At 44.2% G+C, this 144,179-nt stretch overlaps 3 protein-coding genes across 5 annotated transcripts; 1 reads left to right on the top strand and 2 right to left on the bottom strand.

The window, feature by feature from the left end:
* Positions 1-8,056: 8,056 nt before the first annotated feature.
* On the top strand, positions 8,057-23,595 carry LOC110487857 (probable histone deacetylase 1-B). The gene is made up of 14 exons (XM_036970854.1): positions 8,057-8,212; positions 9,116-9,228; positions 9,897-10,014; positions 10,269-10,343; positions 10,979-11,117; positions 11,305-11,446; positions 11,604-11,696; positions 11,822-11,930; positions 13,287-13,427; positions 18,447-18,555; positions 20,576-20,706; positions 20,807-20,965; positions 23,033-23,078; positions 23,170-23,595. Exons 1-14 carry the CDS (start codon positions 8,158-8,160, stop codon positions 23,195-23,197), a joined length of 1,458 nt encoding a protein of 485 aa, XP_036826749.1. The 5' UTR covers positions 8,057-8,157; the 3' UTR covers positions 23,198-23,595.
* Positions 23,596-29,582: 5,987 nt separating this feature from the next.
* Positions 29,583-48,533, bottom strand: LOC110487859 (alpha-taxilin). Of its 3 annotated transcripts, none has more exons than XM_036970850.1 (12): positions 48,385-48,533; positions 47,507-47,699; positions 45,282-45,827; positions 44,862-44,953; positions 43,634-43,804; positions 40,788-40,853; positions 40,028-40,156; positions 39,262-39,381; positions 35,647-35,721; positions 35,108-35,200; positions 32,017-32,112; positions 29,583-31,723 (listed from the first exon to the last, which is right to left on the bottom strand). In XM_036970850.1, the coding sequence occupies exons 2-12, from the start codon at positions 47,658-47,660 to the stop codon at positions 31,418-31,420; spliced, it is 1,848 nt and encodes a 615-aa protein (XP_036826745.1). In that variant the 5' UTR covers positions 47,661-47,699; positions 48,385-48,533; the 3' UTR covers positions 29,583-31,417. The 3 variants fall into 3 exon arrangements, with proteins under 3 accessions (XP_036826745.1, XP_036826746.1, XP_036826747.1); XM_036970851.1 differs by having other exon boundaries at positions 40,028-40,135; XM_036970852.1 differs by lacking the exon at positions 47,507-47,699 and having other exon boundaries at positions 48,385-48,466.
* Positions 48,534-57,344: 8,811 nt separating this feature from the next.
* LOC110487858 (importin subunit alpha-7) lies at positions 57,345-93,020 on the bottom strand. The gene is made up of 12 exons (XM_036971393.1): positions 92,874-93,020; positions 77,519-77,652; positions 74,160-74,355; positions 73,669-73,763; positions 73,320-73,451; positions 72,907-72,995; positions 72,688-72,787; positions 67,602-67,765; positions 67,119-67,323; positions 66,846-66,973; positions 62,259-62,449; positions 57,345-58,796 (listed from the first exon to the last, which is right to left on the bottom strand). The coding sequence occupies exons 1-12, from the start codon at positions 92,875-92,877 to the stop codon at positions 58,609-58,611; spliced, it is 1,626 nt and encodes a 541-aa protein (XP_036827288.1). The 5' UTR covers positions 92,878-93,020; the 3' UTR covers positions 57,345-58,608.
* Between the last annotated feature and the right edge of the window lie 51,159 nt (positions 93,021-144,179).

Here is a 144,179-nt window from a genome sequence, read left to right as displayed (position 1 = left end):
TACATTCCTATATTTTAACCCAAAATTTGAAGTATTTTGTGGTGTTACAATAGAGAACCATTTTAAAGATTCAGAGAAGTTTTGTTTTGTTTTGAAGAAAAATAAATCAATAAGTTTAGATTTTTATCTTGGCTATAAAAAAATAAGAGAAATAAAAAAGAACAATTAAGCTTGCTATGTTCACTGTTGCAGTTTTAAAACGAAGCAGAGTTGTTGATCTGTCTGTGGTGTGTAAGCCTGACTCTTGCTCGATGGTCTCTGTAAATACGTTGGACTGATTCTGTTCTTTATTTTGCTAATGTTGACAGATGTTTATGGTTTTATTGTAAAGTTGAAAATGGTAAATAAATGTTGGTTACCAATACCTGCCCATTGTTGTATGGATACAGTTATTTTTAGGTGGGAAGGGTGATTTAGTAGTACAGCTGGGGGACAAAATCTTTATTAACTGTTTATTGTGGTCATAAACATTCCTCTTTTACCCGAACAAAATCAATAAACACAGCATGCAACCATTTCGAAGCCTTTACAGTTCATATGAGGAAATCAGTCAATTGAAATAAATTCATTAGGTCCTAATCTGTGGATTTTCACATGACTGGGAATTACAGATCTGTATCTGTTGGTCACAGAAAAAGGTAGGGGTGTGGATCAGGAAACCAGTCGGTATCTCATGCAGCGCCACACATCTCCTTCGACTAGAGTTGATCAGGCTGTTGATTGTGGCCTGTGGAAGGTTGTCCCACTCCTCTTCAATGGCTGTGTGACGTTGTTAGACATTGGCGGGAACTGGAACATGCTGTCGTACGCGTCAATCCAGAGCATCCCAAACATGCTCAATGGCTGACATGTCTGGTGAGTATGCAATTTATGGAAAAACTCAGACATTTTCAATTACCAGGAATTGTGTACAGATCCTTGCAACATGGGGCCGTGCAAATTGCACGCTCCCTCAAAACTTGACATCTGTAGCATTGTGTTGTGTGACAAAACTGCACATTTTAGAGAGGTCTTTTATTTGTCCCCAGCACAAGGTGTACCTGTGTAATAATCATGATGTTTAATCCGTTTCTTGATATGTCACATCTGTCAGATGGATCGATTATCTTGGCAAAGGAGAAAGGCTCACTAACAGGGATGTAAACACATTTGTGCAGAAAACTTGAGAGAGAAATAAGCTTTTTGAGCATCTGGAACATTTCTGGGATACTTTAATTCAGCTCTTCAACATGGGACCAACACTTCACATGTTGCGTTTATATTTTTGTTCAGTGTACAATGTGCTTTACAATTCTAAGAATCAATGAGTTACATTACATTTTCCGATAGGAATGTGATTCTTGTAAGAGCACATTGATGTGTTTTAGACTTCTCATAGTTCATAATCCCAAGATTAATGTTCATTTAAGAGATAGGCTTGTCAAGAATGTCAGGCTGACCAATTAAATATGTAATCAACCAATCACACATAGTAGTAAACCACCTACAACTGAAAACAAGAGGGGACAATACCTAATTTGTCATCATTTATTACTTAGGCTATTAGTTCACACAGAGAATACGTTTTGGTGGAGTATTGGTAAGTGCTGATGGAGAGGAGAGACTACTGCAGAGAATTAAGATCCACCCCATGATGCTACATTCTAGGGCTATGGCACAATCTCAATATATTTTTCTTGACTCCTCATGTCCTCTCTCCTCATCTCCTTTTCAAAAACATATTGGATAAGATAGTTAGAGGGACTTCCCTCTGACCTTCTCCTCCAATGTGTTTTGAGATGTGAGGAGTCAAGGAAATGCAATTGAGATTCTCCCTGTGTACCTGTTTTGTCTCTCTTTCTTCCCAACGTGTGGAAAACTCCCACTAGCCCATTCCTCCACCAATCCAATGCTTTTAGATTTGTAATAAGTAGTGAACAGAACAAGTGCACACTTCTGGAAAATGGTAGAGAATTGGAAAGCAGCCAATGATCCTTGCATACGCGCCCACATTATCCCCGTGACCTCTGTAACCCCTGTAGTGACAGCATCTCTCAAGACGTCATTGCTTAGGACTTATATACCTCCTCAAATCACACAAGAAATAACTTCTCCTCGTGTATTCTTCCTCAATAAAGTTAGTTTTTTGAACTCTAAATCGTTGATCCTGATCTGGGTTGGTTGTAGGTTCGTATCCCAAATGACATCCTATGCACTATACTGTATATAGTGCACTAATTTGGACCAGAGTCCTATTGGGGAATAGGGTGCCATTGGGGATACGCCCACTGACCTAGTTCACATGGTGATATGATGAGTTGAGATCAGAGTTATTTCTAGTCATCCCAGGCTTCAAACAATGATGAATTATTCAAACACAGATGTAGCTCCACATTTGTGTTGCTTCAGCCATTTTGCACAGATTGCAGAGGCATTTGTCGAACTCAAAGTCTATTAATCTAATCACTGAACTGACAATTTGTGAATATGTGAATGAGGTCGTTACATAGCTTATTACTGTGGATGAAGTCTTTAGGTAGCTTACTACTGTGGATGAGGTCTTTAGGAAGCTTATTACTGTGGATAAGGTCTTCAGGAAGCTTGCTAATGTGGATGAGGTCGTTAGGTAGCTTACTACTGTGGATGAGGTCTTTAGGAAGCTTGCAACTGTGGATGAGGTCTTTAGGAAGCTTGCAACTGTGGATGAGGTCATTAGGTAGCTTACTACTGTGGATGAGGTCGTTAGGTAGCTTATCACTGTTGATGAAGTCTTTAGGTAGCTTACTACTGTGGATGAGGTCTTCAGGAAGCTTGCAACTGTGGATGAGGTCATTAGGTAGCTTACTACTGTGATTGAGGTTGTTAGGTAGCTTACTACTGTGGATGAGGTTGTTAGGTACTAGCCTACTACTGTGGATGAAGTCGTTATGTACAAGCCCACTACTGTGGATGAGGTCGTTAAGTACTAGCCTACTACTGTGGATGAGGTCATTAGGTACTAGCCTCCTACTGAGGATGAGGTCGTTAGGTAGCTTACTACTGTGGATGAGGTCGTTAGGTACTAGCCTACTACTGTGGATGAAGTCATTATGTACTAGCCTACTACTGTGGATGAGGTTGTTAGGTACTAACCTACTACTGTGAAGGAGGTCATTAGATAGCTTACTTCTGTGGATGAGGTCATTAGGTACTAGTGTACTTGGACTATCAAGGAAGTGAGTTTTCATACTGAACCGTATCATTATCTAATGAATTAAAAGGGTACATTTGTAAAAAATTGTACGATTTTATCAATCATATCAAATGCACATTTTAAACAAACACATCACGGCTCAGGGTATGACCCAGATGTAGACACAGGAGGTGGGTAGTTCTATTCTCAGAATAATTATTATATTAAAGGGGCAGGTCGAGGGCAGGTCGAGGGCGGACGGAGGTTCGTAATCCAAGGCATAGTCAATCAGGGACAGAACGGCAGGCAGGCTCAGGACAGATAGAAAGGTCAGAACCGGGAGACTAGAAAACTAAAACTTGAGCGCAGACGAATAGGGGAAGCACGCTGGTAAGACCTGACACAACAAGACGAACTGGCAACAGACAGACAGAAAACACAGGTATAAATACACAGGGGATAATGGGGGACAATAGGAGACACCTGGTGGGGGGGACGGAGACAAGCACAAGACAGGTGGAACAGATCAGGGTGATACAAAACATAGACAATGGATTATTCTCCACATCATCTTTGTTGTCGACTATTGTGAAAAAATACAAAGGAGGCACAGAAACTAAAAAAACACAACATCACTATGCAACATTTATTTTCTTATTTTACCTTTATTTAACTAGGCAAGTCAGTTAAGAACAAATTCTTATTTTCAACGACGGCCTAGGAACGGTGGGTTAACTGCCTGTTCAGGGGCAGAACGACAGATGTACCTTGTCAGCTCGGGGGTTTGAACTTGAAACCTTCCGGTTACTAGTCCAACGCTCTAACCACTAGGCTACCCTGCCAACTTCACTTGTGTTTGTCATCACTCACTTTATATGAATGCGTGCTTGTGGTCGATTGATACTGTAAGATTAAATTAATAAAAAAGACAGTTGAATGAGAGTGATGAAACATCTGAAACTTTAAAAGTCTTAAACAGTACGAAATACTAAAAACACTGTAATGGTTGGTAAGGGAGGAGAAATTGTTGTGTCTGAGTCCCACAAGACACTGGCAAGGACAGGTACCCCCCTTTTCCCAATCTGTCGGAGGAAACACCGTTCAACTGACGGCAGAGGTCAGCCTGCAGGTGCCCGGCCCGCCATAAGGAGTCGCTAGAGCTCGAAGAACCAAGTAAAGCCCCCCCCCCGGGGCCAAACCTTCCCCTAACCTGGACGGTGCTGGGCCAACCGGTTATGAGACAGCCTGGGATCGAACCCGTGTCTGTAGTGATGCCTCAGTGCCTTATAACGCTGTGCCACTCGGGAGGCCCCACCCTCTTTTGTTTCTTGAATGTTGTTTCTTGTTTTAGCACAGCATTCCCTTTATTGAGCTCACTTACGTATGTAACCTTTGACATCAGAGATCTCCTAGTCCAAATCTGTTTTTTTTTTAGCTGAGAGATGTTCTTCAGTTCAGAGATCTCCTGCTCCAGCTCACAGATTAGCTTCTTCAGTTCAGAAAAGTTTCTAATCAAAATATTCTACTCCGTCTTTAATTTCTGTAATTTTCATTTTTATTTATTTTAATTTTTTACATACAAGCTACCTCTCCTCCTCAGTCCTGTCCTGAGGACAAATCATGACACGCACAGTAATTATGGCATATTACTACTGACCTGTTTGGGACTCTCAGACTTTATTGCATCATCATCATGACCTTTGTGTCCCCCGTCCCGTGACCTTGGCCACGACATGTTTCTGCAGTGCTGGGACAGTGTTGCCTGACATGGCTCTCGCAGCAATAGGCAGTACAGGTCAGATAGGACTTGACTGCTCTGAGCTACACTGCCCAAATCAGATACCATAGGCCATGTTCCCAGGATCAGCATAGCCCAATAAAACAGGTCTGTAGTTAATTAAGGGGTTGGTTCATTGACTTGTCACCCTTCATAGACAGACAATGTAGAACAGGAGAATCCTCACTCACCTTCTTGACACCACAGATCAAATATTTACAATTTCTGTACATTTTTTGTTGTTGTCCAAATTCAAAACGGTCCCCACAAAGAAAATCATGAACATGAAAGCATAGACAGACTAGTCTGCTGTAGTCCCAGTTCCAGTCTGCTGTAGTCCCAGTTCCAGTCTGCTGTAGTCCCAGTTCCAGTCTGCTGTAGTCCCAGTTCCAATCTGCTGTAGTCCCAGTTCCAGACTAGTCTGCTATAGTCCTAGTTCCAGACTAGTCTGCTGTAGTCCCAGTTCCAATCTGCTGTAGTCCCAGTTCCAGACTAGTCTGCTGTAGTCCCAGTTCCAGACTAGTCTGCTATAGTCCCAGTTCCAATCTGCTGTAGTCCCAGTTCCAGACTAGTCTGCTATAGTTCCAGTTCCAGACTAGTCTGCTGTAGTCCCAGTTCCAGTCTGCTGTAGTCCCAGTTCCAGTCTGCTGTAGTCCCAGTTCCAGACTAGTCTGCTGTAGTCCCAGTTCCAGACTAGTCTGCTGTAGTCCCAGTTCCAGACTAGTCTGCTGTAGTCCCAGTTCCAGACTAGTCTGCTGTAGTCCCAGTTCCAGACTAGTCTGCTGCAGTCCCAGTTCCAGTCTGCTGTAGTCCCAGTTCCAGTCTGCTGTAGTCCCAGTTCCAGTCTGCTGTAGTCCCAGTTCCAGTCTGCTGTAGTCCCAGTTCCAGTCTGCTGTAGTCCCAGTTCCAGACTAGTCTGCTGTAGTGCCAGTAGTTATTATGATATTCTTACCTTAGATCAAGGGGACTGAAATGATGTTGTTGGTGCATTGACCTGTTATTCTTCATAGACAGACAGCTGGTGAGTAGGACACTTGAGCCTATGAATGAAATGAAAAACAAAAACATAGCTGATATCACTGTAAATGAATACACTATACAGTGGGGCAAAAAAGTATTTGGTCAGCCACCAATTGTGCAAGTTCTCCCACTTAAAGAGATGAGAGAGGCCTGTAATTTTCATCATAGGTACACTTCAACTGTGACAGACAAAATGAGAGAAAACAAATCCAGAAAATCACATTGTAGGATTTTTAATGAATTTATTTGCAAATGCTCCTTAGTTCTAGACAGTTCTGTGCTTCCAATTTTGTGGCCAGCCACCCTATTCAGAGACTGTTCTCTCTGCTGCCGCACGGCAAGCAGTACCAAAGCTCCAAGTGTAGGTCCAAAAGGCTCTTTTACTGGGCTTCTCCCCCCCCCCCCCCCCCCCCCCATGGGCTTCTCTCCCCCCCCCCCCCCCCCCCCCCAAGCCATAAGACTGCTGAACAGTTCATCAAATGGCCACCCGCACTATTTGCATTGACCCCCATTTTTACTCCGCTGCTACTTGCTGTCTATTATCTATGCATAGTCACTTTACAACTACCTACATGTACATATTACCTCAACTACCTACATGTACATATTACCTCAACTACCTACATGTACATATTACCTCAACTACCTACATGTACATATTACCTCAACTACCTACATGTACATATTACCTCAACTACCTACATGTACATATTACCTCAACTACCTTGACTAACTTGTACTCCCACACATTGACTCTGTACCGGTACCTCTTGTATATAGCCTCGTCATTCTTATTTTATTGTGTTATTTATTTTTTCTTACTTTAGTTTATTCTTTATTTATCTTTTATTTAGACTTTTTTTTAATTTTTGTAATCTGCATTGTTGGTTGAGTGCTTATAAGTAAGCGTTTCATGGTAAGGTCTACTACACCTGTTGTATTCAGCGTTTCATGGTAAGGTCTACTACACCTGTTGTATTCAGCGTTTCATGGTAAGGTCCACTACACCTGTTGTATTCAGCGTTTCATGGTAAGGTCTACTACACCTGTTGTATTCAGCGTTTCATGATAAGGTCTACTACACCTGTTGTATTCTGTGTTTCATGGTAAGGTCTACTACACCTGTTGTATTCAGCGTTTCATGGTAAGGTCCACTACACCTGTTGTATTCAGCGTTTCATGGTAAGGTCTACTACACCTGTTGTATTCAGCGTTTCATGGTAAGGTCTACTACACCTGTTGTAGTCAGCGTTTCATGGTAAGGTCTACTACACCTGTTGTATTCAGCGTTTCATGGTAAGGTCTACTACACCTGTTGTATTCAGCGTTTCATGGTAAGGTCTACTACACCTGTTGTATTCAGCGTTTCATGGTAAGGTCTACTACACCTGTTGAATTCGGGCCAATACAATTGGATTTGTTTTGAATTTTGACATGGTTGCAGAGACATAAACTGTGCAATTTTACAGCAGAGTGACTGTCAGTGACTGACATAAGAATATAAACACATTTTGAGACCCAGACTGAGTTCCTGACAAATAAAGCAGACCATTTATGTCACTTGTGCCAGGACGATTTGCCCCTTTAAGGACGAACTGCCCCTTTAAGAAGGGTGGGGTAGCAGACAGGTGTGCTGTTGTTCAGACAGGTACAGTACCAGAGATGGTAGGACTATAGTTTGAAACTCTGTGGGAAGCTTATTTTTTTTTAAATATAAGCAACAAACACGTGCAAAGCTGAGCAGACTAGCTTATTGTAGTACAACGGAACCATCTGGTGGCTAAAAGTTAGACTTTTGAAAATGACGTATGAAGGTTCCTGTAGCAGACTATCATCAACATCATATCATCCTTTTTTGCTGATGTACTTCAATATACAGCTCAATGTGAGAGAAACAATATTGTGCAAGATCATTGTACAGGAATGTATCGATTGTGTGCAAGATCCTTAGTCTTCCAGTGTAGGTTGGAAAAAATGGCGTTCATCATACAGCAAAATGAAGAATTTATATAAGGATTTATTTATTCAACATATATATATATATATATATTTTTGTCGACTTGTTAGAAGCACATAACTTGCCATCACCAGTGAACAGACAGAAACAAGCGTACACCCTTCACAAACAACGCCTTCGGGTGATTGGACGAGACGGTGGGGTAAAAAATGATCCGGTGTAAAGAACAGTGCCCCTGTTAATTACAGGAAAATGGCGCTGTCGTCTGCAGGAGGAACAAAGAAGAAAGTTTGCTATTATTACGATGGTAAGATTTAATGTTATGTAGCTTAGTGTGTGTGCGTCTTGTCTGCAATATTATTGATTGTATCGGCGAAGGATTTGGTGCTCGATAAAAAAAATATATATATTTTTGTTGTTGATCCACGTTGAAGTGCCGTAGGTGAGTTAGCTGCTAGCATGCTAACGTTACTGTAGCCGCAGAGTGGTTAGCTCGCTAGCTAAGTTAGTTAGCCTGGTTAACCTGGTTAGGAATACGTTTTTTTTGGTTAGCTAGCCAAAGCAACTTGAATGGTGGTTTTTATTATTTTTTTCCCAAATGAGCTAAATTGCCGATATCTAGCTTGCTAGCAAGTTGATGCTTTTTTTAAATTTGCGACAACTAGCCTAATAACGAAGAGATGGTTAGGAACTCAGTGTCTGAATCACAAATTGCCTCTTCATATTTATCTGCACCATTTGTTTAGTAAAGTGGGGTTATCATGTAGCTAGCGGTGTTGTATAGGTGTGTGTGTGTGTGTGTGTGTGTGTGTGTGTGTGTGTGTGTGAGGGGGGGTTGAGCCTGTAGATTCAGATCACTTTTCAGAGGCTGCTCATTTGATTACTGTTATAATTTGTGTTTCGTGCTGTGTAGCTACCAGGCTTGCATGTGTGATTCAGGCGTGATAGTGCTATAGCCCGGAACAAAAGCCGGCACTTTAAATCGACCGCTAAGAGCCTTGGAGAGACCTTAATATAAATCCCAGAGTCGACCAGGTGAAGAGTCGGTCGGTGTCTTTTATTGACCCTGTAAGTCACTCTGGATAAACGCATAAATCTAAAATGACAAATGTTAAACAGTTACATACCTTATCTCTGGGGCTAGGTGGAAGGAAATGTGTTTTTTTGTTGTTTCAGTAGTTTGTCTAAACCTCAAATTTCCTCTCCCCAGGCGACGTTGGTAATTATTACTATGGCCAGGGTCATCCCATGAAACCCCACAGGATCCGTATGACCCACAACCTCCTGCTCAACTATGGACTGTACAGGAAGATGGAGATATATGTAAGCACAGCAGCTACAGGGGGTTTATACACAAAAAAAATACAAACTTCCTATTAGTGATGCACACATTAAAAAATAATCCTAAACATCAAATAAGCCAAAGCGTTCCTTTTCAGAACGTGGCCAAGAGATGGGTCTATAGAGGATGGCGCAGCGGTCTAAGGCACTGCTTCTCAGTGCTAGAGGCGTCACTACAGACCCTGGTTCGATTCCAGGCTGTATCATAACCGGTCGTGATTGGGAGTCCCATAGGGCGGTGCACAATTGGCCCAGCGCTGTTAGGGTTTGGCCGGGATAGGCAGTTATTGTAAATAAGAATTTTGTTCATAACTGACTTGCTTAGTTAAATAAAAAAACATGATATATATACATTGTATAGGACTGAAGCTGATACGAGTGGACTCCTAATTCTTCAACACACTTCTACACTACAGGTCCAAAGTAACTTTCTGTATAGTTGAGCTGTTCCAAAGTTCTACAGACTTATAAAGACCTAGATGGACAGTTGTGGACAATACGTTTTCTGACCTTCCATATATTTTGGGTTATTGATAATATCAGATGAAATTTAGGTGACCGTTTTAGCAACCAGGAAATGGTGGTGTTTTTCCACCTTTTTTTTTAAGCTGACTTGGTTCAGCCCTTTTGATTTCCTCTGACCTCCCTAGAGACCCCACAAGGCCAGTGGAGAGGAGATGACCAAGTACCACAGTGACGACTACATAAAGTTCCTGCGTTCCATCCGGCCAGACAACATGTCAGAGCACAGCAAACAGATGCAGAGATGTGAGTAGCAGACAGTGTTTTCCCCCCCTAGCATTGTTTAGGTGTGGGCGCCCTATGTGTTATTTAAAGGGATAGTTCACCCCAAAAACCAAAGTTTGCCATACGTTTTCATATGGGCTAATGTTGAGCTGACTTTAGACTGTACTTCACACTCACATCTGTTTAGGTAGTGCTTTAATGCTTTGGAACAAATGTGCAGGATTCAATCGCACATCTCAAATGAATGCCTTCTATCCTTGCTGTTCTCTTAACAGTTAATGTGGGAGAGGACTGCCCAGTGTTTGACGGCCTGTTTGAGTTCTGTCAGCTGTCAACGGGAGGCTCTGTCGGTAAGTCTCATCTCCTCTCCAGTTTGTCTCGCTCCTTATTGACTGTCTCTGTCCTCTCTCTCTGTCCTTATTGCCTGTCTCTGTCCTCTCTCCGTCTTGACTGTCTCTGTTCTCTCTCGCTCCTTATTGACTGTCTCTGTCCTCTCTCTCTCGCTCCTTATTGACTGTCTCTGTCCTCTCTCTCTCGCTCCTTATTGATTGTCTCTGTCCTCTCTCTCTCGCTCCTTATTGACTGTCTCTGTCCTCTCTCTCTCGCTCCTTATTGACTGTCTCTGTCCTCTCTCTCTCGCTCCGTATTGACTGTCTCTGTCCTCTCTCTCTCGCTCCTTGTTGACTCTCTGTCCTCTCTCTGTCCTCTCTCTCTCTCTCCTTGTTGACTGTCTCTCTCTCTCTCTCTCTCCTTGTTGACTGTCTCTGTCCTCTCTCTCTCTCTCCTTGTTGACTGTCTCTGTCCTCTCTCTCTCTCTCCTTGTTGACTGTCTCTGTCCTCTCTCTCGCTCCGTATTGACTGTCTCTGTCCTCTCTCGCGCTCCTTGTTGACTGTCTCTGTCCTCTCTCGCGCTCCTTATTGCCTGTCTCTGTCCTCTCTCGCGCTCCTTATTGACTGTCTCTGTCCTCTCTCTGTGTGTGTGTAGCGGGGGCAGTGAAGCTGAACAAGCAGCAGACGGACATCGCCATCAACTGGGCCGGAGGACTCCATCATGCCAAGAAGTCTGAGGCCTCTGGGTTCTGCTACGTCAACGACATAGTCCTCGCCATCCTGGAGCTGCTCAAGTAAGAGCCCTGTGTGGTCACCTCACCCGCCCCCCGTTGGGCCACCTCACTGTGTGTGCCACCTCACCCGACCCCCGTTGGGCCACCTCCTCCTTCTCCTTTCTCTAGGACACCTGATGATTTAACCATATTGTGAAGGTTAGCGGTCAGAACCTATCGGTCTGTAATGAGTCGTCTGTCCTGTCAGGTACCACCAGAGGGTGTTGTACATAGACATCGACATTCACCATGGAGACGGGGTGGAAGAGGCTTTCTTCACCACAGACCGGGTCATGACGGTGTCCTTCCACAAGTATGGAGAATACTTCCCTGGTACCGGAGACCTGAGGGTGAGTGTGTGTGTGTGTGTGTGTGCTGGGGGTCGGGTCAGAAATAAGCACAGTAGATTTCATTGTGTTCCTCTGTGTGTTGTATTGTCTGCCTATATTTGAGTCGTTTCTGTACTCCAGAATGTACAATAAGGTGTGTGTGTGTGTGTGTGTGTAGGACATTGGAGCAGGGAAGGGGAAGTACTATGCTGTAAACTACCCTCTCAGAGACGGCATCGACGATGAGTCTTACGAAGCCATCTTCAAACCTGTAAGTCTCCTGCTGCAAGGAATTCCGTGTTTTGGTTCCACACACACACACACACACACACACACACACACACACACACACACACACGGTAACTTTTTGTTGTTGTAATCAATGTGTGTTGCTAGGTGATGGCTAAAGTGATGGAGATGTTCCAACCCAGTGCAGTCGTGTTACAGTGTGGAGCCGACTCTCTCTCAGGAGACAGACTGGGCTGTTTCAACCTGACCATCAAAGGTAACACATTTTACTCAACAGTTTGTGTTTTCAGGTGACGTGTGGCGTTACAGTAAGAGTATGGAATAATGTAGTTTTAACTTTTTTTAAGTCTCATTAATGATCCTGCTCTAACGGTGTTGGTATTGATGTGTAGGCTTGTTTAGTATACTGTCTGTCTGCCAGGCAGGCGTTCTGTCTGCCAGGCGTTCTAGAACCAATCATGCCAGACGTTCTGTCGGTCTGCCAGGCGTTCCAGAACCAATCATGCCAGACGTTCTGTCGGTCTGCCAGACGTTCTGTCGGTCTGCCAGGCGTTCTGTCGGTCTGCCAGGCGTTCTGTCGGCCTGCCTGCCAGCCAGGCGTTCTGTCGGCCTGCCTGCCAGCCAGGCGTTCTGTCGGCCTGCCTGCCAGCCAGGCGTTCTGTCGGCCTGCCTGCCAGCCAGGCGTTCTGTCGGCCTGCCTGCCAGCCAGGCGTTCTGTCGGCCTGCCTGCCAGCCAGGCGTTCTGTCGGCCTGCCTGCCAGCCAGGCGTTCTGTCGGCCTGCCTGCCAGCCAGGCGTTCTGTCGGCCTGCCTGCCAGCCAGGCGTTTTGTCGGCCTGCCTGCCAGCCAGGCGTTTTGTCGGCCTGCCTGCCAGCCATGCGTTCTGTCGGCCTGCCTGCTAGCCAGGCGTTCTGTCGGCAGACCTGCGCCACATGCATGTAAAGACACATTTCCATTCCAGAAGAATGGACAATAAAGTGTTGGAACGTTGAACCCCTGACGCTGTGTTTCAGGTCATGCTAAGTGTGTTGAACCCCTGACGCTGTGTTTCAGGTCATGCTAAGTGTGTTGGACCCCTGACGCTGTGTTTCAGGTCATGCTAAGTGTGTTGAACCCCTGACGCTGTGTTTCAGGTCATGTTAAGTGTGTTGAACCCCTGGCGCTGTGTTTCAGGTCATGCTAAGTGTGTTGAACCCCTGGCGCTGTGTTTCAGGTCATGCTAAGTGTGTTGAACCCCTGACGCTGTGTTTCAGGTCATGCTAAGTGTGTTGGACCCCTGACGCTGTGTTTCAGGTCATGCTAAGTGTGTTGGACCCCTGACGCTGTGTTTCAGGTCATGCTAAGTGTGTTGAACCCCTGACGCTGTGTTTCAGGTCATGCTAAGTGTGTTGAACCCCTGACGCTGTGTTTCAGGTCATGCTAAGTGTGTTGAACCCCTGACGCTGTGTTTCAGGTCATGCTAAGTGTGTTGGACCCCTGACGCTGTGTTTCAGGTCATGCTAAGTGTGTTGGACCCCTGGCGCTGTGTTTCAGGTCATGCTAAGTGTGTTGGACCCCTGGCGCTGTGTTTCAGGTCATGCTAAGTGTGTTGGACCCCTGGCGCTGTGTTTCAGGTCATGCTAAGTGTGTTGAGTACATGAAGAGTTTCAACCTGCCTCTGTTGATGTTGGGAGGTGGAGGTTATACCATCCGTAACGTGGCCCGCTGCTGGACCTATGAGACCGCTGTGGCTCTGGACAGCATTATACCTAACGGTACACACACACACAGCATTATACCTAACGGTACACACACACACACACACACAGCATTATACCGAACGGTACACACACACACACACACACACAGCATTATACCTAACGGTACACACACACACACACACACACAGCATTATACCGAACGGTACACACACACACACACACACAGCATTATACCGAACGGTACACACACACACACACACACAGCATTATACCTAACGGTACACACACACACACACACAGCATTATACCGAACGGTACACACACACACACACACACAGCATTATACCTAACGGTACACACACACACACACACAGCATTATACCTAACGGTACACACACACACACAGCATTATACCGAACGGTACACACACACACACAGCATTATACCGAACGGTACACACACACACACACACACAGCATTATACCTAACGGTACACACACACACACACACAGCATTATACCGAACGGTACACACACACACACACACACAGCATTATACCTAACGGTACACACACACACACACACAGCATTATACCTAACGGTACACACACACACACAGCATTATACCGAACGGTACACACACACACACAGCATTATACCGAACGGTACACACACACACACAGCATTATACTGAACGGTACACACACACACACAGCATTATACCGAACGGTACACACACACACACAGCATTATACCGAACGGTACACACACACACACAGCATTATACCGAACGGTACACACACACACACAGCATTATACCGAACGGTACACACACACACACAGCATTATACCGAACGGTACACACACACACACAGCATTATACCGAACGGTACACACACACACACAGCATTATACCGAACGGTACACACACACACACAGCATTATACCGAACGGTACACACACACACACAGCATTATACCGAACGGTACACACACACACACAGCATTATACCGAACGGTACACACACACACACAGCATTATACCGAACGGTACACACACACACACAGCATTATACCGAACGGTACACACACACACACAGCATTATACCGAACGGTACACACACACACACAGCATTATACCGAACGGTACACACACACACACAGCATTATACCGAACGGTACACACACACACACAGCATTATACCGAACGGTACACACACACACACAGCATTATACCGAACGGTACACACACACACACACACAGCATTATACCGAACGGTACACACACACACACACAGCATTATACCTAACGGTACACACACACACACACACACACACACACACAGCATTATACCTAACGGTACACACACACACACAGCATTATACCTAACGGTACACACACACACAGCATTATACCTAACGGTACACACACACACACACACACACACAGCATTATACCTAACGGTACACACACACACAGCATTATACCTAACGGTACACACACAAACACACAGCATTATACCTAACGGTACACACACAAACACACAGCATTATACCTAACGGTACACACACACACACACACACACACACACACACAGCATTATACCTAACGGTACACACACACACACACACAGCATTATACCTGACGGTACACACACACACACACACACAGCATTATACCGAACGGTACACACACACACACAGCATTATACCGAACGGTACACACACACAGCATTATACCGAACGGTACACACACACACACAGCATTATACCGAACGGTACACACACACACACACAGCATTATACCGAACGGTACACACACACACACAGCATTATACCGAACGGTACACACACACACACAGCATTATACCGAACGGTACACACACACACACAGCATTATACCGAACGGTACACACACACACACAGCATTATACCGAACGGTACACACACACACACAGCATTATACCGAACGGTACACACACACACACAGCATTATACCGAACGGTGTACACACACACACACACACACACACACACACACACACACACACACACACACACACACACACACACAGCATTATACCTAACGGTACACACACACACACACACACACAGCATTATACCTAACGGTACACACACACACACACACACACACACACACACACAGCATTATACCTAACGGTACACACACACACACACACACACACACACACACACAGCATTATACCTAACGGTACACACACACACACACACACACACACACACACACACACAGCATTATACCTAACGGTACACACACACACACACACACACACACACACACACACAGCATTATACCTAACGGTACACACACACACACACACACAGCATTATACCTAACGGTACACACACACACACACACACACACACAGCATTATACCTAACGGTACACACACACACACACACACAGCATTATACCTAACGGTACACACACACACACACACACAGCATTATACCTAACGGTACACACACACACACACACACACACACAGCATTATACCTAACGGTACACACACACACACACACACACACACACACACAGCATTATACCTAACGGTACACACACACACACACACACAGCATTATACCTAACGGTACACACACACACACACACACACACACAGCATTATACCTAACGGTACACACACACACACACACACACACACAGCATTATACCTAACGGTACACACACACACACACACACACACAGCATTATACATAACGGTACACACACACACAGCATTATACCGAACGGTACACACACACACACAGCATTATACCGAACGGTACACACACACACACACACACAGCATTATACCTAACGGTACAGACACACACACACACACAGCATTATACCGAACGGTACACACACACACACACACACACACACACACAGCATTATACCTAACGGTGTACACACACACACACACACACACACACACACACACAGCATTATACCTAACGGTGTACACACACACACACACACACACACACACACACAGCATTATACCTAACGGTACACACACACACACACAGCATTATACATAACGGTACACACACACACAGCATTATACCGAACGGTACACACACACACACAGCATTATACCGAACGGTACACACACACACACACACACAGCATTATACCTAACGGTACAGACACACACACACACACAGCATTATACCGAACGGTACACACACACACACACACACACACACACACACAGCATTATACCTAACGGTGTACACACACACACACACACACACACACACACACAGCATTATACCTAACGGTACACACACACACACACAGCATTATACATAACGGTACACACACACACAGCATTATACCGAACGGTACACACACACACACAGCATTATACCGAACGGTACACACACACACACACACACAGCATTATACCTAACGGTACAGACACACACACACACACAGCATTATACCGAACGGTACACACACACACACACACACATCATTATACCGAACGGTACACACACACACACACACACACACACACACAGCATTATACCTAACGGTACACACACGCACACACACACACACACACACACACAGCATTATACCGAACGGTACACACACACACACAGCATTATACCGAACGGTACACACACACACACAGCATTATACCGAACGGTACACACACACACACAGCATTATACCGAACGGTACACACACACACACACACAGCATTATACCGAACGGTACACACACACACACACACAGCATTATACCGAACGGTACACACACACACACACACAGCATTATACCGAACGGTACACACACACACACACAGCATTATACCTAACGGTACACACACACACACACACACACACACACACACACAGCATTATACCTAACGGTACACACACACACACACACAGCATTATACCTAACGGTACACACACACACACACAGCATTATACCTAACGGTACACACACACACACAGCATTATACCTAACGGTACACACACACACACAGCATTATACCTAACGGTACACACACACACAGCATTATACCTAACGGTACACACACACACACACACACACACACAGCATTATACCTAACGGTACACACACAAACACACAGCATTATACCTAACGGTACACACACAAACACACAGCATTATACCTAACGGTACACACACACACACACACACACACACACACACACACAGCATTATACCTAACGGTACACACACACACACACACAGCATTATACCTAACGGTACACACACACACACACACAGCATTATACCTAACGGTACACACACACACACACACACAGCATTATACATAACGGTACACACACACACAGCATTATACCTAACGGTACACACACACACACACACAGCATTATACCTAACGGTACACACACACACACACACAGCATTATACCTAACGGTACACACACACACACACACAGCATTATACCTAACGGTACACACACACACACACACAGCATTATACCTAACGGTACACACACACACACACACAGCATTATACCTAACGGTACACACACACACACACACAGCATTATACCTAACGGTACACACACACACACACAGCATTATACATAACGGTACACACACACACAGCATTATACCTAACGGTACACACACACACACACACACAGCATTATACCTAACGGTACAGACACACACACACACACAGCATTATACCGAACGGTACACACACACACACACACACATCATTATACCGAACGGTACACACACACACACACACACACACAGCATTATACCTAACGGTACACACACACACACACACACACACACACACAGCATTATACCTAACGGTACACACACACAGCATTATACCTAACGGTACACACACGCACACACACACACACACACACACACAGCATTATACCTAACTGTACACACACACACACAGACATCCCGTTCTACCATTAAGCATCAGAGTAAGATCTCAGTCTCTCTGCTTCACGTTTGACTTTATAATGATGTCTCGGTCTCTCGTCCAATCAGAGCTGCCTTACAACGACTACTTTGAGTACTTTGGTCCTGACTTCAAGCTCCACATCAGCCCGTCTAACATGACCAACCAGAACACCAATGATTACCTGGAGAAGATCAAGTAAGATACACAGACAGCCACTGCGCTCTCGCACAGCAACACAGCAGGGTTTCTGTTGGGGAAAATGTGGTGCCGGGCATGATTAATGGTGTCTACTACACACATCACATATTTAAATGACGGTTATTTATCTTGACAGAGGATGCAATGGCTCACGTCCTTCTCACTGATTTCTGACGCTACAATAACTGTCCACGTTTAGGTTACTTTTCCTCGGGCAACGAGACAATCACTTAGGCCTAATCTACTATTCCCCTATAGTACCGAAGTTGACCTAGTCTATTGGTCAGCTTGTCGTTCTGTGTGAAATAAATGGCCTACTCCAAACACACTGGGACGATAGATCCCAAATCACACAACCAGTAGGTCTAAGCTACGTAAAAAATAAACTATGGAATCATGAAGTAACCAAAAAAGTGTTAAAGAAATCAAAATTATATTTGAGATTCTTCAAAAGTAGCCACCCTTTGCCTTGACAGCTTGGCATTCTCTCAACCAGCTTCACGAGGTTGTCACCTGGAATGCATTTCAATTAGCAGGTGTGCCTTGGTAAAAGTTAATTTGTGGAATTTCTTTCCTTATTGAGTTGTGTTGTGACAAGGTAGGGGTGGTATACAGAGGATAGCCCTATTTGGTAAAATATTCTGTCACAGCTGATTGGCTCAGACGCATTAAGGAAAGAAATTCCACAAATGAACTTTTACCAAGGCACACCTGTTAATTGAAATGCATTCCAGGTGACAACCTCATGAAGCTGGTTGAGAGAATGCACTTTGAAGAAACTCAAACCTAAAATATTTTGATTTAACTTTTTTTTTATTACTATTTGATGTTTTCACTATTATGGGGCGGCAGGGTAGACTAGTGGTTAGAGTGTAGAGGAGGTAGGGTAGCCTAGTGGTTAGAGGCAGGGTAGCCTAGTGGTTAGAGTGTAGAGGAGGCAGGGTAGCCTAGTGGTTAGAGTGTAGAGGAGGTAGGGTAGCCTAGTGGTTAGAGTGTAGAGGAGGTAGGGTAGCCTAGTGGTTAGAGTGTAGAGGAGGTAGGGTAGCCTAGTGGTTAGAGTGTAGAGGAGGTAGGGTAGCCTAGTGGTTAGAGTGTAGAGGAGGTAGGGTAGCCTAGTGGTTAGAGTGTAGAGGAGGTAGGGTAGCCTAGTGGTTAGAGTGTAGAGGAGGTAGGGTAGCCTAGTGGTTAGAGTGTAGAGGAGGCAGTGTAGCCTAGTGGTTAGAGTGTAGGGGCGGCAGGGTAGCCTAGTGGTTAGAGTGTAGAGGAGGCAGTGTAGCCTAGTGGTTAGAGTGTAGGGGCGGCAGGGTAGCCTAGTGGTTAGAGGCAGGGCAGCCTAGTGGTTAGAGGCAGGGCAGCCTAGTGGTTAGAGGCAGGGCAGCCTAGTGGTTAGAGGCAGGGCAGCCTAGTGGTTAGAGGCAGGGCAGCCTAGTGGTTAGAGGCAGGGCAGCCTAGTGGTTAGAGGAAGTAGGGTAGCCTAGTGGTTAGAGGAGGTAGGGTAGCCTAGTGGTTAGAGGAGGTAGGGTAGCCTAGTGGTTAGAGGAGGTAGGGTAGCCTAGTGGTTAGAGGAGGTAGGGTAGCCTAGTGGTTAGAGGAGGTAGGGTAGCCTAGTGGTTAGAGGAGGTAGGGTAGCCTAGTGGTTAGAGGAGGTAGGGTAGCCTAGTGGTTAGAGGAGGTAGGGTAGCCTAGTGGTTAGAGGAGGTAGGGTAGCCTAGTGGTTAGAGGCAGGGTAGCCTAGTGGTTAGAGGCAGGGTAGCCTAGTGGTTAGAGCGTTGGACTAGTAACTGGAAGGTTGCAAGTTCAAATCCCCGAGCTGACAAGGTACAAATCTGTCGTTCTGCCCACTGTTCCTAGGCCGTCATTGAAAATAAAAATGTATTTAACTAGGTAAGTCAGTTAACAAAGGTAAAATAATTCTACAATGTAGATAGTAAAAAATAAAGAAAACCCCTTGAATGAGTAGGTGTTCTATAACTTTTGACTGGTAGTGTACATACTAAGCATATCTCTCCCTCCCCAGACAGAGGTTGTTTGAGAACCTGCGCATGCTGCCCCACGCCCCGGGGGTTCAGATGCAGGCCATCCCAGAAGACGCTCCACACCCGGACTCTGGAGATGAGGAGGACGAGAGCCCTGACAAACGCATCTCCAGTAAGTACACACACACACACACACTAGCTCCTCCAACGAGTACTGTCTCACCGCGTGTTATGAATCTCTTATTGAACTGCGTGTGTGTGTTCCTGTGTAGTCTGGGCCCATGATAAGAGGATAGCCTGTGAAGAGGAGTTCTCTGACTCTGAGGATGAGGGACAGGGAGGAGGGGGAAGGAGGAACGCTGCCAACCACAAGAAGACCAAACGAGTCAAGACTGAGGAGGAGAAAGAGAAGGAGGCAGAGGAGAAGAAAGGTAAACAACTAACACACTGACTGGCCCCTGGACGCTGGACATGACTCCACACTGACTGGCCCCTGGACGCGACTCCACACTGACTGGCCCTGGACATGACGACACACTGACTGGCCCCGGGACATGACGACACACTGACTGGCCCCGGGACATGACGACACACTGACTGGCCCCGGGACATGACGACACACTGACTGGCCCCGGGACGCTGGACATGACAACACACTGACTGGCCCCTGGACATGACAACACACTGACTGGCCCCGGGACATGACGACACACTGACTGGCCCCAGGACATGACGACACACTGACTGGCCCCGGGACGCTGGACATGACACCACACTGACTGGCCCCTGGACATGACGACACACTGACTGGCCCCTGGACATGACAACACACTGACTGGCCCCGGGACATGACAACACACTGACTGGCCCCTGGACATGACAACACACTGACTGGCCCCTGGACATGACAACACACTGACTGGCCCCGGGACATGACAACACACTGACTGGCCCCGGGACATGACAACACACTGACTGGCCCCTGGACATGACAACACACTGACTGGCCCCTGGACATGACAACACACTGACTGGCCCCTGGACATGACGACACACTGACTCGCCCCGGGACATGACGACACACTGACTGGCCCCGGGACATGACAACACACTGACTGGCCACTGGACATGACAACACACTGACTGGCCCCGGGACATGACGACACACTGACTGGCCCCTGGACATGACGACACACTGACTGGACACTGGACATGACACCACACTGACTGGCCCCTGGACATGACAACACACTGACTGGCCCCGGGACGCTGGACATGACACCACACTGACTGGCCCCTGGACATGACGACACACTGACTGGCCCCTGGGACATGACAACACACTGACTGGCCCCGGGACGCTGGACATGACACCACACTGACTGGCCCCTGGACATGACAACACACTGACTGGCCCCTGGACATGACACCACACTGACTGGCCCCTGGACATGACGACACATTGACTGGCCCCTGGACATGACGACACACTGACTGGCCCCTGGACATGATGACACACTGACTGGCCCCTGGACATGACGACACACTGACTGGCCCCTGGACATGACGACACACTGACTGGCCCCTGGACATGACGACACACTGACTGGCCCCTGGACATGACAACACACTGACTGGCCCCTGGACATGACGACACACTGACTGGCCCCTGGACATGACACCACACTGACTGGCCCCTGGACATGACACCACACTGACTGGCCCCTGGACATGACACCACACTGACTGGCCCCTGGACATGACACCACACTGACTGGCCCCTGGACATGACACCACACTGACTGGCCCCTGGACATGACACCACACTGACTGGCCCCTGGACATGACAACACACTGACTGGACACTGGACATGACAACACACTGACTGGCCCTGGGATGCTGGACAACACACTGACTGGCCCCGGGACATGACAACACACTGACTGGCCCCGGGACATGACGACACACTGACTGGCCCTGGGATGCTGGACAACACACTGACTGGACACTGGACATGATGACACACTGACTGGACGCTGGACATGACACCACACTGACTGGCCCTGGGACATGACAACACACTGACTGGCCCTGGGACATGACAACACATTGACTGGCCCTGGGATGCTGGACAACACACTGACTGGACACTGGACATGACGACACACTGACTGGCCCCTGGACATGACAACACACTGACTGGCCCTGGGACATGACAACACACTGACTGGCCCCTGGACGCTGGACAACACACTGACTGGCCCCTGGACGCTGGACATGACACCACACTGACTGGCCCCTGGGCGCTGGACATGACAACACACTGACTGGCCCTGGGACATGACAACACACTGACTGGCCCTGGGACATGACGACACACTGACTGGCCCTGGGATGCTGGACAACACACTGACTGGCCCCTGGACGCTGGACAACACACTGACTGGCCCCTGGGCGCTGGACATGACAACACACTGACATGTTCTGTTTTCCTCAGATGTGAAAGAGGAGAAAGAGACAGAGGAGAAGATGGACACAACAGGGTGAGTCGTAACCACAACACACCACTTGACTTTAAATGTAACTGATCCGGTCTAAGCCCAGTCAACTAGCATTTGTTCATTTCACCACCAGGCCCACAGAAGAAACGAAGACGTCCTGAAGTGGGATAAACAGGGGCTTCCAGTTGTGAATCTAATCAATCGAAATGGACTGTAAATTATTCTCTTAACACAGTTTTTAGTATTTCCTCAAACAGTCAAAACGTTTTAGCCTGTGTCAGTGTTGAAATGCTCTTTTATTAACTCATGTCTCTGCCACCGATTTAAATGTCGTTGTTTTTTTATACCGTGTGTTTAGTTATGGAGCCTGAGGATCTGAAGCAGTAGGGTCCCATTTCAACAGTCTAAAAAGCCTGGTTGGGATTCAATCCAAGTTCGTGCTGTGGTGTACACTGCTCTCTAACAGACGTACGGTCGCTTCAAATCTAATTTATTTATATAGCCCTTCGTACATCAGCTGATATCTCAAAGTGCTGTACAGAAACCCAGCCTAAAACCCCCAAACAGCAAGCAATGCAGGTGTAGAAGGCACGGTGGCTAGGAAAAACTCCCTAGAAAGGCCAAAACCTAGAGAGGAACCAGGCTATGTGGAGTGACCAGTCCTCTTCTGGCTGTGCCGGGTGGAGATTATAACAGAACATGGCCAAGATGTTCAAATGTTCATAAATGACCAGCATGGTCCAATAATAATCACAGGCAGAACAGTTGAAACTGGAGCAGCAGCATGGCCAGGTGGACTGGGGACAGCAAGGAGTCATGTCAGCTTGAGCTGATGTTGTACAGACGGTTACCGTCAGGGGGAAATGCCTTTACTGTGTTGTCAGCGGTCTAGTGCGCTGCTCTGACAGGGCTTGGATTGAATTCCTACCTTATTTCCGCTCTCTTCACCGACCCGAGGTAACTTGGTGAAAGCAAATCCCCCTGATAAGACTGAGGCCATACTGCTTTCACAGTTCTCAGATCAGTCCAGATGAAGAGTTGAAAAGGAATCCACTTCCCACTGCAAACATTCCCCGTTGAACAATAGTCACCAGCTCAAAGTTATTTTAAATCATAGATCAACATATGTTGTGTTTCTCTTCTCCCAGGGTTAGTTTCTGACTGTATGCTCCATGCTGGCTTCTCCCAGGGTTAGTTTCTGACTGTACGCTCCATGCTGGCTTCTCCCAGGGTTAGTTTCTGACTGTACGCTCCATGCTGGCTTCTCCCAGGGTTAGTTTCTGACTGTACGCTCCATGCTGGCTTCCTCTTCTCCCAGGGTTAGTTTCTGACTGTATGCTCCATGCTGGGTTCCTCTTCTCCCAGGGTTAGTTTCTGACTGTACGCTCCATGCTGGCTTCTCCCAGGGTTAGTTTCTGACTGTACGCTCCATGCTGGCTTCCTCTTCTCCCAGGGTTAGTTTCTGACTGTACGCTCCATGCTGGCTTCTCCCAGGGTTAGTTTCTGACTGTATGCTCCATGCTGGCTTCCTCTTCTCCCAGGGTTAGTTTCTGACTGTACGCTCCATGCTGGCTTCTCCCAGGGTTAGTTTCTGACTGTATGCTCCATGCTGGCTTCCTCTTCTCCCAGGGTTAGTTTCTGACTGTACGCTCCATGCTGGCTTCCTCTTCTCCCAGGGTTAGTTTCTGACTGTACGCTCCATGCTGGCTTCTCCCAGGGTTAGTTTCTGACTGTATGCTCCATGCTGGCTTCTCCCAGGGTTAGTTTCTGACTGTATGCTCCATGCTGGCTTCCTCTTCTCCCAGGGTTAGTTTCTGACTGTATGCTCCATGCTGGGTTCCTCTTCTCCCAGGGTTAGTTTCTGACTGTATGCTCCATGCTGGCTTCCTCTTCTCCCAGGGTTAGTTTCTGACTGTATGCTCCATGCTGGGTTCCTCTTCTCCCAGGGTTAGTTTCTGACTGTATGCTCCATGCTGGGTTCCTCTTCTCCCAGGGTTAGTTTCTGACTGTATGCTCCATGCTGGGTTCCTCTTCTCCCAGGGTTAGTTTCTGACTGTATGCTCCATGCTGGGTTCCTCTTCTCCCAGGGTTAGTTTCTGACTGTATGCTCCATGCTGGGTTCCTCTTCTCCCAGGGTTAGTTTCTGACTGTACGCTCCATGCTGGCTTCTCCCAGGGTTAGTTTCTGACTGTACGCTCCATGCTGGCTTCCTCTTCTCCCAGGGTTAGTTTCTGACTGTATGCTCCATGCTGGGTTCCTCTTCTCCCAGGGTTAGTTTCTGACTGTATGCTCCATGCTGGGTTCCTCTTCTCCCAGGGTTAGTTTCTGACTGTACGCTCCATGCTGGCTTCTCCCAGGGTTAGTTTCTGACTGTACGCTCCATGCTGGCTTCCTCTTCTCCCAGGGTTAGTTTCTGACTGTACGCTCTATGCTGGCTTCTCCCAGGGTTAGTTTCTGACTGTACGCTCCATGCTGGCTTCCTCTTCTCCCAGGGTTAGTTTCTGACTGTACGCTCCATGCTGGCTTCTCCCAGGGTTAGTTTCTGACTGTACGCTCCATGCTGGCTTCCTCTTCTCCCAGGGTTAGTTTCTGACTGTACGCTCCATGCTGGCTTCCTCTTCTCCCAGGGTTAGTTTCTGACTGTATGCTCCATGCTGGCTTCCTCTTCTCCCAGGGTTAGTTTCTGACTGTACGCTCCATGCTGGCTTCCTCTTCTCCCAGGGTTAGTTTCTGACTGTATGCTCCATGCTGGCTTCCTCTTCTCCCAGGGTTAGTTTCTGACTGTACGCTCCATGCTGGCTTCCTCTTCTCCCAGGGTTAGTTTCTGACTGTATGCTCCATGCTGGCTTCCTCTTCTCCCAGGGTTAGTTTCTGACTGTACGCTCCATGCTGGCTCCTTCCTTACCTCGTTTTATATTTCTAAAGTTGACATGTCTTTATTAGGTCATACAGAGGGCAGGGCTTCCCCTACTGACAGGTTGAATTTGTCGTAGTCGCCCCCTCCCCCCCCCCCACACAATTTATTTGTATTCATTGTTGGACATAAGACTGTAAAAAGTATTCCCACATAAGATGTGATCGTATGCAATGTTTTAGTCAAATTCTGTTTGCAAAAAAACAACAACCCAGTCTAGAAAGTAATTCTCCTGACTTATGACCCCTGGAACAATCCAGCTTCCCCATCAAGGAAAAACCCCAAGATCAGCATGCAGAGGCAACTTCAGCCTACACCGTTGGGGAACCGGCTCACGTTTTAAACCCCTGGTATTTTCTACCGTAAAAGGTGACATATGGTGCTTGTTTTGGGTGTTCAGTTGTGAAATGTGCTTATAACTTGTTTTTATATAGAAAAATACTGTTCTCATTGACTTCGTACTTTTTTTTGTTGTTCTAAATAATGATAAAGGCATTTGGTTTATCTAGACAACGTGGCAGTTCATTTCCATGCAAGTATAAAACTGATGTTGCGGTGATGAGTGGCATGCCATTATTTAACCACTGATCGTTCTGTCACAATATAGCGACTCCTCCCACCTCAATGAGATTCCTATTATGGTCAAACGGCGTGGTTCGAGCGCTGAATCCTGATTGGCTGACAGCCGTGGTATATCAGACCACCATTTTAATTGTACGGCTCTAATTACGTTGGCAACCAGTAACAATAAGGCAACTCTGGGGGTTTTATATAGATAAATATATATATACATACATATACGGCCAATATACCATGGTTAAGGACAGCCCGTAACCTTTTGAACGTAACCTGTAGCCTTCCTGAGTCATAGTGGGAGGTCCACAACGTAAAAGATCCCGTCTGTTTTAGTCGACCTCTGGGAGGTTTACCATCAGGCCTGTACTTTACTGGTATGGAAATCTGGTTGGTGACCATTTTCAGTGTTTTTGGTAGTCATTAAAAATGAACTAAATCAGAATGTCTGATTTGTGCCAGATTATTGTGCATAATACAGACAAATCATGTAGCAGCTCAATTTCCATTTATTTAGGAGAATCAGTTTAAATACTCTGGAATAGTGAGGAACTGGGCTATTTGTTGATGACCAAATTATTCTGTGGCTTCCTTTCCTCCCAACTATTTAAACATCTCCGTCTGTAGAAGTCTTCCTGAGTATAGCTGATAAGTTTGACTTCATGTTGATACGGGGATGTATTGCTGCTGGTCTTCTGTTTACGCCTCCAGCTGGGGGTCAAAGTGTAACTGTCTTCTCCTCCACTGGAATAGCTGAAGATGTGAAAGAGGTCGAGTTAATAAAACAGAAACACCGTGTTTTAGTTGTCTACAGTGAGCTGAGAAGGATCACATACAAATTATCATTAAGTATTAAAAAGACAACTCTTCTACATTATTGTTTAATGGACGTCACACTGCTTGCTGAGCAAGTATCACTTCCTAATTCAGCGCATACCAAGTCCCCAACCCAGAACCTCTGCTCTCTGGGCGTGGGGTAGAGGTAGAGAGGGCGTGGGGGTAGAGAGAGGGTGAGTGCGTGAGGTAGAGGGGGTGAGGGCGTGAGGGGAGAAACCTCAGACAACTGATGGCTGTGAAACCAGATACATTCTGATCTGAAGGAATAAACAATACAGCCGAAGCCCATTAGAAGGAACAGTTGCTTTCACCTTCATCTGCAAACAGCTGTTTCTATCCCGTCCCTTCAGTTAACCAATACGGTTAAGGGAAGGGCCTTGGGCAGGGGTACTCAACTCATACCCCACGAGGTCCAGGGCCTGCTGGGTTTTCACAGCAAACTAGAACACTATTTTGCCCTAAAACAGTGCCAGAATACCTGAACAGACTGAACCAAACTTAAGGAAATCCTTGACTATGTGAGCATAGCCTTGCTATTGAGAAAGGTTGCCTCATCTCCTCATAGGTTTTTTTAGGAGCACGTGGGTGATTGAAAGATGAACTGAGGTCAACACTCCAGTCCAGTTGGTGGTGGTAACACACATTACAGTTGGTTTCCAACCGCCATATAAAGTCCAAAGAAGAAGAAGAAGCCTGAAGGAGGAGAGATTACTAGAAACTAACTAGGTTGACCCTTTTATCTGTGAGGACATTGTGCATTTCAGGTAAAATAACAACCCAATGTTTATATCCCAGGACGAATTAGCTGGGGTTATACAGGGGGTAGGTCACCTGGGGTTACAGAAATATTCCATACACACACACACAAAATAAGGTTATTTCTATAAAATGTTGTGCACAAATGTGTTTACATCCCTGTTAGTGTGCATAGCTCAGTAAACATCTGTGAAATTGTTGCCGTTTATATTTTTTTGTTCAGTATACATGGTTATCAAACACATACGAGAAAAGACGAGGACTCGTGTTGCTAGGCACCAGGGCGAAAGCGGAAAAGGCACTTCCGGTGAAACCAGTGACCGCATGAAAGTTCTAAAAGGTGCATTTTGCGCTGAGTAAAAGTCACTAGAATAAATTAATAATGGCATGTGATAAACCTTCACAATATTCACAGGACAGGTCTTTGGAAAAAGTTGTGAAGTGTAAAGTTATTCAAAGTCAATGGTGAAATGTCTCAGTAATTGCAGCAAATATGTTAAATAATTCTCACCCCTAAATCAAAATCCTAGAGCTAATTTGCAGCTTTCGACTGGGGGTCAAAAATAAAATACCCATTACGAAAATCACATAACAGATACATATTTTAAATAAGCAAGTAATTAAGTAGACAGGACAAGACAAAAGTATAGGAAAATAGAAACAATATTTGGTTATTGATCAACATGGTTGAATCTCTAAAACCAGTGAGGATCAAGATACAGTGAGTCCGTCTTAGGAGACAAAATAAATACGGGTTGTCTTGTGATTACGATAAACTGTGTGATTATGAAATAAATAATATTGCATTCCTCAAACTGCAGCCCCCGGAACCCGACCCGGACCAATGCTACAATCTGAAACATGGAAGACACAGCAAGTGTACACGACAGAAAGACAATTTATGCATGCATACACTTTCATTGAAATAACCGTACCTAATTCTTCCTCCGACATAACTCTTGATAGTGAAAATAAATAAAAAAAACTCCCAGTTCAACAAGTGTTCAGAACAGAAAGTATGTCTTCCTTTTTTAAAACAGTATGGGTGGCACACTGATTGGCACCAGTCATAACCATGTCAACTCGAACACTACACGGTTTATATAGAAGGTAGACATTGCCACTAACCACTCATACAGGGTCAGTTGTTTCACCTTCCCAATGGTCAGGGTTAGGAAAGGACTAGAGTAATCTGATCCTAGATCTGTGGTTAAGATCAACTGAGTGTTTACGTCTGGGGGTGTGTATTCATTAGTGTATACCTTCGCAAACCATTTTACAACCGAAAACACGTTTCTTATTGGATGAATTCAGGTAGTTCCCTCCCGGTTACATCCGGTTTCCTAACGTTTGGTTCTTAGTGAATACACCCCAGGACAGTGTGTCGAGGACGGGAGGGGATAACACATTCTCAGTTAAGTTCTCGTCAAATCAAACTGCCACAAAACTAAATAGCGAGGCTGGGGTTGCATAGATATATCAGTTAAAATATTTTATTACTTGCACCTGATTAACAAATCGAACTATCCGAGTTGTGATTCAACAAATCTTGCTAAGATACGTACACTCACTCACCCACACACAGGCATTAATTATTGGTAGCCAACCTTGGTCAGTACATTTCAATATCTGTTTTAGTGGTTAATGGAATCTTACATCTTAAACATATACATGGCTCATGATAGCAAGGAAAGGCAGCATGAAAAAAACATTCCATCGGATCAAATGTTGTAGAATGACATTGGGAAAACAAGGAATATGAGCGTGTGGAATGGATACATGCATATTGTGGGAATGATGACGAAAAAAAACAATCTCAATTAGTTAACCATTCGTTTTTTTTTGGACTGATATCTATATATAGTGGTGAATCTCCATTAGATACACAGGTGTTAAAATAACATATCAAAAAACAGTCTACAAACTCTGCTGTGTAACATGATATAAAGAAACAAACCAAAACACAAGGCTATTCCCTCTATTCTTGGGGTGTATTCAGTAGTGCACACTGTAGTGAAACATTTTGCAATGGAAAACACGTTTCATATTGGACAAGTTCAGTTTAGTCCCTTCCCTGGTTTGCCCTATTAGCTTCCTGTTGGTTCCGAGACATTACACACCCCTTGGTTAGAGTACTTTCTGTAGATCCACCGATTGCGCAAGATTCCTACAGAATACGTACATTATCCATTAACGCTCTGGACCTCTGGTTCTAGGATAAACAATGATATCTAGAACAGAATGAAAAAAAGTGACATCCCCAACCTAGAGATATACACACTGATCTTTGAACTGAAAAGGTGATGATCCCTACATGCTCTGGGTTGAAGTCCAACTGTGGCCAGACATCTGCTGCTTCACTGTATCACGGACACACACGAAAGACCGATGGAGACAGGCACACACCTACTAAATACTCTTGTGGTCCAACATCATCTAGGGTTCTGGTGAAATATAGGACACTATTTTGGGAATAGGGTGCAAATTGTGACACAGCCTATTCCCATATGGTTCTGGTGAAATATAGGGCACTATTTAGGGAATAGGGTGCAAATTGTGACACAGTCTATTTCCATATGGTTCTGGTGAAATATAGGGCACTATTTAGGGAATAGGGTGCCAATTGTGACACAGGCTATTCCCATATGGTTCTGGTGAAATATAGGGCACTATTTAGGGAATAGGGTGCCAATTGTGACAGTCTATTCCCATATGGTTCTGGTGAAATATAGGGCACTATTTAGGGAATAGGGTGCCAATTGTGACAGTCTATTCCCATATGGTTCTGGTGAAATATAGGGCACTATTTAGGGAATAGGGTGCCAATTGTGACAGTCTATTCCCATATGGTTCTGGTGAAATATAGGGCACTATATAGGGAATAGGATGCCAATTGGGGAGCAGGCTTTCCTTAGCTTGTGATTTACATGAACATTGCGTACAGGAGTTCTGAAAGGAAAGGACAAAAAAAACGCAGGATAAGAACCTTCAAGGCGGCACAATCTCCCCTGACTGACATCACCTTCAACTCTCCAGGCGGGAACCAGAGCAAGTAGACGCTGCTACCCGACTACAAATCCAGGATCAGGTTCTCTTGCATCGCCCTATTGGGTTTTTAGTTAGGATGGATCAAATGGAAACTGATTCTAGATCTGTGGTTAGGGGACAACTTCATCTTATTCTTGAGGGAATTTACACAGACCCACACTCTTATCGCCTATGTTAGTAGTGGCTTGGCTTGCAGGCTGGAAGTTGGTTGGTGAAGAGGAGAGTGTGAGCGTTGTTGCCCAGGCGAGAGGTTTCATTCCTGGGCAGTGAGGGGGGCTGCACAGGCCTGGTTCTCAGTGTCCAACTCTGGGCTGAAGTGGCAGCAGGGTGTGGGGGAACTAGGGGTGGTGGTGTCGGGGTCTGGGCTGGGCTCCTGGGAGTCTATGGGGGGGAGGGAGGTGGATTCATCTCCTGGGCTGGTGTCGTCCTCGGGGCCGGCGCTAAGGCCCTGTACCTTCTTGCTGAGTTCGTTGCGTTCGTTCTGCAATGCCCGACAAAGCTTCTCCAGCCTCCCTACCTTCCCCTGGAGGCTGTCAAACTCACGCTCCTGCAGAGTTTTCTAGGGAACACACACACAGTCAGACAGACACCTTGCACTTTTCACAACAGAACAAAAATGCACTCACACTAATCTAAAAGTCCCATTCAGAGATTCAAAATCCTGAGTCCAGCCTAACACCTCAGCCATGTTCATTGATTTAAATCCCGAGTCCAGCCTACCTCCTCAGCCATGTTCAGTGATTTAAATCCCGAGTCCAGCCTACCTCCTCAGCCATGTTCAGTGATTTAAATCCTGAGTCCAGCCTACCTCCTCAGCCATGTTCATTGATTTAAATCCCGAGTCCAGCCTACCTCCTCAGCCATGTTCAGCAGGGCCTTGTTGCTGCTCTCCCACCTGGAACGATACATGGTCGTCTCCTTCTCCAGCTTCTTGATCTTCTTTGTCATCTACGGACACACACACACAGGGTCACATGACCACAGGGTCACATGACCACAACAAAGAGACACAGACCTGCCAACCCGGGAATAGTTTTTTTACGAGTACCACTTCAGCGTGGCGGCGGCACCCCCAGCCCCACTACGGCGCACGTGCAACACCCACACTGCACAAATCATTTGGTATGCACCTTTTTATTATTTTTTTAAAATTATTGCCTAATAATTATGTTGCAAGAAAACTGCCTCAGTAGTCTACAGACTTCTGGGTACTTGGTAATTGGCTGCCCCTCAGCAGCTAACTAGAAATACACTGAAATGTATAATCACAAAGTACATGAGGATGGCTGGGGGGGTGATTAGGAATTGAGATTTATTTTGATTTATTTTTAACACCTGAAACAGCTTATTTTCTGCAATGCAGAGTCATGATCAGTTTAATTTTAAAAGTATGTCTATTTTTCTGCATATCGAAGCATACATCTTGAGCCGTCTATTGGTTATTTAAAAAAAATATATATAAAAAAAGACACTAATTATGTTGCTCTGCATCTCTGCTAAAATCTGTGTAAAAAGACTGAAAGGAATGTGAGTTTTATTCAGTACATTTAGTTATTGCTGGAAGTCCACCAACCTTGACAGCAGGCATGCCAGCTAAGATACAGGTAAACTACAGGTAAAATAAATGACAACGTTTGAGTAAATGAGGGTGGCACGAGCAGTCACTGGTTTGATGAGCACGAAAACGAGGTAAGCCATATTGCATGGCCGTCTCAGGGCACCCGATCTCAACCCAATTGAACACTTGCTGAAGACTCTGGAGAGGCGCCTGAGACGGCGTTCTCCACCACCATCAACAAAACACCAAACGAGAGAATTTATCGTGGCAAAATGGTGTTGTATCCCTCCACTAGAGCTCCAGACACTTGCAGAATCTATGTCAAGGTGAAGTTGTTCTGGTTCGTGGTTGGCCCAACCTCCTATTAAGAGACTTCATGTTGGTGTATTTTATTAATTTAACTTTTATTTAACTAGGCAAGTCAGTTAAGAACAAATTACTTTTTACAATGACAGTGTTACCTTCTTAAAAATGTTATTTTATATATATATATATTTTTTTTTAATAGATAAGCTAGCTGCTCTAACTTGATTGATAGCATGAAATGGCTTCTGGGTATTGAGTTATAAGGTTGGGAACCCATCTGTGATAGCTAAAGCCTACTTCATAAAATTTCTAGGTGGCTTGTAGTATTTTAACAGGACAAATCTGAGTGGCCATGTCCCCCCCTATGGGCATGAAGCCTCTGTAGGCCTACGGTTGGGTAGGGGGGAGGTCCGGAAGGGGTCAGTCAACCTCCCCCTCAGGAATTTGGAAGAATTCTCTCTCTCTCGAAAAAAAAAAAGAAGTTTAAACCTGCCATTTCCTGAAACCTAGCATCTTAAATTATATCAAACAATGTAGCCAACACTTATGTTTTGATCATAAATGACATTGAGGTGGTCTCAATAAAAAGTCCAGATTATTCTAGGTTAAATTTAGGGGTCATGATTATTCTAATTAAAAAGGGAAATTTCATAATTTCCAACTTCATATTCATCACCTCCAGCACCAACAGAATATCAACATGTGAAAACAGCTCGTTTCTATGTTTTGAAGTGAAGAAGAGTGAGGAAGACAAGTGTTCCCAAAGACATCAGTGTGCATCGTGTGATTTTAACCAATGAGGAGGCATTGCATACTAATTGATTGATGATGTCACTGTAAACACTTATCTTCCTGTATCTTAAAAAAAACACACCATTTTCACATACAGTGAGTTGATGTTGGGGTGCTGCTGGAGACGAACATGAAGTGGAACATCTTAGAAATAATAGGCGTCTTTATGCAGATAGTCGGGTGAAAATGTGAACTGGCTTCTTCATTTTGTTTTGCGATAAAATTCAGGATAATTCAATTACTGGACGTAATGTAGCAGTCTAGCTTACTGTATGTAAAGGATATTTGGAATGTGAAACAACTGAACTAGGGTTATACGAGCTTGTTTCTGCCCTCATCCACCCGGGCCCTGCCCTCATCCACCCGGGCCCTGACCACTAGGCTACCATTCATTCAACGTGCCTCATCGTCATGGGTGACCTGATTATTATGACATCGTTAGCAGCCTACTGTGTTGACCTCCAGAGGACTGATTCATTAACACAACTCTGCTAATCTTCAACAGTTTAACATCACTTTCTGAAGGTCTGTATTTCAGCAGAACAGCTCTCTGCCATGTCCGTTTCCATCCATGCAGCGACGCGCACCGAAGCACCGCACGTTTCCTTGCTGGTCAATGCACTCGCCTACTACCGTCTTCGCGGAGATGTGCGGGCAAGAAGGTTCTCGCTTAGTAGACTAAACGCCGTAGCTCACTACCTTTTGTCGTAATGAAGCCTTAGCGAAGGAGCTAACTAGGAAAGTGGTTACGTCAACGTTTACCGAACTCGGTCCTCGGGATCCCAAGGGGTGCACGTTTTGTTTTTAACCCCAACAATACACAACTGACACTTGATGATTATTTACAGGGCAAAAACCAAAACGTGCACCCCTTGGGATCCCGAGGACCGAGTTTGGTAAACCCTTGGGTTATTGTGCGTAACTTAACACACATACATAGTGGGAAATGTATTCGGCAAACAGTTTGTTCTCCATTTTCCCCTTACACATCAGTGGTATCAACAGACAAAGTGGAGAGCCGTCACCCAGGGAGAAAACAGTACCATGGTTACGGGGGGGGGCGGACCGGAGAGAGAGAGACTTTTTCCCCCTTTCGCCCAAGTCCTCTGATTGGCTCAGCTCCAACTTCAGACGGTTGAGTCAAAAACCAACCATGTGCCAACTTGAATCCTATTTACTGGATTGTTTTTCGTACCAGCGCACTTTGACCTCAAATTGTGTGTAGGTTGGCAGGTCTGCGGACTCAAACATGGGTGCGCCTCCATTTTAACACACACACAGACTCACCTTCTCCATCTCCTGTTTGAATGTGGTGAACACCTCGTTGCTCTTGGACAGAGTCGTCTGGAACTCCTCAAACTTCTCTGTGTATAAGGACAGCTGGATGGAGAAACGGGACACAGAGGGGACACAGAGGGGACACATAGGGGACACAGAGGGGAAACAGAGAGGATACAGAAGGGACACAGAGGGGAACAGAGAGAAACAGAGGGAAACAGAGGGAAACAGAGGGGACACAGAGGGGACACAGAGGGGACACAGAGGGGACACAGAGGGGACACAGAGGGGAACAGAGAGAAACAGAGGGAAACAGAGGGAAACAGAGGGACACAGAGGGACAGAGGGGAAACAGAGGGGAAACAGAGGGGACACAGAGGGGACACAGAGGGGAAACAGAGGGGAAACAGAGGGGAAACAGAGAGGAAATAGGGAAAACAGAGGGAGGAGAGTTCATTCACATATTACCTTTACAGCTCAGCAGAAACAGTGAGATGTTTATCGTAGAGCATCCACTCTGTCCTACAGAGTTCTAGAGAGGTTGTTACCTGTTGTTTGAGATGCACCTCCTGCTGCTTCATGAGCTCACACATCCTCTGAGACTCTGCCGCTTCCTTCAGCAGCTGGAGAGACAGGAGACAACATGAGACCAACCCATCGTCTGAAAGTACCTCTACCTTCAGCAGCTGGAGAGACACGAGACTAGGGCTTTCCACGACTAAAAATAAATAAATATTGGGTCTACCAAGAGTCATCTTTTTCCTTTGACCAATCGATTGGTTGAAATTTTCAAAATGTGTATTTATCTTGAGTTTTAATCAAATAAACTATATGCACTGAGCTTGTCTGATGCTATAAGCACACGATTTGATTAAATAATCAAGACACACAAATGACTAGAGGGAGTCCGACCGCAATTGATTTGATTGTGCCGGGCTCAGACTTGCTGTGCCGTCTAAAAACCAAAACAATTAGCACCCATTGTCTGTCTCTCCTCCCTGCTGCAGCGACCGACACGGAACATCAACAGTATTTATCTCGCTGTCCAGTGTTACTGGAGCTGTAACATAATTAGAGCCATTTCTAAACTGAAACGTTCTGTTACCGAAATCCCTCATTTGTTTAGGAACATTTTTTGACTCAACCCTCGCTCTCTTTACACGACAGATGTATACATCACATGCATGTGACCTATATAGCATATCATAATCACGTCAATAAATTGGTTATAACAAACTGTGAACACTAACACTCGAAACAGGAATGTTTAAAAGGTGCGTTCTGAGCCCTCTCCTGTACTCCCTGTTCACCCACGACTGCGTGGCCACGCACGCCTCCAACTCAATCATCAAGTTTGCGGACGACACAACAGTGGTAGGCTTGATTACCAACAACGACGAGACGGCCTACAGGGAGGAGGTGAGGGCCCTCGGAGTGTGGTGTCAGGAAAATAACCTCACACTCAACGTCAACGAAACTAAGGAGATGATTGTGGACTTCAGGAAACAGCAGAGGGAACACCCCCCTATCCACATCGATGGAACAGTAGTGGAGAGGGTAGCAAGTTTTAAGTTCCTCGGCATACACATCACAGACAAACTGAATTGGTCCACTCACACAGACAGCATTGTGAAGAAGGCGCAGCAGCGCCTCTTCAACCTCAGGAGGCTGAAGAAATTTGGCTTGTCACCAAAAGCACTCACAAACTTCTACAGATGCACAATCGAGAGCATCCTGGCGGGCTGTATCACCGCCTGGTACGGCAACTGCTCCGCCCTCAACCGTAAGGCTCTCCAGAGGGTAGTGAGGTCTGCACAACGCATCACCGGGGGCAAACTACCTGCCCTCCAGGACACCTACACCACCCGATGTCACAGGAAGGCCATAAAGATCATCAAGGACATCAACCACCCGAGCCACTGCCTGTTCACCCCGCTATCATCCAGAAGGCGAGGTCAGTACAGGTGCATCAAAGCTGGGACCGAGAGACTGAAAAACAGCTTCTATCTCAAGGCCATCAGACTGTTAAACAGCCACCACTAACATTGAGTGGCTGCTGCCAACACACTGACACTGACTCAACTCCAGCCACTTTAATAATGGGAATTGATGGGAAATGATGTAAATATATCACTAGCCACTTTAAACAATGCTACCTTATATAATGTTACTTACCCTACATTGTTCATCTCATATGCATACGTATATACTGTACTCTATATCATCGACTGTATCCTTATGTAATACATGTATCACTAGCCACTTTAACTATGCCACTTTGTTTACATACTCATCTCATATGTATATACTGTACTCGATACCATATACTGTATCTTGCCTATGCTGCTCTGTACCATCACTCATTCATATATCCTTATGTACATATTCTTTATCCCCTTACACTGTGTACAAGACAGTAGTTTTGGAATTGTTAGTTAGATTACTTGTTATTACTGCATTGTCGGAACTAGAAGCACAAGCATTTCGCTACACTCGCATTAACATCTGCTAACCATGTGTATGTGACAAATAAAATTTGATTTGATTTGATTTTACTGGTTGCTCAGTAGGTAAAGGGAATGTCAGATAAGTGGAATAAATGTGACTAGTTGTGGAAAACACTGGATATCAAGAAAAAGGGAAGGAGGCAGCAGTGTGTGCCAAACAGGTGCACAATAACATTTGACCATTTGGAACAATGTAAACACTAAATAAATAAGAAGCGAACTAGCGAGTCGGTTGTAACTTAAACATTTTTTTTTTTAAAAGTCACATTAATTAATGAATGCAATTCAGGCCTATTTATTATTTAAGCTAATTATTCAACGGTCGCTTTGTTATTTATTGCAAAAACTAAAATGCTCGATTGCATTTCTAAATCATGAATGACTCCTACGCTGTGCGATGACACGAACAAATAAATAAACGACTTATTGATACAGGAAGCCTATACAACAAGTACAAAATCATAACAACGACTAGGAGATAAAGGAAAAAGGAAGGTGGTTATTATAAATACAACATCTTGACTATTGGGAACAGTGTAAACAGTAAATGAATACCAGAGAGTCTAACGGACAAAAAGGGTTAAAGCCTTTACAGCAGCAAAGCAAAGATTTATTTTTAAATCAACGCAGTGCCTGTACAATAACAAAGACCGTAATTAATTTTCCAGAATTATACATAATTATGACATTGAAGGTTGTGCAATGTAACAGCAATATTTTGACTTTCGGTTCCAAAATAATAAACGTTTTGTCTTTCGAAATTTGACCATATTAATGACCAAAGGCTCGTATTTGTGTATTTTTATATTATAATTAAGTCTATGATTTGATAGAGCAGTCTGACTGAGCGGTGGTCGGCGGCAGCAGGCTCGTAAGCATTCATTCAAACAGCACTTTACTGCGTTTTCCAGCAGCTCTTAGCAATGCTTGAACCACAGCGCTGTTTATGACTTCAAGCCTATCAACTGCCAAGATTAGGCTGGCAATACTATAGTGCCTATAAGAACATCCAATAGTCAAAGGTATATTAAATACAAATGGTATAGAGAGAAATAGTCCTATAATTCCTATAATAACTACAACCTAAAACTTCTTAACTGGGAATATTGAAGACTCGTGTTAAAAGGAACCACCAGCTTTCATATGTTCTCATGTTCTGAGCAAGGAACTGAAACGTTAGCTTTTTTACATGGCACATTTGCACTTTTACTTTCTTCTCCAACACTGTGTTTTTGCATTAATTTAAACCAAATTGAACATGTTTCATTATATACTTGAGACTAAATTGATTTTATGTATTATATTTAGTTAAAATAAAAGTGTTGATTCAATATTGTTGTAATTGTCATTATTACACACACACACACACACACACACACACACAAATATATATCTAAATTAAAAAAAATAATAAAAAATCTGCTGATTAATCGGTATCGGCCTTGAAAAATCACAATCGGTCGACCTCTAGCTCCCATATGATTATTGTGACTAACGATAGCTTGTCTTCATTTGGACACTCTTGAAAACGAGATGCATCAAGTCATTTCTTCCTGTAAAATGTTTTAAAAAAAAATATATATATATATTCTCATCGAGTTGAATGTGTTGACTAGAGTGTTCACCAAACAACCATATTATTTTACTGTTACTCACAAAGTCCTTCTCTCTGTGATGGCGGTCCTCTGACTCTATGAGCAAACCCTGAGCCTGGTGTAGCTTAGCATCCACCAACTGTTGCTGCAGTTCCTTATGCTTGAACACCTTGTCAATGTGCTGAGAGAGGACAGGGGGTTAACAGTCACATGACCAGAACATTGTCAGACATTTACTGCAGTTGTGTGCTTTAGTTGTGTAAGTCAATGGACTTGTCCTAGCTCCTCCTAGAAACACACACGCCGTTCTCCCCACTCGTAACCGCGCACGCACGCCGTTCTCCCCACCCGTAACTGTGCAACGCCGTTCTCCCCACCCGTAACCACACACGCACGCACGCCGCTCTCCCCACCCGTAACCACGCACGCACCCCGCTCTCCCCACCCGTAACCACGCACGCACCCCGCTCTCCCCACCCGTAACCGCGCACGCCGCTCTCCCCACCCGTAACCGCGCACGCCGCTCTCCCCAACCTTAACCACGCACGCCGCTCTCCCCACACGTAACCACGCACGCCGCTCTCCCCACCCGTAACCACGCACGCCGCTCTCCCCACCCGTAACCACGCACGCCGCTCTCCCCACCCGTAACCACGCACGCCGCTCTCCCCACCCGTAACCGCGCACGCCGCTCTCCCCACCCGTAACCACGCACTCCGCTCTCCCCACCCGTAACCATGCACGCCGCTCTCCCCACCCGTAACCACGCACGCCTCTCTCCCCACCCGTAACCACGCACGCCGCTCTCCCCACTCGTAACCACGCACCTCCTCTCGTAGTTCGTACTGTTGGATGAGTTTCTTGAGCTTCTCTGCCAGCTCAGAGTTCTCCAGCCTAAGACTGGCATTCCTCTCGTCATGCTGCTCCATCTGGGCCTGGATGTCATACAGAGTCACCTGTGAACACACGCACACACACACCACAAGCAAACTCACACCACACGCACGCCACACGTAAACACACGCAAACATACGCAAACACACGCCACACGCAAACTCACACCACACGCACGCCACACGCACACACACACCACACGCACGCCACACGCAAACACACGCCACCTCACACCACACGCACACACACGCCACACGCAAACACACACACGCGCAAACACACACGCGCAAACACACACACACACGCGCAAACACACACGCAAACACACACACGCGCAAACACACACACACAGGCAAACACACACACACGCAAACACACACACACGCAAACACATGCAAACACACACACACACACACGCAAACACACGCAAACACACACACACGCAAACACACACACACGCAAACACACACACACGCAAACACACACACACGCAAACACACACACACACACACACACAGGCTAGAGGACGTTACATCACAATAGACACCAACCGGTGTTGTATCTTTGGGTGAACGTCCACAAAGTATTTCCTAGATTTCTCACCTCATCGGAGAAGACGGCGGCCCATAAATCAACCCATCAAGGAAAAGATTTGACATTCATCCCCTTCTTTACATGACGCTAGTGGCTCACCTGGAAGTGTGCCGTCACTTCCTTCCTCTTCTCCTCCTCCACACGTGCACGCTGCATCCCGTCGTCCTGCAAGAGCAGGTCAAAGTTCGTGTAAAACGTACGGCTCCATTTTAGTCCAGAAAGCTGTTCAACTTCATGAGTCTGAGACAACTGATTCGCATTAAGGGCCCGACCCAGACCTGCCAACCGGGTCCAGCTTTTTAAGAGGACCAGACGCACGCGGCACATTGGTTCAGTTCAGTCCTCTGAAAAAGGCATTTACAAAACAACAAAAGATTCATACTGATAGGTTGTTTTTTTTTAACCTTTATTTAACCAGGCAAGTCAGTTAAGAACACATTCTTATTTTCAATGACGGCCTAGTGGGTTAACTGCCTGTTCAGCTTGGTGGTTTGAACTTGCAACCTTCCGGTTACTAGTCCAACGCTCTAACCACTAGGCTACCCTGCCTCTAACCACTAGGCTACCCTGCCTCTAACCACTAGGCTACCCTGCCTCTAACCACTAGGCTACCCTGCCTCTAACCACTAGGCTACCCTGCCTCTAACCACTAGGCTACCCTGCCTCTAACCACTAGGCTACCCTGACTCTAACCACTAGGCTACCCTGCCGCCTCTACACTCTAACCACTAGGCTACCCTGCCGCCTCTACACTCTAACCACTAGGCTACCCTGCCGCCTCTACACTCTAACCACTAGGCTACCCTGCCGCCCCTACACTCTAACCACTAGGCTACCCTACCTCCTCTACACTCTAACCACTAGGCTACCCTGCCTCCTCTACACTCTAACCACTAGGCTACCCTACCTCCTCTACACTCTAACCACTAGGCTACCCTGCCGCCTCTACACTCTAACCGCTAGGCTACCCTACCTCCTCTACACTCTAACCACTAGGCTACCCTACCTCCTCTACACTCTAACCACTAGGCTACCTACCGCCTCTACACTCTAACCACTAGGGTACCCTACCTCCTCTACACTCTAACCACTAGGCTACCCTACCTCCTCTACACTAACCACTAGGCTACCCTGCCTCTAACCACTAGGCTACCCTGCCTCCTCTACACTCTAACCACTAGGCTACCCTACCTCCTCTACACTCTAACCACTAGGCTACCCTACCTCCTCTACACTCTAACCACTAGGCTACCCTACCTCCTCTACACACTAACCACTAGGCTACCCTACCTCCTCTACACTCTAACCACTAGGCTACCCTACCTCCTCTACACTCTAACCACTAGGCTACCCTACCTCCTCTACACTCTAACCACTAGGCTACCCTACCTCCTCTACACTCTAACCACTAGGCTACCCTACCTCCTCTACACACTAACCACTAGGCTACCCTACCTCCTCTACACTCTAACCACTAGGCTACCCTACCTCCTCTACACACTAACCACTAGGCTACCTGCCGCCCCAAAGTACAGAACATATAAAATAAATATACGTTGTGGAATTAGCACAGATTGTATGTTTATTCCATTACATTGTACAGTGTAGAATGGCGATAATTATCTAACCCAGCTAGCCCTAACCTAACCCAGCTTGCCCTAACCCAGCCCAGCCCTAACCTAACCCACCCAGCCCTAACCTAACCCAGCTAGCCCACCCTAACCCAGCCCGCCCTAACCTAACCCAGTAGTGTGACAAAGGTACAAGTGTGAGTAACCGCTTCACCATCCTTTACCTAGAGAGGAAGTACCGGTTTCACCATCCTTTACCTAGAGAGGAAGTACCGGTTTCACCATCCATTACCTTGAGAGGAAGTACCGGTTTCACCATCCTTTAGAGGGGAAGTACCTGCTTCACCATCCTTTACCTAGAGAGGAAGTACTGGCTTCACCATCCTTTACCTAGAGAGGAAGTACCGGCTTCACCATCCTTTAGAGGGGAAGTACCGGTTTCACCATCCTTTAGAGGGGAAGTACCTGCTTCACCATCCTTTACCTAGAGAGGAAGTACCGGCTTCACCATCCTTTAGAGAGGAAGTACCTGCTTCACCATCATTTACCTAGAGAGGAAGTACTGGCTTCAACATCCTTTACCTAGAGAGGAAGTACCGGCTTCACCATCCTTTACCTTGCGAGGAAGTACCGGCTTCACCATCCTTTACCTAGAGAGGAAGTACTGGCTTCACCATCCTTTACCTAGAGAGGAAGTACTGGCTTCACCATCCTTTACCTAGAGAGGAAGTACCGGCTTCACCATCCTTTAGAGGGGAAGTACCGGCTTCACCATCCTTTACCTAGAGAGGAAGTACCTGCTTCACCATCCTTTACCGAGAGAGGAGGTACCGGCTTCACCATCCTTTACCTAGAGAGGAAGTACCTGCTTCACCATCCTTTACCTAGAGAGGAGGTACCGGCTTCACCATCCTTTACCTAGAGAGGAGGTACCGGCTTCACCATCCTTTACCTAGAGAGGAAGTACCTGCTTCACCATCCTTTAGAGAGGAAGTACCTGCTTCACCATCCTTTACCTAGAGAGGAAGTACCGGCTTCACCATCCTCTACCTAGAGAGGAAGTACCTGCTTCACCATCCTTTACCGAGAGAGGAAGTACCTGCTTCACCATCCTTTACAGAGAGAGGAAGTACCTGCTTCACCATCCTTTACCGAGAGAGGAAGTACCGGCTTCACCATCCTTTACCGAGAGAGGAAGTACCGGCTTCACCATCCTTTAGAGGGGAAGTACCGGCTTCACCATCCTTTAGAGGGGAAGTACCGGCTTCACCATCCTTTAGAGGGGAAGTACCGGCTTCACCATCCTTTAGAGGGGAAGTACCTGCTTCACCATCCTTTACCTAGAGAGGAAGTACCGGCTTCACCATCCTTTACCTTGAGTGTGCGGTTGTGTCTCTGCAGCTCCCGACAGAGTGACTCCAGTTTGCTGCGTGCCAGGATGGTCTTGCTGTGTTCGTTCCTCAGGTGGTCCGTCTCCTGCACCAGCTGAGACTGTTTCTTCTGCAGGACCCGCATTAGCTTCTGGTTGTTCCGCCGCTCCTCCAGCTAAACACACACACACAGGGGGATGAATGCACAACATACACAGGGACACGCACACACACAGGGGGATGAATGCACAACACACACAGGGACACGCACACACACAGGGGGATGAATGCACAACACACACAGGGACACGCACACACGCACACACACACAGGGGGATGAATGCACAACACACACAGGGACACGCACACACGCACGCACACACACAGGGGGATGAATGCACAACACACACACACACACAGACAGACACACAGAAAATAGTTTAATGCATGAAAATCCTATTACAGCTGTTCAGTTACACCTAAATGAAAAGCTATTGATAAAATGGCTCCAATAAGTCTACTGATTGGAAGTCTAGGGGGGAAATAAGTCAGGCTGCCAAGGGAAGCTGGGTGTGTCGCCCATGTCCTTGGCCAGTAAAGACACTGTACAGCGGTTCCCCCTCTAGCCCATTCTAACCGCTGCGGTTTCCCCTCAGTGTTGCTCCATCAGCCAGTTGCCCCGACCATTCCCCTGTAGGTCACCCCTGACCATTCCCCTGTAGGTCACCCCTGACCATTCCCCTGTAGGTCACCCCTGACCATTCCCCTGTAGGTCACCCCTGACCATTCCCCTGTAGGTCACCCCTGACCATTCCCCTGTAGGTCACCCCTGACCATTCCCCTGTAGGTCACCCCTGACCATTCCCCTGTAGGTCACCCCTGACCATTCCCCTGTAGGTCACCCCTGACCATTCCCCTGTAGGTCACCCCTGACCATTCCCCTGTAGGTCACCCCTGACCATTCCCCTGTAGGTCACCCCTGACCATTCCCCTGTAGGTCACCCCTGACCATTCCCCTGTAGGTCACCCCTGACCATTCCCCTGTAGGTCACCCTGTGTTGAGCTACCCTGACCATTCTCCAACACAAGGAGACAAACTACTACTGTCTAATACACAGATGGAGGCTAGAAATAAGAGGTTGGCTAGCATGCCGAAATGAAAAGATATTAACTAAATCAAACAGCCTTTGAACCACACCCGAGTCAAAGCATTTATGAGAGTCACTAGTTACCAGTTCAGCATACTTCTTACAGAGGCCTGTCAGTTTATCCTCTGGAGTACTCAGAGTATTCAGGGTCTGCATCAGAAGGGTGATCTCTTTACCTGCAACACACAGGAGAGGGAACACATTCAGCACAACAGAGGGGGGGGACATATTCAGCGCAACACCACCTCATCACAACAGGGACCCAACAACACACAAGGGGAAGCTATCCAGCCCTAAACCCCTAGCCACCACATGTAAGACTAAAATAATCTGATGGATGACAGCTAGATATTAGTGACCAATCCTGGTCCGGAAGACCATATCGGTCTCCAGGATTGGAGGCGACTGACCTACACTCAGCCAATCATTTCAGATCAACGACAAGCATCCAGGAATACGCCCCCAGGGATTGATTTCAGCCAGAGTAACAGAACCAGTCCTTACCCAGCCCCTTCACCTTCTTCTTCTCTTGAATCTTCACTTTCTCCACTCCGCCGGCGTTCACTTTGACCTCCTCCGGCTTGGCATCCAACTCCTCATTGGCCAGGCCGTTGAGCATGGGGCAGTATGATTGGCCGTTGGGCAGGTTAACTCCGTCCTCCCCGTTGTCCTCCAAGCAGTAGGTGTTGAGGATGTCCTCCAGCTGGCGGCTCAGCTCCTCAGCCATGTCACATTGAGACGACACCCCCTCCTCTATAGTGGAGACCGGGAGGGGTACAGGGTCTGTTACAGTGGAGACTGGTACAGGGTCTGCTACAGTGGAGACTGGTACAGGGTCTGCTACAGTGGAGACTGGTACAGGGTCTGCTACAGTGGAGACTGGTACAGGGTCTGCTACAGTGGAGACTGGTACAGGGTCTGCTACAGTGGAGACTGGTACAGAGTCTGCTACAGTGGAGACTGGTACAGGGTCTGCTACAGTGGAGACTGGTACAGGGTCTGCTACAGGTGGGACGGCTGCAGACTCTGCTGTGTTGGAAACGACAGCCACTAGACAGGGGACGGAGAGAAAGATGTAAAAAAAAAAAAAATCAGCTATAACAATTACTTATTGGACTTTGAAGTATGTAAGAACAACAAGGGGGACATAACAATGAATTATAATAACAAAGCAAACAAACAAGCAAAGAAAGAACCCACAAAGCTACACTGCAAGCTACACACACTTATGGGCCTAATCATATAATTCCATATATAATCCCTAATCATATAATTCCATATATAATCCCTAATCATTTAATTCCATATATAATCCCTAATCATTTAATTCCATATACAATCCCTAATCATATAATTCCATATATAATCCCTAATCATTTAATTCCATATATAATCCCTAATCATTTAATTCCATATACAATCCCTAATCATATAATTCCATATATAATCCCTAATCATATAATTCCATATATAATCCCTAATCATATAATTCCATATATAATCCCTAATCATTTAATTCCATATACAATCCCTAATCATATAATTCCATATATAATCCCTAATCATATAATTCCATATATAATCCCTAATCATTTTAAAAAAAGGAACTCAGTTGGTCTAATAGTAAAGATGTGTCATTTAACTTTTCAAATATGTTATTTTATTGTGCCATGAAACACAACTAGCTAGACATTTTTCAGCCTGGCTACCTGCACACATTCATCCTGTATCCATAGAACTGCACTGCACACATTCATCCTGTATCCATAGAACTGCACTGCACACATTCATCCTGTATCCATAGAACTGCACTGCACACATTCATCCTGTATCCATAGAACTGCACTGCACACATTCATCCTGTATCCATAGAACTGCACTCCATTGATGAATGGAAAAAGACACTGTTACAATGAATGACATTCAGTGACTGTCAAATAGGCCCCACAGAATTGACGAGTCCACTGCTGTCCGCACGCGTCTCAAACACACATCTACGCTGTGGCGAAATGGAACTGTTATCGTCGAATCCACTTCGCATTAGGGAACGTATTTCCACGTTTTCAAATCAATTCACGCGACTCACAGACAGTAATGACGTTTTCATTTTTGCGATAGGCTCGCGTTTTTCCCCGGTACGGCATCGCCTTACCATTTCTTTCACCTCAGTAGTAATTTCCATGTAAAAGTTTGTTGAAAAATGTGCTTTACACTAGCTAGGGTGTACTGGCTGTATGGAAGCCTTCACATATCAATGTCACAATGTATAGCTAGCTATGTTGTTGCCATAGTTGTGATACCCTGCGGTCGTAACGGTCCTGCCTATGTGGACGTAGAAATTCAGTGTCATGAGTGTTGTTGAAGGTTCCCAGCTGAGTTGAGAGCTGGAGGAGGTATGCTCATTATTTGAATAGTACCAGACTTGACTTTGTGGATAGGAGCAGTGATATCTATTCAACGCTAGAGAGAAAAAAAGAGCCAGCTCAGTCTCAAGAAGTCCACTGTAAAATGACTGCATTTGACTAGTGCCATTATGCCGCGTTCAACATGCTAGTTGAAACTCTGACATTGCAGACTTGCCTACTGGTTGTAGTTATACACACGCCGCGTTCAACCAGTTAGCAGGTCAAAAAAATCCCAGAGTTACCTTGTTCTGACTAGACTAGCACATGAACGTGGCCATTTGGTTGTCACTGATGTGATGGTGTGACACACAGCGCTAACGTTACCTGCGCTTTCAGCACCATCAGCTTGTGAAGGCATGTCCTGCTCTTGCTCTTTTGGGCTACTGGTCTCTGTAACCTTGCTTGCCTCCATCTCTCCCGTGCCAGGTGCTGCATCACTGCCCTGCGTGGACGACTCTTGTGTGTCCTGTTTCTTCATGATGAAACGCCCGAAACAGATATCCAAATTGTTCGAGTACTGTGTTTGTATAGGGGAAAAGTCGCACTGTGGCGTGAGTTACAGAACCGAATACGTTAAGTGTTGGCTAACGATCATAACACGTACCCGTGCTTGAGAAAAGCAAGAAATTCAACTGCCAAACGTCAACGGGGATGTGTTAGTGTCGTCTAAACCCATTAGTTAGCGGACTAAACTCAACTGTATTGGTGAACTCAGTCATTCACCAAGGAGTGGAGTTTAGTTGGAAATCAAGACCGTGCACCTTACCAGAAAATGTGTTGAAACATTTTACATAAGCAATATTACATGCATCTGAAATGGCGAACAACAGCAAGCAAGCAAAGCAACGAAAAAATAAATGTGGTATGCTAACGAAGTGAAATTGCAACTCGGCCAAAGTGTAGCTAACTACACGAATAGTTGACATATTGGACAGTCTACTTAATAATCTTTGTCTAGCAAGTGAAACAAGACCTCTTCTCTTAGCAACCAAATACATCACTAGGTTTTACTTTAAACAGACATTCGCAACGTTGAGATAAACGTTAGTTAGCAAGCTAACTTAGAAAGCTAAATGCTATCTTAGCTCTACGCTATGGAACACCCCAAAAAAAGACGACACTTCAACATATCGAAACAGTCATTATACATACTTGGAAAAATATTTAGGTACTTTATTAGAACATAAAAATGACTTGATTACCTTCTTGATCCAACTCAATAAACACACTCCGGCGTTGCCTGCTGCCAACCGATACAGGAAATACGCAATGAACCACGGAAGTACGTAACTGACAATCTTGTGGAAAATGTAGTTCAAACCCTCAACTCAGAACTACAAAAACGTTCATTCAAGGATTCTACATCTTACACATGCCGCAGCAAAAGTACGTTTACGTTTTCGTATCTTTTAGTCATTCAAAACTTGTTAAAAAAAAATGGAAAAACAGGAGAAAAAGGGTTGCAACATTTTATTTCTCGGGGATTTGTTTTGTACAGTTTCCACTGGACAAGTTTATTTTTTTTATACATTTCTAATATTTGTTAATGCATTTGTTTTTGTTTTGTTTCCGTGTTCATGTTTGTGTGTCATGTTCAGTTGAAGTGTATCAGTCACTCATTCATACCGTCGGTAATGTCAAGTCACAGTATAATATGGGTTATCATAAGCAAAAAAAAAGAAAAAAAAATATTTGTTTTGTAAATAAATACATTGAAAGAGAGCGAAATGAGAGGACCAGAGAATACATCAGGACTGGTCAGTTATGACATATGAAAAAAAAACACTTTATAAACATGTAGCATTGTAAACAATTATAGCCTAGATAGCATAATTTATTTGACAAAGCCAAGCACTAAGGCGTGGCTTGGGATTTTCAAACACCTTTGTCTCAGTTATACACATTTACACAATCTAGGCCAGAAGACAAAAAAAATCCCATTTCAAAATGTATCTTAATTATATATATTTTTCAAACCAATGCCTAGGAGTTGTTCCTGACCAAAGGGCCTGACAGGGAAACAGACAATAGAGCAAATGGCACCCTATTCCCTATGTGGTTCGCCCTTTTTGACCAGGACCTAATAGGTCTCTGGTCAAAAGTAGTGCACTATATAGGGTATATAAGTGCCCATTTGGGACACAGACAGTTTATCCTTGTCATTTGGTCAAGGGAAAACTCCCATCCCTTTACTATGCCTTAAAAAGAATTTCAGCAGTCATTAAAAAATATGGATGATTCCTCCAGCTAATGTACATATTTCCAGGGGCACTGTACAATGGCGACCCTGGCCGTGACTCGAATCCCTGCAGTCGCCTCAGTGGGAGTCAGATATGCAACAAACAAAATATATATATATATATTTCCATTACACATTTGTGTGTAAGAGAACAAAATATAAGCACCCCCCAAATTATAAATCATACACACAGTTCCACTTGGACACTTGATTATCATTTTTTTAATGTAAATTTCACATTCCTGCATGCCAGATTTGTTCTAGGAAACTGTTGACCAGTCATCTCTGTTGATTGCCCTCTTGAAGAGGGCAAACACCTGAAAAATTAGTCTTAAGCTCCCTCCCAAAATGCCACTATTCCCTTTATAAAATGTACCACAGTATGACTCATAATGCCTATAAAACATGGTGCCATTTCCCTGTTTGACCACTAATCGTTTTCCCCATCATCCATTTTTCCCAGTTTTTATTTTATTTTTTAGGAACACTTAAAACATGGGCTGTGTTCCGTGTAGGCTGATGTTTTGATAACCTCTCAAATCTCGACCGGACAAGGTGACTTAATATGTTTGCCTGTACTCCCACCCCCCCACCAAAACGAAATGCTAATTAGCTGCTAATGTGGCTATCATAAAGAACTACAAATACCATGATGACTGACGTATCGAGGCAAAAGTAACAATCTCTGGATTAATTATCTAAGGCTAGCTAAATGGATTAATGAATATAATTAGCTACATTTCTTTAATTAAAAAAAATGTACAATTCTGTGAACTGTCTTGTGCACGTCTTAAATTGACACAATACCTGTTAGCAAAGATGTCAGCTAGAGATGTGGAGAAGCATGCAGGGATTTGTAGTCTTGCATGACGTCTAATTTAAGTATTTTCAATTCTGTGAGTAAAAAAAAAAGAGACCCGAATAATATTGAGTCACCCTGTCCTAGAGAGATCTACACGGTTATCAACATGTCACCCCGGGGTAAAGCCCACACAAAACACAGACCTTATTTTAAGTGTTTCTAAAAATCGCCTATGGGGAAAAATTCAAATGGTTGGAAAAAACCCTGATTAGAATTATTTCCGTTTGACCACTAGGTTTTATGGGTATTATTACACCTCCACTGTGGGGGTATATTGTGCACTATTTTTTGACCAGAACTTCATGGACTCCTGGTCAAAAGTTGTTCATTAAATAGGGAGCACTTCGGGACGCACCTTAAACCTCTTGGGATGGCCGACTTCTGGAGAATATTTATTGCGTTACTTGTTAGGTTGTTCATTCTCAGCCAATAACGTAGCTTCCATTTAGCTTCCCATCTCAAGGCAAGTGTCTCTGAGTCCTTGTGCTAAATCAAGAAATAGCTGAGCGAAGTCTCAGGACAAGTGATTGGTTGTTTTGGTTGATTGACTGGGTCTGGACAGCCAAGAAGATTATGCCACTGAAACATTCTAGAACCATCCATATCCATGTAATGGTATAGCTGCTCAAAATCAAGAAAGAAAAAATTATGTAAAAATAAAATAAAAAACAACTTCGGTGAGTAGTGTCCATTTTGAATTGGCTGTTTAGTTCTTTGTGATAAGATGGGTTTGACTCATTATGTGCAAACATGGTAGTTTAGGTGGAGAAACCCCGGGGCACGTTCAGCAGGAACGCAACATTTTCAAACGTTCAGATAGAAATATTTCTATGTAAAAAAACAAACATGACATGTTAAATATGGAACAACGTTGGCATTTCCATTTGCAACGTTTGGCCACTGAACGTGGCCCTGCATTGGCCTGATACGATAACTGACCTGATAAACAGGGCCGGGAGCTTTTCCAAACCATGTGACCTGACTAGGAAAAACCCAGGGCCCTAATAAATGTGCAGTGCAGTCTTTGCCTCAGGCTAAAATTACACTTGATGGCCCTGCATCTTTCTAACGAACGTCTAGGCTGTCTGTCCCCCAGCTGCAGTGTGAGGTCTGCACAGTGAAATCAACAAATGAATTACACTGTAAAAAAAAAAAAATAAGAAGAAAGAGAGCATCAATATTTAGTTAGACGGATCAGCATGATGGAATAAATTAGTTTTTTTTTGCCGATTTTAAAATGACTGTTCTGACCCAATCCCACAGTGCAAAAGCAGTAGAGAATGCCACTTTCAGAGAAACCACATCATGGAACTATAAAGACGAGGAAAATAGAGCAGCAATGTTTTTTGCACGAAACGTGTGCACATTCAAGGAAATATTAAGAAAATTAAATGAATCAAGTCAAAAGTTATGTAAAATCACCCTCAAGTCTTTAGTTGGTCAGGATTGGCACTTTTGTTTTTCTTCATAAATATAAAATATATTTGTTTATTTTGTGTTTTTATTTTTATTTTACTTTTCTGGAAGTCTGTTGGTAGACTGCACGCAGAAGTCGAGAGAAAAAAACAAAAACAAGGAGAGGACTTCTGATTTTATAAATGCTCCTCCCACTCGTTAGTGACGTAGAGGCAAAAGTTCTTTAGCAAATGTTTTCCAAGATTTATTTAGTCTCAAAATGTCCGTTTGGAACACTTGTTCTGTGGACACCCATTTCCCTTTAGAGGACCAAAGTGCATAGACTCCCTATAATAGCCTATTACTGTTACTTACTGTCCATGTTAGATCAATGACAAGCTTAGTCTCTTACCAACGTCAATACATTTTGCATGTCAACCAAAGGGCAACGTGTCCAAAACCATTGCAGACCATGAAAAAAATCACCATTTTGCAGACCATGAAAAAAATCACCATTTTGCAGACCATGAAAAAAACACCATTTTGCAGACCATGAAAAAACACCATTTTGCAGACCATGAAAAAAATCACCATTTTGCAGACCATGAAAAAACACCATTTTGCAGACCATGAAAAAATCACCATTTTGCAGACCATGAAAAACCACCATTTTGCAGACCATGAAAAAAATCACCATTTTGCAGATTGAACATAATAACAAGCTATGACATTGTACAAAGTCATGGCCCGCATCCTCACAGGGTTAACCTACCGAGACATCACGTCAGGAAGGACAATATAGCCATAGGGGATGATTTTCTATATAAACATGTGCAATGACTAGGGTCCTCATAGCTAGCATATCAAGTAAAATATATATATATATATATATTATTTTTAAAGATGAGTTACAGATGCCCTTCCAAAAATGAAAGTTTAGGCATTAAGTTTGAAATAGAAACAGCTCTGTAAATTCTGATTTTGTTTACCTCAAACCAGTTTGGTTCTGCTCAACCAGGGGAAACAGTGGATCCACAGAACAAGCTGTGACTGATGAGGACATACAAATTGTACATCTATCGCTTCCTCACACAGTGTCGGTCGGTCAGTCAAACTGTCACCACTAAACTGTTTAGGCTCCACTCAACCCAGAGACTGATCTGTGATCAGTTTTGCCCCATTAAAATGTTACAGGTCAGGATTTAAAAAGGAGGGCAAGCTGATCCTAGATCTGTGTCTTAAGGGCATATCAATCGAACCATCTTTTCAGTCATGTGGCAGAAAGGAGAAAAGGCTTCCATAATACCTAGGTTGAAGATAACAAAAAAACAGTTAAAAAAGACAACGTAATAATTAACATGCGGAAGCGTTTGAGAAAAAAAAAATAAAAAATTAGAAAATGACAAAGTGAATGTAAGCAGTTCACCAACAAAGTGAGAAATAAACAATGAATTTCAGCTAACTGCTCAGCAAACAACTTTTACAGTTTCATTCTATGAATTCGAAACTTTTTTTTATTTCTCTCTCCATCCACTTTATTAGTTGATTTCTCGACCGATGGTCACGTTTTCAATGCTAATCTACCGAATGTGTTTATTTTCCAACTCTCCACATGAAATCACTAGAAATGTTTTTATCCTGTATATTTTTCAACTGAGCATATTACCAGACAGTACACACCCCTGCACTTCCTCAAGAAAAAAATATCATTTTCTCCTAAAAAAAAAAAATTTGGAAAAAAAAATTGAGATTTTAAAGGATGCTGTGAATGTGATGCATTGTGGGTAGGTGCATTCTTAAAAAAATAATCTCAATAGTGCTGATAAGGAAGTGGCAAAACATTGAGTGAACAATACCGCATTGAAAACCCAATATAGCACAGAAAGAAAACATGCAATTACGTTCCTTCAACAAGGTGGATAATGGAAGTTGATTCTCCTTGTGTAAGCACTCATCCGTGTGAGCTGTGTGCAGTCTGCTGGCGTTGTATGCATGTGTGCATGAAGTGTCTGTGCAAATACATCTTAACTTAATTTCTGTTGCGGTTAGGTTCGTCACGTTCTAAATTAATAAAAAAAAAAAAAAAAACACTTATCCCTTGCCAAACCCTGGTTGTCGTTAGATGCATGACACCTTGTCTGATATAGTGCCTTTACCTCTGGCCAGAGACTCCCTAGGTGGCGAAACGAGTGGCCTCTACCTCTGACCAGAGACTCCCTAGGTGGCGAAACGAGTGGCCTCTACCTCTGACCAGAGACTCCCTAGGTGGCGAAACGAATGGCCTCGACCTCTGACCAGAGACTCCCTAGGTGGCGAAACGAGTGGCCTCTACCTCTGACCAGAGACTCCCTAGGTGGCGAAACGAGTGGCCTCTACCTCTGACCAGAGACTCCCTAGGTGGCGAAACGAGTGGCCTCTACCTCTGACCAGAGACTCCCTAGGTGGCGAAACGAGTGGCAAAGTGTCATTTAAAATGCACCCTATGAGAAGAATAAGGGGAGCTGCACACTTTTCTAATGTGACAGTGAATAACAGATATCAATACCCAGTACGTGTGGCCATCACAATGATACCCAGTACGTGTGGCCATCACAATGATACCCAGTACGTGTGGCCATCACAATGATACCCAGTACGTGTGGCCATCACAATGATACCCAGTACGTGTGGCCATCACAAATGGTACCCAGTACGTGTGGCCATCACAAATGGTACCCAGTACGTGTGGCCATCACAAATGGTACCCAGTACGTGTGGCCATCACAATGGTACCCAGTACGTGTGGCCATCACAATGGTACCCAGTACGTGTGGCCATCACAAATGGTACCCAGTACGTGTGGCCATCACAAATGGTACCCAGTACGTGTGGCCATCACAAATGGTACCCAGTACGTGTGGCCATCACAAATGGTACCCAGTACGTGTGGCCATCACAAATGGTACCCAGTACGTGTGGCCATCACAAATGGTACCCAGTACGTGTGGCCATCACAAATGGTACCCAGTACGTGTGGCCATCACAAATGGTACCCAGTACGTGTGGCCATCACAAATGGTACCCAGTACGTGTGGCCATCACAAATGGTACCCAGTACGTGTGGCCATCACAAATGGTACCCAGTACGTGTGGCCATCACAAATGGTACCCAGTACGTGTGGCCATCACAAATGGTACCCAGTACGTGTGGCCATCACAAATGGTACCCAGTACGTGTGGCCATCACAAATGGTACCCAGTACGTGTGGCCATCACAAATGGTACCCAGTACGTGTGGCCATCACAAATGGTACCCAGTACGTGTGGCCATCACAAATGGTACCCAGTACGTGTGGCCATCACAAATGGTACCCAGTACGTGTGGCCATCACAAATGGTACCCAGTACGTGTGGCCATCACAAATGGTACCCAGTACGTGTGGCCATCACAAATGGTACCCAGTACGTGTGGCCATCACAAATGGTACCCAGTACGTGTGGCCATCACAAATGGTACCCAGTACGTGTGGCCATCACAAATGGTACCCAGTACGTGTGGCCATCACAAATGGTACCCAGTACGTGTGGCCATCACAAATGGTACCCAGTACGTGTGGCCATCACAAATGGTACCCAGTACGTGTGGCCATCACAATGGTACCCAGTACGTGTGGCCATCACAATGGTACCCAGTACGTGTGGCCATCACAAATGGTACCCAGTACGTGTGGCCATCACAATGGTACCCAGTACGTGTGGCCATCACAATGGTACCCAGTACGTGTGGCCATCACAATGGTACCCAGTACGTGTGGCCATCACAAATGGTACCCAGTACGTGTGGCCATCACAAATGGTACCCAGTACGTGTGGCCATCACAATGGTACCCAGTACGTGTGGCCATCACAATGGTACCCAGTACGTGTGGCCATCACAATGGTACCCAGTACGTGTGGCCATCACAATGATACCCAGTACGTGTGGCCATCACAATGATACCCAGTACGTGTGGCCATCACAAATGGTACCCAGTACGTGTGGCCATCACAAATGGTACCCAGTACGTGTGGCCATCACAATGGTACCCAGTACGTGTGGCCATCACAATGGTACCCAGTACGTGTGGCCATCACAAATGGTACCCAGTACGTGTGGCCATCACAAATGGTACCCAGTACGTGTGGCCATCACAAATGGTACCCAGTACGTGTGGCCATCACAAATGGTACCCAGTACGTGTGGCCATCACAAATGGTACCCAGTACGTGTGGCCATCACAAATGGTACCCAGTACGTGTGGCCATCACAATGATACCCAGTACGTACGGCCATCACAATGATACCCAGTACGTACGGCCATCACAATGATACCCAGTACGTACGGCCATCACAATGATACCCAGTACGTATGGCCATCACAATGATACCCGGTACGATGCAACGCTGAGTGCCTGGACACAGCCCTTAGCCGTGGTATATTGGCCATATACACCACACCTCTGGCTTTATTATAAACTGGTTATCAATGTAATTAGAGCAGTAAAAATACATGTTGTCATACCCGTTTTATACGGTCTGATATTCCACATATGGTGGTCGGGTCAATCAGCATTCAGAACCACCTCGTTTATAATAGCAACAAGGCACCTTGGGGGTTTGTGGTATATGGCCAATATAACACGGCTAAGGGCTGTATCCAGGCACTCCGCGTTGCGCGGTGCCTAAGAAAAGCCCTTAACCGTGGTATATTGGCCATATACCACAATCCCCTCGGACCGTATTGCTTAAAAATAATATCTTGGTTAAATTTTCTAAGACTTAAATCACTACCTCTCCCAACAATAATTCCAGGTGTTTGGCAAAAGGATACTGCGTGACTGTAGGGCAATAGGAACACCATGCAAACCCTAGCATACATACACACTGGGGGGACACACCAAATCACAGGGCCTAATGCAACTCAGCCAGCACAAACATATCTATTTACACTGGAGCTCTGTTCCAAATGACACCCTATTCCCTATATAGTACACTACTTTAGACCAGGGCCCTATATAGTACACTACTTTAGACCAGGGCCCTATATAGTACACTACTTTAGACCAGGGCCCTATATAGTACACTACTTTAGACCAGGGCCCTATATAGTACACTATTTTAGACCAGGGCCCTATATAGTACACTATTTTAGACCAGGGCCCTATATAGTACACTATTTTAGACCAGGGCCCTATATAGTACACTATTTTAGACCAGGGCCCTATATAGTACACTATTTTAGACCAGGGCCCTATATAGTACACTATTTTAGACCAGGGCCCTATTCCCTATATAGTGCACTACTTTAGACCAGGGCCCTAATCCCTATATAGTGCACTACTTTAGACCAGGGCCCTATATAGTACATTATTTTAGACCAGGGCCCTATTCCCTATATAGTGCACTACTTTAGACCAGGGCCCTAATCCCTATATAGTACATTATTTTAGACCAGGGCCCTATTCCCTATATAGTACACTATTTTAGACCAGGGTCCATAGGGCTTAGCGTGCCATTCAGAACGCATCCCGGGCCCAAAACCCCCCAACCTTCCATGCAGGTGAGTAAACAGGATATCACAGTGAATCTGACATTGATGCCTGATTTTCGTGAAGCTGAGTTACATGTTTTTTTTCTCAGGTTAGTGTAGCCCCTCGCCCCCCCAGCGGTCTGCCGTTTTAATAGCTAGAATCACGTCATAATTCAAATCTATCGTTATTAAGAACACAGCACACAACGAACATTATATCTCTAGCTATATCAACTTCAGATCAAGCTAGCAACCTAGGTATTTTAACTGTTATACGATTCAATATGGACCCCCCCCCCCCCCCTCACCTTAAATCCCCTTCCCCATCCCACTCGACGCCCAGAAGTTTTCCTGATTTTACGATTTAGACCCCAACATGTTGCTCCACCCTCGCCATCCCTCCCCAGGTCCAAGAAATCATCTGTCGCAAACAAAAAAAAAAGTTGCAAGAAATTAAATAGTAGAGAAAGGACCGTCAGTTCTAGAAGGAGAGAACCTTGGGTCAACACTCCAAACCAGAATTCTAGAATTACTAAGAATCCCCAGAATTGTTTTAGTGGAACCCTGTATGTCTGATTAGACAGAAACCAATGTGAATGAGGGTTTGGCCTCTGAGTTCTATTGCTAACAGTAGGTAAGGAAGTCTTCAGTCTGGGGACACTAGTCTTCAGAACAGGCTGGGGGGGGGGACAGGGCTGACAAAAGCTAAATGAGGGGAAAGGATAAATAAGTGAAATAACACTCATCACTCGAGGTCAGATTTGACCCCCCCACATCCTAAAGGTCATCCCTACGGGCTGACGGGGAGCAGTAAAATCCACAACAAGCCACTGCTACTGTCAGAAGAAAATCAGGACTATCAACAGTACTGGGGGTATTTCTCAATGTATCTACGCGTTTCAAACCTGCCCTGGTGTGTGATCACCGATCTGGAAGAGCTGTGTTTTAAATCATCAGGTCATGTGGTGCGAGTTCAGCTCTCCGATTGGCTCCTCAGCCGAGGCGTGGTGTTCTGTTAGAAGTGTCTGATCTGTTTGGGTAGGTAGAGACACGCTCACGGGGATTGGGTAATATAGGTTGGATAAAGCCTTCCATGGGATAGGAGGCAGAGGACAACGTTCTATCTTCCACAGTTGAGCCTGGAAGGTCACAGTGGACAAAGGATAGGGCACCGGAGACCCTGCATCAGTAGAGGTTGGGGTAGCAGAGCTAGCCACGGGCTGGGGCATATAGGTGGTGGTTGGAGGGACACAGGAACCCTAATTTACCTCAAAACCCTCCATTGGTAGGGGATATGGGGGAAGAAGTCAACCGAAAGCCTTCCAATGGGATCCATGGGTAAATGAGTGATGTTTGGATGAACCAAAGGGAAGGGAGGGCATTATAGCTGGAAGCCCTCCATGGGTGCTTCCTGCTGGGGGAAGAGGAACTGCTGGTTGACCTGGTCTACCTGAGGAGCCAGGTTCTGGTCCTCCTCCTCCACTCCAAAGTAGTGCTCTATCAGATCAAAGGCCTTCTGGTAGATCTCTTGGTTCTCATGGCTCTGAAGGAACTCGATTTTATCCAGACCTGGAGATGGAGAGGAGAGTTTATTTATTCATACACCACGGTAGATTATGCAATTGTATGTATGCGGAAGTGCGTTTGTGTACTGTACCTGTCTGTCTGTCTGTCACCTGTCTGTCTGTCTGTCTGTCACCTGTCTGTCTGTCTGTCTGTCACCTGTCTGTCACCTGTCTGTCTGTCACCTGTCTGTCTGTCACCTGTCTGTCTGTCACCTGTCTGTCTGTCACCTGTCTGTCTGTCACCTGTCTGTCTGTCACCTGTCTGTCTGTCTGTCTGTCTGTCTGTCTGTCTGTCTGTCTGTCTGTCTGTCTGTCTGTCTGTCTGTCTGTCTGTCTGTCTGTCTGTCTGTCTGTCTGTCTGTCTGTCTGTCTGTCTGTCTGTCTGTCTGTCTGTCTGTCTGTCTGTCTGTCTGTCTGTCTGTCTGTCTGTCTGTCTGTCTGTCTGTCTGTCACGTGTCTATACTGTCTGAATGTGTTTGTGCACATGTACCTCAGAACAGTAGCAGTTGTTGGTATTATACAGTGCATTTCAGCAAGTATTCAGACCCCTTGACCTTTTCCACATGTTGTATACATCTACACACAACGCCCCATAAAGACAAAGCGAAACACATGTTTTTCGATTAACCCCCTCAGAAATACCATAAGTATTCAGACCCTTTGCTGTGAGAGTCAAATTGAGCTCAGGTTCATCCTGTTTCCATTGATCATCCTTGAGATGTTTCTACAACTTGATTGGAGTCCACCTGTGGTAAATTCAATTGATTGGACATGATTTAGAAAGGCACACACCTGTCTATATAATGTCCCACAGTTGACAGTGCATGTCAGAGCAAAAACCAAGACATGAGGTTGAAGGAATTGTCCGTAGAGCTCCGAGACAGGATTGTGTCGAGGCACAGATCTGAGGAAGGGTACCAAAACATTTCTGCAGCATCGAAGGTCCCCAAGAACACAGTGGCCTCCATCATTCTTAAATGGAAGCCACCAATTCTCTTCATAGAGCTGGCCTCCCGGCCAAACTGACCAATAAGGGTTGAAGGGCCTTGGTCAGGGAGGTGAAAAACCCGATGATCACTGACAGAGCTCCATAGTTCCTCTGTGGAGATGGGAGAACATTCCAAGAAGGACAACCATCTCTGCAGAAACAAGATTCTCTGGTCTGATGAAAACAAGATTGAATTCTTTGTCCTGAATGACAAGCGTCACATCTGGAGGAAACTTGGCACCATCCCTACGGTGAAGCATGGTGGTGGCAGCATCATGCTGTGGGGATGTTCTTCAGCGGCAAGGACTGGGAGACTAGTCAGGATCGAGGGAAAGATGAACCGAGCAAAGTACAGAGAGATCTTTGATGAAAACTTGCTCCAGAACGCTCAGGACCTCAGACTGGGGCGAAGGTTCACCTTCCATCAGGACAACGCAGGAGTGGCTTTGGGACAGGTCTCATAATGTCCTTGAGTGGCCCAGCCAGAGCCCGGAATTTAACCCGATCAAACATCTCTGGAGAAACCTGAAAATAGCTGTGCAGCGACGATCCCCATCCAACCCGACAGAGCTTGAGAGGATCTGCAGAGAAGAATGGGAGAAACTCCTCAAATGCAGGTGTGCCAAGATTGTAGCATCATACCCAAGAAGACTGGAGGCTGGAATCTCTGCCAAAAGGTGCTTCAACAAAGTACTGAGTAAAGGGTCTGAATACTTACGTAACTGTGATATTTATGGGGTATTGTCATTATGGGATATTGTTTGTAGATTTAAGTGGTATGAATACTTTCCAAATGTACGTACTACAGTGAGGTGGGAAAAGTATTTGATCCTCTGCTGATTTTGTACGTTTGCCCACTGACAAAGAAATGATCAGCCTATTATTTTAATGGAAGGTTTATTTGAACAGTGAGAGACAGAATAACAAAAAAATCCAGAAAAACGCATGCCAAAATGTTATAAATTGACTTGCATTTTTTAATGAGGGAAATAAGTATTTGACCCCTCTGCAAAACATGACTGTGCTTTGTGGCAAAACCCTTGTTGGCAATCACAGAGGTCAGACGTTTCTCGTAGTTGGCCACCAGGTTTGCACACGTCTCAGGAAGGATTTTGTCCCACTCCTCTTTGCAGATCTTCTCCAAGTCATTAAGGTTTTGAGGCTGACATTTGGCAACTCAAACTTTCAGCTCCCTCCATAGATTTTCTATGGGATTAAGGTCTGGAGACTGGCTAGGCCACTCCAGGACCTTAATGTGCTTCTTCTTGAGCCACTCCTTTGTTGCCTCGGCCGTGGGTTTTGGGTCATTGTCATGCTGGAATACCCATCCACAACCCATTTTCAATGCCCTGGCTGAGGGAAGGAGGTTCTCACCCAAGATTTGACGGTACATGGCCCCGTTCATCGTCCCTTTGATGCGGTGAAGTAGTCCTGTCCCCTTAACAGAAAAACACCCCCAAAGCATGTTTCCACCTCCATGTTTGACGGTGGGGATGATGTTCTTGGGGGTCATAGGCAGCAGTCCTCCTCCTCCAAACACGGCGAGTTGAATTGATGCTAAAGAGCTCCATTTTGGTCTCATCTGACCACAACACTTTCACCCAGTTGTCCTCTGAATCATTCAGATGTTCATTGGCAAACTTCCGACGGGCATGTATATGTGCTTTCTTGAGCAGGGGACCTTGCGGGCGCTGCAGGATTTCAGTCCTTCACAGCGTAGTGTGTTACCAATTGTTTTCTTGGTGACTATGGTCCCAGCTGCCTTGAGATCATTGACAAGATCCTCCGTGTAGTTCTGAACTGATTCCTCACCGTTCTCATGATCATTGCAACTCCACGAGGTGAGATCTTGCATGGAGCCCCAGGCCGAGGGAGAATGACAGTTCTTTTGTGTTTCTTCCATTTGCGAATGATCGCACTAACTGTTGTCACCTCACCAAGCTGCTTGGCGATGGTCTTGTAGCCCATTCCAGCCTTGTGTAGGTCTACAATCTTGTCCCCGACATCCTTGGAGAGCCCTTTGGTCTTGGCCATGGTGGAGAGTTTGGAATCTGATTGATTGATTGCTTCTGTGGAAAGGTGTCTTTTATACAGGTAACAAACTGAGATTAAGAGCACCCTTTAAGAGTGCGCTCCTAATCTCAGCTCGTTACCTGTATAAAAGACACCTGGGAGCCAGAAATCTTTCTGTTTGAGAGGGGGTCAAATACAAATCAATTTATAACATTTTTGACATGTATTTTTCTGGATTTTTGTTGTTGTTATTCTGTCTCTCACTGTTCAAATAAACCTTCCATTAAAATTATAGACTGATCATTTCTTTGTCAGTGGGCAAACATACAAAATCAGCAGGGGATCAAATACTTTCCCCCCTCACTGTATAGGCCTCAGAGAGAGCAGTAGGGGTTGATGTTTGTATGTACATACTATAGGCCTCCTCAGAGAGAGCAGTAGGGGTTGATGTGTGTATGTACGTACCATAGGCCTCCTCTATGAGAGAGCAGTAGGGGTTGACGCCAGTACCACTGGGTCCTGCATCCTGCTTGGCCTCTTGGTCTCCCAGTCGCAGAATGTTCTCCAGACCGTTCAGAGACACCTGGACTATCTTACTGTCCATCACGGTCAACAAGTCACACAGAGGCTTGATACAGCCCAGGTTCACCAGGTACCTAGAGAGAGAGCGAGAGACAGAGAGAGATCGGAGAATTAAAGATGGAGAAAAAGGGAGAGACAGGAAGAGATTGTGTCGGACCTGAGCCCTGACAGTAAATCTCAGAAAGACAAAAAATAATGGTGTTCCAAAAAAAAGTCCAGTTACCCGGACAACGAATAAACAAATTCCATCTAGACACCGTTGCCCTAGAGTACACAAACAACTATACATACCTCGGCCTAAACTTCACCACCACAAAGCTCTGAGAGACAAGACAAGGACCTTCTAATCCCTCAATTCAAATAAAATTCATTTGGAATTTGAATGTAATGTTTACTGTTCATATTTATAAAAACAAATGTAGCCCCTTTTTCTCCCCAATTTCATGATTACGATCTTGTCTCATTGCTGCAGCTCCTCAGCAGGCTCGGGAGAGCCAAACCGTGCTTTTTAACACCTGCTCGCTTGACCCGGAAACCAGCTACACCAATGTGTTGGATGAAACTCCAGCAGGTATATTTCACTGGTCATCTCCAAAGCCAACAACTCCTTTGGCCGCCTTTCCTTCCAGTTCTCTGCTGCCAATGACTGGAACAAATTGCCAAAAATCACTGAAGCTGGAGACTCATATCTCCCTCAATTGGGTTAAGAACCAGCTGTCAGAGCAGCTCACAGATCACTGCACCTGTACATAGCCCATCTGTAAAACAGCCCATCTAACTACCTCATCCCCATATAGCTATTATTTTGTGTTGCTCTTTTGCACCCCAGTATCTCTACTTGCATATCATCATCTGCACATCTTACAGTGTTAACGCTAAATTGTAATTATTTCACCTCCATGGCCTATTTATTGCCTTTTACCTCCCTAATCTTCTACATTTGCACTCACTGCACATAGATTTTTCTATTGTGTTATTGACCGTACGTTTGTTAAAACCTCTTAAGTCTACCCCCTCCTTTTTCGAACATTCTGTTAAAAATCGCGCAACATTTCAGCGTCCTGCTACTCATGCCAGGAATATAGTATATGCATATGATTAGTATGTGTGGATAGAAAACACTCTGAAGTTTCTAAAACTTGTTAAATCACGGCTGTGACTATAACAGAGCGTGTGTTTCATCGAAAAGCACAAGAAAAACTGGTCACTGAAAGCTGAAAATAATATCCATGCGCCACTTGCATGTATTGTTTAAAGGACACCAAATTAAATAGGACCACGGATGCAATTCCTACAGCTTCCACACGATGTCGCCAAAAACATCATTTTCATTGACAAAAATCCTTTGAGTCATGACCAATAGATCCTTCATTCCATCCAGCCTACAACAATCGATTTTGGAAGAGAGAAAAATGGACATTGTTTTCTTGAGTAGCTGCTATTGAATACAGATCGCCCAGTGATCAATTTGATCGCTTAATAACGTTTACAAATACCTAAAGTTGGGTTACAAAAGTAGGTTGAAGTGTTTTGTCAAAGAATATAGGCAACTTATATAATTTTAAAAAATGACGTTGCGTGTTGGAAGAGAGCTTTTTTCCTGAACCAGACAGGCTATACAAATGGATATTTTGGGCATACATGGACGGATTTAAAATCGGGAAAAAGACCCAATTGTGATGTTTATGGAACATATAGGAGTGCCAACAAAGAATATCAAAGGTAATGAATGTTTTATATTTTATTTCTGCGTTTTTGTGTAGCGCCGGCTACGCTAATTCTTTTGTTTACGTCCCCTTCAGGCATTTTGGGGTGTTGCATGTTATCAGATAATAGCTTCTCATGCTTTCGCCGAAAAGCATTTTAAAAATCTGACTTGTTGGCTAGATTCACAACGAGTGTAGCTTTAATTCAATACCCTGCATGTGTGTTTTAATGAACGTTTGAGTTTTAACGAGTACATTTAGCATTTAGCGTAGCGCATTTGCATTTCCAGGTGCCTAGTTGAGACGTCTGCGTCTCAAGTAGGATCAAGAGGTTAATGTGTAACTCTGTTGTTGTTTTTGTCGCACTGCTTTGCTTTATCTTGGCCAGGTCTCAGTTGTAAATGAGAACTCGTTCTCAACTGGCCTACCTGGTTAAATAAAGGTGAAATAAAATAAATATAAAACTGCTCAACTGACAACCGGAAGTCAGCCTGCAGGTGCCCGAACCCACCACAAGGAGTCGCTAGAGCGCGATGGGCCAAGCCCCCTCGGCCAAACCCTACCCTAACGACACTGGGCCAATTGTCCCTACGGGACTTCAGGTCACGGCTGGTAATGACTACAGCCTGGGATCGAACCCCAGGCTGTAGTGGCTTAGAACGCTGCGCCACACTGGGAGGACTACTGTTCATTTATTATTGTTTATTTCACTTGCTTTGGCAATGTAGACATATGTTTTCCCCATGCCAATAAAATCCCTTTGAAGAGAGAGAGCGAGAGAGAGAGAGAGAGAGAGAGAGAGCAGGACTTGTGTGAGTGACGGCAACACGAACCCTAGATAATGAATATGGAATGTGTTCGGTACAATCCAGACGCCTGACAAAATGCAGCGGCCCGAGACAGAACGTGTGTCAGTGTCTCGTGACATTCCACAGACGGAGGGAAAAAGACCTGCAACGTAATTCAACGTAGACAAAAAGCTTTCGGCTAGGCCTCACACACACACCAGAGGATAGCTCCTGTTTGATATAACGGGGACAAGCTTGGTATTACCGAATGCAGACCATGGAAACACTGCTAAGACTGGAATCACAGACTCCAGGAGGAAACAGTGAAAAAACGAACACCAATCCCATAGACCCCTCCCTCTTCCCTCTTCCGACATGGACTAGGTTTCTTTACACGTTCAGCTACTGTCCCCTCCCTCTCTAATCCTGTCCTGGTGAGGAGCGTCCCCTCCCTCTCTAATCCTGTCCTGGTGAGGAGCGTCCCCTCCCTCTCTAATCCTGTCCTGGTGAGGAGCGTCCCCTCCCTCTCTAATCCTGTCCTGGTGAGGAGCGTCCCCTCCCTCTCTAATCCTGTCCTGGTGAGGAGCGTCCCCTCCCTCTCTAATCCTGTCCTGGTGAGGAGCGTCCCCTCCCTCTCTAATCCTGTCCTGGTGAGGAGCGTCCCCTCCCTCTCTAATCCTGTCCTGGTGAGGAGCGTCCCCTCCCTCTCTAATCCGGTCCTGGTGAGGAGCGTCCCCTCCCTCTCTAATCCGGTCCTGGTGAGGAGCGTCCCCTCCCTCTCTAATCCGGTCCTGGTGAGGAGCGTCCCCTCCCCCTCTAATCCGGTCCTGGTGAGGAGCGTCACCTCCCCCTCTAATCCGGTCCTGGTGAGGAGCGTCCCCTCCCCCTCTAATCCTGTCCTGGTGAGGAGCGTCCCCTCCCCCTCTAATCCTGTCCTGGTGAGGAGCGTCCCCTCCCCCTCTAATCCGGTCCTGGTGAGGAGCGTCCCCTCCCCCTCTAATCCCGTCCTGGTGAGGAGCGTCCCCTCCCCCTCTAATCCCGTCCTGGTGAGGAGCGTCCCCTCCCCCTCTAATCCCGTCCTGGTGAGGAGCGTCCCCTCCCCCTCTAATCCTGTCCTGGTGAGGAGCGTCCCCTCCCTCTCTAATCCTGTCCTGGTGAGGAGCGTCCCCTCCCTCTCTAATCCTGTCCTGGTGAGGAGCGTCCCCTCCCTCTCTAATCCTGTCCTGGTGAGGAGCGTCCCCTCCCTCTCTAATCCTGTCCTGGTGAGGAGCGTCCCCTCCCTCTCTAATCCTGTCCTGGTGAGGAGCGTCCCCTCCCTCTCTAATCCTGTCCTGGTGAGGAGCGTCCCCTCCCTCTCTAATCCTGTCCTGGTGAGGAGAGTCCCCTCCCTCTCTAATCCTGTCCTGGTGAGGAGCGTCCCCTCCCTCTCTAATCCTGTCCTGGTGAGGAGCGTCCCCTCCCTCTCTAATCCTGTCCTGGTGAGGAGCGTCCCCTCCCCCTCTAATCCTGTCCTGGTGAGGAGCGTCCCCTCCCTCTCTAATCCTGTCCTGGTGAGGAGCGTCCCCTCCCTCTCTAATCCTGTCCTGGTGAGGAGCGTCCCCTCCCTCTCTAATCCTGTCCTGGTGAGGAGCGTCCCCTCCCCCTCTAATCCTGTCCTGGTGAGGAGCGTCCCCTCCCTCTCTAATCCTGTCCTGGTGAGGAGCGTCCCCTCCCTCTCTAATCCTGTCCTGGTGAGGTGGGCGTGGCTTTATTACCTGATCTGTTCTAGTGAGGTGGGCGTGGCTTTATTACCTGATCTGTTCTGGTGAGGTGGGCGTGGCTTTATTACCTGATCTGTTCTGGTGAGGTGGGCGTGGCTTTATTACCTGATCTGTCCTGGTGAGGTGGGCGTGGCTTTATTACCTGATCTGTTCTGGTGAAGTGGGCGTGGCTTTATTACCTGATCTGTTCTGGTGAGGTGGGCGTGGCTTTATTACCTGATCTGTTCTGGTGTTCCTCCAGAGGTGGCGTTAGTAATGGCCCAGGCTGCTTCCTTCCTGGTTCTGAACTCTGCCTTCTGCAGGATGTCGATCAGCACAGGGAAGATGTTGGCGTCGATCACCGTCTTAGGAGAGGAGAAACAAGAGGAAGTGAAAACGGTTGAGTGGAGACAGAGATGCCCGCAACCTAAACGGGAGAGAGGCAACACAAGCCCTTTATGCAGACCGAAGACTGAGTTTGTATGTCTGTGTATAAAGTCTGGACCTCACCTGTATCTGAGCCCTGTTGCCAGCGGTGATGTTGGAGACGGTCCAGCAGGCTTCTTTCCGGATGGATTCTTTAGGACTACTCAGCAGGTGGAGCAGACAGGGCAGGGCTGAACAGTTCAACACCACCTGGGTCTGGATGTCGTCTCCCGTGACGATGTTCCCCACTGCTCTCAGAGCAGGAGACGCCACCTTGTAGTCCGTGTGCCTGACAGAGGGAACATTCAAAAGTCACTACGCTGAGGCCCCTGAAGTCTGCACGCACAAACACACACACAACTCTACGAGGCGCCTGCAGTAACACACACACTTACATGAGCAGCTCTACGAGGCGCCTGCAGTAACACACACACTTACATGAGCAGCTCTACGAGGCGCCTGCAGTAACACACACACTTACATGAGCAGCTCTACGAGGCGCCTGCAGTAACACACACACTTACATGAGCAGCTCTACGAGGCGCCTGCAGTAACACACACACTTACATGAGCAGCTCTACGAGGCGCCTGCAGACGCCGGAGTCGATGACAGCCTGGATCTTCTCGTTGGGTCCGTCAGAGAGGTAAGACAGAGCCCAGCAAGCATCTGCTAACAGATCTGAATCACTGCTGAACAACAGTCTAGACAGGACCTGTAGACAAGGGGACACCTGGGGGGGACAGACAGGGGGACAGTTAGTGTATTCTATCAGAGAGGTAGGACAAACAGGGGGACAGAGGACAGACAGGAGGACACCTGGGGGGGGACAGACGGGGACAGTTAGTGTATTCTATCAGAGAGGTAGGACTAGGCCCAGCAGGCGTCTGCTGACAGATCTGAATCACTGCAGACAGGAGGACACCTGGGGGGAAAGCTGGAGTCTACCACGTCGGTCTGCTATGGAATTGTATGACTGTCTCATCCATGGTGGTAGGCCCATCGTTTGTAAAACAGGTTGTTGCATCTACTTTATTTTGTACCCTCTGCCTTTGACAAAAGTGGGCACTGCTTACCATTAGGTCACCATAGGTCACCACAGGGCGGCATCAGCGCTCACCTAAAAAAGCCCATATACCACTGGTTGAGAGAGAATTCGTTATTGTTTTTTTTGTGAGGTTTTATGTGTTGTTTGAGGTGCATCTTGGTCAGTTTAGCACGGAAAATGCTACCCTCATCAATGTTTGGGCCCAATCAGAATGAGAATTAGGTGGCTGCCTAAATCCTGCCTAATGAGCGGGCCGACCACGCCGTCAGTTAACACTATCAACGTTTCCCTTTGGGAATTGTGATCGAATCAATGCAAATATTAGGCAGAGTGCATTGGAATAGGATTCTATTACGCTGAAAGACAACTCAGGCCTGTACTCTACACAGACCGGTGACCCATAACCAATCAGAGCTGCAGTAGCCCTATATGCAAATAGACTATTGCCATATATGGATTTGTGCCATTCTCTGAACTGGACTGTGTTTACAGCATGAGCGGTCGTGAGTAGATGTCCTTGTTTCGAGATCAAAGCGAGAGCTGCATGTAGCCACGAGTGCGCATCCTTTGCTAGTTAGTGAGTTATTAGACCACTTATAGATCATGTGTAGTCAACAATAGGGGAGTGATTGCTTCCTACAAGAACACAAAACATGTACATTTCTAGACATCTTTCAATCAGGTAAAGAGCTTTTTTTAATTATTATGTCTAAGGATTAAAGTGACAGTGTTATTTTTTTGGAGACAGCATACTCAAGTCTAAGTAGGCAATATTATTTTTTCTCTCCAAAAGTCTCATGGAATGTAAGGCCTACATTGAACACTACACATTGGCTGCTGAACGATAGAATGGCTATGTACATGTTAAAATGTTATGGACCCCCCCCCCATTGGCCTACCATAAAACAACACTGGTAGGTCTACGTTATGATCCCAGCCACACTAGTCCACACGGCTGCTGTTAAAACAGTCAATTAAAACGCAGGTACAACCTCCGTGTTCACAGTAAACACACACTGGAAGATGCACAGAATTTTAAACAACGTTCACGTTAGTGCTCAGCAGACCTGAAGTTTGCTGTAAAAACATTGAGGGAACATTTAGGAGAGTAATGGCTTGTTAGGGATATCAGCTGGCTGATCCAATATCACGTGAGACAGCTGTGATGAAGCATTCATTCTGATAGGACAGAGCTGACATCACGCTCTGAAAGCTGATATTCTCATTCTGATAGGGCAGAGCTGACATCACGCTCTGAATGCTGATATTCTCATTCTGATAGGACAGAGCTGACATCACGCTCTGAATGCTGATATTCTCATTCTGATAGGACAGAGCTGACATCACGCTCTGAATGCTGATATTCTCATTCTGATAGGACAGAGCTGACATCACGCTCTGAATGCTGATATTCTCATTCTGATAGGACAGAGCTGACATCACGCTCTGAATGCTGATATTCTCATCCTGATAGGACAGATCTGACATCACGCTCTGAATGCTGATATTCTCATTCTGATAGGACAGATCTGACATCACGCTCTGAATGCTGATATTCTCATTCTGATAGGACAGAGCTGACATCACGCTCTGAATGCTGATATTCTCATTCTGATAGGACAGAGCTGACATCACGCTCTGAACGCTGATATTCTCATTCTGATAGGACAGAGCTGACATCACGCTCTGAATGCTGATATTCTCATTCTGATAGGACAGAGCTGACATCACGCTCTGAACGCTGATATTCTCATTCTGATAGGACAGAGCTGAAATCACGCTCTGAATGCTGATATTCTCATTCTGATAGGACAGAGCTGACATCACGCTCTGAATGTGGATATTCTCATTCTGATAGGACAGAGCTGACATCACGCTCTGAATGCTGATATTCTCATTCTGATAGGACAGAGCTGACATCACGCTCTGAATGCTGATATTCTCATTCTGATAGGACAGAGCTGACATCACGCTCTGAATGCTGATATTCTCATTCTGATAGGACAGAGCTGACATCACGCTCTGAATGCTGATATTCTCATTCTGATAGGACAGAGCTGACATCACGCTCTGAATGCTGATATTCTCATTCTGATAGGACAGAGCTGACATCACGCTCTGAATGCTGATATTCTCATTCTGATAGGACAGAGCTGACATCACGCTCTGAATGCTGATATTCTCATTCTGATAGGACAGAGCTGACATCACGCTCTGAATGCTGATATTCTCATTCTGATAGGACAGAGCTGACATCACGCTCTGAATGTGGATATTCTCATTCTGATAGGACAGAGCTGACATCACGCTCTGAATGTGGATATTCTCTTTGTAGAAAGCGTAGGGATGCATTCTGTGCTAAGTCAATGATTTCAATATGAAAAAAAACGACACTCTTAACATGCTCTGTCCTCCTCATCTCATTTAGTACAGCTGACAGGGCTCAATACTACGCCCTCTCTGACACTATAACAGCAGCCCATTAAACGGAGTTACTGTGACTAAGGGAAAGGTGACAGTCAAAGGGAAGAGTAGGTTATTGGGACACAGAGACTGATCTCCTCACCCAGGGTGAATCTCAAGTTTTAAAAATGGCTTCCTGTCCCTCTTCTATTAAATGCCAACAGAGAAACAGGGCTGACGAAGAGGTATAACACTTTAGACTGCTGAGAGAGTCACACAGGGTGAGAGAAACTCCCGCCTCTTCACATACCGTCCCCCCTGGTCACATGCTGTCAGTTAGTCACTGGGGCTTTTATGTTCTGGCTGGCTTGAGTCACTAGCAGATTAAACCTTTAGCTAGCTAGCTAACTAACAGGAGGGAATAACACAGCATTACAGACTAGCTCCATGGAATCCAGACTGAGGCAAATAACACCTCATCTCCTACATAGGGCCCTGGTCACTAGCAGATTAAACCTTTAGCTAGCTAGCTAACTAACAGGAGGGAATAACACAGCATTACAGACTAGCTCCATGGAATCCAGACTGAGGCAAATAACACCTCATCTCCTACATAGGGCCCTGGTCACTAGCAGATTAAACCTTTAGCTAGCTAGCTAACTAACAGGAGGGAATAACACAGCATTACAGACTAGCTCCATGGAATCCAGACTGAGGCAAATAACACCTCATCTCCTACATAGGGCCCTGGTCACTAGCAGATTAAACCTTTAGCTAGCTAGCTAACTAACAGGAGGGAATAACACAGCATTACAGACTAGCTCCATGGAATCCAGACTGAGGCAAATAACACCTCATCTCCTACATAGGGCCCTGGTCACTAGCAGATTAAACCTTTAGCTAGCTAGCTAACTAACAGGAGGGAATAACACAGCATTACAGACTAGCTCCATGGAATCCAGACTGAGGCAAATAACACCTCATCTCCTACATAGGGCCCTGGTCACTAGCAGATTAAACCTTTAGCTAGCTAGCTAACTAACAGGAGGGAATAACACAGCATTACAGACTAGCTCCATGGAATCCAGACTGAGGCAAATAACACCTCATCTCCTACATAGGGCCCTGGTCACTAGCAGATTAAACCTTTAGCTAGCTAGCTAACTAACAGGAGGGAATAACACAGCATTACAGACTAGCTCCATGGAATCCAGACTGAGGCAAATAACACCTCATCTCCTACATAGGGCCCTGGTCACTAGCAGATTAAACCTTTAGCTAGCTAGCTAGCTAACTGGAGGGAATAACACAGCATTACAGACTAGCTCCTACATAGGGCCCTGGTCACTAGTAGTGCACTATAGGTGTCAAAAGACTGACTTCACCGAGCTAGAGGTTACGGTTTACATTCAGAACTCAATGAGTCCACTGCTTTCAACCACAAGCAGTTTGGAAAGTCTTTATACCAATTATGGAGTTAACCTACTTCTTTAGGCTTAGCTAGCTGTTACCGTTTAGATTGTAGCATACACACAGAGAGAGAGGTAGTGATATTAAGGACACACCAATCAGAGATCAGCTTTATATAACACTAATCCTTATCCTATTAGAATGTTCTGACTACACCAACATTCCTTCCTGGCTCCAAACCATTCTACAAATGTGAACTATGTCTGACACCATGCCTATTTTTAGCTGGGGGGGGGGTTGGGAATCAGACAACAGAAGCTGTGTTAAAGTAGTGGAGACATATGCAGAGACGATGAAGCAGAGGGTTGCCTTGTCCCTTAACATCCTCCTTCCCTAGCCCCTCGACTCTTTCCTGGTTGGATATATCTAATATAGAGATGGTTTCATTTAGACTTCCATAGGGCTCTTTGGATACATCTAATATAGAGATGGTTTAATTTAGACTTCCATAGGGCTATTTGGATACATCTAATATAGAGATGGTTTAATTTAGACTTCCATAGGGCTCTTTGGATACATCTAATATAGAGATGGTTTCATTTAGACTTCCATAGGGCTCTTTGGATACATCTAATATAGAGATGGTTTCATTTAGACTTCCATAGGGCTCTTTGGATACATCTAATATAGAGATGGTTTCATTTAGACTTCCATGGGGCTCTTCGGGTACATCTAATATAGAGATGTGGGGGGGGGGGGGGGGGGGGGGGCAGTGGGTGGGATTAGGGTTTTACCTTCTCAAATACAGGTGGGGGGCTCTTCCCCCTGCACAGGTTAGACAGAGCCCACACTGCATTCCTGGTCATGCTCAGTCTGGTGGATTTAGTCAGAAGCCTGGAGAGGAACCGGGGAGAGGAACCATGAGAGTAGTAGTTATCAGAGGACACAGGACCTCCACTCTGATTCCACTGACACATCAACATAAACAGTAGTGTGTGATTGTGTGCGCTCACATTAATAGTGGTGGCAGGATATTACAGTTGAGTACATAGTCTCTGCACACTGCACTGTCCCCTGCTATGTTACCCAACGCCCACACTGCCTGAGAGAGAGGAAAGAGAGGGGGGAAGAGGAGAGAGAGGAGAGAGGGGGGAAGAGGAGAGAGAGGAGAGAGGGGGAGAGGAGAGAGACGGGGAGGAGAGAGGGGGAGGAGAGAGGGGGAGATAGAAGAGGGGGAGAGAGAAGAGGGGGAGAGAGAGAGAGAGAGGGAGAGGAGGAGAGGGGAGGAGGAGAGGGGAGAGGGGAGGAGAGAGAGAGAGAAAGCAGGTTCTGATCGTACTAGTTCCAACACCACAGCTAGGTATGAATTATAGACGGTCTTGTAATAAAACAACTCCATGACTGTCTATATGAACACGGCCTTTACCTGTTCCTGAACATCTTCAAAGTCCGAGTTGAGTAGTTCTATAAAGATGGGGACTGCTCCTGCCTCGATTACTATGTTAGTCTGCATGGATGTACCTGATGCTATGTTGGTCAGGGCCCAGGCTGCCTCAAACTTCACACACACACACACACACACACACACAGGTATTGTGTAATAAAACTTGACGACATAAATGTTATTGTAGACAGCAATAATCCACAACGATATCCACAATGTTTTAGCAGTAAATGAAAAGCCCGACCATCCTCTTTAAGTTTATAGTATTTGTCTGGGTTAACTTTTCTATTTTACCAACACAAACTGTTTCCTAATATTTCCAAGGTCTCACCTGTAATGTGCAGTTGACGCTCATCTTGAGGAACTCTACAAACCTCTCTACAATGCCTGGGGTGTTGATGACCTCGTCAATAGGTGGATTGGGTTCTGGAACACATCAGACAGAATATATGAATAATGATGTAACATTTAGCACCATGGACTCAACCTTTACCACCCTAGAAGGAGGTAGCCGAATCAGCAGAGTTAGTGCTGGGCTTGGAGCAGGAGGGACAACAGCCCGACCCCCCCAGGAGGGACAACAGCCAGATTCCCTGCCTGCCTGCCCCCCCCCCCCCTCCCCCTCCAGGAGGGCCAACAGCCCCACCCCCCGAGGAGGGACAACAGCCAGATGCCCGCCCGCCCCCCCCCTCCAGGAGGGACAACAGCCCCACCCCCCCAGGAGGGACAAGAGCCCGGGGTCCCTTGGACAAGGAGTGAAGGACACGGCTATACACAGAGACGACAGAATATCCTGGTGATATTCAGTGAACAGCCTGGTACCTTTGGACAGTAGTTTCCTGAACGTCTGTGTGGTGGTGAGTTGGAGCTCTGGGTCCTCTGAGAAGAGCATTTCCACCAGGCGTCTAGTTAGGACACCTTCCTCTGTGGCTGTGGAGTCCACATACGAGTCGACCAGTGGACTCTCAAACATGACTCCCTCCTCGTTCAACATGTCAACGTTTCTCCTCTTGAACAGCTGCCAAATACAGGAGAGCAACAGCAGATCAGTTTCCCTCTCTGTGTGTGTGTGTGTGTGTGTATTCTGCCTAGGAAGAGGATAGTAAACTGTGGTAGGTGTTATACAGGTGGGTTAGGTTCTGTACCTCTCCTGTTTAGACACTAGCAGTGGGCTAGGTGTTGTCGGCTAGGTGTTGTCGGCTAGGTGTTGTCGGCTAGGTGTTAGCTTTTGAAAATGCCCAAAGAGCATTTAACATCCTACAACAGAATCTGTATGATTTTAAAGCTGGTTCTAAATTCAGGCAAAACAAACTGCATGGTATTTTCAAACGCCAGGCATGTTACTAATCATGTCATTGCTACGTCGGCTGGACTTACTATAGAGCAAGTTAAAGTGTGCAAATATTTGAGTGTGTGGGTTGATGACAAGCTGAGCTTCACTGTGCATGTAGAGAACTGGATAAGGAAGCTCAAACTGAGAATAGTTTTTATTATCGGCATAAGGCTTGTTTTTCTCTGGAGGCCAGAAAGGAGCTGGTATTATGTACATTACTGTCGGTTTTACAGATGTTATCTATATATGCAGGCCTCAGCCACTACCCTGAGAGCACTTGATTCAGAGTATCATGCAGCCCTCAGGTTCATTACAAATCAGAAACACATCATTGGGATCTCTCCAGCGCTGTTGGCTGGTCGTCATTTGACCTTGCGTAGGCTTAAACACTGGTATACACTGATTTATAAGGTCATATTGTAGGCTTAAACCCTGGTATACACTGATTTATAAGGTCATGTTGTAGGCTTAAACACTGGTGTACACTGATTTATAAGGTCATATTGTAGGCTTAAACACTGGTATACACTGATTTATAAGGTCATGTTGTAGGCTTAAACACTGGTGTACATTGATTTATAAGGCCATGTTGTAGGCTTAAACACTGGTGTACACTGATTTATAAGGTCATGTTGTAGGCTTAAACACTGGTGTACACTGATTTATAAGGTCATGTTGTAGGCTTAAACACTGGTATACACTGATTTATAAGGTCATGTTGTAGGCTTAAACACTGGTATACACTGATTTATAAGGTCATGTTGTAGGCTTAAACACTGGTATACACTGATTTATAAGGTCATGTTGTAGGCTTAAACACTGGTATACACTGATTTTAAACACTGGTATACACTGATTCATAAGGTCATGTTGTAGGCTTAAACACTGGTATACACTGATTTATAAGGTCATGTTGTAGGCTTAAACACTGGTATACACTGATTTATAAGGTCATGTTGTAGGCTTAAACACTGGTATACACTGATTTATAAGGTCATGTTGTAGGCTTAAACACTGGTGTACACTGATTTATAAGGTCATGTTGTAGGCTTAAACACTGGTTTACACTGATTTATAAGGTCATGTTGTAGGCTTAAACACTGGTATACACTGATTTATAAGGTCATGTTGTAGGCTTAAACACTGGTATACACTAAATTTATAAGGTCATGTTGTAGGCTTAAACACTGGTATACACTGATTTATAAGGTCATGTTGTAGGCTTAAACACTGGTTTACACTGATTTATAAGGTCATGTTGTAGGCTTAAACACTGGTATACACTGATTTTAAACACTGGTATACACTGATTCATAAGGTCATGTTGTAGGCTTAAACACTGGTATACACTGATTTATAAGGTCATGTTGTAGGCTTAAACACTGGTATACACTGATTTATAAGGTCATGTTGTAGGCTTAAACACTGGTATACACTGATTTATAAGGTCATGTTGTAGGCTTAAACACTGGTATACACTGATTTATAAGGTCATGTTGTAGGCTTAAACACTGGTATACACTGATTTATAAGGTCATGTTGTAGGCTTAAACACTGGTATACACTGATTTATAAGGTCATGTTGTAGGCTTAAACACTGGTATACACTGATTTATAAGGTCATGTTGTAGGCTTAAACACTGGTATACACTGATTTATAAGGTCATGTTGTAGGCTTAAACACTGGTATACACTGATTTATAAGGTCATGTTGTAGGCTTAAACACTGGTATACACTGATTTATAAGGTCATGTTGTAGGCTTAAACACTGGTATACACTGATTTATAAGGTCATGTTGTAGGCTTAAACACTGGTATACACTGATTTATAAGGTCATGTTGTAGGCTTAAACCCTGGTATACACTGATTTATAAGGTCATGTTGTAGGCTTAAACACTGGTATACACTGATTTATAAGGTCATGTTGTAGGCTTAAACACTGGTATACACTGATTTATAAGGTCATGTTGTAGGCTTAAACACTGGTATACACTGATTTATAAGGTCATGTTGTAGGCTTAAACACTGGTATACACTGATTTATAAGGTCATGTTGTAGGCTTAAACACTGGTATACACTGATTTATAAGGTCATGTTGTAGGCTTAAACACTGGTATACACTGATTTATAAGGTCATGTTGTAGGCTTAAACACTGGTATACACTGATTTATAAGGTCATGTTGTAGGCTTAAACACTGGTATACACTGATTTATAAGGTCATGTTGGGTAAAAAGCCACTTTATCTCTGTTCTTTATTAGTCCGGTCAGTAAATAAATCTCAGTTACGGTCCCGTTCTGATTTGCTTCTAACAGAACCAAAAATTAGAACAGGTCATGGTAGAAATAGTTTTAGTTACTCAGCACCGTGGTTAGGGTTAGCCTAACCCTAACATTTTAAAATGTGACGATCTAGTTTCGTTGGTGGAGTTTAAACACTTGATCGATGTATATGTCATAGAAGAGTGTAATCGTCTTTAGGCCAGCTGTTTTTAGTCGAGACCTTTGTGTTTTTAAACGTAAAATGTTTTTGTTGTACTGTGTGTGTGTTGATAGTTTTGTTTAATGTTGTGTTAGTGTATGTAAGTTGTTTTGTCTGAAAACGTTGTTCTCCCTGCTGCTATTGGACCAGGTCTCTCTTGGAAATGAGATGTTATCTCAATGAGAAAAAAACCTGGATAAATAAAGATTAAAAACATGTTTTTAAAAAGGTGTTATACAGGTGGGTTAGGTTCTGTACCTCTCCTGTTTAGACACTAGCAGTGAGCTAGGTGTTCTAGGCTAGGTGTTATACAGGTGGGTTAGGTTCTGTACCTCTCCTGTTTAGGGGGGGTTATGTTGTGTACCTGTTGTTCTCGTTTCTGCTTCCTCAGCTGGACACCCTCCTCCTCTCTCCTGCGTCTCATCTCCTCCACATTCAGGGCTTTGTTCTTGTAGCTGTTCATCCTGTGGTTATCCTTCGCTGGACTGGCTGACGGCTCTGAAGCGCGTGCACACACACACACACACACGTTAGATCATCTTTATAACAATAAGTCCAACTAATCCGATCTTAAGGACATAAACTTTGTCAAATAAATAAGTCATCATAGAACGGTTAGGCCTTTAACAAAATGAAGTCTAGCAACAGTCGTCAGGAAAAACAATGTCAAGAGAAGTAACACATTTCCCAAGGAACAAGACTCTTCCACAGGAAGTCTACTGTGTGTGTCTCAGATCCCAGAGTATAGACTTGGTGAGGTCACGGGGGGGGGGGGGGGGGGGGTATGTGAGCCCAGTATAAACAATCTCCTGGAAACAGAGCACAGCCACATGGGTAAAATGACACTGGAGTATGTGATGAGTCCACACTCACACACCAGATATGCAAAGAGAGACTTACATATAGCCCAAGTGAACTTCTCTCTGACTTGTCATAAACCAAAACACACACACACACACACACACACACAGTGGAAACACACAGACAACACTGCCCCACAGACACAGAGATGCAGCCCACAGACAGAGGCTCTATTCTCCAGCATTCAGCTGGCAGACAAAAACATTGATTCAGGACAGTTAATTGCTGAGTTAGCAGGAAGTGCCTGATCAGCCAGCCGACTGACCACTGTGCAAACTGCCCCAACTCAGCATTTGTGCAGTCATGGTACCAGACCCGTTACCAGAAGCAGCCAGACTGGACACCAGACCCGATACCAGAAGCAGCCAGACCGGTTACCAGAAGCAGCCAGACCCATTACCAGAAGCAGCCAGACTGAACACCAGACCCATTACCAGAAGCAGCCAGACTGGTCACCAGACCCATTACCAGAAGCAGCCAGACTGGTCACCAGACCCATTACCAGAAGCAGCCAGACTGGGAACCAGAAGCAGCCAGACTGGTCACCAGACCCATTACCAGAAGCAGCCAGACCCGTTACCAGAAGCAGCCAGACCCGTTACCAGAAGAAGCCAGACCCGTTACCAGAAGCAGCCAGACCCGTTACCAGAAGCAGCCAGACTGGGAACCAGAAGCAGCCAGACTGGGAACCAGACCCGTTACCAGAAGCAGCCAGACCGGTTACCAGAAGCAGCCAGACCCATTACCAGAAGCAGCCAGACTGGTCACCAGACCCATTACCAGAAGCAGCCAGACTGGTCACCAGACCCATTACCAGAAGCAGCCAGACTGGGAACCAGAAGCAGCCAGACTGGTCACCAGACCCATTACCAGAAGCAGCCAGACCCGTTACCAGAAGCAGCCAGACCCGTTACCAGAAGCAGCCAGACCCGTTACCAGAAGCAGCCAGACTGGGCACCAGACCCGTTACCAGAAGCAGCCAGACTGGGAACCAGACCCGTTACCAGAAGCAGCCAGACCGGTTACCAGAAGCAGCCAGACCCATTACCAGAAGCAGCCAGACTGAACACCAGACCCATTACCAGAAGCAGCCAGACTGGTCACCAGACCCATTACCAGAAGCAGCCAGACTGGTCACCAGACCCATTACCAGAAGCAGCCAGACTGGGAACCAGAAGCAGCCAGACTGGTCACCAGACCCATTACCAGAAGCAGCCAGACCCGTTACCAGAAGCAGCCAGACTGGGCACCAGACCCGTTACCAGAAGCAGCCAGACTGGGCACCAGACCCGTTACCAGAAGCAGCCAGACTGGTCACCAGACCCGTTACCAGAAGCAGCCAGACTGGTCACCAGACCCGTTACCAGAAGCAGCCAGACTGGGCACCAGACCCGTTACCAGAAGCAGCCAGACTGGGCACCAGACCCGTTACCAGAAGCAGCCAGACTGGGCACCAGACCCGTTACCAGAAGCAGCCAGACTGGTCACCAGACCCGTTACCAGAAGCAGCCAGACTGGGCACCAGACCCGTTACCAGAAGCAGCACCAGAGCAAAACATTTAACATGAAGCAGTATTTAGTCTTCAAACCTGCTGTATGTAAAATAGTGTCTGCTATAGATTGGAAAATAAATACATGTGACTCTGGACTACAACAATGTTTTCCTAATGAAGTTCCTAATGAAGTTAAATCTGTGTTTTGTTTTCCCTACCACGATACTAACGAATATGGCAATACTGGTATGGTTCTGGCCCTAGTGTGTGTAAAGAGAGGGCAGGGCAGAGCAGGGTGTGGCTTCAACCTGTACAACCCATAAACTAGACTCAACCACTATGTTCCTGGAAGGAAGGGTCAGGAGGCCGGAACTTCATTACAAATAATTGACCGCAAAGAAGCCCAAGCAGATATAATATTTGACTAAAACAATAATTTTCAAACCTTGCTTCCATTCGTGTAAAATCACTTGGAGATGATTTCCTGGTCTTTATACGGTCTTTTGTCTAACAATAAAAATTATATTTAAAAATAAAGCCTAACTCAAAAAAAACACCCGCGGGCCACCAGGTGGAGAATCCAGTTTTTAAAGGAACCATCCAGGTCCTTAGTTGCATTAGAAGATGATGTCACAATCTGGCATTCTGTCTGCAAGCCACACCCACCACCACAGGGGATGGGATAACGTTCACGATCTTATAAATACATGTTTCGTTCAAATCAGAATAGTTTTTAGCCCACACAGAGGCCCAAATCAGAATAGTTTTTAGCCCACACAGAGGCCCAAATCAGAATAGTTTTTAGCCCACACAGAGGCCCAAATCAGAATAGTTTTTAGCCCACACAGAGGTCCAAATCAGAATAGTTTTTAGCCCACACAGAGGCCTGCTGTAATGATTTGTGTGCTGCTGCCTCACCCCAAGGCCCAAGACAGTATTGGGGGGAGGGGGGATCGTGATGTGTCCAGATGGTTCCATGTATTCATGCCCGCCCACAGCTTGTGGATGGGGAAGCCTCGACTTTCCTCTACCTGATACAGCAGCGTGAGAAGTGGGAAGGGTTTAGTCTCCCATGTTTAGGTCTGCTGTGAGATTAGAGGTCGACCGATTATGATTTTTCAACGCCGATACCAATTATTGGAGGACCAAAAGAAGCCGAAACCGATTAAAAATCGGCCGATTTTTATTTATTTATAATTTCAACAATACTGAATGAAGACTTATTTTAACTTAATATGATACATCAATAAAATCAATTTAGCCTCAAATAATGAAACGTTCAATTTGGTTTAAATAATGCAAAAACAAAGTGTTGGAGAAGAAAGTAAAAGTGCAATATGTGCCATGTAAGAAAGCTAACGTTTAAGTTCCTTGCTCAGAACATGAGAACATATGAAAGCTGGTGGTTCCTTTTAACATGAGACTTCAATATTCCCAGGTTAGAAGTTTTAGGTTGTAGTTATTATAGGACTATTTCCCTCTATACCATTTGTATTTCATATACCTTTGACTGTTGGATGTTCTTATAGGCACTTTAGTATTGTCAGTGTAGCTTCCGTCCCTCTCCTCGCTCCTACCTGGGTGAGCCAGGAACACAACGACAACAGCCATCCCCGAAGCAGCGTTACCCATCGCCTACAAAAGCCGCAGCCCTTGAAGAGGCAAGGGGAACAACCACTCCAAGTCTCAAAGCGAGTGACGTTTGAAACGCTATTAGCGCGCACCCCGCTAACTAGCTAGCCATTTCACATCGGTTACACCAGCCTAATCTCGGGAGTTGATAGGCTTGAAGTCATAAACAGCTGCTGGCAAACGCACGAAAGTGTTGTTTGAATGAATGCTTACGAGCCTGCTGCTGCCTACCATCGCTCAGTCAGACTGCTCTATCAAATCATAGACTTAGTTATAACATGACAACACACAGAAATACGAGCCTTAGGTTATTAATATGGTTGAATCCAGAAACTCTCTCGAAAACAGAACATTTATTCTTTCAGTGAAATACGGAACTGTTTCGTATTTTATCTAACGGGTGGCATCCATCAGTCTAAATATTCCTGTTACATTGCACAACCTTCAATGTTATGTCATAATTACGTAAAATTCTGGCAAATTAGGCGTTTTAACTGTTGCATTTACACTGACTCTGCGTGCGATGAACACAAGAGAAGTGACACAATTTCACCTGGTTAATATTGCCTGCTAACCTGGATTTCTTTTAGCTAAATATGCAGGTTTAAAAATATATACTTCTGTGTATTGATTTTAAGAAAGGTGTTTATGGTTAGGTACACGTTGGAGCAACGATACGCACCGCATCGATTATATGCAACACAGGATACGCTAGATAAACTAGTAATATCCTCAACCATGTGTAGTTAACTAGTGATTATGATTGATTGATTGTTTTTTATAAGATAAGTTTAATGCTAGCTAGCAACTTACCTTGGCTTACTGCATTCGCGTAACAGGCAGTCTCCTCGTGGAGTGCAACGTAATCAGGTGGTTAGAGCGTTGGACTAGTTAACCGGAAGGTTGCAAGATTGAATCCCTGAGCTGACAAGGTAAAAATCTGTCGTTCTGCCCCTGAACGAGGCAGTTAACCCTTTCCTAGGCCGTCATTGAAAATAAGAATGTGTTCTGAACTGACTTGCCTCGTTAAATAAAGATTAAATAGTGTAAAAATGAATAAATGTGTAAAACAATATATTAAAAAAAATACAGATTTCCGATTGTTATGAAAACTTGAAATCGGCCATTCCGATGAATCGGTCGACCTCTATGTGAGATCATTATAAAACTAAATTTAGAAATCACTTTCTCCCAGAACAGAAGAGGATTGTAGTCCACACTAGAAAGTTTGGTACAACAGTTTGGTTTAGACCAGGGGTATACTAAGTATTTAGGGAATCCTGATGTGAATGCTCCCGTTTTGGTAATGGCCCTCACAAACAGCCAGGACACAGGAGGAGATTTTAAAGAGGGCAACCCTCCTACGGAACACAGCAGGATGATGTCCCCCCACCCCCAGACACTGATCTAGGGTCATTTTGGCACTTCAAAATCAGCGTTCACCCCTAATGGTTAAGGTTAGAGTTGGAGGGAATTAAGCTGATCCTAGATCTGTGCCTATGGAGAACTTCTCCCCTAGAGCCTGCAGACGATTCAGAAAGTCCTGGAGGACAGCGAACTGGAAGAAATGTAAGGCAGTCGGACCAACACACCCTGTCCAGGGCTGTAGTCCCCACTTGCTTCAAGGAGACCACCATAGTCCTAGTGTCCAAGCAAACAAAAAAAAAAGGTGACATGCCCAAATGACTCATCATGAAGTGTTTTGACACGCTGGTCACGGCCCACATCAAGACCAAGCACACTGGACACGCTCCAACAGATCCAGGGGCTATTTCCATCGGTTTACACGCTGGAGAAGAGGTACACCTATGTGAGAACGCTAGGTTATTTATTTTTGTTAACACCTTTATTTAACTAGGCATGTCAGTTAAGAAATTATTATCTACAACGACGGCCTACACCGCCAAACCCGGACGACGCTGGGCCAATTGTGCGCTGCCCTATGGGACTCCCAATCACGGCCTGTTTGTGATACAGCCTGGATCCGAACCAGGGTGTCTGTAGTGACGCCTCGAGCACTGAGATGCCTTAGCCTTAGACTGCTGAGCCACTCGGGAGCCAGTTAGGGCTGGGCGGTATGCAGATGTTCATATCGTCATACAGTCCTTCCCTCGTCCCAGGATTTACGCTGTTACCTGCTTAATACACAAGGGGGCATCTATTACCAGAATGCTAATAAAATGAGCACAAGTAATAGCGAATTTCCATGGAGGCTGTTAAAATATGCTAACGAGCACAAATAAAATTAAGTGAAATACAAAAAGACAGGCAAATCCAGCTACCGAATGTCATTGTTGGTGAGTTTGGACATTTTACAACCGAATGTTAACGGGAGGCCTTGTGCAAATGAACAAAGTTGAGACGCATGCTTGTCTGAAGGAAAAACCGAACTTAATAACCTCTTGAAGCTAGGGGGCGCTATTTTATGTTTGGAAAAATAACGTTCCCAAAGTAAACAGCCTATTTCTCAGGACCAGATGCTAGAACATGCATATAATTGACATATTAGGATAGAAAACACTCTAAAGTTTCCAAAACTGTAAAAATATTGTCTGTGAGTATAACAGAACTGATATTGCAGGCGAAAGAGAAAAATGCAATCAGGAAGTGACTCTTATTTTGAAACCCCTGTGTTCCTATGCATCCCTATTGCACATTGAAAGGGATATCAACCATATTCCTTTTTCTATGGCTTCCCTAATGTGTCTACAGCCACTAGACATAGTTTCAGGCTTTTATTTTGAAGAATGAGCGTGAACGACCACATTGCGTAAGTGGACAGGTGGGGGCTCTGAGTGATTTGTGCACAGAAGAGGGAGGCGGCCATTGTTACTCCCGGTCCTAGTGAAAAGCCAACTGTCCCGGTTGATATATTATGGAATAGATATTTGAAAAACACCCTGAGGATTGATAATAAAAAAAACTTGACATGTTTCTGTTGAAATTATGGATGGAATTTTGAATTTGTCTGCGTTGTCATGACCGCTATTTCCGGTGGATTCCTGGGCATGACGCACCAAACTAACGGAGGCATTTGGATATAAAAAATATCTTTATGGAACAAAAGGAACATTTGTTGTCTAACTGGGAGTCTCGTGAGTGAAAACATCCAAAGATCAAAGGTAAACGATTAATTTGATTGCTTTTCTGATTTTTGTGACCAAGTTACCTGATGCTAGGTGTACAAATTGTTTTGTCGAGCAATGCTTGTATTGCTTTTGCTGTAAAGCATAATTTCAAAATCTGAGACGACAGGTGGATTAACAAAAGGTTAAACTGTGTTTTCCTATATTGCACTTGTGATTTCATGAATATGAATATTTTCTAGTAATATTATTTGACTGTGGCGCTATGCTATTCAGCATTGTTGATGACAATTCTCCCGGATCCGGGATGGGTGGTTCTAAGAGTTAACAGCAAAAACAGGTTAAGAAATGTTTGCAAATTTATTTAAAAAAATTAAAAAAACATTTACTTAAGTATTCAGACCCTTTACTTAGTACTTTGTTGAAGCACCTTTTGTAGCGATTACAGCCTCGAGTCTTGTTGATGCTACAAGCTTGTATTCGGGGAGTTTCTTCCATTTTTCTCTGCAGATCCTCTCAGGTTTGACTCTTTAGCTCGGGGATTCGATCTTGCAACCTTTCGGGTTAACAAGTGCAACGCTCTAATCCCAAGGCTACCTGCTGCCCCCCCCCCCCCCGGCATCAACTTCGATGGAGTCGGAACTGTGAGGCCACGCAGTCATGGGTATATACATGGAGTACAGGAGGAGACTGAGGACGCACCCTTGTGGGGTCCCCATGTCGAGGATCAGTGTCAAGGTGGTAATGCTGCGGCCTATCAGGAAGTCCAGGATCCAGTAGCATAGGGAGGAGTTCAGACCCAGGGCCGCAAACTTTGTAATGAGATTAAAAGGGCATTATGGTATTGAATGCCGAGCTGTAGTCGATGAACAACATCCTCACATATGCATTCCTTTTGTCCAGGTGGGTAAGGGCAGTGTGCAGTAGTGATTGCATCGGCCGTGGATCTGTCAGAGTGGTACGTGAATTGGAGAGGGTGGAGTGTGTCAGGGAGGGAGGAAGTGAATTGGAGAGGATGGAGTGTGTTGGGGTGGCAGGAAGTGATATGGTCTTTGACTAGCCTCTCGAAGCACTTCATGATGACAGAAGTGAGTGCTACTGGTCAGTAGTCCTTCAGTTCAGTTACTTTCCCTTTATTGGGCATGGGGGATGATAGTGGACATTTCAAGCAGGTTGGTATAGCGACCTGTGCTTGTGAGAGATTGAAAACAAATGTCAGAGAACACAACAGCCAGCTGGTCTGCACATGCTCTGAGAGCCGGGCTAGGGATGCCATCTGGGCTGGTAACACGTTTGAATGACTTCCATACGCCCTCAGTGTAGACAGCGTGTAGCCCACGTTGTCATTGTGCCGTCTCCTCGGCAAGCTCAGGGTCATTGTGCCGTCTCCTCGGCAAGCTCAGGGTCATTGTGCCGTCTCCTCGGCAAGCTCAGGGTCATTGTGCCGTCTCCTCGGCAAGCTCAGGGTCATTGTGCTAAACAAAAATGTATAAACAAAAAATAAACCATTTCAATGATTTTACTGAGTTAAAGTTCATACAAGGAAAAATCAGTCAATGGAAATAAATTCACTAGACCCTAATCTACGGATATCACAACTAGGAATACAGACATGCATCTGTTGCTCACAGTCACCTTTAAAAAAATGTAGGAGTGTGGATCAGAAAACCAGTCGGTATCTGGTGTGATCAGAAAACCAGTCGGTATCTGGTGTGACCACCATTTGTCTCATGCAGCCCAACACATCTCCTTCTCATAGAGTTGTTCAGACTGTTGATTTTGGCCTGTGGAATGTTGTCCCCACTCATCTTCAATGGCTGTGAAGTTGTTGGATATTATCGGGAACTGGAAAACACTGTCACACACGTCAATCCAGAGCATCCCAAACATGCTCAACGGGTGGCAAGTATGGAGGCCATGGAAGTTGTGGAACATTCAGCTTCCAGGAATGTGTACAGATCCTTGCAACATGGGGTCGTGCATCATCATGAGATGATGGCGGCGGATGAATGGCACGACAATGGGCCTCGATCTCTGTACATTAAAACTGCCATTGATTAAACACACTTGTTTTTGTTGTCCGTAGCTTATGCCTGCCCATACCGCCACCATAGGGCACTCTGTTCACAACATTGACATCAGCAAACCGCTTGTCTACACAACGCCATACGTGGTCCACGATTGTGAGGCCGGTTGGACGTACTGCCAAATTCTAAAGTGGCTTAAGGTAGAGAAATTACAATCGTATTAAAATCGGCCAACAGCTATGGTGGACATTCCTGCAGTCAGAATGTCAATTGCACGCTCCCTTAAAACTAGAGACATCTGTGGCATTGTGTAGTGTGACAGAACTGCACATTTCAGAGAGGCCTTTTATTGTCCCCAGCACAAGGTGCACCTGTGTAATGATCATGCTGTCTAACCACATAGCATTTGAGCAAGGCTGCTATCAATCCATGGTTTTTGATTAGTTTTGAAAGATACTATCCTTATCACATCATCTATGCAGAATTTTTATTTTTTATGAATCCAGTGACCGAGTCGGTGTATTCATTGACTATCTCCAGAGAGCAACCACGAACATACTGCAGTCAGAGGAAAGGTGAGCAACTGCTGCACCATCGAGAGCGTCCTGACCGATTGCATCACTGCCTCGTACGGGAATTGCTCCGCCCACAACCGCAAAGCCCTCCAAGCAGGTGGGCCGCGGTCCTGCAGCATCGTCAAGGACCCCACACATTAGAGCAGGAAATTGCCAGGGAACATACGATACTAAAGGTGCCAATATGATTTGTATGCCGATTTTGCAGGCTTTCCTACTTACAAAGCATGTAGAGGTCTGTAATTTTTTATCATAGGTACACTTCAACTGTGAAAGACGGAATCTAAAACAAAAATCCAGAAAATCATTGTATGATTTTTAAGTAATTAATTTGCATTTTATTGCATGACATAAGTATTTGATACATCAGAAAAGCAGAACTTAATATTTGGTACAGAAACCTTTGTTTGCAATTACAGAGATCATACATTTCCTGTAGTTCTTGACCAGGTTTGCACACACTGCAGCAGGGATTTTGGCCCACTCCTCCATACAGACCTTCTCCAGATCCTTCAGGTTTCGGGGCTGTCGCTGGGCAATACGGTCTTTCAGCTCCCTCCAAAGATTTTCAGTCTGGAGACTGGCTAGGCCACTCAAGGACCTTGAGATGCTTCTTACTTCTTCTTGCTTCTCACTCCTTAGTTGCCCTGGCTGTGCGTTTCGGGTCGTTGTCATGCTGGAAGACCCAGCCACGACCCATCTTCAATGCTCTAACTGAGGGAAGGAGGCTGTTGGCCAAAATCTTGCGATACATGGCCCCATCCATCCTCCCCTCAATACGGTGCAGTCGTCCTGTCCCCTTTGCAGAAAAGCATCCCCAAAGAATGATGTTTCCACCTCCATGCTTCATGGTTGGGATGGTGTTATTGGGGTTGTACTCATCCTTCTTCTTCCTCCAAACACTGCAAGTGGAGTTTAGACCAAAAAGCTCTATTTTTGTCTCATCAGACCACATGACCTTCTCCCATTCCTCCTCTGGATCATCGGCAAACTTCAGACGAGCCTGAACATGCGCTGGCTTGAGCAGGGGGACCTTGCGTGCGCTGCAGGATTTTAATCCATGACGATGTAGTGTGTTACTAATGGTTTTCTTTGAGACTGTGGTCCCAGCTCTCTTCAGGTCATTGACCAGGTCCTGCCGTGTAGTTCTGGGCTGATCCCTTACTTTCCTCATGATCATTGATGCCCCACGAGGTGAGACCTTGCATGGAGCCCCAGACAGAGGGTGATTGACCGTCATCTTGAACTTCTTCCATTTTCTAATAATTGCGCCAACAGTTGTTGCCTTCTCACCAAGCTGCTTGCCTATTGTCCTGTAGCCCATCCCAGCCTTGTGCAGGTCTACAATTTTATCCCTGATGTCCTTACACAGCTCCCTGGTCTTGGCCATTTTGGAGAGGTTGGAGCCTGTTTGATTGAGTGTGTGGACAGGTGTCTTTTATACAGGTAACGAGTGGAGAACAGGAGGGCTTCTTAAAGAAAAACTAACAGGTCTGTGAGAGCCGGAATTCTTACTGGTTGGTAGGTGATCAAATACTTATGTCATGCAATAAAATGCAAATTCATTACTTAAAAATCATACGTGACTTTCTGGATTTTTGTTTTAGATTCCGTCTTTCACAGTTGAAGTGTACCTATGATAAAAAATTACAGACCTCTACATGCTTTGTAAGTAGGAAAGCCTGCAAAATCGGCAGTGCATCAAATACTTGTTCTCCCCACTGTATATCCACACCCACAGACAAAACAGTACATATATCCACACCCACATCACAACTGATGCTACCAGACTCTTGTTTATTATTGCTAATATTGCACAATTTAAAACACTTGCCCCCCCAAATCCCCTCTCCTTGATATATTACACTATAAATTGTGCCTTCCTGTATTATAGTTATGCTTAAAAAATATATATAGATATATTCTATTCTACTAGGACATTTACTTTGTTCTTATTCAGATATTTTATCATTTAGTGTTGTTCCATTGTCAAGACAGAACCAGCAAGTAATGCATTTCATTGGACGGTGAATACAATGTACTAGAGGTCGACCGATTAATCGGAATGGCCGATTAATTAGGGCCGATTTCAAGTTTTCATAACAATCGGAAATCAGTATTTTTGGGCACTGATTTGGCCAATTATTTTTTGGTTTTGTTTGTTTTTATACACCTTTATTTAATGAGTCAGTTCAGAACACATTCTTATTTACAATAACGGCCTAGGAATGGTGGGTTAACTGCCTTGTTCAGGGGCAGAACGACAGATTTTTATCTTGTCAGCTCGGGGGATTCAATCTTGCAACCTTACGGTTAACTAGTCCAACGCTCTAACCACCTGATTACATTGCACTCCACGAGGAGACTGCCTGTTAAGTGAATGCAGTAAGAAGCCAAGGTAAGTTGCTAGCTAGCATTAAACTTATCTTATCAAAAACAATCAATCATAATCACTAGTTAACTACACATGGTTGATGATATTACTAGTTTATCTATAGTCAATGAACTCATCACTGATCATAATCTTGATGTGATTGGCCTGACTGAAACATGGCTTAAGGTGTCCTCGGATGGGGCCACAGTGTCTCCTGACCCCTCCTGTCTCAGCCTCCAGTATTTATGCCGCAGTAGTTTATGTGTCAGTTTGTTATATCTGGAGTACTTCTCCTGTCCTATTCGGTGTCCTGTGTGAATTAAAGTGTTTTCTCTCTCTCCCTCTCTCTCAGCCCTAGGACCATGCCCCAGGAATATCTGACATGATGACTCCTTGCTGTCCCCAGTCCACCTGGCCGTGCTGCTGCTCCAGTTTCAACTGTTCTGCCTTATTATTATTGGACCATGCTGGTCATTTATGAACATTTGAACATCTTGGCCATGTTCTGTTATAATCTCCACCCGGCACAGCCAGAAGAGGACTGGCCACCCCACATAGCCTGGTTCCTCTCTAGGTTTCTTCCTAGGTTTTGGCCTTTCTAGGGAGTTTTTCCTAGCCACCGTGCTTCTACACCTGCATTGCTTGCTGTTTGGGGTTTTAGGCTGGGTTTCTGTACAGCACTTTGAGATATCAGCTGATGTACGAAGGGCTATATAAATAAATTTGATTTGATCTAGCGTGTCCTGCGTTGCAAATAATCGATGCGGTGCGCATTCGCGAAAAAGGACTGTCGTTGCTCCAACGTGTACCTAACCATAAACAGCAATGCCTTTCTTAAAAATCAATAGACAAGTATATATTTTTTAAACCTGCATATTTAGTTAATATTGCCTCCTAACATTAATTTACTTTAACTAGGGAAATTGTGTCACTTCTCTTGCATGCAGAGTCAGGGTATATGCAGCAGTTTGGGCCGCCTGGCTCGTTGCCAACTAATTTGCAGGAATTTTACATAATTATGGCATAACATTGTAGGTTGGAATATTTAGACATGGGGATGCCACCCGTTAGATAAAATAAGGAACGGTTCCGTATTTCACTGAAAGAATAAACGTTTTGTTTTCGAGATGATAGTTTCTGGATTCGACCATATTAATGACCAAAGGCTCGTATTTCTGTGTGTTATTACGTTATAATTAAATCTATGATTTGATAAAGCAGTCTGACTGAGCGATGGTAGGCAGCAGCAGGCTCGTAAGCATTCATTCAAACAGCACTTTTGTGCGTTTGCCAGCAGCTGTTTATGACTTCAAGCCTATCAACTCCCGAGATTAGGCTGGTGTAACCGATGTGAAATGGCTAGCTAGTTAGCGGGGTGAATGCTAATAGCGTTTCAAACGTCACTCGCTCTGAGATTTGGAGTAGTTGTTCCCCTTGCTCTGCAAGGGCCGTGGCTTTTGTGGAGCGATGGGTAACGATGCTTCGAGGCTGGCTGTTGTCGTTGTGTTCCTGGTTCGAGCCCAGGTAGGGGCGAGGAGAGGGACGGAAGCTATACTGTTACACTGGCAATACTATAGTGCATATAAGAACATCCAATAGTCAAAGGTATATGAAATACAAATGGTATAGAGAGAAATAGTCCTATAATTCCTATAATAACCAGCTTTCATATGTTCTGAGCAAGGAACTTAAACGTTAGCTTTTTTTACATGGCACATATTGCACTTTTACTTTCTTCTCCAACACTTTGCTTTTGCATTATTTAAACCAAATTGAACAGGTTTCATTATTTATTTGAGGCTAAATTGATTTGATTGATGCATTATATTAAGTTAAAATAAAAGTGTTCATTTAGTATTGTTTTAATTATCATTAATACAAATAAATTAATTAATTCACATTTTTTTTAAATGACCGATCACTCTGCTTTTTTGGTCCCCCAATAATCGGTACCGGCATTGAAAAATCATAAAATCGGTCGACCTCTACCATGTACATATGATTAATACAACTTGAACTCTTGAAACACACACAGCACAGAGGGCGATTGGCATGTTGATGTTGCTCAGTGCGTACAAACTAGTTTGACCAGAGGAGAAGTGAGCCACTCAACACAAGGGCAACTGTCTGATAACGACATGATAGCTCATGCATGATGAATCTAACTACTTGTAAAAGTGCAGAGAGAGTGAGAAAGGAGGAGCAAGTGAAGGACAGTTAGATATGTGGAGAAAACTACTAGTCAGTGGTCAGAGGGAAACACTACTTACTAGTCAGTGGTCAGAGGGAAACACTACTTACTAGTCAGTGGTCAGAGGGAAACACTACTTACTAGTCAGTGGTCAGAGGGAAACACTACTTACTAGTCAGTGGTCAGAGGGAAACACTACTAGTCAGTGGTCAGAGGGAAACACTACTAGTCAGTGGTCAGAGGGAAACACTACTAGTCAGTGGTCAGAGGGAAACACTACTAGTCAGTGGTCAGAGGGAAACACTACTAGTCAGTGGTCAGAGGGAAACACTACTAGTCAGTGGTCAGAGGGAAACACTACTAGTCAGTGGTCAGAGGGAAACACTACTAGTCAGTGGTCAGAGGGAAACACTACTAGTCAGTGGTCAGAGGGAAACACTACTGGTCAGTGGTCAGAAGGAAAGGTGGAGAGAAGCAGCAAGTGAGAAGGGGGTCAGATATGTTGAGGACAAAAAGAGAACCTGAAAAAAGTGATGATACTCATTTGGCTAGGTGATAATGTTCGTTCTCTCTACTGGACACACACACACTTCCAGCGTTTTCTATCAGTGCCCCTCTCTCCTCTCAAACTAAAAGTAAACAACTGACACCTCCCTGCCTAAGTAGTTGAGACATCTCTATTACACTATCAATAGAAATTCAGCCATTTTCCACGTGTCTTGAGTTTGACATGTGGCTTACATCGAGTTCAAAATAAAACATACTGGAAATAACTTCTGGCTAGCTAGCGGTCTTGAGCAGCAGTCACCACTTGGGTCACAGTCTTGTGACACAAATGTGACAATGCATTAAATTCAATGGAGTATGATAGCTAGCGAGCAAGCTAAGTTAGTTCAGTTATGAACCTTATGTGGTAGCAACGTTTGAGTATATGTAGCTAGCTAGATAACTATCGTGACGTTAACTAGTTGGCTAACGTTAGCTTGTCAACAAACAAAAACATAACGTAGGTGTGGCCCACCCTTGTTAACTCAGTCAATATAAACGTACCAGTGGTATGGCTGGTTGCTAACTTCAGTACCTAGTTAAATTGACAGTTAACTAGCTAACCACCTGCGTACTAGTTCGCTTCCATGCTAACGTTACCTTCTAACACACAGCAAAACGCGTATTACTAGCTAACAGACGATGCATGTAACGTTAGCTGTTGAAATGGCTAAATTAGCTTATAACGCTGCTTTGTTGAAGGAAACGTCGTCTAGAACAACATTTTACCAGGAAAGGTGGCCAATTTGTAGACGAGCACCCATAGTCATTACGATATTATAAACAATCTTTTTGGTTTGCTAGCTACGTCGACTAGGGAGTTCACTTAGCTAACTTAGCTAGCAGGGATTTGACAAGAATGGATCCAAACGCTCGTTATTCTCTCGCCCCGTGTGTGAAGCACACGGTCTAGAAACACAAGATTGTAACTTACCCATTTTTTATTTTTTTATCTCAAATGACAGATACTTCGTGTGTTGTTTAGAAATAAAGAGTAAATCCTCTTTCTCTCTTGGCTTTCCAGAATCTGCTCTTCACAGACGATATGTCGTCATGAGAAATACGGAGGGCGAGAGATGACAAATTTAATCCCGCTGTTTCCCACGGACGCTAGGGGGCGCGAATACGAAACCTCTGTTCATTTAAATAATAATAATAATAATAATAATAATAATAATACATTATTACGCAATACATTTCGTCACAAATTCAAACAATGGAATATATTTATGATATTTTATAAAGTGTAAAGTCTTAAGGTTACGTGCACAGGTACATACTTTTAAAAAATAATGAAAAATCGACCAAATCTTATTCAACATCCAAGCAATTATTGAAAAGATGTTACTGGCTGTCGAGACAAATTCACAGCCTACACCGAGTGTACAAAACATTAGGAACACCGGCTCTTTCCATGACATACACTGACCAGGTGAATGCAGATGAAAGCTATCATCCCTTAATGATGTCCCTAAATGCACTTCAATCAATATGGATGATCAAATCAAATGTTATTAGTCACATGCGCCGAATACAACACAGTGAAATGCTTTCTTGCGAGCTCCTAACCAAAAATGCAGTTTAATATATATATATATGTATTTTTTAAATATGAATAAGAATTAGAAATAACAGTCATAAGTCATTAAAGAGCAGCAGTAAAATAACAGTAGCGAGACTATATACAGGGGGGTACCGGTACACAGTCAATGTGTGGGGGCACCGGTTAGTTGAGGTAATATGTACATGTAGGTAGCGTTATTAAGTGACTACGCATAGATGATAACAACAGAGAGTAACAAAGATGTAAAGAGGGGGGAGGAGCAATGCAAATAGTTCAGGTTGCCATTTGATTAGATGTTCAGGAGTCTTATGGCTTCGGGGTAGAAGCTGTTTAGAAGCCTCATGGACCTAGATTTGGCGCTCCGGTAACGCTTGGTGACTGCAGTTTTTGACAATTTGTAGGGCCTTCCTCTGACACTGCCTGGTATAGAGGTCCTGGATGACAGGACGCTTGGCCCCAGTGATGTACTGGGCCGTACGCACTACCCTCTGTAGTGCCTTGTGGTCGGAGGCAGAGCAGTTGCCGTACCAGGCAGTGATGCAACCAGTTAGGATGCTCTCGATGGTGTAGCTGTAGAACTTTTTCTTTTCAGTCTCCTGAGGGGGAATAGGTTTTGTCGTGCCCTCTTCACAACATTTTTGGAGCGCTTGGACCATGTCAGTTTGTTGGTGATGTGGAACTTGAAGCTCTCAACCTGGTCAACAACAGCTCTGTCGATGAGAACGGGGGCATGCTCCATCCTCTTTTTCCTGTAGTCCACAATCATCTCCTTTGTCTTGAAGGGAGCAGACAGGTTAAAGAAGGATTTTTTTCTAAGCCTTGAGACAATTGAGAAGGATTGTTTATGAGTGCCATTCAGAGGGTGAATGAGCATGCCAGGCACACCAGTTTGAGTGTGTCAAGAACTCCAATGTTGCTGTTTTTTTTTTTTTTTTCGCTCAACAGTTTCCCCATGTGTATCAAGAATGGTCCACCACCCAAAGGTTATCCAGCCAACTTGACACAACTGTGGGAAGCATCAGAGTCAACATGGGCCAGTATCCTTGGGGAACGCATTTGACGCATAATAGAATCCATGACTGACGAATTGAAGCTGTTCTGAGGGTAAAAGGTGGTGCAACTCAACATTAGGAAGGTAATAAGGTACTAAGGTAATAAAGGTCCTAATGGTTTGTGTACTTAGTGTATTTCTAAGTACTTTTTTGGGAGGTCTTTATTGATCTGCAATTGGAGAACTTGACAGTTCTCTTGTCAGAATCTCTCTCTCTCTCTCTCTCTCTCTCTCTCTCTCTCTCTGCCTCTATTGGCATGGGAAATGTACATTGAAGTAGATAAAAGTGAAATAAACTAAATAATTAGTTTTTTCTAATTCCTTGTCTATATTCAGAGGCTTTATTGGCGTAGGAAACATGTTTACATGTTTACAACATCAACCAAAAAATATTTGAAATGAACAGTAAACATTGCACTCAAAAAAGTTCTTAAAAGATAAAGACATTTCAAGTGTTGTATTTAAAGCAATAAGGCCCGAGGAGGTGTGGCCTTCCCAGAAGACTGGAGACTGTTATAGCAGCAAAGGGAGGACTAACTCCATATTATTGCCAATGATATTCTAATGAGAAGTTCGACAAGCAGGTGTCCACATATTTTTGTTCATGTAGTGTATTTACCCCAGAGACCAGTTAGGGAGAAAATATGACTTTCCGATATTCCTACTGTAAAATAAACTACCACCAGGTCCTTGGTGTGAAATACAAGCGGGCGTAACTGATATTTTCTGGAGAACCCATGTAAAAAATCTCCCCACTACCTGGCAGCAGCTCCATATCACATTTAGATTTGGTCTGTGAACATGTGTGTCTGTCTCAATATCACATATAGGTTGAATGTAAAGATGGTTCTGTCTTCCTAATTGGATTTAAGTCCCCAGATTCTCCTCTCACTGTACACACACACACACACACACACACACGCACACACACACACGCACAGAGAGAGAGAGAGAGAGAGAGAGAGAGAGAGAGAGAGAGAGAGAGAGAGAGAGAGATAAGGACTAGTGGAGAAAGAACACTGTCAGACTGACAGAAAGAGGATGGAAAGAGAGATTAAAGTCTGTGGGGAGTTTTTTTGTCTGTGACTAGGTCTTATCTCCCATACCTCCCTCAACAGCCACTGTTTGACGAGTGAAACAGACAGAATAGAGAGGAGGAAGTAGAAGAGAGAATAGAGAAGAAGAAGAAGTGAGAATAAAGAAGAAGAAGAAGAAGAATAGACAAGAAGAAGAAGAAGAAGAGAGAGAGAGAGAGAGAATAGAGAAGAAGAAGAAGAATAATAGACAAGAAGAAGAAGAAGAAGAAGAGAGAGAGAATAGAGAAGAAGAAGAAGAGAGAATAAAGAAGAAGAAGAAGAAGAATAGAGAAGAAGAGAGAGAATAGAGAATAAGAAGAAGAGAGAATAAAGAAGAAGAAGAAGAAGAGAGAGAGAGAATAGAGAAGAAGAAGAAGAAGAAGAAGAGAGAATAGAGAAGAAGAAGAAGAGAGAATAGAGAAGAAGAAGAAGAGAGAATAGAGAAGAAGAAGAAGAAGAATAGACAAGAAGAAGAAGAAGAAGAAGAGAGAGAGAATAGAGAAGAAGAAGAAGAGAGAATAAAGAAGAAGAAGAATAGAGAAGAAGAGAGAGAATAGAGAATAAGAAGAAGAGAGAATAAAGAAGAAGAAGAAGAAGAGAGAATAGAGAAGAAGAAGAAGAAGAGAGAATAGAGAAGAAGAAGATGAGAGAATAGAGAAGAAGAAGAAGAATAATAGACAAGAAGAAGAAGAAGAAGAAGAGAGAGAGAATAGAGAAGAAGAAGAAGAGAGAATAAAGAAGAAGAAGAAGAAGAATAGAGAAGAAGAAGAGAGAATAGAGAATAAGAAGAAGAGAGAATAAAGAAGAAGAAGAAGAAGAAGAGAGAGAGAGAATAGAGAAGAAGAAGAAGAAGAGAGAATAGAGAAGAAGAAGAAGAGAGAATAGAGAAGAAGAAGAAGAGAGAATAGAGAAGAAGAAGAAGAAGAAGAGAGAATAGAGAAGAAGAAGAAGAGAGAATAGAGAAGAAGAAGAAGAAGAAGAAGAGAGAATAGAGAAGAAGAAGAAAAGAGAATAGAGAAGAAGAAGAAGAGAGAATAGAGAAGAAGAAGAAGAAGAATAGACAAGAAGAAGAAGAAGAAGAGAGAGAGAATAGAGAAGAAGAAGAAGAGAGAATAAAGAAGAAGAAGAAGAAGAATAGAGAAGAAGAGAGAGAATAGAGAAGAAGAAGAAGAGAGAATAAAGAAGAAGAAGAAGAAGAAGAAGAGAGAGAATAGTGAAGAAGAAGAAGAGAGAATAAAGAAGAAGAAGAAGAAGAAGAAGAAGAAGAGAGAATAGAGAAGAAGAAGAAGAGAGAATAGAGAAGAAGAAGAAGAGAGAATAGAGAAGAAGAAGAAGAGAGAATAGAGAAGAAGAAGAAGAGAGAATAGAGAAGAAGAAGAAGAAGAGAGAATAGAGAAGAAGAAGAAGAAGAGAGAATAGAGAAGAAGAAGAAGAGAGAATAGAGAAGAAGAATAAATTGATGAAATTTGATGAGAGGGAAGAGACATGATTACAGACACCTGTGTGTCTTTTGACACTATATAAACGAGTAATCCCGCAGTGTTTGTGATCATACCCTGATGAAGACAGCTTGGCTGTCAAAACGTTGGATATTACATTTTATTTTCAAGTTTTCTACTCCGCTAGCCAGCACCTCGCCTAAATAGGTGTGCGATTATTTTTCTTCTAGACCAGTGAAACAGACATAATAGAGAGGAGGAAGAAGAAGAAGAAGAAATGGATGAAATTATGAGAGGAAAGATATGGGTCCCAGTAGTCGCAATATGGACCCTAGTCAACAGATGTGCACTATAAAGGGAGTAGGGTGCCATTTGGGACGATACAAGGGGGTATTAGAGGGATATTTAAAGGTGTTATTAATCCGGTAATCCCTGTTTGACATTTACTACCTCTGACTGCTTTCTCTCCACAGACCTGCAGGCTGACTACATGGTGCTGCTTTCTCTCCACAGACCTGCAGGCTGACTACACAGTGCTGCTTTCTCTCAACAAACCTGCAGGCTACACGGTGCTGCTTTCTCTCCACAGATCTGCTGACTACATGGTGCTGCTTTCTCTCCACAGACCTGCAGGCTGACTACATGGTGCTGCTTTCTCTCCACAGACCTGCAGGCTGACTACATGGTGCTGCTTTCTCTCCACAGACCTGCAGGCTGACTACATGGTGCTGCTTTCTCTCAACAGACCTGCAGGCTACATGGTGCTGCTTTCTCTCAACAGATCTGCTGACTACATGGTGCTGCTTTCTCTCAACAGACCTGCAGGCTACATAGTGCTGCTTTCTCTCCACAGACCAGCTGACTACATAGTGCTGCTTTCTCTCCACAGACCTGCAGGCTACATAGTGCTGCTTTCTCTCCACAGACCAGCTGACTACATAGTGCTGCTTTCTCTCCACAGACCTGCAGGCTGACTACACGGTGCTGCTTTCTCTCCACAGACCTGCAGGCTACATAGTGCTGCTTTCTCTCCACAGACCAGCTGACTACATAGTGCTGCTTTCTCTCCACAGACCTGCAGGCTGACTACACGGTGCTGCTTTCGCTCCACAGACCTGCTGACTACATGGTGTTGCTTTCTCTCCACAGACCAGCTGACTACATAGTGCTGCTTTCTCTCCACAGACCTGCAGGCTGACTACACGGTGCTGCTTTCTCTCCACAGACCTGCTGACTACATAGTGCTGCTTTCTCTCCAAATCAAATCAAATCAAATCTTATTTGTCACATACACATGGTTAGCAGATGTTAATGCGAGTGTAGTGAAATGCTTGTGCTTCTAGTTCCGACAATGCAGTAATAACCAACAAGTAATCTAACTAACAATTCCAAAACTACTGTCTTGTACACAGTGTAAGGGGATAAAGAATATGTACATAAGGATATATGAATGAGTGATGGTACAGAGCAGCATAGGCAAGATACAGTAGATGGTATCGAGTACAGTATATACATATGAGATGAGTATGTAAACAAAGTGGCATAGTTAAAGTGGCTAGTGATACATGTATTACATAAGGATACAGTCGATGATATAGAGTACAGTATATACGTATGCATATGAGATGAATAATGTAGGGTAAGTAACATTATATAAGGTAGCATTGTTTAAAGTGGCTAGTGATATATTTACATCATTTCCCATCAATTCCCATTATTAAAGTGGCTGGAGTTGAGTCAGTGTCAGTGTGTTGGCAGCAGCCACTCAATGTTAGTGGTGGCTGTTTAACAGTCTGATGGCCTTGAGATAGAAGCTGTTTTTCAGTCTCTCGGTCCCAGCTTTGATGCACCTGTACTGACCTCGCCTTCTGGATGATAGCGGGGTGAACAGGCAGTGGCTTGGGTGGTTGATGTCCTTGATGATCTTTATGGCCTTCCTGTGACATCGGGTGGTGTAGGTGTCCTGGAGGGCAGGTAGTTTGCCCCCGGTGATGCGTTGTGCAGACCTCACCACCCTCTGGAGAGCCTTACGGTTGAAGGCGGAGCAGTTGCCGTACCAGGCGGTGATACAGCCCGCCAGGATGCTCTCGATTGTGCATCTGTAGAAGTTTGTGAGTGCTTTTGGTGACAAGCCGAATTTCTTCAGCCTCCTGAGGTTGAAGAGGCGCTGCTGCGCCTTCTTCACAATGCTGTCTGTGTGAGTGGACCAATTCAGTTTGTTTGTGATGTGTATGCCGAGGAACTTAAAACTTGCTACCCTCTCCACTACTGTTCCATCGATGTGGATAGGGGGGTGTTCCCTCTGCTGTTTCCTGAAGTCCACAATCATCTCCTTAGTTTTGTTGACGTTGAGTGTGAGGTTATTTTCCTGACACCACACTCCGAGGGCCCTCACCTCCTCCCTCTAGGCCGTCTCGTCGTTGTTGGTAATCAAGCCTACCACTGTTGTGTCGTCCGCAAACTTGATGATTGAGTTGGAGGCGTGCGTGGCCACACAGTCGTGGGTGAACAGGGAGTACAGGAGAGGGCTCAGAACGCACCCTTGTGGGGCCCCAGTGTTGAGGATCAGCGGGGAGGAGATGTTGTTGCCTACCCTCACCACCTGGGGGCGGCCCGTCAGGAAGTCCAGTACCCAGTTGCACAGGGCGGGGTCGAGACCCAGGGTCTCGAGCTTGATGACGAGCTTGGAGGGTACTATGGTGTTGAATGCCGAGCTGTAGTCAATTAACAGCATTCTCACATAGGTATTCCTCTTGTCCAGATGGGTTAGGGCGGTGTGCAGTGTGGTTGAGATTGCATCGTCTGTGGACCTATTTGGGCGGTAAGCAAATTGGAGTGGGTCTAGGGTGTCAGGTAGGGTGGAGGTGATATGGTCCTTGACTAGTCTCTCAAAGCACTTCATGATGACGGAAGTGAGTGCTACGGGGCGGTAGTCGTTTAGCTCAGTTACCTTAGCTTTCTTGGGAACAGGAACAATGGTGGCCCTCTTGAAGCATGTGGGAACAGCAGACTGGTATAGGGATTGATTGAATATGTCCGTAAACACACCGGCCAGCTGGTCTGCGCATGCTCTGAGGGCGCGGCTGGGGATGCCGTCTGGGCCTGCAGCCTTGCGAGGGTTAACACGTTTAAATGTCTTACTCACCTCGGCTGCAGTGAAGGAGAGACCGCATGTGAAGGAGAGACCGCATCCACAGACCTGCAGGCTGACTACATGGTGTTGCTTTCTCTCAACAGACCTGCTGACTACATGGTGCTGCTTTCTCTCCACAGACCTGCAGGCTGACTACATGGTGTTGCTTTCTCTCAACAGACCTGCTGACTACATGGTGCTGCTTTCTCTCAACAGACCTGCAGGCTACATGATGCTGCTTTCTCTCCACAGACCTGCTGACTACATGGTGTTGCTTTCTCTCCACAGACCTGCTGACTACATAGTGCTGCTTTCTCTCCACAGACCTGCAGGCTGACTACATGGTGCTGCTTTCTCTCAACAGACCTGCAGGCTACACGGTGCTGCTTTCTCTCCACAGACCTGCAGGCTGACTACATGGTGCTGCTTTCTCTCAACAGACCTGCATGCTGACTACATGGTGCTGCTTTCTCTCCACAGACCTGCAGGCTGACTACATGGTGCTGCTTTCTCTCCACAGACCTTCAGGCTGACTACATGGTGCTGCTTTCTCTCCACAGACCTGCATGCTGACTACATGGTGCTGCTTTCTCTCCACAGACCTGCAGGCTGACTACATGGTGCTGCTTTCTCTCCACAGACCTGCAGGCTGACTACATGGTGCTGCTTTCTCTCCACAGACCAGCTGACTACATGGTGCTGCTTTCTCAACACAGACCTGCTGACTACACAGTGCTGCTTTCTCTCCACAGACCAGCTGACTACACAGTGCTGCTTTCTCTCCACAGACCAGCTGACTACATGGTGCTGCTTTCTCTCAACAGACCAGCAGGCTGACTACATGGTGCTGCTTTCTCTCCACAGACCTGCAGGCTGACTACATGGTGCTGCTTTCTCTCCACAGACCTTCAGGCTGACTACATGGTGCTGCTTTCTCTCAACAGACCAGCAGGCTGGCTACATGGTGCTGCTTTCTCTCCACAGACCTGCAGGCTACACGGTGTTGCTTTCTCTCCACAGACCTGCAGACTACATGGTGCTGCCTTCTCTCCACAGACCTGCAGGCTACATGGTGCTGCTTTCTCTCCACAGACCTGCAGGCTACACGGTGTTGCTTTCTCTCCACAGACCTCAGAAACCTTCGGTCATGTAGTTGTTGTTGAAGAAGTGCTGCAATCTGTTCGAGGGTGGGGCTCAAGCTGCATCCCTGTCTCACACCCCGGCCCTGAGGAAATAAATGTATGTTTACTGCCTATTGTAACCCCACACTTGTTGTTTGTGTACGTTGATGTTATGAGGTCATGTGTTTTTTCCCCCAACACCGCTTTCCATCAATTTGTATCAAGCAGACCCTCATGCCGACTTGAGTCAAAAAAACGATTTTGTTTTGTTTGCTTATCAATAATGGTGTACAGTTGAAGTCAGAAGTTTACATACACCTTAGCCAAATACATTTAAACTCAGTTTTTCACAATTCCTGACATTTAATCCTAGTAAAAACTCCTTGTCTTAGGTCACTTTATTTTAAGAATGTGAAATGTCAGAATAATAGTAGAGGGAATGATTTATTTCAGCTTTTATTTCTTTCATCACATTCCCAGTGGGTCAGAAGTTTACATACACTCAATTAGTATTTGGTAGCATTGCCTTTAAATTGTTTAACTTGGGTCAAACATTCAGGTAGCCTTCCACAAGCTTCCCACAATAAGTTGGGTGAATTTTGGCCCATTCCTCCTGACAGAGCTGGTGTAACTGAGTCAGGTTTGTAGGCCTCCTTGCTCGCACACGCTTTTTCAGTTCTGCCCACAAGTTTTCTATAGGATTGAGGTCAGGGCTTTGTGATGGCCACTCCAATACCTTGACTTTGTTATCCTTAGGCCATTTTGCCACAACTTTGGAAGTATGCCTGGGGTCATTGTCCATTTGGAAGACCCATTTGTGACCAAGCTTTAACTTCCTGACTGGTGTCTTGAGATGTTGCTTCAATATATCCACATAATTTTCCTCCCTCATGATGCCATCTGTTTTGTGAAGTGCACCAGTCCCTCCTGCAGCAAAGCACCCCCACAACATGATGCTGCCACTCCCGTGCTTCACAGTTGGGATGGTGTTCTCCGGCTTGCAAGCAACCCCCTTTTTCCTCCAAACACAACGATGGTCATTATGGCCAAACAGTTCTATTTTTCTTTCATCGGACCAGAGGAGATTTCTCCAAAAAGTACCATCTTTGTCCCCTTGTGCAGTTGCAAAACGCAGTCTGGCTTTTTTTATGTCGGTTTTGGAGCAGTGGCTTCTTCCTTGCTGAGCGGCCTTTCAGGTTATGTCGATATAGGCCTCGTTTTACTGTGGATATAGATACTTTTGTACCTGTTTCCTCCAGCATCTTCACAAGGTCCTTTGCTGTTGTTTTGGGATTGATTTGCACTTTTGCACCAAAGTACGTTCATCTCTAGGAGACAGAACGTGTCTCCTTCCTGAGCGGTATGACGGCTGCGTGGTTCCATGGTGTTTATACTTGGGTACTCTTGTTTGTATAGATGAATGAGGTACCAACAGGCATTTGGAAATTGCTCCCAAAGATGAACCAGACTTGGAGGTCTACAATCTTTTTTCTGAGGTCTTGGCTGATTTCTTTTGATTTTCCCATGATGTCAATCAAAGAGGCACTGAGTTTGAAGGTAGGCCTTAAAATACATCCACAGGTACACCTCCAATTGACTTAAATTATGTCAATTAGCCTATCAGAAGCTTCTAAAGCCATGACATCATTTTCTGGAATTATCCAAGCTGCTAAAAGGCACAGTCAACTTAGTGTATGTAAACTTCTGACCCACTGGAATTCTGAAACAGTGAATTATAAGTGAAATAATCTGTCTGTAAACAATTGTTGGAAAAATTAGTTGTGTAATGCACAAAGTAGATGTCCTAACCGACTTGCCAAAACTATGGTTTGTTAACAAGAAATTTGTGGAGTGGTTGAAAAAACGAGTTTTAATGATTTCAACCTAAGTGTATGTAAACTTCCGACTTCAACTGTATATCTGGTATTTTGATTAGAAGACAAATTGACATTTGCTGAGGACATTGTTTTCGCTGAGGAGACTGAAGATGGATTTTAAGTCCTGTTGTTCATTCATTGTAAGTGGGTTCTGGTAGTCTTTAGTAGTTGACTCTAAGAATTGTGTTTAATTATGTATATTGTTTAGCTGTTTGTTCTTTGTTAAAGAGCCAAAAATATTGGAGAAGCTGTTAATCCATTCATCTCTTTGGATAGATAACTCTTCATGTTGTTGTTTGTTTTCGAGTTTTCCAATTAGATTCTATGGATTCTTCAATTACATAGAGCTGATTTCTGTCATTCTGTTTCTTCTTCTTCCATAGTGTATTTCTGTATTGTTTTAGTGATTCACCATAGTGAAGGCGTAGGCTCAGGTTTTCTGGGTCTCTATGTTTTTGATTGGGTAGGTTTCTAAATTTCTTACGTTTTTTTAATCAAACCATTTGTTATTTTTCTTAGGTTGTCTGCTTGACATTTTTAGATTGGATAGGGAAGCTGAGTGGTCAAATGTACTGTTTAGGTTTTCTACTGCCAGGTTCACACCTTCACTCTTGCAGTGAAACGTTTTGTCCACCAAACTTTACAGTTGTCTAAAAGGGATTGGATTTGTTGGTCCTCTCGAAGCCTACCAGTGACTGTGTACATATCCAGCATGCGACAGAGCTGCTTTTTGTTGGTTATGTTGTCATAGTTGTGTCTAAGGGGGCATATTTGGGAGGGAATGCTGTCATTTCCAGGTAGGTGTTTGTCTCCCTTTTTCTCTGTTGAGATAATTTCCTTATTTCTAACCAAATGTAAAATGTTCCTGTTTGATTATTGTTCCCGTGTAACACCTGGTAGTTTGGTGGATGGGACTACCAGCTCCCTGTAACCTAGTGGGTCCATCTCCTCTATACCATGTTTCTTCTGGGTTCCTGCTCTTTAGCCCAAAATCTGCTGACTTCAGACCGTATATTCCATGAAGAGATAGTCATCTCTCTCTCTCTCTCTCTCTGTTCTCTGCCCTGCTCTGTCTCTCTCTCTGTCTGTTTCTCTGCTCTCTCACTCTTTCTCTGTTTCTCTCTCTCTCTCTCTGTTTCTCTTCTGTCTGTTCTCTGCTCTGCTCTCGCTCTCTTTTTCTCTGTTTCTCTCCTGTCTGTTCTCTGCTCTGCTCTCTCTCTCTTTTTCTCTGTTTCTCTTTCTTTTTCTGTGTTTCTCCCCTGTCTGTTCTCTGCTCTCTCTGTCCTTGAAATGCTGTATGTGCTAATAACCAAGCCTCTATGGACTAATTGAACGTGACAGAGTTATACAGGGGAGGTGCATCTGAGGTCAATTTGCCCTGAGCAGATGGTGGTAAATTACTGCACCCTTTTGTGATGCACCCTTGTCCTCTGACACCCCGCGGGAACATCCACAGAGAGAGACGCAGTATATAAAACTACCAGCAGGGGGCAGTGTTGTATAAGCAGTGAACTAACATGATTCTCTATGGTAGAAAAACAGCTGTTTCTTTGATAAGGGAAAAGGGGATACCTACTAAGAGTTACAACTGAATGCCTTCAACTGAAATGTGTCTTCCACATTTAACCCCCAACCCCTCGGAATCAGAGAGGTGCGGAGGGATGCCATAATCGACATCCACGTCTTCGGAGCCCTGGGAACAGTGGGTTAACAAATGTGGGATGCGACAAGCAGTAGGACATCTGTTTGACATCGCTAACAACATCAATAAACATTAGAAAACATTCGCAATCTGAATTTGGCGCTAAATGAGGGTGTAGGCCGGACATGCAATAGAGTGGAATGTCTGAATGGGAGACTCTTCAGGGCTGTGTTCATTAGTCAGATTCCATCGAAAAACGTTTTGACTGTAGCGAAAATTCTGTTGTTCTACCCCTGAACAAGGCAGTTATCCCGCTGTTCCTAGGCTGTCATTGTAAATAAGATTTTGTTCTTAACTGACTAGTTAAATAAAGGTAAACTAAAAAACCCTGGTCTCAGGTAAGGTTTCTCACAAGGAGAGTGAGCGGACTAACCGGCTGCGCACCTGCGTCAGCGAACGCACTTGTTGATTTTGCCCACCCACACCAGACACGATCAGGACAGTCAGGTTGAAATATCAAAACGAACTCAGAACCAACTATATTAATTCGGGGACAGGTCAAAAAACATTAAACATTCATGGCAATTTAGGTAGCTAGCTTGCTGGTTGCTAGCTAATTTGTCCTGGGATATAAACATTGGGTTGTTATTTTACCTGAAATGCACAAGGTCCTCTACTCTGACAATGAATCCACAGATAAAAGGGTCAACCTAGTTAGTTTCTAGTAATCTCTCCTCCTTCAGGCTTCTTCTTCTTCTTCTTCTTCTTCTTCTGACTTTATATGGCGGTTGGAAACCAACTGTAATGTGTGTTACCACCACCAACTGGACTGTAGTGTTGACCAGGCTTCTTCTTCTTTGGACTTTATATGGCGGTTGGCCACCAACTTTAAGGTCCATTACCACCACCAGTGTGGACCTCAGTTCATCTTTCAATCACTCATGTGGGTATATGCTCCTAAAAACCAATGAGGAGATGAGAGAAGCGGGATTTGCAGAGCACCAAGTGTCACAAATAGAACCAAATCAAATTTTATTGGTCACAGAGCAGATGCTAATGCGAGTGTAGCGAAATGCTTGTTGTCAACCAGTGGCAAAATCCTCCCCTTGACGACGCTGGGCCTATTGCGCGCCGGGATGTCCTTGTCCCATCGCGCTCTAGCGACTCCTTGTGGTGGACCGGGCGCATGCACGCTGACATCGGTCGCCAGCTGTGCGGTGTTTCCTCTGACACATTGTTGCGGCTGGCTTCTGGGTGTGTCAAGAAGCAGTGTGGCTTTATCGGGGTTGGTGTTTCGGAGGACGCACGGCTCTCGACCTTCGCCTCCCCCGAGTCCCTACAGGAGTTGCAGCGATGAGACAAGACTGTAACTACCAATTGGATAGCACCAAAATTTGGGGAAAATTAAAGGGGTGTAAAAAGTAGTAAACAAATACAAAATAATAATGTGACTCACATGAACATGGTCCACCTCTTCGTTCTACACGGCAAACTAATGCTGCAAGAATTGACGGACAAGAATGGGGGAATATTCTATGTTAGTCTCGCCTTTGTAACTCACAACGTCAGAGCCTTAAAAGCCTGGCAAGCAAACCTCTGCTTTCATTGCAGTGAACAGGCATACATTCATGGCTATTACTGAGCTGCATCCCTGTTCTCTACACAGTGCACTACTATGGACACGGGTCAAAAGTAGTGCACTACTTCCCTATAGACCCTGGTCAAAAGTAGTGCACTACTTCCCTATAGACCCTGGTCAAAAGTAGTGCACTACTAACCTTATGGACCCTGGTCAAAAGTAGTGCACTAAATAATGAATAGGGTCCAATTTGGGACGCCCAGGCTCTAGTTTCACAGCAGGGTTGTGTGATTTCTCAGTGTTTCCCATTTAAAGGCCCGTTAGAGCACATCTGTAGCCTAGCTTACATCTTCTGGAGCTGTAAAGGTGACTGTTTATAGCCCAGAACCATTTGTCAGTGTCACGGTTTAGAGGCTGCTAGCCTGCAACTGTAATAGAACTGGGAGGCAGAGCCATTATGATATTAATACCTTGACTAGGAGGTGAGGGGACCAGGGCAGATCAGAGCCATTATGATATTAATACCTTGACTAGGAGGTGAGGGGACCAGGGCAGATCAGAGCCATATATGAAGGTTAATAGAGGATTTAGATGAGGGAGGAAGGAAGGAATGTGGTTGGTAGGCCTATTGTCGCTATGTAGTAAGTCTGAAATACACTAAATAGGGAGGGATCTATAGTTTCAAGTTTTAATGTCAGTTGAACAAATACAGTGCAATGCCTTTCTTGCAGCTCTAAACCCAACAATGCAGTAATCCATGTCAATGTTTGGATGTCTTCACTATTATTCTACAATGTAGAAAATAGTACAACTAAAGAAAAACCCTTTGAATGAGTAGGCGTGTCTAAACTTTTGACTGGTACGGTCTATGTCCCGGATGGCACTGAGCTCAACCCCAGTGATGTACTGGACACCAAGACAATTGGGAAGAGGGCACAACAGAACCTATTCCTCCTCGGGAGACTGAAAAGATTTGTCATGGGTCCTCAGATTCTCCAAAGGTTTTACAGCTGCACCATCGAGAGCATCCTGACAGGTTGCATCACTGTCTGGTTCGGCAACTGCTCGGCCTCCGAAACACCCTCTGTAGCACCATGCGATGGAGGGCAGTGCTGTTGCCTTACCAAGAGGCGATGCAGCCAGTCAAGATGCTCTTAAAGGTGCAGTTGAATAATTTGTTGAGGATATCAGGGCCCAATCCAAACTATAATAGGCAGTCTAAAATGGAAAGAAAGGATGTGATTTGTACTGTAGCTAAGATTCCAGTATCCATATTTGGGTTGGTTGTTTAACAACAAAATTGACACGTGCACAACTATGGGGCAAATCAGATGGGGTTTTCTTAGATTACTGACAATTATAAACCATATATTGTCTTCAATGTTTATTTAAAACATAAATACATTTGCACAATGAGCACTTGTTGTCTCTCAAATACATCATTACAGTTGTTGCTTAGCTAGCTAGCGAATATTTGCCATAATAGCATTAAAATGACATCCGTCAAAGCGTCTCATAGTAGGACTGTCACGTTGGTATGAATGATTTGGGAGACAGGCGCAGGAATGCGTAATCAATTTTTTAAAATAAATTGTACCCAAATTACGGCGTACCGTGTAAAGGCACAGGGACAAAGACCAAAAAACACTATACAAAAAACACAGGGTAGAAACCCAAACAAAAGAGCGAGGAGTACCTCGAATAAATAACACAAGCGCCCAATGATACCACACGGGACTAGACCCGTAATCATCTGCACAATGATACCACACGGGACTAGACCCCGTAATGATCTGCTCAATGATACCACACGGGACCAGACCCGTAATCACCTGCACAATGATACCACACGGGACCAGACCCGTAATCACCTGCACAATGATACCACACGGGACGAGACCCGTAATCACCTGCACAATGATACCACACGGGACGAGACCCGTAATCATCTGCCCAATGATACCACACGGGACGAGACCCGTAATCATCTGCACAATGATACCACACGGGACCAGACCCGTAATCACCTGCACAATCCACAAGGGCACGAAAGCCAAAAAACAACACAGCACAGGTCCTCACACGCACCAACGGACATTGTAACAATAATCGACAGCCCAATGGAAACCAAAGGGACCACTTACACAAATACTAATCAGTGGGAATAGGGGACAGGTGTGCGTAATGAAAGTTCCCGGAGGGATCCGTGACAAAGACATGTTATCAAGAAAAAGATTAAACTAGCTAAAACTAGCCACCTACGAGTTTTTTGCCATTGTTGCTAGTTATCTGGCCATCCAGAACCATATCAGTTTCTTGTCATTGTTGCTAGCTATCTGGCCATCCAGAACCATATCAGTTTCTTGTCATTGTTGCTAGCTATCTGGCCATCCAGAACCATATCAGTTTCTTGTCATTGTTGCTAGCTATCTGGCCATCCAGAACCATATCAGTTTCTTGTCATTGTTGCTAGCTATCTGGCCATCCAGAACCATATCAGTTTCTTGTCATTGTTGCTAGGTATCTGGCCATCCAGAACCATATCAGTTTCTTGTCATTGTTGCTAGCTATCTGGCCATCCAGAACCATATCAGTTTCTTGTCATTGTTGCTAGCTATCTGGCCATCCAGAACCATATCAGTTTCTTGTAATTGTTGCTAGCTATCTGGCCATCCAGAACCATATCAGTTTCTTGTCATTGTTGCTAGCTATCTGGCCATCCAGAACCATATCAGTTTCTTGTAATTGTTGCTAGCTATCTGGCCATCCAGAACCATATCAGTTTCTTGTCATTGTTGCTAGCTATCTGGCCATCCAGAACCATATCAGTTTCTTGTTATTGTTGCTAGCTATCTGGCCATCCAGAACCATATCAGTTTCTTGTCATTGTTGCTAGCTATCTGGCCATCCAGAACCATATCAGTTTCTTGTCATTGTTGCTAGGTATCTGGCCATCCAGAACCATATCAGTTTCTTGTCATTGTTGCTAGCTATCTGGCCATCCAGAACCATATCAGTTTCTTGTCATTGTTGCTAGCTATCTGGCCATCCAGAACCATATCAGTTTCTTGTAATTGTTGCTAGCTATCTGGCCATCCAGAACCATATCAGTTTCTTGTCATTGTTGCTAGCTATCTGGCCATCCAGAACCATATCAGTTTCTTGTTATTGTTGCTAGCTATCTGGCCATCCAGAACCATATCAGTTTCTTGTCATTGTTGCTAGCTATCTGGCCATCCAGAACCATATCAGTTTCTTGTCATTGTTGCTAGCTATCTGGCCATCCAGAACCATATCAGTTTCTTGTCATTGTTGCTAGCTATCTGGCCATCCAGAACCATATCAGTTTCTTGTCATTGTTGCTAGCTATCTGGCTATCCAGAACCATATCAGTTTCTTGTCATTGTTGCTAGCTATCTGGCTATCCAGAACCATATCAGTTTCTCGTCATTGTTGCTAGCTATCTGGCCATCCAGGACCATGACAGCACACAGCTTTCTGCCCCGTTGAACGGTAAACATAATTTCCGTGACGTTGTCAGCTTAACCATCTATTGTACGGTAATCTGGTCTGAAACAGAGTAAATAAGGAATGTGGTTATTGAAAGATAATTGAATGAATATAGCCTACTATTAACATGTGAGTTATAAGTATTTTAACCTTGATTTTACTAGGCAGGTCAGTTAAGAACAAATTCTTATTTTCAATGATGGCCTAGGAACACTGGGTTAACTGGTCTAGGAACAGTGGGTTAACTGCCTTGTTCAGGGGCAGAACGACAGATTCTTTACCTTGTCAACTCGGGGATTCGATCTAGCAACCTTTCAGCTACTGTCCCAACACTCTAACCACTAGGCTACCTGTCTCTAACCACTAGGCTACCTGTCTCTAACCACTAGGGTACCTGCCGCTCCCATAACCATAGCAGCTTACAATAAGTATGCAATGGTGTTCTGACATATAGGAAAAAGAGAATTACGGATAATAGCCTACTCGATTTCAAAAGTCTGCTTTTTATGTGAGAAGCAGGGATGTGGTTGTTACTGTAGCGTGATGCTGTAGCTAAATCCCCAGCGTACAGAGTAGGTGGTCTGATCTGAAATACATAGAATATTAAATTAAATCTCGTTTTTCCCCCTGACCTTTTGGTTGTGGGATCAACACTTCCAGGGCTGTAGAAAGCTTTGGATGGCTTTATTGGGGGTACCATACACATAATACGCATGTTCTCTGTTCTGTTTTTACATCATGGCTCTAACAGGTTATTTTATTAGAACCAATCTTTCAGCAATCAACCCTCAAATCTCCAGAAGGTAAATTCCACAACAAGAACCTCCCCCATGCACTGTACTTGCATCATGATTAAAACGATTGGTGTAATCTGCTCGGGCCCCAAAAAAATAAAACCAATCACATTACATATGGCCTAATCACGTCAAGACGAAACAAACCAACCACTCAAAGTGTGATAATTACATGATTCTGAAAGGTTTGTTTGGTTAATGGTTATTACATGATTCTGAACAGTTTGTTTGGTTATTGGTTATTACATGAGTCTTAAACAGTTTGTTTGGTTATTGGTTATTACATGATTCTGAACAGTTTGTTTGGTTATTGGTTATTGCATGAGTCTTAAACAGTTTGTTTGGTTATTGGTTATTACATGATTCTGAACAGTTTGTTTGGTTAATGGTTATTACATGATTCTGAACAGTTTGTTTGGTTATTGGTTATTACATGAGTCTTAAACAGTTTGTTTGGTTATTGGTTATTGCATGAGTCTTAAACAGTTTGTTTGGTTATTGGTTATTACATGATTCTGAACAGTTTGTTTGGTTAATGGTTATTACATGAGTCTTAAACAGTTTGTTTGGTTATTGGTTATTACATGAGTCTTAAACAGTTTGTTTGGTTAATGGTTATTACATGATTCTGAACAGTTTGTTTGGTTAATGGTTATTACATGATTCTGAACAGTTTGTTTGGTTATTGGTTATTACATGAGTCTTAAACAGTTTGTTTGGTTAATGGTTATTACATGATTCTGAACAGTTTGTTTGGTTAATGGTTATTACATGAGTCTTAAACAGTTTGTTTGGTTATTGGTTATTACATGATTCTGAACAGTTTGTTTGGTTATTGGTTATTACATGAGTCTTAAACAGTTTGTTTGGTTAATGGTTATTACATGAGTCTTAAACAGTTTGTTTGGTTAATGGTTATTACATGATTCTGAACAGTTTGTTTGGTTATTGGTTATTACATGAGTCTTAAACAGTTTGTTTGGTTATTGGTTATTACATGATTCTGAACAGTTTGTTTGGTTATTGGTTATTACATGAGTCTTAAACAGTTTGTTTGGTTATTGGTTATTACATGAGTCTTAAACAGTTTGTTTGGTTATTGGTTATTACATGATTCTGAACAGTTTGTTTGGTTATTGGTTATTACATGATTCTGAACAGTTTGTTTGGTTAATGGTTATTACATGAGTCTGAACAGTTTGTTTGGTTAATGGTTATTACATGAGTCTTAAACAGTTTGTTTGGTTATTGGTTATTACATGATTCTGAACAGTTTGTTTGGTTATTGGTTATTACATGAGTCTTAAACAGTTTGTTTGGTTATTGGTTATTACATGATTCTGAACAGTTTGTTTGGTTAATGGTTATTACATGAGTCTTAAACAGTTTGTTTGGTTAATGGTTATTACATGATTCTGAACAGTTTGTTTGGTTATTGGTTATTACATGAGTCTGAACAGTTTGTTTGGTTATTGGTTATTACATGATTCTGAACAGTTTGTTTGGTTATTGGTTATTACATGAGTCTTAAACAGTTTGTTTGGTTATTGGTTATTACATGAGTCTTAAACAGTTTGTTTGGTTATTGGTTATTACATGAGTCTGAACAGTTTGTTTGGTTATTGGTTATTACATGATTCTGAACAGTTTGTTTGGTTATTGGTTATTACATGAGTCTTAAACAGTTTGTTTGGTTATTGGTTATTACATGAGTCTTAAACAGTTTGTTTGGTTATTGGTTATTACATGATTCTGAACAGTTTGTTTGGTTATTGGTTATTACATGATTCTGAACAGTTTGTTTGGTTATTGGTTATTACATGATTCTGAACAGTTTGTTTGGTTATTGGTTATTACATGATTCTGAACAGTTTGTTTGGTTATTGGTTATTACATGATTCTGAACAGTTTGTTTGGTTAATGGTTATTACATGATTCTGAACAGTTTGTTTGGTTATTGGTTATTACATGAGTCTGAACAGTTTGTTTGGTTATTGGTTATTACATGAGTCTGAACAGTTTGTTTGGTTATTGGTTATTACATGATTCTGAACAGTTTGTTTGGTTATTGGTTATTACATGAGTCTTAAACAGTTTGTTTGGTTATTGGTTATTACATGAGTCTGAACAGTTTGTTTGGTTATTGGTTATTACATGAGTCTTAAACAGTTTGTTTGGTTATTGGTTATTACATGAGTCTTAAACAGTTTGTTTGGTTATTGGTTATTACATGAGTCTGAACAGTTTGTTTGGTTATTGGTTATTACATGATTCTGAACAGTTTGTTTGGTTATTGGTTATTACATGAGTCTGAACAGTTTGTTTGGTTATTGGTTATTACATGAGTCTTAAACAGTTTGTTTGGTTATTGGTTATTACATGAGTCTTAAACAGTTTGTTTGGTTATTGGTTATTACATGATTCTGAACAGTTTGTTTGGTTATTGGTTATTACATGAGTCTTAAACAGTTTGTTTGGTTATTGGTTATTACATGAGTCTTAAACAGTTTGTTTGGTTATTGGTTATTACATGAGTCTTAAACGGTTTGTTTGGTGGTGCGTACTTGAACGCAGCCTGTGGTATAATATCCTGATTCAATTACACCCAGTATGCTAATAGGTAGACTTCACTGAAATGTGAGAATCTTGGGGAACGAATGGCTCATATGCAGGAGAGAGAGAGACTATCTGAAAGACTCCGCTTAGAGCGCATTGCTTTAATAACGGGAGAGACTATGGGGAGCAGAGTACATGTAGAGGGGAGGGTGTGAGATATATTATGGGGGAGGGGGTGAGATATATTATGGGGAGGGTGTGTGAGATATATTATGGAGGGAAGGGGTGAGATATATTATGGGGAGGGTGTGTGAGATATATTATGGGGGGAAAGGGTGAGATATATTATGGGGAGGGTGTGTGAGATATATTATGGGGGGAAGGGGTGAGATATATTATGGGGAGGGTGTATGAGATATATTATGGGGAGGGTGTGGTGAGATATATTATGGGGGGAAGGGGTGAGATATATTATGGGGGGAAGGGGTGAGATATATTATGGGGGGAAGGGGTGAGATATATTATGGGGGAAGGGGTGAGATATATTATGGGGAGGGTGTGTGAGATATATTATGGGGGAGGTGGTGAGATATATTATGGGGAGGGTGTGGTGAGATATATTATGGGGGGAAGGGGTGAGATATATTATGGGGGGAAGGGGTGATATATATTATGGGGGGAAGGGGTGAGATATATTATGGGGGGAAGGGGTGAGGTATATTATGGGGGGAAGAGGTGAGATATATTATGGGGGAGGGGGTGAGATATATTATGGGGGAGGGGGTGAGATATATTATGGGGGAGGGGGTGAGATATATTATGGGGGACGGGTGAGATATATTATAGGGGAGGGTGTGTGAGATATATTATGGGGGAGGGGGTGAGATATATTATGGGGGAGGGGGTGAGATATATTATGGGGAAGGGGTGAGATATATTATGGGGGAAGGGGTGAGATATATTATGGGGGGAGGGGGTGAGATATATTATGGGGGAGGGGGTGAGATATATTATGGGGGAGGGGGTGAGATATATTATGGGGAAGGGGTGAGATATATTATGGGGAAGGGGTGAGATATATTATGGGGGAAGGGGTGAGATATATTATGGGGGAGGGGGTGAGATATATTATGGGGGAGGGGGTGAGATATATTATGGGGGAGGGGGTGAGATATATTATGGGGGAGGGGTGAGATATATTATGGGGAGGGTGTGTGTCACGGTTTTCTAGGTGTGAGAAGGAGAGTCGGACCAAAATGCGGCGTGTCTATTGCAATCCATGTTTAATGAAGTAACACACTAAACACAAACACTACCAAAACAATAAACTTAACGAAAACCGAAACAGCCTATACTTGTGTATCCTAACACAGAACAATGACATCAGGACACTAAGGACAATCACCCACGACAAACTCAAAGAATATGGCTGCCTAAATATGGTTCCCAATCAGAGACAACGATAAACACCTGCCTCTGATTGAGAACCACTTCAGACAGCCATAGACTTAGCTAGAACACCCCACTAGCTACAATCCCCATAAATACACACCACATACAAAAACCCATGCCACACCCTGGCCTGACCAAATAAATAAAGATAAACACAAAATACTTTGACCAGGGTGTGACAGTGTGTGAGATATATTATGGGGGAGGTGGTGAGATATATTATGGGGGGAAGGGGTGAGATATATTATGGGGGAAGGGGGGAGATATATTATGGGGGAGGGGGTGAGATATATTATGGGGGAGGGGGTGAGATATATTATGGGGGAGGGGTGAGATATATTATGGGGGAAGGGGTGAGATATATTATGGGGGGAGGGGGGGAGATATATTATGGGGGAGGGGGTGAGATATATTATGGGGGAAGGGGGGAGATATATTATGGGGGAAGGGGGGAGATATATTATGGGGGGAGGGGGTGAGATATATTATGGGGGAAGGGGGGAGATATATTATGGGGGAGGGGGTGAGATATATTATGGGGGAGGGGGTGAGATATATTATGGGGGAGGGGGTGAGATATATTATGGGGGAGAGGTGAGATATATTATGGGGAGGGTGTGTGAGATATATTATGGGGGAGGTGGTGAGATATATTATGGGGGGAAGGGGTGAGATATATTATGGGGGGAGGGGGTGAGATATATTATGGGGGAAGGGGGGATATATTATGGGGGAGGGGGTGAGATATATTATGGGGGAGGGGGTGAGATATAGTATGGGGGAGGGGTGAGATATATTATGGGGGAAGGGGTGAGATATATTATGGGGGAGGGGTGAGATATATTATAGGGGAAGGGGTGAGATATATTATGGGGGAGGGGGTGAGATATATTATGGGGGAGGGGTGAGATATATTATGGGGAGGGTGTGTGAGATATATTATGGGGGAGGTGGTGAGATATATTATGGGGGGAAGGGGTGAGATATATTATGGGGAAGGGGGGAGATATATTATGGGGGAGGGGGTGAGATATATTATGGGGGAGAGGGTGAGATATATTATGGGGGAAGGGGTGAGATATATTATGGGGGGAGGGGGTGAGATATATTATGGGGGAAGGGGGGAGATATATTATGGGGAAGGGGTGAGATATATTATAGGGGAAGGGGTGAGATATATTATGGGGGAGGGGGTGAGATATATTATGGGGGAGGGGTGAGATATATTATGGGGAGGGTGTGTGAGATATATTATGGGGGAGGTGGTGAGATATATTATGGGGGGAAGGGGTGAGATATATTATGGGGAAGGGGGGAGATATATTATGGGGGAGGGGGTGAGATATATTATGGGGGAGAGGGTGAGATATATTATGGGGGAAGGGGTGAGATATATTATGGGGGGAGGGGGTGAGATATATTATGGGGGAAGGGGGGAGATATATTATGGGGAAGGGGTGAGATATATTATGGGGGGAGGGGGTGAGATATATTATGGGGGGAGGGGGTGAGATATATTATGGGGGAAGGGGGGAGATATATTATGGGGGAAGGGGTGAGATATATTATGGGGGAGGGGGTGAGATATATTATGGGGGAGGGGGTGAGATATATTATGGGGGAGGGGTGAGATATATTATGGGGGAGGGGTGAGATATATTATGGGGAGGGTGTGTGAGATATATTATGGGGGAGGTGGTGAGATATATTATGGGGGGAAGGGGTGAGATATATTATGGGGGGAGGGGGTGAGATATATTATGGGGGAAGGGGGGATATATTATGGGGGAGGGGGTGAGATATATTATGGGGGAGGGGGTGAGATATATTATGGGGGAGGGGGTGAGATATATTATGGGGGAGGGGTGAGATATATTATGGGGGAAGGGGTGAGATATATTATGGGGGAGGGGTGAGATATATTATAGGGGAAGGGGTGAGATATATTATGGGTGAGGGGGTGAGATATATTATGGGGGAAGGGGTGAGATATATTATGGGGGAAGGGGTGAGATATATTATGGGGGAGGGGTGAGATATATTATAGGGGAAGGGGTGAGATATATTATGGGTGAGGGGGTGAGATATATTATGGGGGAGGGTGTGAGATATATTATGGGGGAAGAGGTGAGATATATTATGGGTGAGGGGGTGAGACATATAAATTAAATAAACACCCCCTCCCCCATAATATATCTCACCCCTTCCCCCATAATATATCTCACCCCCTCCCCCTATAATATATCTCACCCCTTCCCCTATAATATATCTCACCCCCTCCCCCATAATATATATTTTTTTCTTCAGTTTTAAAGCTAATTTCCTACTATTGTACATATTCTGCCATGTAGCTGAGAGTAAATTTAGCAGTTTTTAAGATTCTTTCCTGCAATTCTATGCATTTTGCCATCGATAATGCTGTCTTCTGTGCTCAAACATAACAACAATTTCTTTGTTTGGGGAAAAGTACATTTTTCTTGTGTATATTTCACATTCGAGTCCATAAGGAGTACAATCTGTGGCTTTTTGTGTGTCCTCAGTGGGTGTCGAGGTGTTTTCATTGGGGCTGCTAGGAGGGGGTGGGGTCTGCTGAGTTTGTGGTTCTTTATTTGTCTTTCCAGGATCTGGGGTGGGCTGTTCTGCTGTGGTGCTGAGGCTGCGGTCAGGGTTGGGCTGTTCTGCTGTGGTGCTGAGGCTGCGGTCAGGGGTGGGCTGTTCTGCTGTGGTGCTGAGGCTGCGGTCAGGGGTGGGCTGTCCTGCTGTGTGGCTGAGGCTGCGGTCAGGGTCTGGGATGGGCTGTTCTGCAGTGGTGCTGAGGCTGCGGTCAGGGTCTGGGGTGGGCTGTTCTGCTGTGGTGCTGAGGCTGCGGTCAGGGTCTGGGATGGGCTGTTCTGCTGTGGTGCTGAGGCTGCGGTCAGGGTCTGGGATGGGCTGTTCTGCTGTGGTGCTGAGGCTGTGGTCAGGGTCTGGGGTGGGCTGTTCTGCTGTGGTGCTGAGGCTGCGGTCAGGGTCAGGGTTGGGCTGTTCTGCTGTGGTGCTGAGGCTGCGGTCAGGGTCTGGGGTGGGCTGTTCTGCTGTGGTGCTGAGGCTGCGGTCAGGGTCAGGGTTGGGCTGTTCTGCTGTGGTGCTGAGGCTGCGGTCAGGGTCTGGGGTGGGCTGTTCTGCTGTGGTGCTGAGGCTGTGGTCAGGGTCTGGGGTGGGCTGTTCTGCTGTGGTGCTGAGGCTGCAGTCAGGGTCATGGTTGGGCTGTTCTGCTGTGGTGCTGAGGCTGCGGTCAGGGTCTGGGGTGGGCTGTTCTGCTGTGGTGCTGAGGCTGCGGTCAGGGTCTGGGGTGGGCTGTTCTGCTGTGGTGCTGAGGCTGCGGTCAGGGTCTGGGGTGGGCTGTTCTGCTGTGGTGCTGAGGCTGCGGTCAGGGTCTGGGATGGGCTGTTCTGCTGTGTGGCTGAGGCTGCGGTCAGGGTTGGGCTGTTCTGCTGTGGTGCTGAGGCTGCGGTCAGGGTCTGGGGTGGGCTGTTCTGCTGTGGTGCTGAGGCTGCGGTCAGGGTTGGGCTGTTCTGCTGTGGTGCTGAGGCTGCGGTCTGGGGTGGGCTGTTCTGCTGTGTGGCTGAGGCTGCGGTCAGGGTTGGGCTGTTCTGCTGTGGTGCTGAGGCTGCGGTCAGGGTCTGGGGTGGGCTGTCCTGCTGTGGTGCTGAGGCTGCGGTCAGGGTCATGGTTGGGCTGTTCTGCTGTGGTGCTGAGGCTGCGGTCAGGGTCTGGGGTGGGCTGTTCTGCTGTGGTGCTGAGGCTGCGGTCAGGGTCTGGGATGGGCTGTTCTGCTGTGTGGCTGAGGCTGCGGTCAGGGTTGGGCTGTTCTGCTGTGGTGCTGAGGCTGCGGTCAGGGGTGGGCTGTTCTGCTGTGGTGCTGAGGCTGCGGTCAGGGTTGGGCTGTTCTGCTGTGGTGCTGAGGCCTGGGGTGGGCTGTTCTGCTGTGTGGCTGAGGCTGCGGTCAGGGTTGGGCTGTTCTGCTGTGGTGCTGAGGCCAGGGTCTGGGGTGGGCTGTCCTGCTGTGGTGCTGAGGCTGCAGTCAGGGTTGGGCTGTTCTGCTGTGGTGCTGAGGCCAGGGTTGGGCTGTTCTGCTGTGGTGCTGAGGCTGTGATCAGGGTCTGGGATGGGCTGTCCTGCTGTGGTCCTGAGGCTGCGGTCAGGGTCTGGGGTGGGCTGTTCTGCTGGCTTCTCTGGGGGATTGGCCAGCTCTTTCATGGGTTGTTCTCTGTCAAACCTCATCTTTCTCAGCTCCTCCTTCAGCTATTCATCCTATTCCTCTAGTGCTTTGATGTTCTCCTACCTCTGTTTTTTTTTCTACTCCTCTTTCTCCTGTTGGAGTCCAGACATGTCTCTCTCCCCCTCCAGCTCTGGTTGAGGGAGTATTGATGTGCTGGATTGTTGTCTGGGTCTGTGCTGACTGGAGTGTGTTCACCTGCTGTTCCAGCTCCACCTGTCTTACCTCCAGCTGGGTGGGTGAGAGTCTCTCTCTCTCTCTCTCTCTCTCTCTCTCTCTCTCTCTCTCTCTCTCTCTCTCTCTCTCTCTCTCTCTCTCTCTCTCTCTCTCTCTCTCTCTCTCTCTCTCTCTCTCTCTCTCTCTCTCTCTCTCTCTCTCTCTCTCTCTCTCTCTCTCTCTCTCTCTCTCTCTCTCTCTCTCTCTCTCTCTCTCTCTCTCTCTCTCTCTCTCTTAATGGAGGAGACACTGTTTCACAACCCACTCACAACACACTCACAACACACTCACAACACACTCACAACACACTCACAACACACTCACAACACACTCACAACACACTCACAAACCATTCACAACCCATTCACAACCCATTCACAACCCATTCACAACCCACTCACAACCCACTCACAACCCACTCACAACCCATTCACAACCCACCCACAACCCACTCACAACCCACTCACAACCCATTCACAACCCACTCATCCAGACCAGAGTGCTGACCTCGCCAGCTTGGTGGTAGGCAGAGACTGGACCATCTAACCACGAATGACACTGACCTACCTGCTTTTACCATTGCAGCCTAGTGTTCCAGGCCGACAAGTCTGTTTTCTGTCCTGAGTGGATGTTATACCGGCCTATAGGGTTAGGGCTAATTGTGAACCTATACATTAGAAGGCCTAGGTACAGCTTAGCTAAAAGGCAAAGTGACTGCCTAGTAAACTACCTGTTGGGGCAAAATATGTCAGTGTGGAAGATCAGGAAACATGAGATGCAGGGGCGGGGTGAAAGGATGTGTATTTTATTTAACCAGGCAAGTCAGTGAAGAACAACTTCTTATTTTCAATGACGGCCTAGGAACAGTGGGTTAACTGCCTGTTCAGGGGGCAGAACGACAGATTTGTACCTTGTCAGCTCGGGGGTTTGAACATGAAACCTTCCAGTTACTAGTCCAACGCTCTAACCACTAGGCTACCCTGCCTCTAACCACTAGGCTACCCTGCCTCTAACCACTAGGCTACCCTGCCTCTAACCACTAGGCTACCCTGCCTCTAACCACTAGCTACCCTGCCTCTAACCACTAGGCTACCCTGCCTCTAACCACTAGGCTACCCTGCCTCTAACCACTAGGCTACCCTGCCTCTAACCACTAGGCTACCCTGCCTCTAACCAATAGGCTACCCTGCCTCTAACCACTAGGCTACCCTGCCATATATGGGAGGCTGGTGAACCGTCTGAGGGACGTTATAGTTGTGTGGGGTCAAGGGGAGTTTTATGAACAGTGGACAAGAAGACGGGCTTGGATCTAACTTTCTAGTTCTATTCAAATGAAGTAAAGTTTGTGCTTTTAATGATGTAGCTATTGGGTCACTGAAGGTTTTTAAATAAATAAATAAATAAATAAATCTCTCTTTCTCGCTCTCTCCATCTCGGTCTCTGCCAGGTGGTAGAATAGATAAGTGATGCAGTGATGCTGACTAAGTGAATTTAAAATACTCTCCCAGATCGTTCAATCACTTCTCAATACTGAAAATAACTATCTGAGTGATATGAGATACCGCTGAACACTTGCATCTCACCACACACCAGTTCCCGGGCCTGGAATGGTCACGGCCATAGATAGACCGAGCCCAAAAAGGATTCCGAAAACTATCCTTCATGTTGACACTAATCATTACATGACCATAACATTCTAATATTCAATCTATCCATCATTTTACGTTGTACTGTATATTGTGTAGGAACGTTGTAGTAACATTCTAACATTCTAACATTCTAACATTCTAAATACAATGCTATGTTATGGAACACACGCAGCCATTTAAAATACACATATCAAGATGCCTTAACGTGTATAGCGAACTTCCTGACAGGAAAAGGAAATGGAATCGATCCAGTCTTTTCCTGTTACTTCTGTATTTACTGTAATTACAAAAGATGTTTAAAGATAGTGTGCATAGTGATAACACCATCGGCAGGATATTAGATACTGAGACCTGAGTCCCAGTACGGACTGAATGCGGGGAACAGCTTGTAATTAATATGGTGTTCATATTAGGAAAGCCTCTGATTAATGTTTCATCTCTAACCTCTATTTTAAATAAAATGCATATATATATATATATATATATATATATATATATATATATATAAATAAAGGAAAGCCTCAGAGTCACAAGGAGGCTGACTCAAAGTCCTTAAAATGTGGAATAAGTCCAGGAGTATGATTGCTTTCTAAAGGGACTGTATGTACATATAGATACAGGTAAAGTGACAACAGACAGTAACAGCAGTATACTGTAGGTAGGGGTACAGGATAGATAATAGACAGTAACAGCAGTATACTGTAGGTAGGGATAAAGGATAGATAATAGACAGTAACAGCAGTATACTGTAGGTAGGGGTAAAGGATAGATAATAGACAGTAACAGCAGTATACTGTAGGTAGGGGTAAAGGATAGATAATAGACAGTAACAGCAGTATACTGTAGGTAGGGGTAAAGGATAGATAGACAATAGACAGTAGCAGCAGTATACTGTAGGTAGGGGTAAAGAATAGATAATAGACAGTAACAGCACTATACTGTAGGTAGGGGTAAAGAATAGATAATAGACAGTAACAGCAGTATACTGTAGGTAGGGGTAAAGGATAGATAATAGACAGTAACAGCAGTATACTGTAGGTAGGGGTAAAGGATAGATAATAGACAGTAACAGCAGTATACTGTAGGTAGGGGTAAAGGATAGATAATAGACAGTAACAGCAGTATACTGTAGGTAGGGATAAAGGATAGATAATAGACAGTAACAGCAGTATTCTGTAGGTAGGGGTAAAGGATAGATCATAGACAGTAACAGCAGTATACTGTAGGTAGGGGTAAAGGATAGATAATAGACAGTAACAGTATTCTGTAGGTAGGGGTAAAGGATAGATAAGACAGTAACAGCAGTATACTGTAGGTAGGGGTAAAGGATAGATAATAGACAGTAACAGCAGTATAATGTAGGTAGGGGTAAAGGATAGATAATAGACAGTAATAGCAGTATACTGTAGGTAGGGGTAAAGGATAGATAATAGACAGTAACAGCAGTATACTGTAGGTAGGGGTAAAGGATAGATAATAGACAGTAATAGCAGTATACTGTAGGTAGGGGTAAAGGATAGATAATAGACAGTAACAGCAGTATACTGTAGGTAGGGGTAAAGGATAGATAATAGACAGTAACAGCAGTATACTGTAGGTAGGGGTAAAGGATAGATAATAGACAGTAGCAGCAGTGTATGTGGTGAGTGTGAATGTGTGTGTGTGGCTTCAGTATGCATGTGTACGCGTGCTATGTGTGTGATTGGGCGTGTGTAGTGTGTGTGTATGTGTGTACGTGTGTGTTGGTGTTTCAGTGTAATTACTGTATGTGTCAGTGTGTTGGTAGAGTCCAGTGTGTGGGTAGAGTCCTGTCTGTGGGTTTGAGTCCAGTGTGTGGGAAGAGCCCAGTGTGTTGGGTAGAGTCCTGTCTGTGGGTAGAGTCCAGTGTGTTGGGTAGAGTCCAGTCTGTGGGTAGAGTCCATTGTGTTGGGTAGAGTCCAGTCTGTGGGTAGAGTCCATTGTGTTGGGTAGAGTCCAGTGTGTGTGGGTAGAGTCCAATCTGTGGGTAGAGTCTATTGTGTTGGGTAGAGTCCAGTGTGTTGGGTAGAGTCCATTGTGTTGGGTAGAGTCCAGTGTGTTGGGTAGAGTCCAGTGTGTTGGGTAGAGTCCAGTGTGTTGGGTAGAGTCCAGTGTGTTGGGTAGAGTCCAGTGTGTTGGGTAGAGTCCATTGTGTTGGGTAGAGTCCAGTGTGTTCGGTAGAGTCCATTGTGTTGGGTAGAGTCCAGTGTGTTGGGTAGAGTCTAGTGTGTTGGGTAGAGTCCAGCGTGTGGGTAGAGTCCAGTGTGTTGGGTAGAGTCCAGCGTGTGGGTAGAGTCCAGTGTGTTGGGTAGAGTCCAGCGTGTTGGGTAGAGTCCAGTGTGTTGGGTAGAGTCCAGTGTGTTGGGTAGAGTCCAGTGTGTTAGGTAGAGTCCAGTCTGTGGGTAGAGCAGTGTGTTGGGTAGAGTCCAGTGTGTTGGGTAGAGTCCAGTCTGTGGGTAGAGTCCAGTGTGTGGGTAAAGTCCAGTGTGTTGGGTAAAGTCCAGTGTGTGGGTAGAGTCCAGTCTGTGGGTAGAGTCCAGTCTGTGGGTAGAGTCTAGTGTGTTGGGTAGAGTCCAGTGTGTTGGGTAGAGTCCAGTGTGTTGGGTAGAGTCCAGTGTGTTGGGTAGAGTCCAGTGTGTTGGGTAGAGTCCAGTGTGTTGGGTAGAGTCCAGTGTGTTGGGTAGAGTCCAGTGTGTGGGTAGAGTCCAGTGTGTTGGGTAGAGTCTAGTGTGTGGGTAGAGTCCAGTGTGTTGGGTAGAGTCCATTGTGTTGGGTAGAGTCCAGTGTGTTGGGTAGAGTCCAGTCTGTGGGTAGAGTCCAGTCTGTGGGTAGAGTCAAGAGAGTCAGATCAAAAAGGATGCAATGCAGGTAGTCCGGGCAGCCATTTGCAATTTAGCAGTCTTGTTTAGCAGTCTTGTTTAGCAGTCTTGTTTAGCAGTCTTGTTTAGCTGTCTTGTTTAGCAGTCTTGTTGCATGGGGATAGAAGCTGTTCAGGGTCTTGTTGGTTCCAGACTTGATGCACCAGTACACCTTGCTGTGCGATAGCAGAGAGAACAGTCTATAACTCGGATGGGTGGAGTTTAAAACATTTTAGGTCTTACTGACACGGCCTGGTACAGAGGTCCTGGATGGCATGGAGCTCAGCCCCAGTGATGTACTGGACTGTACTGGGCTGTACTCACCACCCTCTGTAGCGCCTTGCCGGTCGGGTACCTTGCAGTTGCCATACCAAGCGGTGATGCAGCCAGTCAAGACGCTCTCGATGGTGCAGCTGTAGAACTTTTTGAGGATCTGAGGGCCGATGACAAATCATTTCAACCTCCTGAGGGGGAAGAGGCGCTGAGGTGCCGTCTTCACAACTCAACCCTGAGGTTTTATAGGCACCTTGCTTACTGTATACTTGCAACATGGTTTCATTAGAATTTATATACAAATATTGGTATTCGACCATCTAAGTATGTTTATATTTTGTGTCTCACACTAGTGGTATAAGGGACAGACATGAACAGACTTTTGGAAATTATCTTCTCTGTTGGCACTAAATGTTTTACTCAGCAAAGAGCATCATAATTGCCAGCAGCATACCACCCTGCATACCACCCTGCATACCATTGCTTCTGAAGCTAAGCAGGGTTGGTCCTGGTCAGTCCCTGGGTGGGAGACCAGATGCTGCTGGAAGTGGTGTTGGAGGGCCAGAAGTAGGCACTCTTTCCTCTGGTCTAAAAAATAAATAGCCCAATACCCCAGGCCAGTGATTGACACTGCCCTATGTAGGGTGCCGTCGTTTGGATGGGATGTTAAACGGGTGTCCTGACTTTCTGAGGTCATTAAAGATCCCAAGGCACTTATCGTAAGAGTAGGGGTGTTAACCTCGGTGTCCTGGCTAAATTCCCAATCTGGCCCTCAAACCATCACAGTCCCCTAATAATCCCCAGTTTACAATTGGCTCATTCATCCCCCCTCCGCTCCCCTGTAACCATTCCCCAGGTTGTTGCTGCAAATGAGAATGTGTTCTCAGTCAATTTACCTGGTAAAATAACAGATAAATAATTTTCTTTCCCTTTGGAATGTTTTTGTCTGAGACCGTTCACTGCTGGTGAAACAACCTGGTCTCAGAGCATTTTGTATTATTCTGTACGTAAATCTGAGACACTCCATTTAGTTTGATATTTTACATTTCGTAAGGTATGTATTAATTTGTGGATGTCCATTCCATTTTCGTTTGATATTTTATGAATTACAATTCGTATTTTATGTTACGAATTTACAAAAAGTACAATATTTTACGAATTTACAAAACGTACAATATGTTACGAATTTACAAAACGTACAATATGTTACGAATTTACAAAACGTACAATATGTTACGAATTTACAAAACGGATTATATGTTATGAATTCTAGCTAGGTGGCTAAGCAGCTAATGTTAGCTGGCTCACTAATGCATTACCGGGGGCAAACTACCCACCCTCCAGGACACCTACAGCACCCGATGTCACAGGAAGGCCATAAAGATCATCAAGAACATCAACCACCCGAGCCACTGCCTGTTCACCCGGCTACCATCCAGAAAGCGAGGTCAGTACAGGTGCATCAAAGCTGAGACCGAGAGACTGAAAAACAGCTTCTATATCAAGGTTATCAGATTGTTAAACAGCCACCACGAGCACATTAGAGGCTGCTGCTTATAGGCATAGACTAGAAATGACTGGCCACTTTAAAGTATGGAACACTAGTCACATTAATAATGTTTACATGTCTGGCATTACTCATCTCATATGTATACTGTATTCTATACTATTATACGGTATCTTAGTCACTTAATGTTTATATGTCTGGCATTATTCATCTCATATGTACAGTTGAAGTCGGAAGTTTAAATACACTTAGGTTGGAGACACTCTTTTTCAACCACTCCACACATTTCTTTTTAACAAACTATAGTTTTGGCAAGTCGGTTAGGACATCTACTTTGTGAATGACAGAGGTAGTTTTTACAACAATTGTTTACAGACAGATTATTTCACTGTATCACAATTCCAGTGGGTCAGAAGTTTACATACACTAAATTGACTGTGCCTTTAAACAGCTTGGAAAATTTCAGAAAATTATGTAATGGCTTTAGAATCTTCTGATAGGCTAATTGACATCATTTGAGTCAATTGGAGGTGTACCTGTGGATGTATGTTACGGTTTTCTTCCGTCGAAGGAGAGGAGGACCAAAATGCAGCGTGCTTATTTCGATACATCTTTAATAAAAGATAAACACGAACAATGCAAACCACTAAACGTACCGAGAAAAACCGAAACAGCCCTATCTGGTGCAAAAACATAGACAGGAACAATCACCCACAAAACACTCAACGAATATGGCTGCCTAAATATGGTTCCCAATCAGAGACAACGATAAACACCTGCCTCTGATTGAGAACCACTCCAGGCAACCATAGACTTACCTAGACAACTCTACTAACCACAATCCCATAACCTACAAAAACCCAAAGACAAAACACACCACATAAATAACCCATGTCACACCCTGGCCTGACCAAAAAAATAAAGAAGACACAAAATACTAAGACCAGGGCGTGACAATGTATTTCAAGGCCTACCTTCAAACTCAGTGCCTCTTTACTTGACATCATGGGAAAATCAAAAGAAATCAGCCAAGACCTCAGAAAAACTACTGTAGACCTCCACAAGTCTGGTTCATCCTTGGGAGCAATTTCCAAATGCCTGAAGGTACCATGTTCATCTGTACAAACACTAGTATGCAAGAATAAACATCATGGGACCACGCAGCTGTCATACCACTCAGGAAGGAGACGCGTTCTGTCTCCTAGAGATGAACATACTTTGGTGCGAAAAGTGCAAATCAATCCCAGAACAACCGCAAAGGACCTTGTGAAAATGCTGGAGGAAACAGGTACAAAAGTATCTATATCCACAGTAAAACGAGGCCTATATCGACATAATCTGATAGGCCGCTCAGCAAGGAAGAATCCACTGCTCCAAAACCGCCATAAAAAAGCCAGACTACGGTTCGCAACTGCACATGGGGACAAAGATCGTACTTCTTGGAGAAATGTCCTCTTTTCTGATGAAACAAAAATAGAACTGTTTGGCCATAAAGACCATCATTGTGTTTGGAGGAAAAAGGGGGTTGCTTGCAAGCCGAAGAACACCATCCCAACCGTGAAGCACGGGGGTGGCAGCATCATGTTGTGGGTGTCCTTTGCTGCAGGGGGGACTGGTGCACTTCACAAAATAGATGGCATCTTGAGGTAGGAAAATGATGTGGATATATTGAAGCAACATCTCAAGACATCAGTCAGGAAGTTAAAGCTTGGTCACAAATGGGTCTTCCAAATGGACAATAACCCCAGGCATACTTCCAAAGTTGTGGCAAAATGGCGTAAGGACAACAAAGTCAAGGTATTGGAGTGGCCAATACTACCAAATACTAATTGAGTGTATGTAAACTTCTGACCCAATGGGAATGTGATGAAAGAAATAAAACCTGAAATAAATCATTCTCTCTCCAATTTTTTAGGACATTTCACATTCTTAAAATTAAGTGGTGATCCTAACTGACCTAAAACAGGGATTTTTACTGGGATTAAATGTCAGGAATTGTGAAAAACTGAGTTTAAATGTATTTGGCTAAGGTGTATGTAAACTTCCGACTTCAACTGTATATCCTATGTATATTCTATACTCTTCTACTGTATCTTAGTCTGTTCCGCTCTGACATCTCTCATCCATATGTGTATATAGTCCTACTTCATTCCTACTTAGATTTGTGTTGGGCATTTGTTGTGTAATTTATTAGATATTTCTGTACTGTTGGAGCTACACAACACAAGCATTTCACTACACTACGCAATAACATCTGCTAAACACGTGTATGTGACCAATAAAATTTGAATTGATTTGACTAATTGGAGTCTATCAGATTTACGTACAGAATAATACTAAATGTTCTGAGATTAGGTTTGGTGAAAAGACTAAAATAGCTACTGTAATCGTATTGATCAGTGACTGGATCAGCGGCTGTTCACTCTGTGCTGCAGTGGTTATACATCCTCTCTGCTATAACAGTGGTTATACATCCTCTCTGCTATAACAGTGGTTATGTGGTCATCCTCTCTGGGTTGGGCGCCCCCCCCCCCCTTGAGGTCTTTGTGGGCTATACTCAGCCTTGTCTCAGGATGGTAAGTTGGTGGTTGAAGATATCCCTCTAGTGGTGTGGGGGCTGTGCTTTGGCAAAGTGGGTGGGGTTATATCCTTCCTGTTTGGCCCTGTCCGGGGGTGTCCTCGGATGGGGCCACAGTGTCTCCTGACCCCTCCTGTCTCAGCCTCCAGTATTTATGCTGCAGTAGTTTATGTGTCGGGGGGGCTAGGGTCAGTTTGTTATATCTGGAGTACTTCTCCTGTCCTATTCGGTGTCCTGTGGGAATCTAAGTGTGCGTTCTCTAATTCTCACCTTCTCTCTTTCTTTCTCTCTCTTGGAGGACCTGAGCCCTAGGACCATGCCCCAGGACTACCTGACATGATGACTCCTTGCTCTCCCCAGTCCACCTGGCCATGCTGCTGTTCCAGTTTCAACTGACCTGAGCCCTAGGACCATGCCCCAGGACTACCTGACATGATGACTCCTTGCTGTCCCCAGTCCACCTGGCCGTGCTGCTGCTCCAATTTCAACTGTTCTGCCTTATTATTATTCGACCATGCTGGTCATTTATGAACATTTGAACATCTTGGCCATGTTCTGTTATAATCTCCACCCGGCACAGCCAGAAGAGGACTGGCCACCCCACATAGCCTGGTTCCTCTCTAGGTTTCTTCCTAGGTTTTGGCCTTTCTAGGGAGTTTTTCCTAGCCACCGTGCCTTCTACACCTGCATTGCTAGCTGTTTGGGGTTTTAGGCTGGGTTTCTGTACAGCACTTTGAGATATCAACTGATGTACGAAGGGCTATATAAATAAATTTGATTTGATTTTGATTTGATACATCCTCTCTGCTGTAACAGTGGTTATACACCCTCTCTGTTATAACGGTGGTTATACAGCCTCTCTGCTATAACAGTGGTTTTACATCCTCTCTGCTATAACAGTGGTTATACACCCTCTCTGCTATAACGGTGGTTATACACCCTCTCTGCTATAACAGTGGTTATACACCCTCTCTGCTATAACAGTGGTTATACATCCTCTCTGCTATAACAGTGGTTATACACCCTCTCTGCTATAACAGTGGTTATACATCCTCTCTGCTATAACAGTGGTTATACACCCTCTCTGCTATAACAGTGGTTATACACCCTCTCTGCTATAACGGTGGTTATACAGCCTTTCTGCTATAACAGTGGTTATACATCCTCTCTGCTATAACAGTGGTTATACATCCTCTCTGCTATAACAGTGGTTATACATCCTCTCTGCTATAACAGTGGTTATACATCCTCTCTGCTATAACAGTGGATATACATCCTCTCTGCTATAACAGTGGTTATACATCCTCTCTGCTATAACAGTGGTTATACATCCTCTCTGCTATAACAGTGGTTATACATCCTCTCTGCTATAACAGTGGTTCTACATCCTCTCTGCTATAACAGTGGTTATACATCCTCTCTGCTATAACAGTGGTTCTACATCCTCTCTGTTATAACGGTGGTTATACATCCTCTCTGCTATAACAGTGGTTATACATCCTCTCTGCTATAACAGTGGTTATACATCCTCTCTGCTATAACAGTGGTTCTACATCCTCTCTGCTATAACAGTGGTTATACATCCTCTCTGCTATAACAGTGGTTATATATCCTCTCTGCTATAACAGTGGTTATACATCCTCTCTGCTATAACAGTGGTTATACATCCTCTCTGCTATAACAGTGGTTATACATCCTCTCTGCTATAACAGTGGTTCTACATCCTCTCTGCTATAACAGTGGTTCTACATCCTCTCTGCTATAACAGTGGTTATACATCCTCTCTGCTATAACAGTGGTTATACATCCTCTCTGCTATAACAGTGGTTATACATCCTCTCTGCTATAACAGTGGTTATACATCCTCTCTGCTATAACAGTGGTTATACATCCTCTCTGCTATAACAGTGGTTATAAATCCTCTCTGCTATAACAGTGGTTCTACATCCTCTCTGCTATAACAGTGGTTATACATCCTCTCTGCTATAACAGTGGTTATACATCCTCTCTGCTATAACAGTGGTTATACATCCTCTCTGCTATAACAGTGGTTATACATCCTCTCTGCTATAACAGTGGTTATACATCCTCTCTGCTATAACAGTGGTTATAAATCCTCTCTGCTATAACAGTGGTTATACACCCTCTCTGCTATAACAGTGGTTATACATCCTCTCTGCTATAACAGTGGTTATACATCCTCTCTGCTATAACAGTGGTTATACATCCTCTCTGCTATAACAGTGGTTATAAATCCTCTCTGCTATAACAGTGGTTATACATCCTCTCTGCTATAACAGTGGTTATACATCTTGGTTAAACGTGGTTATACATCCTCTCTGCTATAACAGTGGTTATACATCCTCTCTGCTATAACAGTGGTTATACATCTTGGTTAAACGTGGTTATACATCCTCTCTGCTATAACAGTGGTTATACATCCTCTCAGCTATAACAGTGGTTATACATCTTGGTTAAACGTGGTTATACATCCTCTCTGCTATAACAGTGGTTATACATCCTGGTTAAACGTGGTTATACATCCTCTCTGCTATAACAGTGGTTATACATCCTCTCTACTATAACAGTGGTTATACATCCTGGTTAAACGTGGTTATACATCCTCTCTGCTATAACAGTGGTTATACATCCTCTCTGCTATAACAGTGGTTATACATCCTCTCAGTGATTGGGGAGGTAGTGTTAATGAGGGTCTTAGAGTAGAGCAGCCACACACACACACACACACACACACACACACACACACACACACACACACACACACACACACACACACACACACACTCCGTAAATAATGCTGTTGCTGACCCTGAGGGTGTTGGTTGATGATCCCAGTCCGCCACCTCCCTCCATAAATCCCCCTCATTAACGGTGGTTTGTGACACCTTGTGAACTGAGCCAGCCAGGGGTTGAACTCATTATCAGGATGCCTCCCAAATGGCATTCAAAGTCCTATCGGCCTTGGTCAAAAGCAGTAAACTAAATAGGTAGTAGGGTGGCATTTGGGATGCATAAACATCCTATTTTCTCCACCTGTGAGTGTTTGACTCGGGCACCAATGACACACAGCTGAAAGACAATTGATTTTTAGAATGGGTCTCTATAGAGTCTGACATTGGTTGGATGTTACAAGCAGTTCCCTCACCTGTAATACAGTTATTTCAATTTTAATTACATTTTTTTTAAAGAGTCTTAGCTGAGTCCTAGCTGATACACATTGCTGATACCAGTAGCGATTTTAGCATGTAGATCTTGGTGGGAAAAAAAAAAAATTCAAGTGGGATGCCAGCAAAGCCACTACACAACGCAACAGTAAGCAATACATGAATTGCACTATAACGTTTACAAACAGTGCCCACAAACTGTTAAAGCCAACAGCAGTCCCAACATCTTACCACTGTAACACTTGGTCATCAGCGGAGCCTTGTCTGGCAGCAAAACAGTTAATTCAGCCTTATTTTCTGCCTTTAAAAAAAAAACAAAGCTGAAATGGCTGACTTGCTTAAAACCTCTTAGAACTACCTCTCCCGGATCCGGGAGAATTGTCATCAACTGACACTAATTAGCATAACGCAACAGACAAAAAAATCTTACTAGAAAATATTCATATTCATGAAATCACAAGTGAAATATAGTGAAACACAGCTTAGCCTTTTGTTAATCACCCTGTCATCTCAGATTTTGAAATTATGCTTTACAGCCAAAGCAAGACAAGCATTTGTGTAAGTTTATCGATAGCCTAGCATAGTATTATGTCCAGCTAGCAGCAGGTAACTTGGTCACAAAAATCAGAAAAGCAATCAAATTAAATCGTTTACCTTTGATGAGCTTCGGATGTTTTCACTCACGAGACTCCCAGTTAGACAGCAAATGTTCATTTTGTTCCATAAAGATTATTTTTATAGCCGAAACACCTCCGTTTGTACTTCACGTTTGGTTGAGAAATCAACCGGATATTGCGGTCACAACAACACCGAAAAATATTCCAAATTAGATCCATAATATGGACAGAAACATGGCAAACATTTTTTTATAATCAATCCTCAAGGTGTTTTTCAAATATCTATTCGATAATATATCCACAGGGACAGTTGGCTTCTTAGTAGGAGCGAGAGAAACAATGGTCGCCTTTGTCTATTACGCACAAATCACTCTGAGAGCCACCATCTGACCACTGATGCAATGTTGTCGTTCACACTCATTTTTCAAAATAAAAGCCTGAAACTATGTCTTTTGACACTAGACACATTAGGGAAGCCATAGAAAAAGGAATCTGGTTGATATCCCTTTGACTGCTCAATAGGGACGCATAGGAACGCAGAGGTTTCTAAATAAGAGTCACTTCCTGATTGGATTTTTCTCACGCCTGCAATATCAGTTCTGTTATACTCACAGACATAATTTTTTTTTACAGTTTTGGAAACTTTAGAGTGTTTTCTATCCTAAGCTGTCAATTATATGCATATTCTAGCATCTGGTCCTGAGAAATAGGCCGTTTACTTTGGGAACGTTATTTTTCCAAAAATAAAAATAGTGGCCCCTAGTTTCAAGAGGTTTTAAACACATGTGGTTTCTAATGACAATGTATGATGTCGTTTTTTAATGATTTAAAAAAAATGTCCAAAATGACCAGGTGGGCACGGATGGAGGGTGGAGGGTGGAGGGTGGAGGGTGCTCCCTACCCAACCGTGGAGGGTGCTCCCTACCCATTTTAAAAATGTGCTCCTGGTAACCCGTTCCAATCACCAGGCACACGGCTGTCCATTTGCAATATGTTTCAAAGGGCATTTACCATCATGCATTTGACACACTCAAAGGACGGGGTCCTTGAATGAGCTATCGGACAGAAACGTTAGGGTCCGTCTCTATGGGCTGAGGCGGTTTCAATGCACCTAGTCTTGCGACTCTGGGACTTTTCTAAATGTCGTCATTTTCGTGATGGTCAAAATGAATTGAAGTTATTGCAAATGTACTTGGCTGTTTCTCCATCTGAGAACCTTCTAGAGCCACATAACTCACCATGCACTATCGACTTGAGCTCTAGAACAGGTTTTCAACGTTTCAGAGCTCTAGGTCTGACGGTTCTTTGATTGTTCAAACAAAGGTAACTATTGCAGGGTCTGTGTGTCTCTAAGCCCCACACTGTGTCAATCCATCCTTGCTGTGTGTGTGTGTGAGCTTTTCTTGGAAATCTATTGGGAGAAATGACTGAGGGTTGCCTAATTGCACATATACCGTTTTGGAAAGAGCTGACCTTTTGACCCTTCAAAAGAGCCCCTATGACCCCAATTTAAAGCACTTCAGCTTGACACAGGAAGCTGAAAGTGAATACATATCCTCCTTTGGGTAGGCTCTTACAGAATTTTGAGGTTTAAGTCTTTATGTTAAGAACTGATTGATTTACACAGGGTTGAATGAGTGTGTGTGATTTCAGAAAATCACAGAAATTCACAGAAATCTTGTAGAGCTCCGAAACCTACCTTAACGGATTAGTCTGAAAACACCGCAAATGGATCTGTAACTTAAAAAAACCCAACTAATTTCTTTGAACATCACCAATTATACATTGTACGATTTCTCTTAAAATAAGATAGATAAATGGCTGGTTATTTTTTTTCTGACACCTTAGGTTCATGTACTTTGACGTGAAGCGGTCAAATTAGCGCTCTATTTTCATTTTTTACCTTTAATCCCAGAAAAATGGCCTTAACTCAAAAGCGTTGAGGCCTTGACGCCATCTTGTTTCTGGGCTAACAGCCCATTAGTCTAAACCGAAGCTCACCAAGTTTCGTCTTCGAAGTCTTTTCCGTTTAGGAGAAATGGCCATGTTGTGATTGGTGATGGAATTTACCGGGACAGTGGAAAAATTACCAAAATTTGAAAAATGTATAAAATGTCCGAGAGACTTCGTTCGATGACTTCCCGGAACTTCCCGGAAGTTATGGCCCCGGTGCACATTCGCGGACATCTAGTAAGGGACTGTACATTTGCATTATGGAGATTCTCATTGATCATACAGCAAATGCCAAAAAGTGCCCTTCAGGTATGTAAGGGCAGTGAGGGGAGCGACATTAGAACTGAAGTTCTGAATGAACCGGCCATAGTAGTTGGAGAACCCAATGAATCGTTGGAGTTCCTTAATGGATGTGGGTTTGGGCCAGTTACTGACAGCGGTGACTTTGTTCTCATCCATGCTGACCCCTCCAGGTGTCATTTCGAAACTGAGAAAGTTTACCAAGGTTACCTGGAAGATGCTCTTTTCAGTCTTCACATAACGATTATGGTCAAGGAGCTGTTGCACATGCTGTATGTGTTCCTTCAGGGAGTAGGAGTAAATCAGGCTGTCATCAATGTAGACGATGAGAAAGAGGTTGATCGTATCCTGGAAAATTCAAAAGGATTGGAAGACGTTAGTAAGGCTGTACGGTGTGACCAGTTATTTGTAGTGCATTAGTGATAAAAAAAACGTCTTCAATTTGTCGCCTTTACGTATACAAACAAGGTTATATGCACTACGCAGGTCGAGATTTGTATAGAAGGTTCGCTGGGATCAGAAGAAGAGGGAAACGGCTCTTGAACACGACGTCATTCAGGGAACGGTAATCAATACATGGACGGAGACCACTGTCCTTTTTTCCAACGAAGAAGAAGCTGGATGCAGCCGGGGAAAAAGAAGGACGAATGAAATAATTTTCGACTAGTTCTCCATTGTCTCATATTCCGGGATAGATAGGGGGTAAACACAGCCCTTCGGTGGGGACACTCCAGGGAGTAAGTCAATAGCACAGTCCCCTGGGCGATGTTCTGGCAGAGTGGAGGCCTTGATTTTGCTGAAGACATTGCTGTACTGGGCCTATTCAGATGGTATGATGGGTGGCACTGCAGAGGCAGAGTCCTCAATGGTGGTGGTTCTGCAGGGTAGGCTGAGACAACTGGTGAAGCAGGTAGAAGACCAGGACAGTACTTCACCTTGTTGTCACGAGATGGCAGGGCCGTGACGATAAAGCCAGGGGTATCCGAGGATGAGTGGCTGTTTGGGGGGATGAGAGTTCCATGAGTTGAATGATTTTCAGTGTGGAAGACTCCAATCTGGAGGGTGACGCAATTAACGTAATTTGTTGAAGTTCTATGAGGAGGTCTCCTATAGGACGACCGGAAGTGATCGAATACCTCTTTGAAGAGGGTGTGTAAAAGGGTCTCGGAGTTCTGTGCTGTTGGCAGTCCATCTGGCGGTGGCCCAATCCAGGGCTTTGCCTGTGAGTAGAGACACAACTAAACCCACCCTGCTCTTGTCGGTGGCGAAGTTAGTGGAGTTGTGCTCAATGTATTTGCTGCATTGCATCAGAAATCCCTGACATTTCCCAGGTGAACCGTCATATTTTCCAGGCATGGATATGAATGGAGGAGGGCTATGGGTTACGATACCTGGCATCAGAGGAGTAGGGATAGACTGGTGAGAGAAAACGAAAGATTTTATCCATACTCTCCTCTTGCTGAGTTAGGCGCCACTGTAGCTCCGCTGAATCCATTCTGTTTTAAGGTGAGGTATTCTGTAATGACAACTCAGGGAGAAAAAGGGGTAGATTCACGCTCAGGGTGCGGATGGTGTTTATTTCGCCCTCGCAGAAGGCAGGAATCGTGGTCACAGGCATGCAACACAGGTTGGCATACAGGCAGGTGAATCAAAACTAGGACTGAAGACTATAACTGGTTCTCACAAATGAGCTAGGAAAAGGCTTAGTAGAGTCAAAATGAACAATACCTCACAAAGGCAGAAACAGAAATGAACTGAACTAAATAAGGAGATGATGAGACCAGGTGAGTAACTAACACAGGTGAAATCAATGAACAAAAAAATTAAAGACAGGGCTACATTCAAGAACACAACGAAGCAGAACACAAGGTTGACTAAGAAAATAAATACAGAACCTTACAGTAACTCTATGTCAGCACCCAAGGGGCTTGAATTGTTAAGGTCTACCTTTAGACTTGGCGGTGACATACTTTTCCACGAGTGACAGAACACTGAGCTAATCATGGCACAACTAGAGAACATTACCAACACATATGCTCCGTATTTTCCGCTGACTGCCCCACCACAACAGAAAGCACTGAGCTGGGCTGAAACCCCTGTTATAGCTAGGCTATAGTCGACAGAGTTATAGCGAGGCTATAGTCGACAAAGTTATAGCGAGGCTATAGTCGACAGAGTTATAGCGAGGCTATAGTCGACAGAGTTATAGCGAGGCTATAGTATATTATATCTAGGCTGTAGTCGAGAGAGTTACAGCTAGGCTATAGTCGACAGAGTTATAGCTAGGCTATAGTCGACAGAGTTACAGCTAGGTTATAGTCGACAGAGTCATAGCTAGGCTATAGTCGACAGTTATAGGAAGGCAGTAGTCGTAATAGTTATAGCTAGGTTATTGTCGACAGAGGAATAGCTACGCTGTAGTCGACAGAGTTATAGCTAGGTTATAGTCGACAGAGTTATAGCTAAGCTATAGTCGACAGAGTTATAGTTTGGCTGTAGTTGACAGAGTTATAGCTAAGCTATAGTCGACAGAGTTATAGTTTGGCTGTAGTCGACAGAGTTATAGCTAGGCTATAGTCGACAGAGTTACAGCTAGGCTATAGTCGACAGAGTTACAGTTAGGCTATAGTCGACAGAGTTATAGCTAGGCTATAGTCGACAGAGTTATAGCTAGGTTATAGTCGACAGAGTTATAGCTAGGTTATAGTCGACAGAGTTACAGCTAGGCTATAGTCGACAGAGTTACAGCTAGGCTATAGTCGACAGAGTTATAGCGAGGCTATAGTCGACAGACTTATAGCGAGGCTATAGTCGACAGAGTTATAGCGAGGCTATAGTCGACAGAGTTATAGCTAGGTTATAGTCGACAGAGTTACAGCTAGGCTATAGTCGACAGAATTACAGCTAGGCTATAGTCGACAGAGTTACAGCTAGGCTATAGTCGACAGAGTTACAGCTAGGTTATAGTCGACAGAGTTACAGCTAGGCTATAGTCGACAGAGTTACAGCTAGGTTATAGTCGGCAGAGTTACAGCTAGGCTATAGTCGACAGAGTTACAGCTAGGTTATAGTCGACAGAGTTACAGCTAGGTTATAGTCGACAGAGTTACAGCTAGGCTATAGTCGACAGAGTTACAGCTAGGCTATAGTCGACAGAGTTACAGCTAGGTTATAGTCGACAGAGTTACAGCTAGGCTATAGTCGACAGAGTTACAGCTAGGTTATAGTCGACAGAGTTACAGCTAGGCTATAGTCGACAGAGTTACAGCTAGGCTATAGTCGACAGAGTTACAGCTAGGTTATAGTCGACAGAGTTACAGCTAGGCTATAGTCGACAGAGTTACAGCTAGGCTATAGTCGACAGAGTTACAGCTAGGCTATAGTCGACAGAGTTACAGCTAGGCTATAGTCGACAGAGTCACAGCTAGGCTATAGTCGACAGAGTTACAGCTAGGCTATAGTCAACAGAGTTACAGGTAGGCTATAGTCGACAGAGTTACAGCTAGGCTATAGTCGACAGAGTTACAGCTAGGCTATAGTCGACAGAGTCACGGCTAGGCTATAGTCGACAGAGTTACAGCTAGGCTATAGTCGACAGAGTCACAGCTAGGCTATAGTCGACAGAGTTACAGCTAGGCTATAGTCGACAGAGTTACAGCTAGGTTATAGTCGACAGAGTTACAGCTAGGCTATAGTCGACAGAGTCACAGCTAGGCTATAGTCTACTTCATCAAACTGTCTTCCTCTCATAAGGCCATTCTCACAGCCCACAGTTTAACATTTTATTACATATATTTTTTGCTCTAAAAAGCGGTGTTTCAGCTTTTTAATAATTGAGTTAAAAAAACTAAATAGGCTGCTGCTAAATAATATTGCCTAAATCGTTTTTATAATGAATTAATTTGTTAATTAGAAGAAAGGTCTGCATCCTAAATTGCACTTTATTCCCTATGTAGTGCACTACAAAAGTTGGATAGGGTGCATTCAGTCCACTTTTCTCCATATACCTGTTATTATGTAAACATGCCGTTCAGCACACAATCGTTTTTTTATCTTGATCAGCCTGTTAATTGTTTCTACTATCTGCATTGTGTAATTGCGTGTGTGTGTCTGGGTGTGTTTCTGTGTGTGTGTGTGTGTGTGTGTGTGTGTGTATGTGTGTGTGTCTGTGTGTGTATTTGCGTGTGTGTGTGTGTATGTGTATGTGTATGTGTGTGTAATTGCGTGTGTGTGTCTGGGTGTGTGTCTGTGTGTGTGTGTATGTATGTGTGTGTGTCTGTGTGTGTATTTGCATGTGTATGTGTGTGTATGTGTGTGTGTATGTGTGTGTAATTGCGTTTGTGTGTCTGGGTGTGTTTCTGTGTGTGTATGTGTGTGTAATTGCGTGTGCGTGTCTGGGTGTGTGTCTGTGTGTGTGTGTGTGTGTGTATGTGTGTGTGTATGTGTGTGTATTTGTGTGTGTGCGTACGTGCGTTTGTGCTTGCTCTGAATGCTCTGAATGCTCTGAATGCTCTGAATGCGTGCTGTGTGTGTTATCTAGGGTGTTATCTTAGTGTTCCGTGTAACATTTACCATTTCTTCCTGGGTAGTTTCATCATGGTAGAGCCTTTAATTGCCTTCCTGATAATTACTCTTGATAACAACAAATGAAGCAGTTTCTGTTTGTTATTTGGTTATTTTCTTCCAAAACTAACAAGCTAATCAATCGGAGAGGTGTCTAGGGCAAACTTCTATACTCATTGATTTAAAAATAGAACATTGTGCAGAATTTTTCCACACGGACTAATACAGGAAGTTTTTTAATCTAACTTTTGTAATTGGATTGTCTGAGAGAGTTTGTTGGATTTGGATTCCACCTGATAGAGTTTGACCACCCAGATCAATGTACCACACTGTGAAGGCAAACTCCGATCAATACCAAGTTTCTCTGTATCATCGTTGTTGCTTTTGTTTACCTTTGTTATTTGACAGTACTGACCATTATCCCAGCAGCATGAGGTAAAGCCTGTTTGTGTCTCAGGTCCCAATGGGAAGGAATTATAGATGTGGTAATGCAGCAGCAGCCATAGAAATAGAATGAATAAAACAGTCTTGGAACCTCTAACTCTGGTAAATAGAATGAATAGAACCTCTAACCCTGGTAATATGACTGGTAAATAGAATGAATAGAACCTCTAACCCTGGTAAATAGAATGAATAGAACCTCTAACCCTGGTAATATGACTGGTAAATAGAATGAATAGAACCTCTAACTCTGGTAATATGACTGGTAAATAGAATGAATAGAACCTCTAACTCTGGTAAATAGAATGAATAGAACCTCTAACCCTGGTAATATGACTGGTAAATAGAATGAATAGAACCTCTAACCCTGGTAATATGACTGGTAAATAGAATGAATAGAACCTGTAACTCTGGTAAATAGAATGAATAGAACCTCTAACCCTGGTAATATGACTGGTAAATAGAATGAATAGAACCTATAACCCTGGTAATATGACTGGTAAATAGAATGAATAGAACCTCTAACCCTGGTAATATGACTGGTAAATAGAATTAATAGAACCTCTAACCCTGGTAAATAGAATGAATAGAACCTCTAACCCTGGTAATATGACTGGTAAATAGAATTAATAGAACCTGTAACTCTGGTAAATAGAATGAATAGAACCTCTAACCCTGGTAAATAGAATGAATAGAACCTCTAACCCTGGTAAATAGAATGAATAGAACCTCTAACCCTGGTAATATGACTGGTAAATAGAATGAATAGAACCTGTAACTCTGGTAAATAGAATGAATAGAACCTCTAACCCTGGTAATATGACTGGTAAATAGAATGAATAGAACCTCTAACCCTGGTAATATGACTGGTAAATAGAATGAATAGAACCTCTAACCCTGGTAAATAGAATGAATAGAACCTATAACCCTGGTAATATGACTGGTAAATAGAATGAATAGAACCTCTAACCCTGGTAATATGACTGGTAAATAGAATGAATAGAACCTGTAACCCTGGTAAATATAATGAATAGAACCTGTAACCCTGGTAATATGACTGGTAAATAGAATGAATAGAACCTCTAACCCTGGTAATATGACTGGTAAATAGAATGAATAGAACCTCTAACCCTGGTAATATGACTGGTAAATAGAATGAATAGAACCTACCTGTAACCCTGGTAAATATAATGAATAGAACCTATAACCCTGGTAATATGACTGGTAAATAGAATGAATAGAACCTCTAACCCTGGTAATATGACTGGTAAATAGAATGAATAGAACCTGTAACCCTGGTAAATAGAATGAATATAACCTCTAACCCTGGTAATATGACTGGTAAATAGAATGAATAGAACCTCTAACCCTGGTAATATGACTGGTAAATAGAATGAATAGAACCTGTAACCCTGGTAATATGACTGGTAAATATAATGAATATAACCTCTAACCCTGGTAATATGACTGGTAAATAGAATGAATAGAACCTCTAACCCTGGTAATATGACTGGTAAATAGAATTAATAGAACCTGTAACCCTGGAAATATGACTGGTAAATAGAATGAATAGAACCTGTAACCCTGGTAAATAGAATGAATAGAACCTCTAACCCTGGTAATATGACTGGTAAATATAATGAATAGAACCTGTAACCCTGGTAAATAGAATGAATAGAACCTCTAACCCTGGTAATATGACCGGTTAAATATAATGAATAGAACCTGTAACCCTGGTAAATAGAATGAATAGAACCTCTAACCCTGGTAATATGACTGGTAAATAGAATGAATAGACCCTCTAACCCTGGTAATGTGACTGGTAAATAGATGAATAGAACCTCTAACCCTGGTAAATAGAATTAATAGAACCTGTAACCCTGGTAATATGACTGGTAAATATAATGAATAGAACCTGTAACTCTGGTAATATGACTGGTAAATAGAATGAATAGAACCTGTAACCCTGGTAATGTGACTGGTAAATATAATTAATAGAACCTGTAACCCTGGTAATATGACTGGTAAATATAATGAATAGAACCTCTAACCCTGGTAAATATAATGAATAGAACCTCTAACCCTGGTAATATGACTGGTAAATAGAATGAATAGAACCTGTAACCTTGGTAAATAGAATTAATAGAACCTGTAACCCTGGTAATATGACTGCTAAATATAATGAATAGAACCTCTAACCCTGGTAAATAGAATGAATAGAACCTCTAACCCTGGTAATATGACTGGTAAATAGAATGAATAGAACCTCTAACCCTGGTAATATGACTGGTAAATAGAATGAATAGAACCTCTAACCATGGTAAATAGAATGAATAGAACCTGTAACCCTGGTAATATAACTGGTAAATAGAATGAATAGAACCTCTAACCCTGGTAATATGACTGGTAAATAGAATGAATAGAATCTCTAACCCTGGTAAATAGAATGAATATAACCTGTAACCCTGGTAAATAGAATTAATAGAACATCTAACCCTGGTAATATGACTGGTAAATAGAATGAATAGAACCTCTAACCCTGGTAATATGACTGGTAAATATAATGAATAGAACCTCTAACCCTGGTAATATGACTGGTAAATAGAATGAATAGAACCTGTAACCCTGGTAATATGACTGGTAAATAGAATGAATAGAACCTCTAACCCTGGTAATATGACTGGTAAATAGAATGAATAGAACCTCTAACCCTGGTAATATGACTGGTAAATACAATGAATAGAACCTCTAACCCTGGTAATATGACTGGTAAATAGAATGAATAGAACCTGTAACCCTGGTAATATGAATGGTAAATAGAATGAATAGAACCTCTAACCCTGGTAATATGACTGGTAAATACAATGAATAGAACCTCTAACCCTGGTAATATGACTGGTAAATAGAATGAATAGAACCTGTAACCCTGGTAAATAGAATTAATAGAACCTGTAACCCTGGTAATATGACTGGTAAATAGAATGAATATAACCTCTAACCCTGGTAATATGACTGGTAAATAGAATGAATAGAACCTCTAACCCTGGTAATATGACTGGTAAATAGAATGAATAGAACAGTCTGTAATGATTGATGTATTGTAACAGTCTGTAATGATTGATGTATTGTAACAGTCTGTAATGATTGATGTATTGTAACAGTCTGTAATGATTGATGTATTGTAACAGTCTGTAATGATTGATGTATTGTAACAACAGTCTGTAATGATTGATGCATTGTAACAACAGTCTGTAATGATTGATGTATTGTAACAGTCTGTAATGATTGATGTATTGTAACAGTCTGTAATGATTGATGTATTGTAACAACAGTCTGTAATGATTGATGTATTGTAACAGTCTGTAATGATTGATGTATTGTAACAGTCTGTAATGATTGAGGTATTGTAACAGTCTGTAATGATTGATGTATTGTAACAGTCTGTAATGATTGATGTATTGTAACAGTCTAATGATTGATGTATTGTAACAGTCTGTAATGATTGATGTATTGTAACAGTCTGTAATTATTTATGTATTGTAACAGTCTGTAATGATTGAGGTATTGTAACAGTCTGTAATGATTGATGTATTGTAACAGTCTGTAATGATTGATGTATTGTAACAGTCTGTAATGATTGATGTATTGTAACAGTCTGTAATGATTGATGTATTGTAACAGTCTGTAATGATTGATGTATTGAAACAGTCTGTAATGATTGATGTATTGTAACATTCTGTAATGATTGATGTATTGTAACAGTCTGTAATGATTTATGTATTGTAACAGTCTAATGATTGATGTATTGTAACAGTCTGTAATGACTGATGTATTGAAACAGTCTGTAATGATTGATGTATTGTAACAGTCTGTAATGATTGATGTATTGTAACAGTCTCTAGTGATTGATGTATTGTAACAGTCTGTAATGATTGATGTATTGTAACAGTCTGTAATGATTGATGTATTGTAACAACAGTCTGTAATGATTGATGCATTGTAACAACAGTCTGTAATGATTGATGTATTGTAACAGTCTGTAATGATTGATGTATTGTAACAGTCTGTAATGATTGATGTATTGTAACAACAGTCTGTAATGATTGATGTATTGTAACAACAGTCTGTAATGATTGATGTATTGTAACAGTCTGTAATGATTGATGTATTGTAACAGTCTGTAATGATTGAGGTATTGTAACAGTCTGTAATGATTGATGTATTGTAACAGTCTGTAATGATTGATGTATTGTAACAGTCTAATGATTGATGTATTGTAACAGTCTGTAATGATTGATGTATTGTAACAGTCTGTAATTATTTATGTATTGTAACAGTCTGTAATGATTGAGGTATTGTAACAGTCTGTAATGATTGATGTATTGTAACAGTCTGTAATGATTGATGTATTGTAACAGTCTGTAATGATTGATGTATTGTAACAGTCTGTAATGATTGATGTATTGTAACAGTCTGTAATGATTGATGTATTGAAACAGTCTGTAATGATTGATGTATTGTAACATTCTGTAATGATTGATGTATTGTAACAGTCTGTAATGATTTATGTATTGTAACAGTCTAATGATTGATGTATTGTAACAGTCTGTAATGACTGATGTATTGAAACAGTCTGTAATGATTGATGTATTGTAACAGTCTGTAATGATTGATGTATTGTAACAGTCTCTAGTGATTGATGTATTGTAACAGTCTGTAATGATTGATGTATTGTAACAGTCTGTAATGATTGATGTATTGAAACAGTCTGTAATGATTGATGTATTGTGACAGTCTGTAATGATTGATGTAATGTAACAGTCTGTAAAGATTGATGTATTGTAACAGTCTAATGATTGATGTATTGAAACAGTCTGTAATGATTGATGTATTGTAACAGTCTGTAATGATTGATGTATTGTAACAGTCTAATGATTGATGTATTGTAACAGTCTGTAATGATTGATGTATTGTAACAGTCTGTAATGATTTATGTATTGTAACAGTCTGTAATGATTGAGGTATTGTAA

Source organism: Oncorhynchus mykiss, chromosome 32 (assembly GCF_013265735.2).
Source record: "Oncorhynchus mykiss isolate Arlee chromosome 32, USDA_OmykA_1.1, whole genome shotgun sequence".
Classification (NCBI taxonomy): Eukaryota; Metazoa; Chordata; class Actinopteri; order Salmoniformes; family Salmonidae; genus Oncorhynchus; species Oncorhynchus mykiss.
Note: the sequence above shows the minus strand (reverse complement) of the source record. Positions and strands in the feature narration are given on the sequence as shown.

Coding starts and splice junctions, on each gene's coding strand:
- LOC110487859 (XM_036970850.1), bottom strand. CDS start 47,660: ATGAAGAAACAGGACACACAAGAGTCGTCCACGCAGGGCAGTGATGCA. Junction 45,828..47,506: donor TGATGGTGCTGAAAGCGCAG/GTAACGTTAGCG, acceptor TCCCCTGTCTAG/TGGCTGTCGTTTCCAACACA. Junction 35,722..39,261: donor ATCACAGAGAGAAGGACTTT/GTGAGTAACAGT, acceptor CTGTCTCTCCAG/CTGCTGAAGGAAGCGGCAGA.
- LOC110487858 (XM_036971393.1), bottom strand. Junction 73,452..73,668: donor GCGTCAACTGCACATTACAG/GTGAGACCTTGG, acceptor GTGTGTGTGAAG/TTTGAGGCAGCCTGGGCCCT. Junction 72,788..72,906: donor ATCCTGCCACCACTATTAAT/GTGAGCGCACAC, acceptor GTTCCTCTCCAG/GCTTCTGACTAAATCCACCA.
- LOC110487857 (XM_036970854.1), top strand. CDS start 8,158: ATGGCGCTGTCGTCTGCAGGAGGAACAAAGAAGAAAGTTTGCTATTAT. Junction 9,229..9,896: donor ACAGGAAGATGGAGATATAT/GTAAGCACAGCA, acceptor TGACCTCCCTAG/AGACCCCACAAGGCCAGTGG. Junction 18,556..20,575: donor GATTACCTGGAGAAGATCAA/GTAAGATACACA, acceptor CTCCCTCCCCAG/ACAGAGGTTGTTTGAGAACC.